This window comes from Xiphias gladius, chromosome 17 (assembly GCF_016859285.1).
Source record: "Xiphias gladius isolate SHS-SW01 ecotype Sanya breed wild chromosome 17, ASM1685928v1, whole genome shotgun sequence".
Classification (NCBI taxonomy): domain Eukaryota; kingdom Metazoa; phylum Chordata; class Actinopteri; order Istiophoriformes; family Xiphiidae; genus Xiphias; species Xiphias gladius.
In genome coordinates this window covers 5,118,481-5,226,205 of record NC_053416.1, presented here as the reverse complement: position 1 = coordinate 5,226,205, position 107,725 = coordinate 5,118,481, and the positions used below count along the sequence as shown (strand labels likewise).

Below are 107,725 nucleotides of genomic sequence, written 5' to 3'. Positions count from 1 at the left end.
AAATTGCTTTACAGAACATAAAAGAATATTACAGTAAGAACAATTAAGAGTAATTTCATAAAAACGCCAATGTATAAAACATGTATAGCTAAATATATATTAAAATTATGTAAACACACGTGTGAAAGCATGATGTAAACAAATTAAACACATCAAGTAATAAAGATACTCAGGGTGAGTGTGCCAAGGTCTGAGTTAGTGATCGGTCAGAGGCTTTGGGGAACAGGTAAGCTGTAAATTTGGTCTTAAGTAGAGCTGTTATATCAGTCAGCCGGAATGAAAACAGTTTGTTTCTGTGGTTTCAATGCAACTACAGTGAAATGTTGTGTTAGCAGGAGCAGCTGCTTACATTTCATATGTTTGTTTGTGTGTGCGTGCGTGCATGCGTGCGTGTGTGCGTGCGTGCGTGCGTGTGTGCGTGCGTGCGTGCGTGTGTGTGTGCGCACGCGCTAATGATTTGAATTCTTTACAGTAGATTTGTGTTTACATTTCAGGAAACAGGTTTGTGGGCAGAGGGAAGGCCACATGGTTAAGTTTAGTACAGATGTATAGGTCTGTATTTGGGACAGTTGCCAGATTGGAACCCTGTGGTTCTGGATAAGAGGCTCTGTCCTGGCATAAGCTGAACATATGAGTGACTAATGCCGGGCTGCATATGGATGAACGTGGTCTGAAATGAACTGCCTGCTGTATATCTGCACTGCTGTTCTCCAAACGGTTTGCTGCCCCTGTTTGAAATGAATCTGTGGATGTTTTTTTTTTTGCATTTAAAATCTGTCTCTAATTCAGATTCTTTTCGATTTGTAGTTTGGCACAACCAACTGAATGTTAATCTACTTATTGGACCACTAATGGATCATTAATACACTTAACCCCTCCCCCCTTGACATGGGTTATCTTCATCTTTCATACAGTCTGGGCTTTTTTTTTTTAGCAACACAAACTATTTATGTCGCCAACTTGTTTATGTTCCCTAAAAGGAATTAGCAGAAGAAAATGTCACCTCAGTTTCTTTTCACTTCTGTTTTAATAATTCATTCAAATCGCTCTATTCGATTTCATTACGGCTCCAGCCTGGACTGTGTTAACTTAGCAGTGAACCAGTGGTTGGCTTTAAATGGCAGCCATACTGAAGTTATTTTAACACTTTCAACCCCTCAGTACACAGTTTTTACAGCTGCAAAATGTGACCATGTCAAGATTCAAAATTGTTCTACTACTTTGGGTACTATAGTTCACTGGAAACAAAAAGACTATCGTACTCCATGCAGTAGCACATCACCGTCATTGTGACTGAGGGTAACAAAGGAAAGACGGCTCAGTGGGGGAGAAAATGATTCAGCAGTCATAACTGCAACAACTATGCCTCGATGGGATTAGCCCCAGGAATCCAAGTAAGCCTTTAACAGCCTCCAGCAGACCCTTTAACCCCCCCACCCCCCACCCAGCCCCCCCTTTCCTCCACTGGTCTCCCATGTCCAGCCGAACCACATGGCTGATTGTCTCTGCTCTGACCCTGCTGTGTGCAGTGTGGTATGAACTTGAATGAACACGCACGTTTGGGCGAAGATTGGCCTTTTAGCCAACTGTTAATCCTACACAACGAGGCATTAAAATACAGACAGCAAACTCATCCTCAGTGTCATTAGTAGATCATTGGCTCCCCTGCTTCTCTACACCACGTTGAATTATAGAAAGTCTCTAATCTAATCAATGTATTTATGACTTTATCATTTGAAAGGGGGGAGCTCGAAGTGACGAACAGTGAAAAAGCTCCACGGAGCTTTTTAGCTTCTTTTAGCTCATTGGTTTGTTTTTCCAGGCTGCAAACTCTGCTCTCATCAACCTCGTTTCCAGCAGGAGCAGGCAGCTGTTTCCAGCAAATAAAAGCCCATAAAAAAACCTCTGCACCGGCACCACAGACAGTTAGCAACTAGCTGGTGAACATAGTGCAGCATTTAGCAGGTAAATAGCTGGTGGAGACCAAACCAGAGCTACAAAAAAAAAAAAGACTAATATTCATCAGGTGGCCAGAAGCACGACTCCAAATGAATGCTAATGATGCTCTGTATCAGCTGGATGTGTAAATAGGCAGATGTTTATTACAGCACATTCGCCATGACAACTTTATGAAGTGATAGCACGTTTAATGTTTTGTTTTCAGCTTGTACTCCTGCACCCATGTGGCCGAAAAAAAAAAAAAAATCAATCAATGCAGCTTTAAGTTATAATGGAAAACAAGTGCATATAACAGCTCTAAACATAAATGCTGCCCTACAAAGGCAGTGAGCAGTAACGGCAGAAAAGGTGAAGGCATTTAAAAAAAAAAAGGAGTTGAGAGTTTTCAGGCTGACTGGGTGAAGTGTACAAGACAGATATGATGTATGTCTTTGTGGATTTCATATGTTTTTTCACCGACAGATCTTTGGAAAAACTAATAAGGAAATATGACAGGAAAACAGTCCAAACAAGCAAAATGTGTCTTTTCAGCCTTCCATCTGCCAATATTTAATAATTACCTTGAAATTATTATAATTAATTAATTAATTAACCTTTTAAAACAATTAAATACTATATTTAAGAGTAGCTTAAACCCACCAAATTGTGAACTAGAGTCAACCACTGAGATGGGAGTTACTGCTACTCTAAACTAAATAAACTGCCTTTATTAGCAGAACCAGTTTAACCGCATGTTTTATTCTGCTTGACTGGATTTAGATGTTACATTTTTATGCTGTTTAACTAAATATCCAAGGTGTCAGTTCAACAAAATTGATATGTGTCAATTTCAGGAAACAGTTGAGGGGAAAAATCAAGTAAACTTAGCTTCGTCCAGGCTGGCTGTGGCTATCTCTAGCTGTTTTTTGTTGCACATTTAACATGTTCTTTTCTTTGAAATGTTACATTTCTATGGCTAGGAAAATATAAATGGTGAAGTATATGTCAAAATAAATGCCAGTCAGACTTTGGTCATAACTAAATTTTGCTTTGTAGGGCTGAATGGTTGGTAATTTAAAATGATACATGACTAAGTTCACCAGTCACTGTAACAGTGTGTTTGATAACGTGACAGTTATTTCCATTGGGTTTCTGAGGGTCAGGTTTGAGATGCTCTTGACAGTGCTCTTCTCTCTGTTGACCCATGGTTACTGCTTGTGTTAAACCCCCCAGTTTGTCAGTTTACCCTCAGCAAACTGTAAACGTCAATCAAATGACCATCTGATATCCCAACTAGTGTTGAATTGGGTTTACAGCTAAGGATTGTTCTCACTATCCATTAATCTGCTACTCTTTAGTCATTTAGTCTACACAACATGAGAAAATAGTATAAAAAATATCATCACTATTTTTCAGAACATTAAAATGATCAATTGACAACTTTGGCTTGAAAATTATATTAAGGAGTTCATCCGTTAATCTACCATTGATTGACAAATGAATGAATTGACAGATCTTCACCTTTAGTTATGAAGGCATTAACTGTACGGAAAGCACTTCTTAATCTTATCATAGCAGATGTGTGCTCTAACAGTCTGAACACATTATAGTACACTTGGTAAAACAATTTAGTACAAAGCATTGTTTTCTGTGTCTGAACAGCAAATTCATTCTGAAGAGGTCGTTTGTTCTTTCAGTTGCATGATGTCTGTAACTTGTCTCCTCTGCAGAGGCCAAACTTGGTGACTTCTGATGTCCTGGAATCAACTCGAGGCTGAACCATGGTCATTCTGCAACAGGTAGGTCCTGTTGGGTAGAAAAGTCTCCATCAGCTCAGTAGCTGGCTCCATCCTACACCCAGTTATTCTTTTTTATCTCGGTTTTTGAATATCTACAGGATTGAACGTTCATTAAGCCCTTTTCTCCTTATCTGCTCGTCAAGCTGAGCCTTGACGTGGCGAGCTGAGTCTCAAGCTGAGTCTGATTTCAGACAAAAGTAAACAAATGCAGGCTTCTCATTTCTGGCTGACTACCGTGGAGTTTGTGGGTTGAAACGACGACTTTTGCAGATTTTGTCAGATGTAGCTACATAACCAAAGCTGATGCTAACCCTAAAACTCTGTGAGTTGGTTGAAATCTATCTCCTGCTCACATTTTAATGTTTCTAGCTGATTCATTTTCAAATGAGAAGCCCGTCAAAGGGTCTTAAATATGCTAGTGCTACATACATGCAATAATGCTAAAAGACTGCGGCTAAAGCTGCACGTCCCAGGCAAAAAGTCAGTATCCTCACCAGTTCATGATCAGTAGAAGACATGGAAATAATGGTGCGGCATTGCTCTTGTAGTGCAGGGTACAGGTAGTTAGTCCTAGCTTTGTAGTATGAATAAAAATGTAATTAAAATTTTATTCGTGCTAAGTCAGCCCTTGGATTGGATTGGCCCCTAACTACAGAACAACGCAGAGGTTATATTTTTGCTTTAATGTTCAAATTATTAAACAGTATGTTTCACGAGTAAAAAGGATTTAAGGATGAGGAAGAACCAACAAGTTTAGCAAACGTAATGCATTTACTGCAAAATCGGCGGGTGCCGTCAAGCACTGTGTAACCTTCCCCAGGTGGTTGAGGCACATACCACATAACTGTATCCCGGCAGAGGCGCTAACGTTACTCTAACCTCTAATACTGTAGTATCTTGGTGCCCACACAGTGGATGTTCCAGTCCTGAACTGTTATTTTTCTAATGTAACCTGTGGCCTTTGCACCTTACACTAAGGCAGACAAACGCACAATTTAATTCATTCCTTACATTTTTGCTCTTGTGTTTTTTTAGTTTTGGAAAGGTATTTATAAACAGGCCACCTTTACAACTCTTTAGAAACAGAGTATTGCTGTTACTACAGGCCCACGTACGCCACTTCAACATGTGGAGAGAGGATAATTATACACATACTGATGCCTTTGACCAACTACATAGCAACATTTTGGTAGTTTAGGGACGCAGTTTAAGGTCTTCTGAGTACCGGCTGTTAAAAGAGGGAAGAAGGTCACTCACTTGGTGTGTATGAGAAGTCTAAGCTAAAAATCCAGATAAGCAAAAGGCAATTAGGATATCAGTACAAGATAAGATGGGACTTGATAAGTAAATGAGTGTTGCAACAGCAAAATGAGATACAGCAAATACAATGGAATGGAATTAGGAATATAGCAAAAGGAGGGTGTTAAAAGGTCAGTTCACCAAAGTTACAAAACATTTTCTCACTCATTCTTTGTGATGACTAGTTTTGGAGAGATTTTAGGTTTGGAGATTTGTGCCTCCACCCCCAACACAATGGAAACTGACTCACAGTATTGAAGAAATTCACAGCGACATCTTTTTCTGGAAACAATGGGCCTCACACAAGAACATTGTCGTATTCTCTTCCTAAATTTCATTTACTTTTTTTGTGTGAGGGTTGCTCATACAAGTCAAATTCATTAAACCAATTTGAAAACAAAAAAAAAAACCTTGATTAATGGCATTAAATAAACTGGGTGAAATATACAAAATAAATTAATTGGAATAAATAAGGATTTACGCATCGTAGTTTCACATCTCAGTAGCACTATGATGTCCCATCACTCTAAATATAGCAGAAGCCGACCGGTCTCCTCACTCAGTCAGCCGAGGTTACCCCATATCAGGCCATCAATAGTCAATAACTAGATTCTGGTGCCGTTTTCTCCCCAGAGTCCTGCAGAGCATGACTCAGACACACTGTGCTGTTTCAATCTCGGCTCAGAGCCTCCGCTATGAATCTCAGTCAGTGGGAGACATCTGGTTGTTGTTAAATGGAAGCGAAAATAGCATCCCTAAGGTCACGGTCTAGACTGTAGGGGTGAACCCTGAGCTTTGTGCTGCAGAGTTTTCTTTAATGAAGAGCTTTGCCAGCAGCTTCCGGTATGCTTAGCATCTAGACAAACTGGTATTTTCAGAAAGCAGCATATAAGGTACCATTCCTGGCTTTGTTTCGTTAACGAGCAAAAGACTATCAAGTAAGTCATGTAACCATCTTTGAGATTTTTATCCCTGTTATACTGAGATCGCAACAAAATCATCATGTGACTCAAATTTTTTTAGTATCACGAGGTTGCAAAATGTGGAGAGCACAACGTGAATTTGATTTAGGCCAAGACAAGTTCTTTTTCAGGAGCATTTTCACCTAATTGAAAACTTGAAAAACATGTTCAAACACACAATTGGAATTAAGTAAGAATTGGTTTCAGCTGGCATATTGTACGCACTGCTTCAGGCTTCACTAGTATACATATGTTTTTAGCTGTGGATCTAGAGATGGCAGTGTCAGTCGCACCACCAATTTGGTCCAGACTTAGATATCTTAACGGTGATTGGGTGGACTGTCATGAAATTTGGTGAAGATATTCATGTTTCCCACAAGATGAATTGTTATAACTTTGGTGGGGTTTTTCTCTGGAACCACGAGCCACTTAAAGTTTTAACTTATCCACTGAAATATCTACACATCTCCGACATGGACTGGCACGAAATTTTGCCATCGTCATTCATAGTTCCCGGATGATGAATCCCCGTGACTTTGGTGACCCCCGCTAAAATTAAACCTCACTCGGTCTCACAGACCAGCCCAAACAACATCACGCTCAGAGGTTACATCATCCCCTCTTTGGGCTGAAGGTTTTCAGTCTTAAGCCTTTTTCAGACTAAATCCGCCCATTCAGAGATTGGGCAGCTGAAAAATTTGGCAAAGCAACTCCGGGTCCGTGATGTAACTGTTAAATTTCCCCCTTAATCAACATACCTAACAAAATAACTGTGGGCACAAGACAATAACATTTGTAGTAGAGCATATGACATGATAAAGGTAACATAAAACAACTCCTACCAACTTTTTTTTGGTAATTTAATAACATGGGTTGAAGGATTAGAAAATACAACAGGGATGTAACCGTTCCTGTGACAGTTTTTGACAGAGCAATGAAAACAGTTAAACTGTAATAACAGCCTTTATTCAGTCGGGCATATCGGTTTAAAACACCAACCAGTTACAGCTTCACAGATTCCTCATCATGGGGAAATAATAAAACAGATTCATTACACCTGTTACTTTAGTTAGATACACAGGAAGTCAACATTGATTCATCACACAATTTCATGTCCAACAGTAGCGAGAAAACAACTGTCCTAATGATTTAACAATATTAATATCATACAAATGAAATAATACAAATCATATCACTCTACAATGCAGCCACATCAATAGGTACAATCAGAAAGGTTGTTTATAAAAAGGTTTATGTTCTCTTTGTTATTATTTTCCATTTTAGGTTTTTAAATTTCCCTCTCCATTTTCAAATTGCCATGTCATAGTATCAATTTATCAATTCAGTATCCTATTTTCCAGTTCCCTTTTTTGTTTTAATGTTTAATTATGGTCTGATTATCCAGAGTTTTTTTTTTTTTTTGCCATTTTCTTTTTTTAATTTTTTGTTTCCTCTTTTAATTGTAGGTCAAATTATCCTATTAACCAGAGCTATGTTTTATAATCCAGGGGGACTATGTGTGGTTGGACCTTAAAACAGGCCGAGAGTTTGACGTCCCTGTGGGGGCCGTGGTTAAACTGTGCGACTCTGGACCGATCCAGGTTCTGGATGATGAAGGCCGGGTAAGTCGAGGGCAGAGGTTGAAGGAAACGTGTGCTGTTATTGTCTATACACACTAAGCACAATCCTGTGGATACTGTACAATATATCATTTGCTAAAATCAGATTTTTTTAGATTGACTGTTGTATACCTAAAAATGGATATCGTGGTCAATTGATGATGATGTATTTTTAAAATCAGTGAAGAATCACAGTGGTGGTCTATGTGAAGACTTTGACCTAAACTGAATTATAAGACTTTATAGGCAAAATCAATCAGACTTAACACACACATTTTGTCTGCTTACTTTAATAAATGTTACCTTTTCCCCATATTTTCACGAGTCCTGGCTACCACTATACTAAGTTGCTTAGATCTGGCAATGAAGCACCCTGGCAACAAAGAACTCAAATGGGGCAAGAAACACAGGTCATGGGACTATCAGACAGGTTGTAAAACAAACCAGCCGGTCCCCCAGACCTATTTAGAAGAATTCATTTCTGATGTGGCGGCCGAACATACAGACTTTAAGTGACGTCCATCTGACAGTTTGGGGGAAGAAACTCCTCCTCAGCCTACAATGAGGGATTATTACCAAGATTCTGGCTATGCTCACTTTTGGTTTAACCTCGAAACAATGTGGTTTTGGTCATCTGACTGGACTCTCGACTTGTTTACAACCAGTCTGATGGTCTGCCTGCTCAGACAGTGTTAACATAACTGAAAAAGAATGATGGCCAAAACTACCAAAATAAGACCCAGTTTGTGATAAACCAGAACCTTCCGGACGTGCTTGATCCTTCTTAGCTTTCAGGTCACTCTCCCTCTCATTTTAATCCCCCCCCCTTCACCCAGGAACACTGGATATCCCCTCAGAATGCCACCAACATCAAGCCCATGCACCCAACCTCTATCCACGGTGTGGAGGACATGATCCGTCTGGGCGACCTCAACGAAGCCGGCATCCTCCGCAACCTGCTCATCCGCTACAATGAGCACGTCATCTATGTTAGTACCCCCTTGTAAAACCTCTGTAGCCCTTAGCTGCAAAGACCAACAGTGCATTAAGGACGTTCAAGGTGCAGGGCTTTCAGTGACTTTCAAGCTTTTTCCTCAGTGACTACATTTAAATGCAGGGAGTTAGCATTGACCACAGGCAAGCTGAGTTCCTATTCAGGTTAAGCTGTTTACCTGTACCTACAATATCCTTTAGTACAGTTTACGTCTTACTATAAATAAAGCAGAGTGTCACCACCTCACTCTTTGGCTGACAACAAGAAGTTCGTTTATAAAAAGGAATAAAAACAGGGATTTCTACAGAAGTGCATTGCTTTCACTAAAGTAAGAAATTGGGGACCTTATCTTATAATTATGATTTCCACTTTTCATGATTAGAGCTGCAAGAATTACTTTGTTAGTACATCAAAAGAGAATTAATGGGTAATTATTTTGATAGTCAAATGGTAGTTTATACAAATTCACTGTTTACAACCTTTCAAATGTGAATATTTTCTGGTTTATTTTACTCTTCTGTGACAGTAAACTGAATACCTTTTTTTTGAATATGTTTTTCAACTGTCTGGCAAAAAAAGACGCTGTCAAAAGTTGCAGTTGGTTTTGGGAACTTGTGATTGACATTTTTTCCCCAATTGGCTAACATTTAACAGATTAAGCGATTCACCAGTTAACTGAGAGAATAATCACCAGATAACCAATAGTGACAAAAGTCATTTAATTAATATCTTAATATCTCATAATTTTGAGATCACAGTTGGTGCATCGTATTGTGTGACCTGACCAGATGATTTCAGCTACGTTGACACCGCAAACGCATTTTTTTTTAATCAACATTGTTCATTGGAGGGCCAACATTGTACAGGCGCAGTGCTAACACAGGCCTATGTGTCTTACGTATGTTTTGTTTATGTCTTCAGTTTGTTTAAGAGTGAAATATATTCATAGGCGTTTGTTTTAGCGTCGTATCTGAGGGCCGATGTAATTTCCACAGCAGCTTATAATGATACTGATTTGGTCAAAAATAACTCATACATGTGAATGCACCTTCTGTGAAACACTAATTGATGAGGTTATCCACACACAACAAACGGTGGGTCAGCTTCATTTGTTGCAGCCCAACAAAGTCAGATTTATATGATCCATATATTGTTTCTACTGTTATCTACAATCGATTTATGAAATATCATTTAAACCTTTAATCTAAACTATAATAGCGAAAACTTTAGCTTTTGTCAGGTGCCGTGAATTCTTGTCGGAGGGCTGAATTTGGCCCCCGTGCCGCTGTTCGCCCTACCACTGCTTTATTGCAAGCTTTATTTTGATAGCTGTTCCCAGATGGAACCATAGTATTTAGATACTGTCACAAATTTTGATAGCTTGGATGCGTTCCAGATGCTTGACTTTGTTTTTCTATGAAGCATCCCGCACTGGCTTAGCCGCTCCTGACAGAACAGAGCAACTTCAAGAGGATCACAGTGTGTTCCCCCTGAACATCTGGACTTTAGATGCCTGTGCAAATGTCAATACTAATGATAATACCATCCACATTATTCAGTGACAATACTCTCTCCCAGTGTCTCAAACCAAGGAGGAAATAAAAGCGAGTTAAATCGGGTAACATCATCATGCCTCTGTTTTAGCGATGACTGATAACCACCTTAACCTTCAGGATCTCATAGTAATGAGATAGTTTTCTTATTATTATGAGATAGCAAGTCTTAATTATGAGATTTTTTTTTCGTTTTTTTTTTTTCCCCCTTTGATTAATGCAGTGTGCTTCCGTCAATTTAGGATGTCAAAATGATGACAATGACTAACTACTCACTTGCTTTTAGTCCTTTTCTATGCATGCACTGACCCAAAATCGGGTTACTATGGTAACAGGGTTCAGGAAGTGTGCTTCAACAGCTGCTTCTCACCCCAAACTGAGGAGATCTGTGGCAAACTGTGCCTGGTCGCACCTGTGTCGAAGCTGTATTCAAGAAACCTTAGCAGGCTCGTAAAACCGATGGATATGGTCTAGTAGTTGGTGCTTGAAAGCTCAGGAACAAGCTCCTAAAAACTTTTAGTTTGGTGTGTGTTTGAGAGCGAGTTGTAGTAAGTTCTATAATGGTGTTTGGTTGTTATGTCCTCTCTCTCCTTTTAGACAAATTGCAGTGGACGGGTGAGTATAAAGTTAAAATAGAAACATTTGCTAACACGTTTTTTGCGATGCAACATTCTCTTCCGATTTTTCTTAAATATCCTTTCTCCGTATTTAATGTACTTAATACGCCACTGCTGTAACTGTGGATGGTAAGAGCGGCCATGGAGCAGTCATTGTTTATTTTGCTCCGACTATCTCGAGATCATGACTTAAGGCAAGGCGAGCTTATTTGTATAGCACATTTCATACACAAAGACAGTACAAAGTGCTTTGCTTAATGCATTGAAATAAAAAATACAACATAAACGAAGAGAAAAATCATTTTAAAATAGATTAATCACACAGTAAAAGTTCTGAAACATACAGTTCCTTGGTCATCCTAACATAATGAGATAATTTCATCATAATCACAAGAAGCAAAGGTTGTTATCAAAAGATAATGAGGTATTTAAGTCATGATCTTGATTTTAACATGGGTAAAAATGTAATTCCTCCATAGCTGCTCTTGGTCTCTATTTGTTACAGAACAGCCTTTTCTTGCTCTATTAACAACTGATTTTAATTCTTTCTTATGTACTCAGTTACTCTAACACATTTTTGCTTATTATATATATATATATATATATATATATATATATATATATATATATATATATATATATATATATATATATATATGTATAACCTATTTTAAGAATGTGTATTGTTGCTGCAAAAATTACAAGTTCATGTGATAGATCCAGGGGACTCTGAGTTCCTTGAGTCACAGGAAATGTTCTAATCAGCGAAACTAGAGCTACAGTGCAACCGAATTACAAAATAAATACAATAAGCTGTAGTTTTTTAACACTAGAAATGCCAATATGTCAAAGGGAAGACAAGTGCCACGGGCAAATACAGTAAGGACATATCTACAAGTATCTTTTAATATTTGGAAAATATACTCTAACACTAGTGGTTTGTATGAAGTGGGTTTTGTAAAAGTCACAAAAGGGACATTTTGAAAGTCGGGACATTCTGTCCCTAAAACAAAAGAGAGTAAATGAAAGTCCATGCATTTGTCTTTTCACCGTTTAAATCATCCACTCTTCTGTTTTTGGGTTCCTGCAGACATATACAGGCTCCATCCTGGTAGCAGTAAATCCCTACCAGCTGCTACCCATCTACAGCCCAAACCTGATCCGCCTCTACACCAACAAGAAGATCGGCGAGATGCCGCCGCACATATTCGCCATAGCGGACAACTGCTACTTCAACATGCAGCGGAACAACAAGGACCAGTGCTGCATCATCAGGTGTGTGCGCGCGTGTGCGCACGTGCAGTTCATATGGGCTCAAAGTGATGCACGCAGGGCATTCACGAAGAACTATGATCTGTGCTAAGTATTACACCAATGCAACAGTGTAAACACGAGTGTCCGATAGGTTTGAGAACCACGGCTGTAGAGAGCTGACGGTTTTTTGCGTGGACTGTTGCGTCTTCAGCACAAATCATGATTTGTCTCCGAATGCTGCCAAAGCAACTGGCAACTGGCCGACCTGCTCATTTTACGTATATCCAGTGTGTATTCAACAGGCAAGATGACTTGAATGTGACTCCACCCGTACATTTACAGAGCCACATTCAAGTCATTTAGCCAGTTGAGTACATCTGGAATATAAACCCAGAAGGCTCAGAGATGAAAGAGTACTTTTTCCCTCCGAGCCTCGTTGAACAATAAGCGATTTTAAAGGGGGTTTTTCTGTCTTAGGAGTGAATTATTGCTTATGGTGTGAAGGGGAGAGAGAGAGAGAGAGGAGGGATGTAGCTCACTAACAGGATTATTAGGATTCCACACCACAATGAACAATTCACTACAAAATTGATTTAGCAAACTCAATTCGGTCACCAGAATCCCTTTCTGTCTCGAAGACCTGCCTATTCTGAGATGATCTTCTCACCTAATATGCTCTTTCTCTCGCTGTCTGTCTCCCTCCTTCTCCATCTCTCCCTCCCTCTCTCAAAAAAAAAAAAAAGCAATGTGCTGTGAACTTGTGTTTTGCTTCGTGTACCTGCAACCTTGTGGCACTGGAGTGTTGAGGCACTTTTTTCCCGAAGCCTTCTCCTTGATCCGCCCTGGAATGTACTGTCCCTCATTTGTGCGTCACTTTGGACAGAGGAAAGAGCCGAGCGAATACATGTGAAGGTAAAGATACGGCAAAGGCTGAATGAAGATGCACTACTCGTGAAACGCTTCCAGTGCGCATTGGGGCCGAAGCGGAGATACGTGGGACATATGAGTAATATGACCGGGACGCAGTGTAGCCACATCCAGTGGAGCGGACGTCTTTCAGCCGCCTCGTGCTTTACTCTCTTAACTGTGACCAGAGCTGTCTTTTTTAGATCTGCAGGTCTGTCTCCTTCCAACTCAGGCATGTGTTTGCATCGATCGTGTACTGGGACAATGCGCACTGTCAAAACGCGCCTGTATGCACGGCAGCACTACAGATGAATGCACCCAAGTCTGGCACTGACTGAAAACTGCCGGGCTGTACTCACTACATTGCCAATGAATCAAATTTTGTCACAACTAACACCTTGCATTTTCAACTGCAACAGAGTCCTTTTCTTTCCTGTCGGTTACAGCCAGAGATATAAAACCAAGAGAGACAAAGAGAGGGTGTGTCTTTGTGTTATACTGCTGTGTAACAGTTCTCTCTGTGTGTCAGCGGTGAGTCTGGAGCTGGGAAGACAGAGAGCACAAAGCTGATCCTGCAGTTCCTCGCGGCCATCAGCGGTCAACACTCCTGGATAGAGCAGCAGGTCCTGGAGGCCACGCCGATCCTCGAAGGTCGGGCAGCTGCGGCGTCCTTAGACTGCACAGAATGTCATCTCCCGCTCGGGTTTCTCTTTTCATAAATGTGCATGGAAATCTGGATAAAAAAACGAATGTCAAATCTAGCGAGGAGAACAATCCCTACCACAAGGTTTACTGATCAGCTCTTCTCGAGCTTTTGATCATATTATATGATCTTCATATGCGTTTCTAGATGTTGGCATGAGTTTGTAGTTTGTGCAAATATTCATTTTTTTCAATTTTTCCAAAGTTAAGAATGAACTCGATGACGTCAAATCTCATTTTTGTTTTATCAGTCCTCAATACAGTAGCAGCGTACTGTCATATACCACATCACCATGGTAACATAGTGTCGGTTGCTTTATGCCGTCAAGATACATCGGTGTAGCTGCACACTATCAGGCCGCGCTGTCACCAACCTCCGTCTGGCTTTTTTTTTTTCTGTCACCTCAGCCTTCGGCAATGCCAAGACGATCCGTAATGACAACTCCAGCCGCTTTGGGAAGTACATCGATATCCACTTCAACAAGCGAGGGGCCATCGAAGGGGCCAAGATAGAGCAGTACCTCCTGGAGAAGTCTCGAGTGTGTCGACAGGTGAGACCTCGCACTGTAGTTTGCAGCACTCTGCCCAGATTAAACACAGGACGGGTTTAAAAAAAAAAGTGTGTTCGTTGTGGACTACTTTCAGCTTCGGATCAATACAAATTTGGTGTTTTAGTGAGTATGTTGTGTGCGTGGGATCGAGTCCAAACCAAACAAAAGGAAAAAAACAAGAACACTTTAACCTTCCTTTTTAAGCATTTAGAAGCAGTATCTAAACATTTAATACATGTTAACAACACAATAACGTGGAGTTATACGCAGATATAAGGTCATTTTAACGTGTTTATTAATGTACAGTATTTGTCAACAATTTTAACTTCCATGAAGACGTATTAGATATGGCTGCTCTTACCGTGACCCCAAGGCTTAACATTAACATACCGATGACACTTGTATACATATATAAAGTGTGCAAAGTTAAAAATAAACTTTTGTTTTCCAAGGCATTTGCTCCCCAGTCTTCCCTCTACCTTTCTTCTTCTTGTGTGACTCTCCTCTCTCTTCTCCTCCAGGCTCCAGATGAGAGGAACTACCATGTTTTCTACTGTGTGCTGAAGGGGATGCCTCCAGATATGAAGGCCAAGCTGGGTCTGGGCCTCGCCGCGGACTACTCCTACCTCACCATGGTGAGTCCACGGCTTCGTGGGCGACCGTTCATGCCGTATGCCTGCGTATTCACTGGTTCCTTCACTGGTGCTGGAAACCGTAAATTTCTCTGAAATAAGTTGAAAAACTGACAAAGGGAGCTGGCACCCATTCCACATTTAATAGAACAGACACGCTGCTTTTGATTTTCGATGTAACATATTATTTTGAATAATACAACAGGAGGAAAATTCAATTGAATTGAATTCAGTTTTATTTATATAGCACCAAATCATATCAGAGGTTATCTCAGGCCACAAAAACGGCATGGACAAAAATATTGGGACCTTTTAAACCCAATATTTTGAGGCAATCACTGTGATCCAGCGCTTTCTGTAGCTCTTAATGAGACTTACCTGGTGGTTCATCCCATTCTTCTCGAGCAAATGGCTCATGTTCTCTCAGGTTGATGGCTGCCTTCTGCCCACTGCGAGTTTCAGCTCTTTTTTTTTCAGCTCTAACAGATGTTCAGTTAGATAGAGGTCAGGACCAACAGCAGGCCAGGTCAGGACGGTCCAGTGTTTTATTCTCATCCATTCATGTGTGCTCTTCCTTGTATGTTTTGGATCATAATGCGGTCGGAGGAGGGGCCGTGACCTCTGACTGAGACAAATCTCTCTGACACTGGACAGTATGTTTCGCCAATTTCACTGTGTCCTGCACAGATTCAAGGCACAGATGCAGCAAAGCAACTCTGTAACACAACTGAGCCTGCTCCGTGTTTCACAGCCTGGATGGTGCTCTGGTCTTTGAAAGCTTCATTTTTCCCTCTGCGACCGTAGAGCTGAGGTGACCTGCCAGAAAGCTCTAGTGGTGTTTCATCTGTCCAGAAGCATTGTGACGCACTTTCCTTCAGAAAGCACTGTACGGTGCGACTGGCCACTGTTGTACCTTGATCTTGGAGGTCAACTTGTGTCTGTTATTTACCTTTTCCTTGGTTCCTTCGTCATCATATGAACTATCCGTCTGTTCAATGTGGGGTGAATGTTGTTCCTGCGGCCACATCCAGGGGGGTTGGCTACGGTCCCATGGAACTTTAAACTTGTAAATAACATTAGCAGCTGTGATCACAGGAACATCGAGCTGCTTGGAAATGGTCTTGTAGGCTTTACCTTGACCACGCTTGGCAATTATTTTCTTCCTTATCTCCTCAGACAACTCTCTTCCTTTGTTTCTCTTATCTCTGTTCACTGTGATGCACACAATGTTACCAAACAGCACAATGAGGACTTGTCTCCATTTAAATAGGCTGAATGACTGATCATAACATTGAAGACTCCTGTGATACTAATTTAAGACGAGTCTTCAAGATCACGTTTTTCTACTCTCGTCATTGTAATGAGTAAATTTACAGCACATCTTCCCTGACTCATTGTACTTTGTTAACAAATACAAATGACTTTGACTCAGTTTTTATGTATTGTTTTTTTTTTACTGGCAATTTCAACCACACTTTACACAGTCTTGTTGTTTTTGTTGCAAGAAAATGATACATAAAAAACTTTCGGGCTGCTTCATCCACTGGACGGGAAACAGCCCCAAATGCTTCGCATGTGCATCGTCATCTATGACTTTTTACTTTTTGCTGATGATACTGGCTTGTTACTAGCTTGTTTCACATGAAAATCTTTTTCCACACTAAATTCTGAAGAACATTCTAAATTACGGTTTGTTCGGTTACCGTTTAAATTGAACAAACTTTCTTTTGATGCGAATAAATATAATTTCATGACCGTTGCAGCCAAAAACATTTGTTAATTTGAATTCTTGCCTCTGGGAACTTTTAAGCGCAGCGTCTTCTTCATGTTGCTCTGGTGTACCAGGCCGTTGCAGTCTCGCTACTGCCTCCTGTTGACAATGGGGAGAAAAACGCTGCGACTACAGTTGGTGAGACCTGCAGTTGTAGCGGGAAGCATCCAAACAAGGCTCACGACAACCAGCTGAGCGGCATCGCTGTTCTTAGAGCCTCACCTATTAGCTTGGCTAATAAAAATGATAACCTAAAGTTCTCTGTGTGTTTAACCTTCCAGGGTAACTGTACAGAGTGTGACGGCCGTGACGACCTGAGTGATTACTCCAGCATCCTGTCAGCCATGAAGGTCCTTATGTTCACCGAGACGGAGAACTGGGAGATCTCCAAGCTGCTGGCTTCCATCCTGCACATGGGAAACATGCGGTTCGAGGGTATGTATCACTGGACAGACACTTACAAGTTTCAGTGTTAGAGCTGTATTGTCTGTTGTCATTGTAAAGGCCATAGTTGCTGGATTGTATAGTATCGCGACGTGTCTCCAATTTTGTGTCTGCACAGTAAACACGGGAAGTCGCATATTTTTCAGAGCTGTGAGGAAAACGGTTATCTTTTCTCATGTCCCTCAGCTCGTACGTATGACAACCTGGACGCCTGTGTGGTTGTGAGATCCCCTGACCTGGTTACTGCTGCTTCACTCATGGAGGTGTGTATGCATATGTGTGTGTACTACAGTTGGTTTTAGAATGCAGGATCAATCCATCACTAGATCTCTTGCTTCCCCCGTTTCTCTAATGTTGCCTGTTGTTTGCTGTAGGTGGAGCCTAAGGATGTGATGGTGTGTTTGACCACGCGAACCCTGATCACTCGTGGTGAGAGTGTCGCCACGCCTCTCAGCGTGGAACAAGCCCAGGATGTCAGAAATGCCTTTGTCAAGGTACTTGATCTTGGACCCCCTTAAAGCCCCTGAAAAACCTGGCTTCACAACTTCATTATTTCTCCTTAACATTAAATATCCATATTTAAGCCGCACAGTCCAAGGTAGAACATACTTTATTATGAGTTTAAGATTCAAAAACTCAGCTAATCTGCCTCATCAGGAAGGTGTAGGTGCGGCTTGATCACATTTGATTTACAGTGATTGGTGTATGGAAAAACATTATAACGCCTTTTTCCAACTAGCTGCGTCCGCTTCAAATCGTTGAGGAGAAGAAAAAAAACGGGAGTTTTTCATTTGAAACAACCAAAAGATTTATTCAGTAAAACACTGACTGAAAAAATATCTTTTCAGGGCCTTTAAAGAGCAACTTAACAACAACTAAAAATCTTGTTTTGCTAACCTCCAGAGGTCTAACTTCTCAACTCGTAGTGATGTAGGAGTGTACTTCAGGGTTCTGTCAGTACACCGTGACGTTACTGTTGGGGCGTGATAAAAGTTGTAACAGTCAAGTAAGTAGATAATTATACACACATACATAAATAAATGTACAAGGTATACGCATGATAATAACAGTGTGCATATAAACCTAAAAAGAATAAAATAAAAAAAGAGATCAAAGTTTAAATTGAAAAGTAAAAGATACATAAATAAAAAGGAACAAAATACACAAGGAAACATCTTTGTCATATGGTGTTTTATAGTCACAGGGTTGGACCTCTTAGAGAACTGAAACGTTTAACCAGAGAGGGGGTGAAACACTGCTTCTCAGTGTTAAATTAGAGCTGCAACTGACAATTATTTTCATTATCTTATAATTGGCCGATTGTTTTCTCAGCTAATCAGTTAATCATGTTGTCTATAAAATGTTTGAAAATTGTGATAAATGTCTATTATCAGTTTCCCAGAAGTCAAAGTGACGTCCTCAAATGTTTTGTATTGTCCGACCAACAGTTTACAATCACCTAAAACTGAGAAAAACATCAAAAACTCACTTTTAAACTTAAAATTTGGGCTAGTTCTTACCATTTCTGCTAGAAAAGTAAATCAAATGCTCATTCAAACAAAACAAAACAAAGGTTGAGCTGGTGGACGTACAGCACAGTATGCCATTACTGATTATTGGGGGATCACAAGTAGATGATGCTTTGTGTTAAGGGGTCCTAAGCCAAGAAGGCTGGGAACCACTGAACTAAGTAATTTATCATAAAAACCGAAAAAATTAGTAAGAGCCTTGATTTACTGAAATCTCTCCTTATTGGTTCCTGTAACGGGGTCTGTGAGGACATGTTTTGGGGGGCCCTCTCATGAAAACGTTTGCAAACCTAAGTTAGTAAGTACAAAAGATTGAAGGTCTGTATTTTTATTGACTTTGAGTTTCATCTGCCAGGGGATCTACGGCAGGCTGTTTGTCTGGATTGTGGATAAGATTAACGCTGCCATATACAGACCGCCGTCCTGCGAGAGCAACATCGTGCGCAGATCGATCGGGTTGCTGGACATCTTTGGCTTTGAGAACTTCATCGTCAACAGGTCGTTTATACTTGGTGGTTTGATCAGAAGCAGTGTCAGGTCTTTTTTTCGTGGTTATCCGTTCATCTAACATTAAAAAAGAACTTATTTACACCCTAGTTTTCACAGTTAAGTATTTCTGCTAATTCAACACTTTCACGTCGTCTTCTTGCTTTCGTCTTTGATTTTCCACTGCAGCTTTGAACAGCTATGCATCAACTTTGCCAACGAGAACCTGCAGCAGTTCTTCGTGCGCCACGTCTTCAAACTGGAGCAGGAGGAGTACAACCTGGAGGACATCAGCTGGCAGCACATCGAGTTCACGGATAACCAGGACGCACTGGACATGATCGCCAACAAACCCATGAACATCATCTCACTCATTGATGAGGAGAGCAAGTTCCCGAGGGTACGATACGACCATAGGAACTGTAATGCGGTTTTGTGCAAGACCAACTGAAGAACATTTTTATGAGTAGAAAATGTTCATAGATTAATGTTACTGTCTATAGATTTCATCCCATTTCACTTTCATCAGTAATAAAAAATGTTGGTATATGCTCTATTTTGGCTTTAAAAATCAACATTTATAGCTACAATTCACCATAAGAGGTCAACGGGTTTATTTTGCATTCATAATTGCTTCCTGGTTCTTTTGTCAGGGGACTGATGCTACGATGCTGTATAAACTCAACTCACAGCACAAGCTCAACTCCAACTACATCCCTCCTAAAAACAGCTATGAAACCCAGTTTGGTATCCAACACTTTGCTGGCGTGGTGCATTACGAGACCAGAGGTGCGTTCTCTTTCATCGGTCTCATTCATTTCGCCGGCTGTTGTCGCGTTTTCATACTTTGTTTTATGCTTTTTCACCTCCTTCTCTCGCTTATCTCTTGTTTATGATTGGTCATACTGCAGTTTTTGGCTCTCAAGAGAGGTAAAATAAAAGTCAGGTGAGGTGTGAGAAGCAGCCCGATACACAATGTAGTCGATCCCGACCTGAACATAATATGGAGAGAACATCAACCACATAATCCGTTATTAACAAGGAGCCGTGGTCGAAAAAAAGGAGCAATATATTAACTTCTGTCTCCTACACACGTTGGTAGAGTTGAAACTATTAGTCATTTAATAGATTAATCAGCAACAATTAATTGTTTAAGTCATTTTTTGAGCAAAAATTCACTGGTTTCACCACCTTAAATGAGATTATTTTATATATCTATGGTTGTAAATTGAATATCTTTGGGTTCAGGACTGTTAATGACAGAAAAAAGAGAGAATATGATGAGTATTTTTCACAAATGTTTCTGACCTTTTATAGACCACACAATTGACTAATCAGTTGAGAAAATAATGGTCAAATTAATGTTAGATGTGACGGTGTGCGGAGAGGCAGGCGAAGATGCTCTCGGCAGCTTTGTGAATAGCTCTTAAGTCTTAGTTAGGACTCCCGGTGGTAGGATAAGATCCTGTGTGGATATGGTGCCACAACTAAAAGGCAACAATGTTGAATTTTTTGGTTCTTTTGTCCAGACCAAACCGAACCGAACCACGGGCGTGAAATCCCCCTCACAGTTTTTGTCTCTCTCCATAACGTCCTCCCTCTAGGATTCCTGGAGAAAAACCGAGACAGCCTCCACACGGACATCATCCAGCTCGTCCACTCGTCCAAGAACAAGTTCATCAAGCAAATCTTCCAGGCTGACGTGGCCATGGTGAGACCAAAAACCACTGGAACACCACTAGATTTTACCACACGAGAATACTTGTAATGGTGGACTAATATTTTTCACCTCCTTTTTCCAACTTTTGTCATGGCTTTTAAGGTGTTGCTGTCCTCAGGTGATAATGTCATTGGTGAATTTTTGCCTCCCTTTAGCTTTTTCTTCTCGCAGCGTTGCCTTTTACTAATGCAACACCCCTCCTCTCACTCTGCTGTCTCTTCTCTGTTTCCTCCGTCTTTTGCTCTGACATCAGTTTCTGTGCGGCTATCAGCAGCCCAGCACCCCTGCTCCCAAGGTAATCAACGGCCTTTAGCATCGTGTGGTCACTCAAACCCTGTGTGTCTCTGTTTCGACCGAATAAAGCCCCCGAGAAACCAGATATTCATCGCCTCCATCTCGCTGCATCCCTTCTCCTCTTTAAGCCCTTCTCTTTGTTCCACAGGTGTGCACTTTGTCGTAGCAGACACAAAAGGGAAAACTTTGTTGATCAAGGGATATTTATAATGAAGTTTATAAAGTCTCGTGTGGTTCAAGGGAATGAAACCTTTTGAAACGGGAAGTCCTGTCACTTTCTTTTTGGCTTTACTGAAATAATTGCAGCGCAGAGCGGTGTCCGAGATTTTGTGTTGTGTCCTGTTTCATCTGTCCGTCGTGTGCAGTAGTAGTAGTAATGTGTGTGCACCCTGTGTTTGCTCTGTTTACCTTTCGTCATGTCAAAAGTAGTTGTTAATCACCACTGTGTGGGAACACAGTACTTATCCATTCCGTGTAATGAGTGACAAAACTGAAAACCTGATTGTCTCCGAGAGTGTGAGACTGGTTGGGATTGTTAACAGCCAGACATGTAAAGCGTTAAAAAGAGAAAAAAAAAAAAAGTGAGCTCTATGGCACAGAGGAATAAGCCACATCAGGCAATACTTTGTTTTTTTACAAGGTTTTTGTCTTTTCGTGAGATCTGCTGTCGAAAAGAAAATGTAGATTATCGCCAATAATGTCCTTTAAACGGGGAATTGCTTAATTAGTCTTAGTCAGCAGCGCAAAGGAATTAATTAATAGGTCACTGCCACAGATCACAGCACATCAGTGATGCTGCTTTGGCATTTGTCTTTTTGAACGGAGAAATAAATATCATGCGTTTAACAGTCGTCATTTTAAGTGGGCAATAGACGAAATTAAAATGTCTCGAAATGCCACTGTGAAGTCGAAACGATTAGCTGATTAATTGGAGGAAAATAATCGGCCGATGATTTATCACCAGTTTTGCAGCGCTGCTACGGTGGGTTGAGATACGGCACGGGTAGTGGGAATGTTTTAAAAGGTTTAACTCTGTCTATAAGCACCTGTGATACATGAATCGCAGAACTTAAATTTGAACATACGCAATCACAGAATAACAATAGTAAAAAAAAAAAAATCAAATGTAAAGTCTAAGTAAAGATACATTTCCATTGGTGTGATAAAGGTGCTAATCTTGTAGATTCCTAAATATTCACTTACACACTGCATGTCATATTACGAATGAAATATGTCCAAAGAAATTCAGGACTGTGTGTGTGTGTGTGTGTGTGTGTGTGTGTGTGTGTGTGTGTGTGTGTGTGTGTGTGTGTGTGTGTGTGTGTGTGTGTATTTTCAGGGTGCTGAGACGAGGAAGCGCTCTCCCACTCTGAGCAGTCAGTTCAAACGTTCCCTCGAGATGCTGATGAGGACGCTCAGCATGTGTCAGCCGTTCTTCGTTCGTTGTATAAAACCCAACGAGCTCAAAAAACCTATGGTGAGTGCAAGGTGTGTGTGTGTGTGTGTGTGTGTTGTGTGTGTGTGTGTGTGTGTGTGTGTGTGTGTGTGTGTGTGTGTCTAAATTTTTGTTATAAACTCTCCAGGCTTTATATAATGAGGTGTGTTTCTGAACTGTTGTGTCAGTATGGAGTCATAAAGCTCAGCTAACCAGTGTCTGTCTACTGGATGTTCCCAGAGCTCGGCCTAAAATGTTTTTGCCCGTAAACAAAAACATTAATGCTGTTGGAGCATTAATTCAACTGGCACTTTTAAAAAACTTCTCAAGACTCACTTACATTCACTCGCGTTTCTTAGGTGATTTTTTTGCTCTGTTTTTTTTTTTTAATTCTATTTTTTTTTTTGCTAGTTTGTTATTATCCTCCATGTTCGATATTTTGCGTTAAATGCTTCTGTCTTAAAGAACTTAATAACCTTTTGCTTTGAAACCTGCTACAGAAGCAAATCTTTACTTATTTACTCCCTAACATTGGTAATGCTGGGTAGCTGAATCATAGAACATAATAGAAACAATCTCAAATACATGTGTTGAGTATCTTCATTTTTTTATTATTCGTAGATCAAAGAAATAACATGAATTTCAATCGCCTTATTTTAAAGGAATAGTTTGAAATTTTGGGAAATCGGCTTATTCTCTTTCTTGCTTTTAGATGAGGGGGTCGATGTCACTCTCTTGTCTGTACGGTAAATGTGAAGCTACAGGTATCAGCAGGATTTTCTTAGATTAGCGTAAAGACTGGAAACCGGGGGAAACGGCTGACCCGGCTCTGTACAAAAGAGCAGCAAAATCCACCTTACCGGCACCTTCAGAAGTTCACTGATTAACACGTTACGTTTGTTTCATCCGTACAAAAACCAAAGTCTAAAAACAACAGGTTGTCGTTGGACGATAAGCACATTTCCATGAAATCCTGTACAGTTTTAACCCAATAAATCCTTTGTTTTCTCATCTTATGTAACATTACAGTGAAAAAATACATTTCACTGTAAATAAATTTTCTCTCTCCTCTTAAGTAGGACGTGCTGGTATTCTTTGACTTCTAGTTTTAATGTTGCATTTTTTTTTTTTTTTTTTGTGTCCTCTGTGTCTTTCCTCAGTTATTTGACAGAGAGCTGTGTATTCGTCAGCTGCGCTACTCCGGCATGATGGAGACCATCCGGATCAGGCGGGCCGGTTACCCCATCAGATACACCTTCACTGAGTTTGTGGATCGTTACCGAGTCCTCATGCCTGGCGTCAAACCTGCTCACATTCAGGTCCACACCGCAGCCACTGACGTCTGTTACAAATCCGTTTCTGTTGCCTCCTTTAGTCCTGATTAAGAACTGTTCAAATGGTCTGCGAGCATCATTAGGATCAGTTCATCCAGACCACAAAGAGACGGTTTTGATATTTTTGTACTTAACTTACTTAGATTTCTTTTTCTATTAAAGTAGTAGATGAAGAAAATAATTTTTTTTTCTTTATTTTTTTCTGTGCGCTTGTAATTTGAGGACATGGTTAGCTTAGCTTAGCACAAAGACTGGACGCAGGGGGAGACAGCTAGCCTGGCTCTGTCCAGAGTTAGAAAATACACCTGCCAACACCTCTAAAGCTCACTAACTAACGACCTGTATCTTCAGGTGCACATGCATAAACACAAGTGTAACGAAAGATTGGGGTTTTGAGAGAGTTATATGCTGTAACTACATGTATTTCTTGACATACGGCAGTTTATCCGTCTGCCCAGCGCTTCTGTACAGCGTACCTGGGGTTAGTGTGGGTTGCCGGATTCAGTCGACGAGCACAGGTTTTGGTTTTCGTAAGGGCCCGATGCTAACGCTAACGCTACTAAACCCGATCTCACCGTGACGACAAGACTCCGGGAAGCCGCGAACACTCGCGGCTTCCAGCTGCTGTTTACCAAGAAACAGTTACACCATGCTACTCCCTCTTAAGTGACAATTGGTTGTTTTTTTTTTAAATTTAATCAGATGTTAATTAGTGACCTTTAGAGGTGCTGGAAGGTGGATTTTGTTGTCTTTGGGCAGAGCCAGATTAGCTGATTCCCCCCGCTTACAGTCTCTATGATAAGCAAGTGTAACCGCCTCCTGAAGAGAGAGATTTTTTCAAATAATGTTGAACCTTATATCACAATAATATTGACCTTTTGGAATAATTATTTTAAAATGTAAATTGTACCTTGTATCTTACATGGGACTATCTATCATGGTACTACGATTGCTAAAGTTTTTGCTTATGCTCCTTGGCATTAAATCGCAGTTCCATAAATCCCCAAGTTTTCTCTTATGCCCCGTCAGTTTTACCTCCGCATGGCTTGTGAGAAAAGCACCTTGTTGTTGTTTCAAGGGCCTCTATCATGTTTCCTGCGATATTTGGCTCATTGTAACAAGGCAGCGGGAAGCGCAGCGTAGTTTATCTTTGAAAAATTTAAGTCGTAATCCTTTGTTTATGTTAAAATGGTACATTTACCGTTTAAGTGATGTGCCAAAATGTGTTTTCCTTGTGGTCTAAAAGCACTATTGTTTTTATATTACGAATAACATAAGTAGCTCCTCTGATAGGAGTCGTCACTTTTACGTAGTTCCCTTCTCCTTCCAGGAGGACCTACGAGGGACCTGCCAGCAGATAGTCCGAGCCCGGCTGGGGAAACATGACGACTGGCAGATCGGAAAGACTAAGATTTTCCTGAAGGTTGTACATCATGCACACTGACATAAAAGAGTAGTTTTTTGTTTTGTTTTTTTTTTCCTCATGTTGGTGGTTCTCTGCATCATGATGTTCAGCCACTGGATGTTACAGTTTGTTTCATTTTGTCGGCCACTGTGTCTCTGCATGTTTTTTTTTGTCAGGACCACCACGACATGGAGCTGGAGATCGAGAGAGACAAGGCCATTACCGACAGGGTCATCCTCATCCAGAAGGCTGTGCGTGGACTTAAAGAGAGGTCAGGAACCTTCTAGCACAGAGCTCTAGACATACCTGCAGAGCCCCTGAAGTCCTGAAAGATCATTTTTTTTATCTTGTACACGCAAGCTTTAAAAAAAAAAGAAAAAAAAGCCATCCTTCAGGACTGGGGTCCGTAAGTACCTTGGTTTTGTGTGTTCTATGTATTTGATGAATGGACCTCAATGGTGATTTTCCTGTTCAGCTCTAAAGGAGGTTTTCGGGATACGGATCTTTTATGCCCCGGTTTGAAATCTTATTTCTGTCTCCCCTCTCGTCACTCCTCTCAGGACCAACTATCTCAGACTGAGGAGCGCTGTGACTTTTATCCAGAAGGTCTGGAGGGGTTATCAGTGCAGAAAGAATTACCAAATTGTGAGTCCCTTACGCCGTTAGTGTGTTTGGTTTTGTGGTTCTCCGTGGATTAAAATATTCTTAAAAGGTACCCAGTGGAGTTTTATTGTGAACAAGGAAAGTTATGCCTAGAAAAACAGCCCCATTGCGCTGCTCAGAAACTCCACAGGGAACCTTTAAGCACCTCAACAGCTGTTTGTTTTCTAACTTCTCAGCTGCAGTATGAAAACCCTTTGATACTCTAAAACCCATTGTTTATTTGCTATGAGCTGCACAAGTGAAGTGTCACCGTGTCATTGCTACAGCGTACTAATAACACCCCACCTTTAAAACGCTTCTCTCGCCCCCAGATGCAGTCGGGCTTCCTGCGCCTCCAGGCCGTCTACAGGGCGCGGAAGTACTACAGAGTCTACCGGAGGACTCGCCTTTGTGTCACTCTCCTGCAGGCCCGTTGCCGTGGTTTCGTCGTCCGGCAGACATTTTGGCGCCGTCTGCGTGCCGTGTTGACCATCCAGGCCTACACCAGGGGCATGATAGCCAGACGCCTCTGCCAGAGGCTCAGGGCAGAGGTAAAAAGTTTCTATATTTACTACTGCCACTTACATCATGTTGGTGATGTGCCAGGAAGAGAGGGATACTGGTGTTGAGGGCAGACAAGGTGAAAAAAGTGATGTGTGACATGATTTATTTGGCTGAGAGAAACTGCGAAGCCTTACTACATTTGTTTATGCGAAGCCATGATTAGATAACTTGGAGGTTCTTCCTACACAACGCCAACGGCTTGTTGGATATCTTAACACCATTAGTTAGTTGACTCTAGAGGAATAGTTTGGGAAAAGTACTCTTGTCCGCTTTCTTGGCAAGAGTTAGATGAGAAGATCAATATCACTCATGTCTGTGCGGTAAATGTGAAGCTACAGCCAGCGAGCCAGTTAGCTTAGCTTAGCACAGAGACTGGAAACAGGGGGAAACAGCTAGCCTTGCTTTGTTCCAAAGATAACGAGACCCACCTAGCAGCAGCTCTGAAACTCACCGCTTAACACGATATATCTCGATTGTTTAATATGTACAAGAGCCCAATTGTAAAAACGACAAGTTGTGATTTTGTTACCTTTGGACAGAGCCAGGCTAGCTGTTTCCCCCTGTTTCCAGTCTTCATGCTAAGCTAGGCTAACTGTCTCCTGGCTGTAGCTTCATATTTACAGACACAAGAGTGGTGTCAGTCTTGATCATTAAAGAGTCTAAGGGCTGATAAAATAAATAAAATGCCATGCCGTGCCATTACAAAATAAACTTATTACAAAATGTTTATTAAGACTTTGGAAAAATGGTCATTTGAAATAAAAAATAATTCAAATGAAATAAATATAAACCCCTATAATTTTTTATATGAAATAAGAATAAAATAATAATGTTTTCAGGGGGAGGTTTTCCATTCCATCAGTTTTTAACATATAACAAGACAACTTACAAACACAGAAGATTAGCGGTGTCCATCTCTCCATAAACATTTCTATTTTCAGTTGAAGCCTACATATGACGTACACCATCGTAACCTTTGCGCTACCAGCCAAAACAGACCTGAAGTAGCGCTACCGAGGCCAAAGTGTCCCACAGGTGGTGACGGTGTATTTTAAAAGCTTAACCCTTTCTCTACATTGCTTAACACTTGGGGGTTGTGGCTTTAACCAGGAGACTTCAATCAATTTCTTTGCTCTGAGGAACCAAATCCTTAGTAATTAGCTCAGATTATTTTTTGGTATATTTTCAGGTAGGATAAAAAAGTAAAAAAGTGCTGGATTCACAGTCAAATCAATACTTATAGTAAAGTCATTCTCTTTTCAATATTTTGCCAATAAAAAAAGAGTTTGGGGAAATTGCAGAATATATGAGTAAAGTTTCCTATGAAGCCACAACCCCAAAGTACATTTTCACATAAGAGGAGTTTTAATTATTTCTTAACTTATTTTAAAAATGATTGTTTCATTTATATATTTCAAATAATTTATTCATGTTCAATTATTTAATTATTTATTTATCCATTTAATATCTAACACTAAGGAAGTCCATAAAATCCTGGCCTAAAATATGTCACCATAAAACCTTCTTTTATACCTTTTTTTTTTTTTTAAATGAGTTTGTTTAAGCCTGGTTTCATGTCTGTTTAATTATGGGAATGTTTGTGAGCTTTTTAAGAATGTTTGTGTTTTTGGTAACAAAAATGCCATTTTATCTGCCTTTGTTGCACATTTCTCTCACTTTCCCTGTCATGAAAGAGGATGTTGAATAAATTATTTGTTTTGTAAATGTTTGTTTAATCTCAGTTTGTTATTAACTTGATAAGAAATAAGAACAGCTTTCGGAGAAATGTCAAATAATATTCCTGAGCAAGTCTGCAGCTCCAGGTACCCGACAGCGAAGAAGTCAAGTGGGTGAACTGTGGGTGGAGCAGCTCGACTACGGACCAGAGGCAGCTACTGTCACTGTTATAGTCGTGTCATCTTTATGACATTGACCTCTACACAGCTTTTTATTGGTTGCCTGTCATGTTAGTGGGCAGACGTTTAGATTTATTCCGCTGTAGCATTTACTGTAAGCCCCTATAAATAGGTAAAAGTATTTTATATTGTGTTCAGCCTTATAGAATAGTTTGTATTCTTTGATTAATGGTGTCTAGTTATGGAAATCTTAGAATAATGTCTTAGAATTACAATAACATAAAGTCATTTATTGTTTATACCTGTATTTTTTCCCCTCAGTTCCTCTGCTCTAGTTTTAAACAGACAGAAAATCAAAAAACAGCAAAAATCAGTAAAATGTTCAACACCCTACCTGCCTCTGTGAACCCTCGTCCCTCTGTGTCCTCTCTCACCTCCCCCCCCCACAGCTGCAGCATCGCCTGGAAGCCGAGCGCCAACGCCTGGCCGAGGAGGAGCAGCTGCGGAACCAGATGACGGCTCGGCGGGCCAAGGCGGAGGCCGAGAGGAAACACCAGGAGCGGCTCGTCCAACTGGCCCAGCAGCAGGAGGAGAGGGAGAGGGAGGAAAAGGAGGAGGCCAGGAGGAAGAAGGAGCTGCTGGAGCAGATGGAGAGGGAGAAGGAGCAGCCCGTCGATCACTCAGACATGGTCGACCGCATGTTTGGGTTCCTGGGGAACTCGGGGCCGTTACCCAACCAGGACGGACAAGCACCAGCTGGCTTTGAAGTATGTATTTATGGTTTTCGTTGTCCAAAAAAGATGTCTGACTAAAAGTTCCAATACTCAACATTTTGTGCTGATTTAATGTGAACTGATTTCCAGCCACGCTTGAGGTTTAGCACCAGGGATGGCAAAGTCTGTCAGTCCCCCGCTTTGGTTAAGACTGAAATCTTTCAACAACAGTTTCATGGATTGCCATGAAATGTTTTTACATACATTCTTGGTGTCCACAGGATGAATCCTATCGATTTCGGTGGTCCCTTGACTTTTCCTCTAATGCCACCAGCCGTTGATGCACACTATTCTCCTACAAAGCAATGCACAAATGAAATGAAGGGCCTGCTCGCAATTTTAAAAAGATGATAATAAATTACGTGTGGTGGTGAGACAGAAAATCTTGGAAAATAAGAATTAAATCTTCAGAAAAACGCTTTGACGTCACTTTGTAAAGTTTAAAGGGCAGTGGTTTTCCAGAGCTGCGGTTTGATTCACTTCCGACAGCACACACATAGTATAATTTCCTGTTTGTAGAAAATGGATTAAGTGTGTTGATAACGTTTGAATGCTAAATGCTAGAGCAGTATACTGTGACAACAAGAATGTAGCGGGGATTCGCGACACAGCAGCAGTTTCGTTTAACTCACTTCTCGCTGTGCAGATTTGTTATTGTGTCCACCTGATGAATGTACATCTAATACTCAAGTCTTTTAGCTTGGTTTTTAACATCAGCTGGTCACTAGCTTTGGCCTGTCGGCTCTTTCTACTTCTGTCTCATCTCAACTGGGGCATTGCACTGTATCATTTCTTTGTGTGTATTCTTCTGCCACCGAGGACTTGGAGAACGCTCCTCGCGATGAGGAGGCTGAAGAAGAGGTGCTGAATGAAGCTCCGCCGTTACCTGACGAAGAGGAGGAGGATTTATCCGAGTACAAGTTCTCCAAGTTTGCGGCCACCTACTTCCAGGGTGTCTCCACTCACACCTACATCAGACGGCCGCTCAAACAACCTCTGCTTTTTCACGAGGATGAGGGAGACCAGCTGGTGAGCCTGACCTTTGATCTCAGACCCAAAGCCCTGTTCACCTCCCAGCTGTTCACTCAGTTATTCGTGTTATTTGTTATTTGAGTAACCAGATCTACCGCGTAAAGGAATAGTTAGATATTTTCGGAAAAATTATTATTCGCTTTCTCGCCAGGGCTTAGATGAGAAGATTGATACCACTCTCGCTCTCTGTGAGCCAGGCGATGGTTAGCCTAGCTTAGCATAAAGACTCGAAACGGGGGGAAACAGCGAGCCTGGCTCTGTCCACCTCTAGAGCACCTCTAAAGCTCGGTAACTAAGATGTTATATCTCACTTGTTTAATCATAGCTGTCTGCAAGACAGCGAATGGGTGTATTTTTCCAAAAGATCAAACTCTTCCTTTGAGAACCGTGTTTGTTTAGAGCACTTATCAAAACTGCAAAGTGCTTAAAGAGATACACGAAACCAGGCAGCACACAAAAATCCACACAAGCAGTCAGGTAAATTGAAATTAAATTCACGCCTGAGTCAAAAAGGAAGAATGAATTAATAAATTAAATCCTGAAACGTGGTGGTCAGTGAAGTGGAGCCTGTCTAGAGTACTTTACACAGTCGAGCAAACAGGGACGTAATTGTTAACAGCAAAGTAATAGTAATATCTGAATTTTAGTTTGTCTGGACGTGGCTTAAGGTCGTCGTCAGAAAAAAAAACTGTCCCAAGAGCAATAATGCTTGAATGATATATTTTGTCAACCAAAGTGGCTCCACTGGAGAGAAAATTCTCTCTCCAGAGGAGCCACTTACTTAAAAATGTCATTGTTTTTTTCTTAAAATAACAGCTTTGTCTAATCTTAATAACATTATATAGACATCTGGATCTTACAAGACAAATCTCTTATGTCCAGGTATTTGTCGTATATCTCCTTATAACGAGAAAAACCTTTCTCCATAATGTACGTAAATGCTTGAACTCAGTTGTCATTTAAATCTGTTTAGAATGAGAAAGTTTTTTTTGTTATAACCAGAAAATGTTCTTGTTATATCCAGATAGCTCTTGTCATATCACTTGATATTTTATCTCTCATTAGGAAGAGAAGATTTTTCTCATTATAACAAGATGCCTTGACGTTATAAGATAATTTTCTCTCTTTATTGACAAAAATGTCAGAAATATTTTTTAATCAATGACAGATTATTAGAGGCTGCCAGTCTCTAATAAACTGGGGGGGGTTCTATTGTCATTATGCTAATATCTCAAAAATAATGTAGCGATCATTATATTAAGATGATTAGAAAAGGCACCTTGTCCACATGCTAAGAAAACATGTAACTAAGAGGCAAACAAAATGAAGCACATTTATTACTCGCCTCACTGCTGATTTAAAAATCCTGTCCTGCCCCCCAGGCTGCATTAGCCGTGTGGATCACCGTGTTGAGGTTCATGGGCGACCTCCCCGAGCCCAAGTGCCAGATGGTCATTAACGACGGCAGCGAAAAGATCCCCGTCATGACCAAGATCTACGAAACCCTCGGCAAGAGGACCTACAAGAGGGAGCTGCAGGAGCTGCAGGTGGAAGGAGAGGTGAGAGGAAATGGACAGGAGCGTGCTGTTGAGCATTTTGCTGACTGGGGACAGTAGCCATCCAGATGGTCGGGTGTAGCGACAATAGCAGTAGCTGGGATCAAACTGTCTTCACGTGTACAAAACGTCATTGCCCTCCCACGTTTGTGTCTGCAGAACAGCTCCATAGACAGCCAGAAGAGGAACAGCGTGAGACATAAACTCGTGTCTCTCACCCTGAAGAGGAAATCCAAGATCGCTGAGGAGGTGAGATGCAAACCAGCGAGAACCTTTGACGCTCTCACCGGTAGTTTATCGTTATACATTATTGTGTATTTCATAAACGGTTAAGAGGGTTTTTCCCAAATTTCTAGACTGTAGCTCTGTGTGAATTGACACAGGGAGCGCTTTGACGAATTCCAGCCTCTGTCAAATTCTGTGTTGCCTGGTCCAAGGACACACAGGAGGTTTGCGTCAATGTGTAGCCTAAGCTCCATCTCGCCTCATTAAGGCCTAATGACAGAACAGAGATAAAGTGATATATGTGGGATGAGCAACTGGGGAGTGAGAACACTGAAACTGACCCTAATTGGTAACGAACCAAAGTTGGGAGTGGGATATCCTGAATATTAAAGGGTTTGCATAAGCCTATATATTTGGGACAACACCCTGATATTGTTGGAGAATCAGAACTGGAGAATCGGACTCGACCGGACCCTCGCAGGCTTTTTAATTTGACCTCAATGATTCTCTCCCTGCAAACTATGTATACCTGATTTTTATGAATAAAGAAAACTCCAAAGGAGCATCGACATGCTGGGCATCACTCTTCTCCACTCAAGAAGTTCAAGGTCGTGATATACGACAACATCCCCTAACTTTAGACCAACACTGCCGGTAGCAGATGTTTTTGGTACGAAACGCTGCTTGTGCGTTCTCACGCGGTCTGTTATCGTTGGGGTGCAAACAGAGTGGCAAAGTGTGAGGCGCCAGGCAGAGGCACGGATCAGAGCGGTGGGAAATTCAAACGCTTTGTCGTTACAGTTGAGAACAAAACACGGCACCGCTGTTTGCTGAATTCATCTAACATTGACCCAGAACTCAAAAGTAGAACGCTTAAACTGTAGATTATGTTTTCAGTTTCATCAGCAGCGTCATCTTTAGCTTTCGCCCTCGTTTGTGGCACAAGTAAACATCATTTTAAGCTCAGTGATTGGATATTTCTTTCCGAAATGCACCTTGAGAGTCGTACTTAACGTCTTCCTCGATGTTTTTATTCACACTAGCTTGTACCTTCAAATTTTTATATCAAAGAACCAGATATTTTCTAAGACACTCATTGTTTTTTTGTTTTGTATCGATGTTTCGACCGAAGGAGTCTCGTGGCTATCCGAGCCGCAGAAGTGCTCCAGCTGTGAGTCGCATAATGTTGTCTGTGGGAAAAACCAATGGGGCTTTTACATCCAGAGCTCAAATACCTTCTGCCCCTTCTCAACCCTGTACCCTCTGGACAAAATTTGCCGTCTCAAGGTACACAAAAACTTGAATAAAAGCTCTAATCATTTCCCTGCTTGTGTGGAGGGTTTCCCTGTTTTTTTGTTGTTTTTTTTACACCTGGAACCATCGTTGAGTAACTAAATTTAGTCCACGTTCCTTTGGTCGAAATGCAGGAGAAAAAACTCTTCCCCTACTGGGAAAGTTCCTGTCGTGGAGACGCTGTGATTGACAACCAGTTTAGGCTTGATCCAGTCAACAAAAAGTACGTCATTCTGCACCCAGTCATTCCAGATGTGGATGACGCTGGCTAAATTTCTCGTTAAGGGACAGGCTGATCGCGTTCTGAGCGGAGACGTTCGGTTCAAGTGTTGGTTGAAGAGTTCTGTTTCCCTTTAACGTCTGTGGCAGGTGACCAGGCGGTTCACAGAGGGCGACTGCGGCCTCGAGGGGAACAGCATGCTGGAGGACCGACCCACCTCTAACCTGGAGAAACTTCACTTCATCATCGGCAACGCCATCTTACGGCCCGCCCTCAGGTGACCTACGAGCAGCCGTAGTTTTGGTGTCGCGGCCTCCTTTGACGTGTAACCTGTGGTATTCGTGGTAATTGGACAGATAGCTGTCAAAAATGTGATTTAAAATAGATTTTGCTGCGGATCAGCTAATTGCATGTCTGACAGACATTCAGCGCAGCCGCTAATTTACCACATCACCCTATTTTGGATGTGGATCATGGCTTGCATTTCTCAAACTGCTAAAGATGGAACTTTGGACCTAAGTGAAAGATAAAAGTAAAACTCCTTCTCACAAACTGAAGAATACATAGAGCTCCAGAGGTGTCTTAAGAGTATTCTAAAGCTGGCATTCATTTTCTTTGCACTTCACTTCACATGCGTCTTGATTGTTTGCACTTGTCGATGATGGTACTAGATTGACATTGATTTCTCTTTCTTCTTCCTCTTCTTCGTACACCTATATATATTTAGCGCCTATATATTTTTTTTTACACTGTAAATATATTGTATTTTTTTATTTTTTTGTAGAATTTAAAATCGCGTGTTTTCGCAGAGTAACATTTCAGTGAGTAAAATGTAAAATGTGAGTATGAACAGGATGGCAGACATAGATTAAATCCTTGCATCTGATTGGCTGTTCTTGCTCCGAGTAAACATGTGATCAATCATGTCATCACTTGAGAGCTGCTCTCTCAAGTGATCTCACTCTCACACTTCACCGTAAGTACTTTTCACTTCACTGTACTTTTTTTTTTTCTTTTCTTCAGACCACTCTTAAACGTAGAAGTTTGATATGTACAAGCCCTGGTTGTTCTTCTGCTGTGGTTTCTCTGTCGCAGGGATGAGATCTACTGTCAGATCTGCAAACAGCTCAGCCAGAATCCGTCCAAGAGCAGCCACGCCCGAGGATGGATCCTGCTGTCTCTCTGCTTGGGCTGCTTCGCCCCCTCCGAAAAGTTTGTCAAAGTGAGAAACCTCTGACTCATTTCTGATGGGTGTACAACCCGATGTAAGGTGATACTAAAGCTTCTGAGAAATGCATTTCGCCAATTACTTGATGATTATATGTCTTTTGTGGTGTTTTCCTTCTTCATACGTCGCTTGCTCTTACTGTTTCCTACTCATACTACACGCGTGTAATTACTGGTGAAAACATTCAGGAAATTAAGACTGAATGCGAGTGATGAATGCACACTGAAAAAGGCAAGAAGGATGTTAAAAAGTCAGCAATCTCCTGTTTTTTAACCACTTCACAACAATATAACTGCTTTGCTGACTTTCCATTCCTTTCCCATGTCTAAACTTCATCAATCCCACAATCAGGAGCAGTTTTTCGTTAGGAAAAACACAGTATACGCCATGAGAATAACTCTGCAACGTTGAGAAATCAATCCGGACTGAGCAGAACAGAGGAAATAAAACTGCAGAAGACAAGAGTCCAATTGAGGGTATAGACAGAATAAAAATCAATTAATGAAAACACTCAAAGTCACAACATCTGTCTGTCTCTGTCGCAAAAGCTCGGGAGTCTGAGGTTGAAGAAAGAAACCGAAATCCATCCAGTCATCAAAGAAAAAAAAATAGAAGAGATTAAAGCTGACAAAGTAAATGAAGAATCCGCTTAAATACCGTTTATAGTCGCTTATATTAGTATGAACAGAAAATTAACCGGCAGCTGTTTCGATAATTGCATACAATTAATTTTTTTCGAGCAAAATTACCAGACATTTCCCAGTTTCAGCTCATCACTGTAGAGATGTACCGCTTTTCTTTGTCTTATGTGATTTTAAACTGAAAATCTTTTGTTTTTGGACTGTCGGTCAAACAAAACAAGACGACCAAAGACATCAGGTTGGGCTTTAACAAGCATTCTTCATTATTTTCTCACATTTTATGGACCACACAGTTCATCGAGAAAGGTGATCTGGGGATTTCTCTTTGTTAATCCATTTGGCGGTGGATGTTTGATGCATCAGGCCCTTTATTTTACTCAGGCTCGGTGACTTAATGGAGGTTTTTTTCTCTAACTCACTGTCTTTTTCCCCTTTTCCTCTCTGTTTCCAGTATTTACGGACTTATTTGAACAACGGTCCCCCTGGTTACGCTCCGTATTGCGAGGAAAGGTTGAGGAGGACGTTCGTCAATCGCACACGGACTCAGCCGCCGTCATGGCTGGAACTGCAGGTACCGAACGTGCTTCTTGCTCTGTGTTCGTCTTGCCTGCTCACTTCAGGGCCTGAAAAGTCTTAAAAAGCAATGAATTCTGTTACCGCAAAAATGTCAAAATGTCAGTAGGCGTTTAACGTTTAACAAATTAACTTACATAAATTCACCTACCCATCCATTTTATGCCAGTTATCCGATTCAGTTAATTATATCATTAGAAATGATTGTTGCGTACTGCTGGGAAGTGCTGAAAAAATGTGATATAACAATAAATAATTCTGGGCCTCACCGTCCCTACTGGTCATGAGAAGTTTTAAATCCAACACACCGGACCCCTGCAGAAAAACCCTGCTGATGCTTCCAGCCAGATTATGCTGATAAAGTGTATAGAGCAGAACCAGCACGTCCTAACCATTTTAAAAATATCTTAAGTCAGTTCATGTAAGAAAAACAACAAAAAAAACAAGTAAATAAATAAATAAAAGTCCAAATCTACAAGTTGGGTCAGGTTATTTTACACATTTGTGTTTCAGCTTTACAGGAAGTACTAAAATATTCCTTATTCCAGAGAATTCTGTATTTAATTTGATTTTCATTGACGTAGAACGCTTTAATTGATATTAAATACTGGAACTTGAATCTTTTTTTTTGGTTGGTTGTTTGTTTGTTTTTGTTTTTTCGTCCCCCAGGCCACTAAATCTAAGAAGCCCATCATGCTACCAGTAACATTTATGGACGGCACCACCAAGACCCTCCTGGCGGACTCGGCCACCACCGCCAGCGAGCTCTGCAACGCTCTGGCGGACAAGATCAACCTGAGAGATCGATTTGGCTTCTCGCTGTACATCGCCCTGTTTGACAAGGTAAAACCAGGACCGTGGAAAGATTGTGAGGCACTTGGCCCCCCCCCGGGAGCAGGCATGTAAAAGGCCCCCCAGCCATCATTCATGCACCCAGACTGAAACGACTACTGACAATGTGACTGTGTAGTTGTTTTATGTCTCTTTGTGGCCACTTTGCGTTTCTTTGTAGTCGCTGCTTTATTTTGTGTCTCTTTGTGGTTGTTTTGTGTCTCTTTGTAGCCATTTAATTATTTTTTTTTTGTTTCTTTGTCCATCCTATTCACATCAATGAGGGTAGGCTTAATTACAGAAACAGCTCTCTATATCACGCTATACAATTCGTCTGCTCCGCGAACTGCAGCCTCCAAAATGACCAAACAGTTGAACCAGCACAAAGACTGAACATTATAACCTTCACGAAGGGAGGATTTATTGCCGGACTGTTGGATCAGACTGCGTTAGTTTTAGTTAGGTGTACCTAACAAACTGCCAACTGAGTGTATATTGTGCACCTCCCGATGTAATATTGGCCTCTGATTGAAAGACATAGCCATTTTTCTCAGATATGGTGGCGATTGCGTATGGTGGTTGTATATTCGCCGTTTTACGGGAATGAAATTTGCGGAACTGCCTCTGTCAGGTGTCGTCGTTGGGCAGCGGCAACGACCACGTCATGGACGCTGTCTCCCAGTGTGAGCAGTATGCGAAGGAGCAGGGCGCCCAGGAGAGGAACGCCCCCTGGAGGCTGTTCTTCAGGAAGGAGATCTTCACCCCCTGGCACAGCCCCGCTGAGGACTACGTCGCCACAAACCTGATTTACCAGCAGATTGTCCGAGGGGTGAAGTTTGGAGAATACCGCTGCGAGAGGGTGAGCATCTTTGTATTGTTCAGCATACAGTTGATGCATTTCATGGTGGTTTATTCATTTCTTTTCTTTTTTTTGTACATAAAACAAAATTTTGTTTTCTCATGATCGTCTCTTCGCTCTGCATCTTGTCTCTAAGGAGGAGGACTTGGCAGAGCTGGCCTCTCAGCAGTACTATGTGGATTATGGCTCTGAGATCCTCCAGGATCGCCTGCTCAGCCTCATCCCCTCCTACATCCCCGACAGAGAAATCACCTCAACCAAGACTACAGAGAAGTGGGCTCAGCTGATCATCAACGCCCACAAAAAGGTATCTGCCAGGGTAGTCGCCAAAATTTCTTTTTGAGCTTTTTGAACAGCGACGGTAACTGACTACAACTGATTGCGCAGGGACTACACACGAAGAGGAGGCTGAACACACAGAAGGTGAAGGAGGACGTGGTGGATTTCGCCCGTTTAAAGTGGCCTTTACTCTTCTCACGCTTCTACGAGGCCTTCAAATTCTCAGGTTGGACACATAAAAGCACAGGCGGTCCGCAGTCTCACAGTAAGGGTCACGGTGGATCTTTGTGTTACCCGTGGAGGTGACGCATGTCTGTATGTTCGCAGGGCCCAGTCTGCCAAAGAACGACGTGATCGTGGCAGTGAACTGGACCGGGGTTTACTTTGTGGACGAACAGGAGCAGGTCCTTCTGGAGCTCTCTTTCCCAGAGATCACTGCTGTGTCCAGTAGCAGGTATGATAACACCACATTCCGTGAAGCAACAGCCGTAACCAAAGCTGTGCGTCATCGTGAAATTGGGTATGATGACTTGTGTGTGCGGTTTCATCAGAAGTGAGACATGGTGATGATGCCTAGTTCCATGGTCCGCTAAATATAACGCACCATCGAGTGAGAAATTCACAAACATCATGGTGTCTCAAGGATTACTGGACAAAAAGGTATTAAAATGATTATTGTGTGTATTTCGAGGTCCCATCACTTCAGCTGTTGTGGCACATTCTCCCCTCTCGCCGCTTACTAGCTCAGTTTAGCTCTCGAACAGGCGGCTCAGGCAACAGTCGTTCCAGCCGTGTTGCACAAAACGGAGCGAACCCCTTTTTCACTGTATTCCAACGACGTACCTCTCCACATGGGAGAGAACAATACCGTTTCATTATATCACGCATGGGTTCGATAGCTTCAGCTCAATTTTTGAATTTCGGACAAGCTGGTTAAAGTCTGCGTCACTATCACTTAATAACTCACAAAAGCACATTTTTTGGTCTTTGGCTCGGGGCTTAAATGTTGAAACAAAAACATAATGGAGATTTTTTTTTTTTTCCTGGATATTCTACCGATAGAAAAAACTAACATGTTAATAAGTCACGTTAGGTCACGAGCATCAACAAGCCACGGATCTTAAGGTCGTGGTTTTCTTGTTAGTGAGTGAGGATTTATCTATTTAGCACTTAACAAAACAAAGTTCTCAAGGTGCTCCACAATTAAGGCATTAAAATGTCAAACAAGAAGTTTAGATCAACAAAATAGAATTTCCTGAACAGGAATAATATCAACAAGAAGCAAAATATCAGTCAAGAAATGTGAAGGAATGCGAATGAGTCTTGAGAATTTTTTTTTTTAATTGGATAATTAAATAGTAAGAGGTAAAGTTAAGGGGCAAAGACTTTCATTTTAAATGGAGCTCCGAGAACTTGACCAGTAGCCTTTAAGTTACCATACGGATACAACGATTCAGGAATGTGCTCGGGGGCTTCAACGTGTAGAGCCTGAGAGCTGTGACGAAAATTTCATGTTGAATTATAAACTTTACTGCTTTTAAAACTGCTTACATAAGTAGCAACGCTTTGCACATTTTCTTTATCTTAACAGTTTTCACCAATGTTGCAGCTGAGCTCCAGCGTTGCGAAAACTGGAAAAATAACAGCGACAGACAGGCTTGTTAATCAGAGGACAGCTGAAGCAGGCACGTGCCACAAACTCTCACCTTTAATGTGGTGGGAAGAGTTGGCGTTTTCTGTGTCATATAGAAAATTAAATTTTGACACAGCTTGTGACCTGTGGTTTGCCAGAACGTGTCTGCCTTTTTACTCGGTACAGTATCTGCCGCTAGTTTGTCTCATGCTCCTGATGAAACCTGCTGATGTTTGAAGTTGTTTTGTTGTCGGTTTTTCTAGCTGACAGATCCAGAACTTCTGATTCTGATACAAGATATTGATTTATTGCCTCTCAGATAAATCGTCTGTAGAACTTTCTGTGGTCGGAAAGTTGGTTAACATCCAGGAAAACGTATAGTATATTCCTTTAAAAAAACTTTTTTTATGGTTAGGATCTTCTACTTGTGAGAACTACTGCATTATGTCCATGTTTTGGAGTTGATGTTACACATTATGGGAAGCATGTTGTTAAAGCCAAATTTTTTATTTTTTTTTTCAGAGGGGGGAAACTCCAGGGCCAGAGTTTTACCTTGGCCACCATGAAAGGAGACGAGTACACGTTCACCTCCAACAATGCAGAGGACATCCGCGATCTGGTGGTCGCCTTCCTCGAGGGTCTGAGGAAGAGGTCCAAGTATGTGGTGGGACTGATGGACTGCCCCAACCCTGGTGAGATTCATTGATTGTTCCAAAAGAAAGCGTGTTTTGAGGCATAGTTTCGTCCGTAGGGGCATCACTTTCTGGAGATTGACGGTATAATTGGTAAAACTGCTGCTTCTGTAGACATGTTTTTTAAAGATCTGAACGGTTAAACTTGGAATATTTCTAAAGTACCTGCGATCTTTATCTCGCAGCGGGGGTGGACTCCACATTCCTGAGTTTCTCGAAGGGGGATCTGATCATCCTGGACGAACACGACGGGGAGCATGTGATGAACTCCGGCTGGGCTCACGGCATCAACGACGGGACCAAACAGAGAGGAGACTTCCCTGCTGACTGTGTCTATGTCCTGCCCACTATCACCAGACCACAGTATGACATCGTGGTGAGTGCGGCCACGGCAACTATCAACGTAGATTATTGGTTATTGGTTGGTCTTAGTTTCCAAGCCCCACCAGACAGCTGTCGGTAGGGGCTCGCCACTGCTGATCGGGAAAGACCCCCGGAGCCCTGCTCGGAGAAGCTCCGATCCGGTCGTCTGGACACACCGGCTCGTTTCCCCCCGCATCCAATTACGAAAACCCGCTGCTCACTTAAAGCACAACCCCAATTAAAATTATCAGTGCACATTTTTCATCTCAGTCTTGCAGAGAAAGTGTATTTCCCAAAGTGTTTTAACCATTCCCTGTAAGAACACACCATTGGTGTGTGAATCGACCGAAGTCTTCCACCCCCCCTTTTCACTCTCTCTCTCTCCCTCCCCCTCAGGCTCTGGTGACAATGACTCCTGATCAGAGGCGAGAATCCATCAGTTTGTCCCAGATTAACCTCTCCGGCATCGAGGACAAAACAAAGGCCTACACGCTGGAGGAATTCTCCTACGACTACTTCAGGTGTTGATTCTAAGCCTTTACATGCAAATATACAAACATCGTTTAGAGATTTTACTCCATATTTCAAAGAGTAATTGTGAGCACTGATCTTTTAGTATAATCTTTCTTTTTTTTTTATTTTATTGCAAATATATCTTATCCTATTTATTAAACTTCACTCCGCGTCTACTCTGTGTCATGTCATCGTCATCAGTCAGTTGCTGGCCTACATTAGTAGCCCACTAGTACCTGTTACGTCTTACCCGGGTTTCAATTATGTTCGGGACATGATATGAAGCATTACCTGGTTTTTAACACCTCCGTATGATTCTGACATGATCAGGTTGCTGATTCCTCTCTGTCATTTCTGTACTGGGCTGCAGCAACCATCCGATATTTATTTTTTACTTCTGTTTTTTGACAAAAACTCTTTGTTACTACACAACTTACAGTGCACACTTGAGGCCTGCTTTAAACATTAGAGACGTGATATCGCTTGACAGCTCCGCATTAAGAGAATATAACACGCTCGTGTCCAGTCATATTTTATACCGTGCCCTGTAGTATTTTCTCTGTAATATCGAAGCTGAGGTGATGTCAGCGTGAATCCGTCACATGAACGGTCTGGACAGGGTTTAACCTCGGCATTCACGACAAACTGAAAAAATTTAACCAACAGCAGTAGTCCGGAGGTGTGGCCCACTGAAATAGCTGCAAAACCGTCCCTTTGCTAATCAATTGAAACAGCTGGCCGGCGTTTTTGAAGATTTGCAGCTCAGCAGGTCAGTTGTGTTATTTATTGGCCCCGAGACGATCCACAAGATAGAGATTTTTAGATATTTTCATTCTTATTTCTGGGTGTAATCATTATATATATATATTACAGGCTGTCTTTTGTTAACCATCCACAATATTTAGCTATTTAAAGCCGTTTTAAGCAAGAATGTTGCATAGAAATGTGTGAGCGTTTGATCATTTCCACCCACCCCTCCCGCATGTGTCCAGGCCCCCCCCTAAGAGCACCCTGAGCAGGGTGATGATCTCTAAAGCCCGAGGGAAGGACCGTCTGTGGAGCTGCACCAGGGAGCCTCTCAAGCAGCCTCTGCTGAAGAAAGTCTTGGCTCACGAGGAGCTCTCCCAGGAGGCCTGCCTGGCCTTCATCGATATCCTTCTGTCGAGGGTGTGTCGGTACTGCTGTGCGTGTTTTAAACGTTTGCATCCATGGATCTATTTTTTTTTTTTTTGTCTTTAATCTCTTGTTTTATTCTCTTTAGTGTCCTAACCTACTCCCAATATGCCCAATTAGTTTGAAGTGTTTGTATCTTATTCTCTTAATTTATTGTTTTATCACAAATATTTTATACTTTCAAAACTCGAGACAATAATGTAGGTTGAAAATATGCACCATCAATATATGGAACGGCCGAGTATTAGTATGGAAACAAGAACCATCAATTAGTGCTTAAAGTATAAGTCTGCCAACATACATTATTTTTCTTACTGTAAATAAATCCATCCAGTTTATTTTAATTACTTCATACATTTGACACTGAAAACCACTTGAAAACAACGTTTGTTTTTTTTCCATTTTTGTTTTTCTGAAGCTTTGTTATCATTTTTCTTATTCTATCATCACTTTCATTAACTTTCGCAAGATCTTTCAAATAATCCAGTCGTTCGATTAAGGCTGCAACTAACAGTTATTTTCATCATCAGCTCCTCTGCCAGTGGTTTTCTCTAAAACGTCACACAAGAGTGAAAAATGCTCCTCACAATTTCCCAGAGCTCTTCAATTTTTTTCTGTTTTTGTCTGACCAGCAGATCAAAACCCAACGATATTCAGCTCAGTCTAAAATGTGAAACAAGGAAAAACCAACCAATCCTCACATACGGGAATCGGGAACCATCGCGTTTTTTGGCCTTTTTGCCCTAAAAAATGACTTAATGATTGATTTTCTGTCTATATTCGATTTAATCGACTAATTGTTTCAGCTCTGCGTAATCGGTACCACCATGACAAAAGACACGCAGACAGTTTTAGTGTTGTTGTTAACCATCTCACAGCTTGGGTCCAAATTATTTCAACGGTCCCAGTGAGCACTGAGGAAAGAATCAGATTTCATTTACACCATATCCACACACATCTGAGACTTAAGAAAACTCTTGCGTCTTCTTTAAGTTTTAAAATCTTCTCACTTTTGTTATGATTTTCTTTATTCTTGTCTTCTTTAAACTGTATAAAATATCTTTTGTTTATTGTAGTAAATTGTCACCAGACAACCATATTTCCTGTTCCTGTATCAAATGATTTTCCGGTCCAAAAATCGAAGACGTCCGCGTTGTTGTTGTGGTAACGGTCGATGTCCTTAACCGTGCCTGTACCCGTGATGAAGTACATGGGCGACTACCCGTCCAAGCGAGCGCGCTCTGTCAACGAGCTCACCGATCAGATCTTTGAAGGAGCGCTGAAGGCCGAGCCGCTCAAAGACGAGATCTTCTGTCAGATTCTCAAACAGCTTACCGATAATCACATCAAGTGAGTCTGAAACACGCACACACACACACTTCAAAAACAGGACATTGTCAACAACTGGTGGTCCTCCCATAAATGCACGTGCCTTGGCTTTCGTACACTGTAAGAAACACATTATGGGGTTGAAGGCTGGTGTACATACAATAGGTAAACTACATGGACAAGAGTATGCGGAAACCTGATCATATACACCCACAAGTGACTGTTAAACTGTGGGCACGGAGGGAGATGTGTAAGGTAACGATATCCCATCAGGTGAAGGTGTATCCCAGTCTTCTAAAAAACAGGTAATCAACGCCATCAGCAGTTGGAGCAGAAGCGGCGGCGGCGGCCGTGACACGCAGCTTATGGAGGCAATTAAGGGGACTTTAAAACACCCGACAAAAATCCCATTCCCTCCTGGGGTCAATGCAAATCGGAACACGCAGACACGATGCGCATATTTTTAGACTCAGTGTGATTTAGACTCTCTGAGGATATCATAATCTATGTTGTGCATTGCAAATAAACGTCCAAAAACCCACTGAGAAATGTTTTTAAAGAAAGAAGCTCTTCACGCTCCGGAACTTGCCCGAGAATCATCACGTTTTTTAAGTTTTCCTTGGTATCAGAGTAATCCAGGGATAGCTGTCTGTACAGCCACGCGTACGTTGCAAACAGAAACTTCTAATTTCTGGTTCAGCATACGTTTAAAGTTACCAGTTCGCCAAAACATGAACTAATACAGGGGACTCAAGCACAGCAACTCTCCAACTCACACTATAGCAGTGTCTTTGATATGTTTGTGCCAGATGAACATCCAGACTCATTTGCGCGGGTTGTAAATGGCTGTGCGGCTTATAAAGGGCTCTACGCTGCGTATTGTTAATGTAATTGCTGCCGCCTTCGGAGAGGTGATGCCAACAGATGTAATCATGTGCAGACATTCACACCTGACGCCAGGGCGGTTTCATTTCTCTCCTGACCGGTTCTGTCGCATTTCCAACACCCCTGATGTTTTTTTGTTTTTGTTTTTTTCCCTGCATGAAGGCTTAGGAAATGTGTTAATCGCAGAGACTGGCTGAGTTTCTGACCTGCGCCTGGATGAAGCTTTTTCTGATCAAGTGATCAAGTACCAGTCCCTGGAGGCAAATATCAGGGAGCACTGACATGTTCACAAACAAAGAAAAAGAGCTAGACAGCTGGTGAAATGTTGCCCCATCTCTGCTGTAATGCTTAGCCCAACTCTGTGTGTGTGTGTGTGTGTAGGTACAGTGAGGAGAAGGGCTGGGAGCTGCTGTGGCTCTGCACTGGTCTGTTTCCTCCCAGTAACATCCTGCTGCCACACGTCCAGAAGTTCCTCCAGGCCAAGAAACACTATCCACTGGCTCCAGACTGCATGCAGCGGCTGCAGAAAGCCTTACGGTAACACACACACACACTTTACGTATTTTTATCTCCTGCGTGCTCTCCATTCTGCTCCGCTTACATCCATTTCATCCCTCCTGTTTCATCTGTTGTAGAAATGGATCGAGAAAGTACCCTCCTCACCTGGTGGAGGTGGAGGCCATCCAGCACAAGACCACTCAGATCTTCCACAAAGTTTACTTCCCGGATGACTCAGACGAGGTCAGTGACGACTTACATCCAAAATGTATCTTATTATATTAACCTGTGCGTGTATAGAAATATATTCATGTATACAGCAAGTGAGTTAACATACAACAAGAAGACCCAGAGGCAGACTGCTCTGACTAAATCACAGCCGCACCAGCGTTTGCTCCGGCCGGCTCTAATCACATCAGGCGACCGCACTAGCGGGCGCTGGGCTGGTTGGTTGGAGGAGACCTGGGCACGATGGTCCACCGAGTGCAGAGGGCTTCCACAGCAGGACCGACCTATCCCGCTGGCGGCGCCGCACAGCCGTCTGAAGCGAAAGAGCCCGGACCACACACAACAAGCGTTTTTGACATTATCCAAAGGGTTCCGAATGATCTTTATGAGCCCCCAAAGCCGGAAAATGGTTGTAAATGGATCATCGGTATATTCCCTCAACTTACTTTAAATAATGAAAACAATCAGATACAAGGTTTACATCAAGCAGCATCGACATTGTTGTCATGTACTCTACATGCCCGTCTGTAAACCTGCCAAACTGAATATCTTTGTGAAATTCTTTTTTTCTCTCTCTCCAATTTCACAGTTTCTTTCTGCATATTTCACGTATACTGCCAGCAGCTGTTTCAGTTTTGACCTGTTTGCGTTCGCAGGTGTTTGAGGTGGAGTCGAGCACCAAAGCCAAGGACTTCTGCCACAACATCTCCGGGCGTCTAATGCTCAAATCCTCCGAGGGCTTCAGTCTTTTTGTCAAGATCACCGACAAGGTGAGGAGGGAACTGCTAGAAAGCTGGACGCTAGTGGGTATCTGTTCCGTAGCTGCAGGAGCTCAGCGGTTTTCCTTCAGTAGAAGGCGCGGCGCTAACAAACAACGCAGACCACACGGCCCCCCCTTCGTCAGTGACTTTGTTGGTGGTGGCGTCACACATGACAGAATCAAGGCTTCCTTTTCAGTAGTGACTGCGGAGCGAATTCGACACAGTTAAAGATTATTGGATCTATTAACGTACAGGCGTTGATGGGAATCTGTCGTTTGGATGTATTATTTATTTATATGGAAAAAATTAAAGTTGCCACGAGTAGCTTTTAGTCAGTGACGCCCGGGTTTCATTTCCATACGCTGAGAATGAAACCAGCAGTTTGACAAAAACAATCTTAGCACAAGGTCAATTTAGTACCTGTTCCGCAGCTCTCTTTTGTATCACGCCAATCTTCTTCAGCATTGTAGCATTGTAGCTGTTCAAATTTCCATTTTTTCTGATCCCTTTGAGGAATTCTCTTGGACATTTTTTTGTCATTTTTTATTCATTTCTTCGTTACTGCGTGTCTATAGAATCTGATGGTGGTAATACGTTATTACCACTGAGAACCTGTTCTGGAGAATAAATCTTTTACATCAACACCATCAGATGCTTTTACGGAGAACATCAGCTTTGTGATTGGTTTTCCAGGTTATCAGCGTGCCCGATGGCGACTTCTTCTTCGACTTTGTGAGGCACCTGACCGACTGGATCAAGAAAGCCAGACAAATAAAAGACGGTAAAGAGATCGCCCTGTCTTCTAACCTGTCACCGGACACCCCCATGTTTGTGCACAAGCCTGAAAGTAACGTATCCAAAAATAAAAAGGTTATCGTTCTCCGGTCCTGTTGATTAGAGTTATAACCCTGGTCTCCTTTGAAAGGTAATACTTAAAATTTAAAACCAAAAAGTCAGAATGAGTGTAAGAGAAATTGGACCAATGTTACAGAGGCACAAACACGGTAGAAATGTAATGTTTTTTTGGTATTAAAAAAAAAAGTAGTATTGCTGCCAAGGTCAAAACATCCCACGGGTAGGATGGTGTTTTTATAAAAGGTTAAAGTTCCGATTTTCTGTATCTTCTCAATGGTTCATCCGGTTGTAATGGTCACACCGCTGTGTCTTTGGTCTGCAGGTGTAGTGCCTTCGCTGACGTATCAGGTGTTCTTCATGAAGAAGCTGTGGACCAACACTGTGCCGGGAAAAGACTCCATGGCCGACTCGATCTTCCACTACTACCAAGTGAGGGGCCTCCGTAACGGCTCTCAGAAAAAAGAATGAGTCGGGCGAGAGGTGACGACTGCCGCAGGAGGCAGAGGCGAAACGCTGCAGACGGAGATGTTATCAGAACAATCTGTTCAGCTTGTACTCGGCCCTCAGTGGTCCCCGTTTTAATGATGTTCCTCTGTATGTCAGGGGAGACTATTAAAATGCTATCTAGGCGATCTGATCATCACGAAAGAGTTTCATTTTAACCTGCATATTACTCATCTTTTCTTTTTTTTTTTTTTTAAAAACACAAGTTTTTTGATAGGCTTGAATTCTTTCGGAAGGCAGACATCATGTCCACCTGCTGCTGGTACATACGCCGTTCGCTGGACCTGTCACTCTCGAACTAAAGACATTCAAAACACGAATCAGTTGTCAAAACAGGCGGAGAGAGGAAAGCAGAAATACGGGGCGACAGTTTTCGTTATTGATCTGTAAGATATTAAGACGTCGTCTCACACTTGTTTTGCAGTCTTATCGAGGATTATTATTTTTTTCTGGTCAAGGCGTTAAAAAAACAGTTAATGCATGTGGACCCTGAGAACAGTCGTCGCACGCACAGAGTAACTACCTCATTTTAAAGGAGCTTGAAGGGTTTCTCTGAGTTTGGGATCATTTCGGTATGCGTGCCAGTGTTTGAGAATGGTATTTCCCGCGGCACAAAAAAATGGGGGCGTCTAAATTTACTGCCAAATTTTAAAAAAAAAACAAACAAAGTAAAAGTACACAGACAGGCATGTATGTGGCATAGGAGTGACTGTCTTTTCTCTGTAGGAGCTGCCTAAGTATCTGCGAGGCTACCACAAGTGTTCGAGGGAGGAGGTGTACCAGTTGGCGGCGCTGATCTACAGGGTGAAGTTTGAGGAGGATAAATCCCAGTTTCACAATGTTTCCAAAATCCTGAAGGAGCTCGTCCCACAGGACCAGATCCGACACCTGTCCCCCGACGACTGGAAGAGGGTGAGCTGGCATTTAAAAGCGGCAAAGACTGAGGGAGATCTGGTCTAGATACGAGAGTAGTGACACTTACACGTGGAGGAAATTAACTCAAAAAAAGTTTCCTGGCAGAATTTGCGCTGATGATCTGGTGACCCAAAAATTGAACTTGAGCAGATGTACAGTTGTTTCTTAACTTACATATTTATACTCGGCAAACACTTTATTAGGAACACCATACTAATACTGGGCAGGGTCTCCCTCTTGAAACAGCTTCAGTTCCTCGTGGCCTGGATTCCACAAGATGTTGGAAACTTTCCTTTGAGTTTCTGCTCCATCATTTCTGCAGAATTTGTCAGCTGCACGTTCATGGTGCCAATCTCCCATTGTACCAAATCCCAAAGGTTGTTCTACTGGATTCAGATCTCGTCACTGTGGGGGGCCACCGAAGTTCACTGAACTCATTTTCATGTTCACAAAACCAGGTTGAGACGACTGTTGCTTTGTGACCTGGTGCATTATCCTGCTGGAAATAGCCATTAGAAGGTTGATAATCTATGGCCCTACCGGGAAGCACGTGGTCAGTAAACAACACTCAGACAGTCTGTGGCATTCAGACCATGATTTGGTTGGTATTAACGGGCAAACAACTGTGCGTAGAAGACGTTCCCCTCACCATTACACCACCGCCATTATGTTGGACATATGTTGGCATCTTTTTTTTTTTTTTGCCACACCATTCTGACTTAGATTCTAGAGGTTTTGTTGTTGCTGTGCGTGAAAATCCCAGGAGATCAGCAGTTTCAGAAATACTCAATCCAACCCGTCTGGCACCAACAATGACGCCAAAGTCACCGAGATCGCATTTCTTCTTTTTTCCCCCAATTCTGACGTTTGACGTGAACATAAACTGAAGCTCCTGACCTGTACCCGCGTGATTTTATGCACTGCGCTGCTGCCACATGATTGGCTGATTGGATAATTGCACAAATGAGCATGTGCCCAGGTGTTCCTAATAAAGTGCTCAGTGAGTGTGTATCGAAGTACTTTTTTTTTTGTTGGTCCAGAAATTGAACAATAAAAGAAGACCACACATACAGTGAGTATTTTCTAATAGTGACATTAGCTCAATAAGTTAATCACCAGGTAAAAAAAAAGCCAAACAAAATAAACCACAGCTATTTAACCTTTTGTTCAATACAAAATCACACAGGTCTCTATAGGTAATCAATTATCGATAGACATTACAAACTAGACGGAGTAAATTTAGAGTATTACAGGAAGAAGCACACGTGTAATTAATTCTAATGATAAAGTTATTCAAATATATGAATATCTCTGCTAAAGGTATGTCTTACTGGGGGTAAGTGTGTGTAAACAAAATAAATAGTTCAGACGTGTTTTTTAACTGGTTTTTGTCTTCTTTTTTTTTGTGTGTGTGTGTGTGTGTGTGCGTGTGTCTTCTTCGCCAGTCCATCTTGCCGCTGTTCAACAAGCACGCAGGGAAGACTCGGGAAGAAGCCAAACTCTCGCTGCTCAGGATCATTTACAAGTGGCCCACGTTTGGCTCTGCCTTCTTTGAAGTAAAGGTAAAGACGTCAGGCCACAGCGGCTGGTTGATCCCACGCCGAAGGCGAATGTAATTTGATGGGCTCTTGCACACGTTTTGGGACATTTGATCTTCTCAGTCAACTGCAGTGATTCAACATCTGTCGTCCGTCCTCACTTCAGGACGCCGAGGCTACACACGCGGCACAAGGCTGCGAGTAGCGTCCTGTTTGTTTATAATCATTCCGTTTTGTTCTCTCTGCAGCAAACAACTGATCCAAATTACCCAGAAACCCTCCTGATAGCGATCAACAAACATGGAGTCAGTCTGATTGATCCAAAGTCTAAGGTCGGTCCAGATTGATCGTATTTGTGTACGTTAATTTGTTTCCATAATTGATAATCGCTTTGGAAACAAAGGACACGAACGCACATCTCCGTGTGTGTGTGTGTGTGTGTGTGTGTGTGTGTGTGTGTGTGTGTGTGTGTGTGTGTGTGTGTACTGTATCTGCCAACACCAGTCACTCTGTGCTTATTGCTCCTTCTGTTTCCTGTAGGACATCCTCACCACGCACCCCTTCACCAAAATCTCCAACTGGAGCAGCGGCAACACGTACTTCCACATCACCATCGGAAACCTGGTGCGCGGCAGCAAGCTGCTGTGCGAGACCTCGCTGGTGAGCCGTAAAAATAAGAGCCTGGGCCATTTCGCTTCGCTTCCGTTCAGATCTAGACCTGAACCAGTCACTCTGTCCTTGAACCGCGACGTGAAAGCAGCACGTTGGCAGCAGCGGCTTCAGTCCTCTGTGTGTGTGTGTGTGTGTGTGTGTGTGTGTGTGTGTGTGTGGTTTGTTTTTTTGTTTGTTTACGCAGGGACGCTTTCAGGTACAGTGCTGAGTGTAGGTCGCCTGTGTTTTCGGCAGTGTTTTCTGATTTATGGAGTGATTTAAAAACAGATATCCAAACACCTCCATTGTAAAAACCAATCGTATCAAAACCATGCAGTTATCTGAAAAAAAGCAATAAATAAAGAAATGAATGAGTATCAGTCTGTTACAGTACGTCTGACGTCTGACCCCCCCCCCCACTCCCCTCAGGGCTACAAAATGGACGACCTCCTGACCTCTTACATCAGCCAGATGCTGACGACTATGACCAAACAGCGAACCTCCCGGGGCAACAGCAAGTGAGCGGGTGGCTGGAAAGTCATCGATCACGGTCAATCCATCCTGCATTCGCTCTCTCACACGCACACACACACAGCCGCTGTCCACATACACAGAGTGAATACATGTTAAAAAACACGTTTATTTCTTTGAATTGTCCCTCCATGGGTTTATTAAGACAGACGACTGATGGTTAACTGTGACACTGTAATGCCAACGTTTTCATTTATGTTCTTATGTATTGGCCCTGTCTTAAAACTCACCCTTTGCCTTTAAGTGACCTTTTCCCAACATACCACACGGCAAATCGGGTGGATTTTTAAGCTTAATGTAAAACTGCTGGTCACAATTTGTCACTGTACAACTCCAGCAGTGTGCGCATGACATGAATCAGCCAGGTTTCTCTGTTCTCTCTGTGCTGTAAAGTTTTGTTTCATGAGCTCTCGTTGCAACTATTCGCTGACCTTTTGAGGCAGAATTCAGAGCTACGGTGTTTTTCTCAAAGGCAGGCATCAGTGTTAAGACAACAAAACAGCGTCCTGGTTGGTACGTTCTAAAATAAGTAAGTATATAAACAAAAAGACGGGAAATCTGGGCCTGTATTTATCCAGCATCTCAGAGTAGGAGATTCTCAGTGAGGCATTTTTGGTCCCATCATCTGCTGGTATTCAGGCGTGGTAAACCTGCGCGAGGGGCTGGAAATGGGGGAGAGAGGTTCGTTGATGGCTACGGCTTATTTAAAAATTAAATGGTTTTTTTTTTGGCAAAAAACAACAAAAAATTCCGCTTTGAAATAGCGATGATCACAACCAGTAATTTCTGCAGCAATCAAACTTTGATTGCACAGCTCCTCAGATAACGACCGATGGTGAGCTATATTTAAGAGGCACAGTCCAGACGGTAGGTATTTGGACAGTTGGAAACATGTTTTTTTTTTTTGTTCTTTAGGCCCTGAGCTTCAGCACATTCAATTTGAATTAAGATAATGGAAACTGCATCAAAGTGCAAGGTCCCCGCTTTAATTTGAGCGGGTTTCCGTCAATACGGAAATAACTGTGTGGGAGATATAGCACTTTGAACAGTGGGTGGCCAAAGTAATTGGACAGATACACGTGAAGTCAAACAAAAAACATCGTATTTAATATTTTGTGGAAAATCCTTTGTGGGAAAACTGGAAAAAATTGGACAGAAGAAGTGAAGATAAGTTTCTTATTTTAGTTGGGGGGTGCAGTAGATGTGGTGGTAATAGGCTTCACCAGGATGTGTCACGTAGCTGAATCAAATCGTCTGAGACATTAAACTGTATTGACACTGTCTAAGCCAACTGGGTGCTGTTTTATGACACTCAGTGGCATAGTTGAAATTATAATTTGTCGTCGTTTCCAGACCGTTGCTGTTTACAAAAAAAAAAAGGACAATAAGAAATGCAGAAAATAGGCAAAATGTTTGTGTAGGTGAAGATTAATGTAAAACTTAAATCTTATGATGATATTTACCAATTATTCATTTTCATTAGGCTAAACAATGTCAAACCATTTGCACAGATGATAGATCTAATTAACTCATTTAATTTTTTTTGTGTGAATGCAGCTTGTTTTCTGTAACTTCGTGCTGAGTGGTGGGAAAAGAATGAATCTGCACATTATATCAAGGAGCTGTAAACAAGCAATCAGTGTTTATGTCTGCACAACTTGCTGGTTGTGACAGAACAAACTCATCACCGTTTCAAAGCTGTAGTTTCCCTGTTGCTGGAAGGTTGGGAGGACGTTACGAGACGCTCATTTTTGAATCCCGCACAAGTTCCAACCCCAAATTACTTAATTTTTTGCCAAATTGGTTTCTTTAAACTGTTACGAGATTAGTAACAGGATTATAGATTATTTTTTCTGCACGGGCCTGAAACTGATGTTCCCAAAAAGACAAGGTTACTGTTCTTCAGCCATTTCCATTACAGTCTTAACCCTGGTCTCAATCAATCAAGCGATGGCAAACGTTTATTGAACTAAGTCTTGGGTGAAATTTGGTCCTTGGAGTCTCGTGGTGAAAGTGGTGCAGTATTTAGCACTTGGACATGTCGCGCGTTCCCTCACAAGCAATCAAAGAGCTAAGGAGCAACATTTCTGTCGTGTGGTTAAACCTGCTACAGATTGAAAAAGGGCTGCTGCTTGGATATGGAGATCCTGAAATGCTTTTGTCAAGGCTGTTTGAAGATTGGGTCCAGTACAGAACGGTGTATTTTCAAAGTAAATAAGCCGCTTGTGCTCGATGAACATCTCCCACAGAATCTGCGCTAATGTCTTTGTCTGACGTCCATCTCATGCAGCTCCGACAGGTTAGCACACTGCTAAATATGAGCAGACACAGGGAGGGATATTCTAAATTAAGAAATCGGGGTGAAATTTGCGTCACCGAGATGCTTGATAAATACAGGCCTTGATCTCCAACCATAAAAAAAAAGATCAGGGGCTAATGAACAGATAACTAGCTGGTCCTGAAACAGCTGCCAAGTCCGCTGACAGCCAAGACCAAAATCCTAGATAAAGAGGTCTTGTTGCTTTTTTTGATTATTTGTAAGTAGCTTTACTTTTCCAATTGCATCCGTATTTATGCTCAGCTGTTCTAAGTTTACCAGACCAGTTTAAAATAGTCACTTATGAATATTTTTTAGATCAAATACCTAAAAATATAAACCACATCAAAGGCAACCTATCATTGAAAAATGATCTCAGATTAAAATGAAAGGAAAAAAAAGAAAACACTAACCGTTTGTTACCGTCCCGACAGTTTGCCAATTTATGCAGTCAAACTTGGACACTCCATTGCTGTGAACAGTTACGAGTCAGTCTGGATTTAAAACTATCTGCAGTGGGCTGGTGATTTAAAAAAAAATTCTTATTTTTTTTTTTAATCTATTATTTCACTGTTTGGTCTTTTTCCTTGCAGAACTTACGTGTGCCACAAAGTTCAAACACCACCTCTTTGTACGAGTTGATCCACAGTAGTTAGACTGTTTCTAGAACACGTCCATGTAGACGCTCTGTAGACGGTGAATTATTTTACTCTCATTCGTCTGTCTGTTTTTTCTAAATATATGAACCATTACCCTTGATTTTTAAGGTACCAAGAAATAATCAGAATACTTTTTTGGACCATGTTTATTATGGAGGAATTGTTTCATCTTTGATGTGACCACATATCCTGATGTAGACATTAATAAATGATATTTTGCAAAGAACAGATGAAGTTATTTCTCCTTAATGCACTGCTGTACCCAGGGACTGGGATTTTGGGTAACACGTCTGCACATTCAGAGACTTTAAGAAATGTCTCAAAGTATTCTTTTTATTCTGATACGCCACATTACACTTAAAATCACCGTGTGTTCAGGAACAACGCAAAGCGAATTTTAGAAGTGGAGCGATTGCAATAAAAAGGTCAATGGGAGAGATCAAGTAGGATGTAAACCGGCTCGAGGCGGCGCCATCGGACGCTAAGACTCATCCGTGCAAGTTGAAAATGTAAAACTTGAGCAAAAGAGTCAGGTGTATACCGGGGCCGTATAAATCTGCTTCATAAACATACAGAGACGAAGGGAAACGCCAGAGACTAGAGGGAAATGATTGGAAGAACCGTTGATTTATTGAGTTCAGCCAGAGGCTGAGCTGAACGTACGACACAGATGGTACGATTAGCTGTTTGGGGCGGATAAAGAAGAATGACGAATGGTCCAGCGGTCGAAGTGGTGCAAAGGATGCAAGGTGAACATGCACTGTGTAATCCTGGAGTTTAGGGCCGTAGAGCTCAGGGGGTCTCAGCAAGTACGATGGTCATCTTCCCTTCCACAGGCTCTGAACTCACTGACCAACCACCGTATCGTTTTGTTGTCAGTTTTTGTGCAAAATACTGCACAGCCCCCAGACGAATTTCGCCCTCATTTGCGTTCGCTTTTCGCATCGTTCGTCAGTCTCACGTGACATCGCTCGTGTCCCTGAGGGTGGGGGGAAAAAAAAAAAAATGAAAGGATGCATTGTGGGGCATCACCATGACTGAACACACCTTGGGAGGGATCTTTCCATTGGCTCTTATTTGGTTGTTTATAAGTTTTTAGGGGCAAAACCTTAAACTAATTGTAATTTTATCAGGACTTAAATTATGTCATTCTACTCTGTTGATCTGTCACCACTGGACAGACCGAGGCTAAAATGTTAAATATTCCTTTAAAGCTGTTAATTAGCTCAAAACAAGCTACACTGTTTTCATTTCCGAGGTAAAAATCACTTAAACGTTCAACCTGACGAGAACATTTGATTTTGGTGCAGAATGCTGATAAAACAGCTACTAACAACGTGAAGAAATGTTTCCAACACTTTATTTCATTGAAACAAAATAGACTTTACAGGGTATTTTACTGAGATCTTACAGGTTGGGCAGTAGGTGGCTCGGTGTTGCCAGGTTGGCTCCTCTCAGAGGCAGATGTTAATGCTCCGTGACGGTTGCCAGGTTTGGTTTCTCTGCTTGCGAGGCAGCACTGGAGACTGACCATATATCACTCATCTCTGCAAATGAGGATCAGATTCAAAGAGGTGAGGAATAACAAAATATTGTTTGATTTAAGTCACGTAACAGCAGTAACGGATGAAAACAACAGCGGTGGATGAATCTCCTGTGACTGGAGGAAAGCAGAAAAAAATCTTAAAATACAGTTGTGAAAAAAGAAATTCTCACAACTGTAGCAGCAGACACAGAGTTACTATCTTACATAATTAAAGTTAATATTGGCTTATTCAGTTTAGGGCTGCGACTAACGAATATTTTAATTGGATTATTCTGCATATTTTCCAGATTCATTGTTCGGTCTATAAAATGTCTGAAAATTTTGGAGATTTCTCAGTTTTGTTTTGCCAACAGTCCAAAACTCAAAGATATTTAATTTACTATAATATTATATACTATGACACATTTTTCCATGAGTTTTAATAAAACGGACAAACAGCGGAGTGGATGCCCCGGGAAAATTGACAACTTGATTCTGACTTTGAGCCTCTCTTTACGGTGGCTTACGTGTCTTGAACTTGCTGTAAGTGCCGTTGTCCAGTGTGATTTTGCCGCTCGGGGAGAAAGCCAGTCCTCGCTCTCGCCACCTGCCAGCGAACACAAAGTAAAAACTGTGACCCCGGACAGCAGCACGGGATTCTTTTAACCCAATAAGTCCCGCCTGGCTGAAAAGTTGCCGCCACATCTCCAGTTTATTCAGAATCTAAGCAGGTAGGATGTGCTTATTCACCGTCGTCGTTTTTAACTGAGTGTGTGTGTGATATTCACCAGTGAAAAATGCAGATGATGACGATCAGCACGAGGGAAAGAAAATCAGTGAGAATCCACATCAGGTTATACTCATCTGGACTCTGAAAGACAGAGAGGTCAGCGTTTCATATAGTGGCGAGAAAAAGTAAACGAACCCTTTGAAATTATCTTCATTTGGGTATAAATTTGTCTTAAAATATTTTCAGATCCTCATCTAAGTTACAATCTTAAACAAGTTACACAATCTATGCATTTTTTTCATTTTGTCTTCATAAAAATGCCCAATTCTTGCACAACGTTTTGACAAAACACAAAATCTTAACTCAAGGTCTGCTTACTACTAGCATTTTCCTGAGCTTTCATTAACAGGTGAAGTTTGCCCTCTTGCTGTGGAAGTAGTTCAGCTCTCACCCCCTGATTTCAGTGTATAGCTTTGGTCATTTACCACCTATAACCATTAGTGACTGAGCCATCTCCACGACAACTGAGCAAGCTCGATCTGCTGATGAAGGCCGTGACATGTAGTTGAAAGCTCTGTGTCTTACCTATAGGTAGGGGTTTTTTTTGTTTTGTTTTTGTTTAGTTTTTTTTGGGTCATCCAGCTACTATTTCCAAGGTGAAGAATTAACTTTGTGGAAGTGCAATACTAAATTCATGAAGTATAATGTAACCGTGTCGCACTACTAACTTTAGAGGTGCTGGCCTGTGGTTGACCTGTAACTCCTAGTCTTACCATGAGGAAGAGAGGGGAGCTCATGGTGCTGAGTAGCTGGGGGGCGTTGGTGGTGACTGAGTGGACTCCAGTGCACCAGGCCAGAGAGTAGAGCCATGGCTGGCTGATCACGTACAGGTTGGTGGTGATGTTCACAGCGGCGTACTCACTGCACGCAAGCGAGGAGAAAAGCGTGGCGTTACTAAAATACCAGGGGCATCACTGATAGACTCTCACACACACACGCACACACACACACACAGTGTGACCTGATGAGCTCAGCGGACATGGAGCTGTAGTGCAGGTTCAGTTTGACGACGTGGTTACTCTGGAGCTCCTCTAGAGGGAGCTGACTTCCCGACGTCTGCTGGAGCTCAGGATCAATTTCCTGCACCAGAGCCCTCAGATCGGACGGCAGCCACAGCACCTGGTGAGAAAGCATCCAACACACACACACACACACACACACACACACACACACACACACACACAATGGTGACAGTAAGTACCACACTATTTGCTTACAATAAATGCACTCTTTAAGTCATTAACTACCTTTTGTCCACTAAAGCAATGTTAATTTCCAAGATTTTCTAATTGAGTCTGGTGTGACACATACCAGTTGTTAGGTTCAAAAAAATAAACTATTAAATCTAGAGGGGAACTCTGCGAGCACAGACCTCCCTCAAGGCCGGTGTCAAACAATGCACGGCAAACTTCATAGTAAATGATCCGGATCTGCCCCAAAATTTAATGGGTTCTTCCCTGGCCCGTGCCCCACCCCTCCACCAGGCTCGGATGAATCGTCATAAGCTGGTGGGGAGAAGTATGTGCCACCCGCGATATGCTGTTTTCATGCGTGTCAGTCAAACAGGAGCGACAGAAAACACATTTTACAAGCATTTCCTCCCGCTGCCACCTGGACCCAACAACAAACACCAGGTCTTTACTTTGTCACCGTTTCTCTGACTTTGCTGTCGGTGGAATGAAGGGAGGCTGCGCTGTATCTCACCTGCGAGGGGTGAATGGAGGACTCGTTCTGGATGACCTCCAGAGTGACTTGGATCCAGGTATCCCTGTAAGGGTGACCCCTGGGCGGACGATAGAGGTCAAAGATCACCAGTTTGCCTGTCTGAGCTGCCAGCTGGAGGAAGGCGTGCAGGCTGCAGACGGACTGGTTCCCCGCCCGCCGTCGGTCGCCTTCTCCCAGAGAGCCAGCTGTGCCGAACGGATTGTGCTAGAGGGGACGGCCATCGATACCTCGTTAATACTGTGACATAACACGCTGGCCAATATGCTCTTTGTCTGCTAGCTGATTAATGTGTGGTACTACTGTACTGCTGCGATGCAGAGCTAGTTTCCAATTAATTAACTGTCGTCTGTGCACACAGCCGCCACTGTGTCGATCCACATGGTTTCCCTCTCTCTTACATATGAGGAAAAAGATTATAAACCCTTTATATCCCTTACATAATCATCTCTACTGACTATATTACGACTGTATTATTGAATATATTGGGACTGTACTATTGTCACTGAAAATACAAGGAGCAGCATAAGGAATTTGACAGTCCAGTGGCTTCAGAAAGTATTCAGCCTTTCCCTTCACTTTTTGTACACTTTTGCACACAAATGACTCAAATATTAATGGACTATTAAACCCGCTGAAGATTCATTTTCTGTCGATCAGCTAATCGACAGACTGTTTCAGCTCAGCCGTTCGGCCTGTGAAAATAGTCGTGTACCGCCTCCGCTCGTGCGGCGTTGGCCACCGTGGCAGAGAAGACAAAATAAACTCCGTATGACCAGCGCTGCCTTGTATTTCCTCCCTGTGCGTAAACCGTCTAAGCGCACGTGACTCACAGAGAGGAACCAGGCCCCGGCGTTCAGGCTCTCCAGTTCGGCCCAGGTGAACATGGCGGCCGGGGTGTCAGTCCGGTTGGGGAAAACCTGGTGGATGTTGGTGGTCCGTCGCAGGGTGTGGTCATGCATCAGGAAGGGCACGCCATCAAAACTACAACCGTGACAGGATAAACAGCATTGACTGGTGTCAATCTAGTGTCTATCTGTCAAAATTAAACCAGGTCTCGGTTTTGAAAAGCACGTTCCACATCAGAACGAGTATCTGAGAATAACCTTGATGACCCCTTAAGTTTCATCCAGCGCCGTCATCAAGTCAAAATGTTAATTTGTCCAATACCCAATTTGCCGTGGTGGAAGCAGCACTCAGATCTTTTACTCAAGTAAAGTAGGGAGTGTAAAAGTACTCGGTTACAAGTAAAAAGTTTTACTTAAATAAAAAGTACAAAATTATTAGCATCAAAATATAATTAAAGTACTAAAGTTAAAAGAACTCCCTATGTAGAATGGTACATTTCAGAATAGTGTATTTTTATACTGTTTTATTATAATTATTGATCCATTAATGTGTACATCACTTTAATGATGCAGCTGGCAAGTGTGGGTTTAATTTATGTTCCTTTTTATACGGCTGGGTAACTTGTGAATTTAATCCCTGGGATCAATAAAGTCTCATCTCTACCTATCATCATAATTTATTTGTTGATTACATCTGGTCTCTTAATCTGCATCCACAAAGTAACTAAAGCTACCAAATAAATGTAGTGGATTAAAAAGTGCAATATTTGCCTTTGAATTGTAGTGGACTAGAAGTATGAAGTAGCAGAAAATGGAAATACCAAAGTAAAGTACAAGTGCGAGTGCAAATTGTACTTAAGTACAGTACTCTAAATGTACTCAGTTACTTTCCGCCACTGCAAATTATCTGCAAATCTTGAGAAATTCCCATTAGATAGAGACTAAGTCTTGTTAGATTCATACCACTATTTTTATTATACAGTTATTGCACAGTTTCAAGTCAAATGAAATAGCTGGTTAGAGTCTTCTTGGTTAGACAAACTACTACACTATTGATCAGTGACAATAAACATGTCAGGTTGTTATTAAAAAGGCCAATAATGACCCACGTATATGAATGTGTGCCAGGTCAGCTGCTGACTGACCTAATAGTGACATCCGTCTCCAGACCTTTACTTCCAGCCTCCACCGCCTTCTCAAATGACATCAGTGTGTTTTCTGGAGCCAGCTGCAAAACGAGTTTGAGGAATCAGCGATGATAACAAATGGGAGCGCATTCACGATACAATCAGTGCCGTGCATTCACACGCAGGAGTCGGCGCATGTGGGTAAAATGAAAGTTGCTCTTTGACTTGGTGTAAACATTTTGCAAGTACTGTTTACAGTACAGTGTGCGGAGCTAAACCGTCAGCATCGTCTCTGGGCTCCAGATATCTAGGGACAGGAAGGATGTGAGCAGGGTTCCTGTACGAAAGCACCAGGCCCCACACTGTATCCGAGGAAATCCTTCAGATCACACTGCGTTGCACAGGTTCTTGTCCTGTGTCCAGGGTTAAAAATCTTACACAGCACAAGAAAATTTCGAGTCAAATGATTTCGCTGCTCTGGCGGGTCATTTTGCTGGTTTGCAGAGATGCAACTTTTTCCAAACGGTTTTAGAAATATTAACTGTTCTAGTTAAAGTAAAAATGCTCGGTATTCTCTGGTTTCAGATTCTTTAAAGTTGAGGATTTTCGCTGCTTTTCTTTGTCATATGTGACGGTAAATTACAAAGCTTTAGCTTGTAGACTGCTGGTCGGACACACCAAGTAAAGTGAAGACAACGCTGTGGGCTCTGAGAAACTGTGACTGCCACTTTTTCACAATTTTGTTGACATTTTTTTTTTAGACTAAACGATTAATCGAGAAAATAAATCAGCAGAATAATCGCTGATGAAAATAACTGTTAGTTGCAGCCACAGTCCTAATTCAAATTTGCCGTTTAAATTTCTAGAAATTTTTTTTTCCATTTTCTTAACGTTCCTGATTCTGTTCAGGGGACCAGTGCAATGTAAAAATCTGATAACACAATTACAAAAGAAAGAATTTTTTTTAAAAATACAGTGTAGTAACTTCTTTAGGTTACTGGCTCCTGCTCACCATGGGTGCTCCTCTGTGGCCGATGAGGGCCGGCGCGGGGCCCAGGGTCTGCTCCTCCTTGATACAAGGAGAGTACAAACCGTGGGGCACCAAGTAGAGGGCAAGCAGGATGGTCAGGTACACCCCCATGATCAGGCCACACCTTACTGAAACACACACACACACACACACACACACACAAAGGACAAGAGGTTTGACTAAAACATTCAGTGTTATATATTTTAAAATTAGCAGGGGTAACAGATTTGGGGTTGGATGTAACGGAGGAACAATGGGAATGTGCTCATTCGGCATCAAGTTGTACTAGACGTGGCCTTATGCAGTTTAAAGTGCTTCATTGATTGCATTTTTCCAAAGTTAAACTCGCTGAGATGTTTGTTAATGTAGGTAGTGTACGTGATTGGTGCAGAACATGTCCTGCCCTTCTGGGCCCGCAGGTTTTGGCATCGTCCTACACGTTTGAAGCTTTTGGAGCTCCGTTTTTAAAACAGTCAGATATTTCTGGACAGGCGATACAACCAGAATCCCTGCTTGCGGTATTTGGTATTTAAAAGGAGGGCAGCCACATACAGTTACAGCTTATTTAACACTTGGTGCGCACAGGTTTATTTTAGTGAACTGGAAAAGCCCACAAAATGGTTGAAAATGGTTCGTTAATTTCTGGACTAAATGACTCTAAGGGATAGATCAAGATTTGGGTAATACATTTATTCGCCTTCTTGCCGAGAGTTATGAAGTTTTGATCAGTAAACTTGTGCTACAAGATGGTTTGTTTGTTTTTTTTTTTACCTTTGGGCAGAGCCAGGCTAACAGTCCGTACTGTACAGACCATATAAGTGAGGAAGAAAGCAAATAGAGCCCTACTTGCCAGTTTTTTTTTTTTAATAGATGAATAAACTAAACATTGAGCCTAAAATAAGCACATTTATCAAAAAAAATGTCAAACTATTCCTTTTAAGATCCAACCGTTTTGCAGTGTGGAAGGTTTTTAGTCCTTCAACGCCATTAAAAACAAAATACAAACCAATTCAATTCACCTTTGCCGCTCATGCGAAAGAAATGCAAAGCCACGGGCCAAGCCAGCGCCGTCGTCAGCAGGACTCCGCCCACGTGTAAATAAGGTGCCGTTACCTGGTCGGGACGCAAAAGACGAAGGCTGGCATCAGAGGTGGAAACCACACGGGGAAAAGGTGAGGGTCGCTGGGAGGAGGAGGAGGAGGAGGGTCACCTGAAAGGAGAGGAGTAATGTCGTCCACTCTTTATTCCACAGGTCGGACAAGACGGCGGTGGCTGCGACGGAGAAAGTCAGGCTCACCAGGATGCCAATCTGACAGCAAGGCGAAAAGAGAACTAGTCAGCAGCCAACAAATGATCCAGTTTTCCCCTCTGGGCAAATTAGTATCGACTTCTACAACTGGGGGGGAAAAACCAAACAAACATCAGGCTAATTATCTGGTGTGGCTGCAGGGTTAGCACCAGGGCTAACCGCCCTGGAGAGATGTCTTAACTCTGCCTGCCGCTACTAGCTACAGTTTCCAGGTTTCATGTGGGACAGCCAGAGCAAAGTTTTGTGGTGCTGTGTTAAAAAAAAAAAACCTTCTGGAAATAATAATACACGTTTATTTTTCTGTCTCCAGCAAGTTGCTCCACTTCTGAAAATACTGACAAAATTTCAAACATTAGCCAACTGTGGCGTGGTGGCAAGTAGTTTTTTTTTTTTTTCCCTGTGATGGCGTCGTTGAACGTGTGGGGCTCTCTTTAAAAGACAAACAAAACATGAAGGCTGTGGGCAACGAGACGAGGCGGAGAGCGGCCCTACCTTGTGACTCCAGTGTAAATGGAGCTTCTGGCCCTCTGACAACAGGCACACGGCCAGCAGCTGCACAGAGGAGAGAGACAGGCAGACCAGGTCAGTCCCACCGGGGGGGGGGGGGGGGGGCTCACACCGCGGACCGACCGTCGCGCAGCGTCCACGACGTAAAGGGGGAGACTCGGGGCGACGAGGTCTCGTCTCGGTTTTTCCGACGGATAAACTTTAACTCGGACCCTTTTTAGCGGACAGTCGAGCAAACGTCGACGAGGTGAAAAGTTCGACATTTTTTTGGGAAGAATACTTGTACGCTTTTTAGCACAAGAGTCAGGCGGGAGGATTGATTGCCTCTTGTAAACGGGTCACGTATCACAAAATCCACCCACTAGCACCTTAATGAACTAATTAACACAATACGTGTCCTTTGCTTAAGCCATACCGAAACTGTTTAATTTAATAAATCGATAAATAAAAAACGAGCGGTTACTTTCTGGAGCCTGCCGGTTGCCTGGCAACTGCTCAAAGGCCGAGAGTAACCTTCCTCCTGGTCCGTAGCGAAACACTTACAGGAACAGTTTTGACATTTTGGGGAAATGTTGCTCTCATTTGCTTTTTTTTTTTTTTTTTTAATAAGTAAAAAAGAGCGATACCCGTCACATTTAATATGAAGCTTAGCTCAACATAAAGACTGGAAGCCGGGGGAAAACGGCTAGGCCGGCTGCGTCCAAAGGTAAAAAACAAAAAAAACATTACACCTAATGGCTCTAAAGCTCATTAATTAGCATGTCGTATCTTTTTCTGTTCAACTTGTACATAAACACAAATATAATAACTATAATTTATTTCTGTCCATGCTGTATTTCTGTGCAGTATCTTTGCCGGGAACCTCACAATGACCGCGAGTAAATCCCAGCGGTTGTTCACCAATAAATAGTTATATAGCATGTAACTGCCTGTAAAACCATAAAAACTATTGGGGGTTTCTTGTTTGTTTGTGAGTATAGATTAAAACAAACAAGAGGCAACGTGTTCATCAGTGATCTTTAGATGTGACGGTAGGAATATTTTAGAACCTCTGCCCCTGCTTCCAGTCTTTATGCTAAGCTAAGCTAACCGCCTCCAGGCGTGAGTGACATCGATCTAACTCCCTGCTGCAAAGCGAATAAGCGTATTTCCCAAATGTTAAAAATATTCCTTACAACTAAAACAGCCACAATTTTAATAAAAAATTAGCTAAAACACACAAAATAAGAAAAAAAAATCGATCACTTGTATTTGTTGAGGTTTTTCAAAGCAGACTGAAATATTTTGTGTCTTTAAACTTGATCATTTTTATGCTAAAGAAACATTACTGTACTATAGAGGACCACAAGTGTCAAGGAAATAAATATAAAGCATTTGAGTAATTGATATCTAATTGGACAATTTTAATTCAATATAGAAAAAATGTATTAATTGACCCATAAAAAGAGACTAAAGTACTGAGTATTTAATTTAATGACATTTAACTGGGCAGTAAAAACAATTAAAATAACACTACGTCCACTGGGACTCAGGAGAATAATTACATGTTGTGGTGGTTACGTCAGGAATCTGATCAAAATGTTGTGGTACAAATGCGCTTTAATCAGAAAAACCCTGTGTCACTCAGACCCTCAGTGTTGTGTTTGCATCTCACCATGAGCACAGTGATGTAGGTGAAGAGGCCTGCAGCGATGACCAGCAGCACCAGAGACCAGGGAAACCAGAAGCCCAGGTTCCCAAAGTTAAACCTGCACACCCAGAAGACTGGTGGTGACTGACAGTGGAGGACTACAGCGAAAACAACAGGGGGCAACAATGAACCAAGTGGCCTGAAGCCCAGTGCGTGCAGAGAGGGAGGGAGGGAGAGAGAGAGAGAGAGAGACACATAGTCTTCATGTGTCTGCAGAGGAGATAAAATGGAAACTGGGAAAATTCAAAGAGATGCCAACTCCCAACTGTTAAAGAAATACAGCGTCTGTCTGCCCCCCCCCCCCCGGTTTAGGGGTTAAGACGCTGACCACTAACAGTAACATCAAATCCAGCTGGGGATCTTTTTTGCATCTTTCTCTCCCTCGCGTCCTGCCACGTCGCAACTACAGCGATCCAATAGGAGCATAAAAAAAAACAGAGCAAAGTTTTTAAACACACTTTATGAAAAATGAATGAATGAGGGCTAGGGCTAGAGAGACTGCACGATGTGGACTGTGTAAGGACCAAAATGGGAAAATAGATCTGATTCAACAGCACCAATTTGTCACAAATGGTCTGTAGGGATGTGCAAAGTTAAATCATTGGCGTTGTCTTAACAAAGAATATGATAAGAAGGACAGTCTCCGTCTTATCATATTTGTTTCTAGGTTAATGGTAGTCGTGGCTACAGGGATGTTTATGTGCGCAGTGTTGACACATGCAATCTGCCGGATGCACACCCAGTTAATGGACCTTACAACAAGTGCAAGTATTACTCAACCCACCAGTCGAAGTCATTGTAGTCATTCATGGCTTGTCCCCAGAAGTAGAGGAACACCAGTGTGAGGCAGAAAGCCGCCACAAGCAGAACAAAGCTGGCACCTTCCAACTGTCGGCAACAGAAACAAGAAAAGGAAAGAAAGCTTTCTGTCACACTGCCCTTTGACACGTAGCATGACTTAAAGGGCAAAAAGGCCCCTCCTCCTGCATTTACCGCCGGGTTTCCATGACCAAGACTGATTGTTGACCTCTGTGGAGGAAGAGGAATTCAAACAGGACACGTCCTCTCTGGCTTAACTGTGACTGCAAGGACCGTGACCCGACTTCAGAACCACGAGCTCTGGCCTCGCCGTGTGCCGTCGAGCACAGCATCGGTTCAGCAGAACCTCCGGTCACTGCATGCAAGTGTATTTAACTGAAGCCCCGTCTTATCTGAAAACCGCCTCTACTTCATAAGTTGATAGCCAGGCCGATGCAAAGATGCTGAACTACAATACCTGTGGAAAAAGAAGACCAGGGGGAACAATGAGCTATAACGACCCCCTCTTCCCTTGAAGGGATCATTACATGTCACTGTTTTCATTGATTTGCTCTGCCTTCTTCCAGCCCGCATTAATAGTTTATGTCCCCCTGCAAGGATTCATTAGTCGGTTGTCTCCGTTTGGCTCCTGGTTTAAAGTGTGACAGGCGTCGTTGCTAATTACAGGGTGTGTAAGACTTGGGCCAGACGAGTCTGAATTCTGTGTTCTGTGTTTGAACAGCACCACTGCGCATCAGTGAATCTGAAGGCAGTGATTTGAAAAAAAATTTTTTAAAAAAATGTTTTGTTTTTTTTTAATTCATTTTAATTTTTAAAAAAAAAAAGCCAAAAGAAAATGTAATTGGGTCATATTTAGGTTTTACATCCTTTCACTTCGATTACCCAGTTTATATGACTTGGTCATAACCGGCTGACAGACGACCCCCCTCCGGCCCTGATCCGGCCCTGAGATTAAGAGACTTGAGGACACAGACTGGGCCAGATGTGGCCTGTGCGCCTCGTGCGTTGGCTGCTGTCTGACCTTGTTGCAGCAGCAGCCTCCGGGCTGAGTGAAGCTCCCCTCGTGGCGTCTCCACCGGCAGCCGTACAGACCGGCCAGACACGACACCAGGGGCCGGTGTTCGTAGCGCCGCAGCAGTTGGGCGCGGAGGCCGCGCGGCCGGCCGAGCTGCAGCCGGGGCAACGCGGACGCCATGGCTCACACGCGCCCCGACGCACCCTCCATCCGGCTCAGAGACACCTGGGGGAAAAACAGAAACCTACTAAAAATCCCCAATGCAAAAAACCACGACGGTCTACGGACTTTACAGCGACATTGTGACACTGATGCAGTATAAATAAGTCTGGGAACATCTGCTTGAAACCGACACCGCTCTGCAACGAAAAACCACGCACACAGAAAGACGAGTGTTAAATCCCGAGACGTCTTTTTAATCGTGGACCCCTGGCATCCACGAGTCCACGTTTTGACTAGGCCGAAGCTGTCCTTGTGGGTTCATACAGTTCGTGGTCGGAAACGTCTTCCCAGCTGCTCCGCGGCGGCGCGCGCAGAGGAGGAGAGTCTGAGATCTGCCCGCACCTCGTCAGCTCGGGTGTGTCTCGGGGTCACTGTCTTCGCCGGGGAACAAGAGGACGAGCTCGGACGGCCGTGCACTGAAACTAGAGTTACGGTACAGTTGACTCGCAGTTATCCGCCGGGCTCGCACGCAGCGGCACTGACACGAGGTGCACGGAGGCGCGTTGCGCAGTCTCGAGGCACGAACCGCCGGCGAAAACCTGGTTTCTAGCAGGACGTGAACTTAAACGGAGCCGCGATTTATTGCATTTTACAGATCTGTTGAGGCAAATTGTAACTGGGTCGTCTGTGTTTGTGTCCTCCCGTGGTGGCGCCTGTGCTATACGAATAAAATAAATAAATAAAAAACTCAGAAAAATAACCAGTTGATTACAGAAATAACAGTATAAGATACGAGTCCGTTGAAATAACGTATTAACGGGACGTTAAAAATATGAACGCTTCCTTGCTGCCTTGCTTTTCGGCATCAACAGGATGGCACTAAGCATTAATAAACCTCCATCATGCTGGTAAAATCCGTGCGCGTACGATCGCGAATCGTTTCATCCAATTTGGGAAATAAATTTCCAGATCCGGTTTGCAACTTCATTCCTGTCTTGTATGGGGGCCGAATTGAAGACTGGGGCCGAATAATTTGCGAAAACTTTTAATCGAATATGATCAGCCATCCGACCTGGGCAAGCGAGCGTGATAATCTCAAAATGACAGATTTTTACAATGCAGTTCGGTGACACCCTGAGCACGGAGGAAAGAACGGGACCTACTGAGACCCGGTCAGAGCTAAAGCATGAAGCCGATCGTCTCTGAAAACGCATCCATGCCCGAGCAGCTCCAGTATCTCGGCCGTCGCCGCGTATGATTTTAATAACGACGTGTTGTTTGTCCTACCTCCAGGCTGGTTCCTTCCTCCGCGGGGAAACGGTTGAAAAGCAGCCGCAGTGCGCAGGTCGTCCTCGGTTATCGACCAGCGGCAAGTGGCCTCAGTTGATGAGGTCGTGTGAAGCCGACTAGAGTTACTTAACCACGGGCAGAGGAAATAAAACGCTTTGCCTTCAAAAAAACAGCACCAAAGTTTTTTGGGGTTTTTTTTAATACTGGAGTAGAAATTTAACACCTTTGTGTAGCTTAAACTGACAGTCATGAAATAGCTACTGTAGAATTTTAGCTTTATTTCAACCTTTTGTTTTCCACTTGACAATGCGAATCATAATGCACAGAGGACATCTGACGAGAAAGCACAAAACACATTATTGCATTATTATCAATATTTACTCAATTGTGACACACATTTGATTTGGAAAGGTGTATTCCAACAAAATCCAACCACGATAACTGCTTTATTTTGAAAGTTTTCGCGGAAATGAGTGTATTGTAAATTATTTCCTGCTTCACACTCGTTCCTGTTGATGCCCTACAGTACGCCTCCGTATCACCGACTGCCACCTGTTGCCACGGTGATGCAATCACATTGTATCACCAGGTGAGTCCAGGTGAGAAGGGATTTTTCAACTTCCACCTTGTTTGTTTTTTTAATTATAAATCCCAGACAAGCGCGGTCATTGAACACGCAGCTCACAGAAATGCAGCGATGACAATGAGCAGCAGCGACCAGCTGTGGTCAAAGGACGTGAAATCAGTCAAAAATATCTTTATACAAAGGATTTAAAAAAATAAACATACCTTTTATAAATAAATCGGCAGCAGATCGAGACGAAACACTGCTGTCATTTTGTATTAAATTTAAAAAAGTCAAACACGGAGTCAAATAAAGTGCAGTTCTAAATCAAATAATGTGGAAGTCTGTGTATAACATTAAGAGGTTGAACCCTTTCTGGTGATCAGGGACACGTTCTTTGTACCCGGATAAATGAGTTATCTATAGCATAGTATAGTTCCTTTTTCTATATTGATGAAAACCTGCTCGGGTCCGGTAGTAAACAGAGGTTGAATCAACTAGGATGATTCGCAGAACAGTACATGGAATAGAAGCACCGGCACATGAATTATAGTCATATTTCTTTTAAACGTTATAATCTAATTGTTATTTACACAATTCAATTACAAGGAAACTCAGACTAGATTCCTATAGTCTTCCGCCTACTGCTTATTCCGTAAAAAAAAAAACTTGACTGGTGTTTGTACTGGGCTCACTGGGAGCTGTGGTCCTGAACCCACTCCGCTGCTCTGCCCATCCTCTCCGTCGTCTGCAGAGTCAGCATTTGGAGTTTACTGGATCTTCTAACTTCTTCTCCGCCACACCTTTGCATCCGTCAGCTGAGGATGGAGACGGGACGCGAGGGAGATGACGGCCACGCAGAACCACAGTGGGCCGGGACGCCCGCTGGACTGGGCCGATCACCACGATCACGGCCACGTCCACCTTCCTCTCTCTGTGCACCACCACAACGGATTTGAAATGAAAGACGGCAGGATGTGATAGAAGTGTAGACCTTTAGTTTTGATTCAAGGGGTTCACAACATCAACCGTTTAGGAATTTCAGCCATTTTTATACATAGTCCCTCCATTTTCAGATGCACAAAATTAATTAGACAAAATAACATTTATTAACAAAAGGTTATTTTTTAATGCTTGGATGAAAATCCTTTGCAGTTCAATGGATGCCTGAAGTCTGGAACTCATGGACATCACCAAATGCTGAGTTTCCTCCCTTGAGACGCTTCGCCAGGCCTTTACTGCAGCCGCCCTCAGTTTCTGCTTGTTTGTGGGTCTTTCTGCCCACAGTTGTGTCTTCAGGAAGTGAAAAGCATCCTGGATTGTGGTGAGGTCAGGTGATTGACTTGGCCATCGAAGAATATTCCATTTCTTTGCCTGGAGAAGCTCTTGGGCTGCCTTCGCAATATGTTTGGGGTCATTATTTCATCTGTACTGTGAGGCGCCGTCCTATCATTTTTGCGGTACTTGGCAGGATCTGAGCAGCTAGCACGGCCCCGTACACTTCAGAGTTCATCCTGCTACTACTATCAGCAGTCACATTGTCAGTAAACACCCGTGACCCAGTTCCATTGGCAGCCGTACATGGCCATGCCATGACACTGCCTCCACCATGTGAGACGGATGATGTTTTATGCTTTGAATCATGAGCCTTTCCTTTCCCTCTCTACACTCTTCTCTTCCCATCATTCTTGTACAAGCTAATCCTGGTTTCATCTTTCCGAAGAATCTTGTTCCAGAACTGGGCAGGTTTTTTTTTTTTTAGAGGTTTTCTGGCAAAGACTCTCCGTTCTTGAGTGTTACCAGTGGTTTGCACCTTGTGGTAAACTCTGTATTTACATTCATGAAGGTGTCTCTTAATTTTAGATGTGACAATGATACACCTACCTCCTTGAGAGCGCTCTTGACCCAGCTAGATGTTGTGAAGGCGGTTTTTCCTTCGCCAAGGAAAGTATTCTGGTATCATCCACTTTAGTTGTCTTCCTTTGTCTTCCAGGACCTTTGGTGTTGCTGAGCCCGCCAGTACATTCTTTCTTTTTTGCGAGTTGGCCACTCCTAAAGTTTCTCCCATCTGTCTGATAGATTCATTTTGTTGTTTCAGCCTAAAGATGTGCTCATTCATTTGCATGGACACCCCTTTGGAAGCCATATTCAAAATTCCCATGAACAGCCACCGATTCCAAAACCAACACTTGGAATCAACTCCAGACCTTTTTATCTGCTCAATTTTTCATGAAATAGCGAGGGAACATGAAACTGACTGCTAGTCAACTGTCCAATTACTTTTAAAAATGAGGGACTATGTATAAAAAAATCTCGGTAAAATGGTTAATGTGACATATTTGTTGAACTTAAATCTGAACCACACCTTGATGGCTTTGTTTCAAATCCAATGTGCTGGTGTACGGAGGCAAAATTACGAAAAACTCTGTCACTGTCCAAATACTTATGTACCCAACTGTACAAGATAAACTTATCAAACTGCTGTGGCTCTGGTTTGGTCCACAAACTCGTGGGAAAACATATTTGGGTTTGCTGGATATTCAGCCACCTGTTTACTTGTTCTCTCTCATTTCCCACTGGGCAGATAATTTGCTTCTACTGGCTCGTCTGCAGCTGTAAGAGGGACTTGCCAAAACCCTCGCCAATGTTAACCAGGCTTCACCAAAGGGAAAGAACAATCATAGCTTGTTCGCAAGTTTGAGATGTAAGTATTGGATAGTAATGGACAATTACAGCTTGAGAGACACCATTACAGTACGTGGTATGTTCATATAAGTACTGTGTGTTTGAGGTTGTGCTGCAAAAATGTGTGCATTTGTGTTTAGTTAGTTCGTGTCACAACCTCAGTCGTCATCAAATTTGTGTAGAGAGACACTTCAATGACAAAACATAGTTCCTGTTTAAAGGAGTTTCTTAAAAGGGTTATTTACATTAATATCAGATTAGCATCGTGGCACTTGTAGCCCCCGCCCCCTTTTTTTAAATATGTAATTAATATGAATAAAATAAAAACAAAAGTAAGTCACCGTGATGACTAAAACAAACTTCATGTCACCATATTTGATATTTGGTGTCAAAGTCTAAAGATAGAGGGGGTTGTATTTTTTACAGATGTAAAACGCTTTGAGGCAAATTTGTCATTTTAAGCTATTAAAATAATAATAATAATAAATTGACTTGACACGTCTATGACTATCAGCAGTCACCTGGCCTGGACTGCAGACTTCTTCGCTCCTGGGCCGTTTCAGAAAACACGTGATCCCTAAATGACCATAAAAACGTTGCGGTTGCTCCATAAGGGCCATTGACCCTTATGGAGGGAGGCGGGGGGGTCGCAACTCCTACACTGTTTACCCTTTGTGGATGTGAACACGTGCTGAATGTCGTAAACGGTAGGACCCGCAATGAACATAAATACTGCCGCTATGATTAAGAGCTGGGTCTGTGCGTGTCGCGCCTTCTGCCGGTGCCTTTTCCCGGAGAAGTTGTCAAACTGCAACCGCGGGATTTTTTTTTTTCTTTTTTTCCTTTCCCCTTCCACCCCGCACTGAGCCTCTCTCCGCCAGTCACTCCCAAGTTATGTGTACTGCCCCATTTACAGGCTCAAAGCACCAAAGCTCTTCACAAAAAAAAAAAAAAAACCACAACAACAACAAAAGCCCTCCGTTTCCTGTCTAGACTTCCAAAATAAAACCTTGGTTTGCGACACGCTGCAGTGCCTCACGATCATCATTGCCCCGAGGAGAACTTGAGTGAATATTCAGCACTTCGGGAAAAACGCTCGTTTTGCTTCCTCGCTGGGTGAGAGTTGGATGAGAAGATTGATATTCATACTTGTGCCAAAGAGAAACGGCTTGTCTGCCTTTGTCTAAAAAGGAAGAAAAGAAATAACAAAAATCATACCCAACAGCAAAAGTGGCGTGAGAACAGTGGTGTAAATGGGATAAATGGGAAACCGAAATGCGGCGCAGTGTTCACGGTAATGAAGGGACATCGCCCAGTTCAATAATGTGGCTCATTTAATAATTATGGAGAATGATGAAGGCTTTGGATGCACAGACAATACTTGTTAGTAGGATTAATATTAATTCATTGTTGGCTTTGGTGGGATTTTCTGTTTGTTTGTTGTTGTTGTTTTTTTTGGGGGGGGGGTTGTTTTTTTTTTTTGTAATTTAATTTCGGTTTGAAAAAAATATAAATGAACTATACAGATACCACTAGAGGTAAGTAAGTTTCTTTTTTTTTTTTTTTTTTTTTTTGGGTGAAGCCACTCTATGGCAGGAGCTGCCGTCTCGAGCGAGTAAGGGTAGTGCTTTTATTTTTGAAGGCTGGCCCGCCCCGCTTCCTGTTCCACAGTGAGCGGTTTGACGCGGCTACGGCACCGCGGAGCGACCGCACTTTGACGCCGAGAAGGAGGGAGTTTAAGTAGAGTTACCCCCACACCCCCCACCAGGAGGACCCGTTTGTGTCTTAAGGTCGAACCGTCAGTCTGACGCTGAACCGCCGGAGGCATGACGGACCTGGCGGTTTCCCTGGCGGCGTTGGGAGCCGCGGTGCTCCTCAGCGAGGCGACCCGCCGGACCGCGGCGCGCCTGTTCCCCGGGGCTTATGGGATTTACCTGCTGGAAGCGGCGTCCACCTTCCAGCTCTGCTGCTGCACTCACGAACTCAAACTGCTGGGCGAAACGGCCCGGCTGGAGCCGCCGGTCGGCCTGACCCTCACGTACACCATGACGGTCATCCACCTCCTAACTTTCCGCGGAGCGACGTGCAACCCCAGCGGGGCTCTGGAGGGCGTCTGCCGCGGGACCAGCACCGGCAGGGCCGCCGTCGTCCTCATAGCCTGCCAGTTCGCAGCTGCGCTCGCCGCGCAGTTTTTCGCAGCCGCCGTGTGGTCGCTGGGTCTGTCCGACATGCACCTCCGGCACCGGAGGTTCGGGTTCAGGTGCTTCGACCCCCTCGGCGGGACTGTGCTGGAGGCCGCGGCCGTGGAGCTGGCGTGCGCTTTCGTAGTCCAGGCTGCGGCCATGCATGTGCACAAAGTGGACGAGAGACTCCGAGCTCACTGCGTCGCTGCTGTCATCACTGCCCTGGTTTACACAGGTGTGTTTGTGAACGTGCTTTAAATGTCACCTGGATTACTGGATATCATTTAATTCTGTCATGCGCAACACACACGTACAGGCCTCTTTCCAAATAATCACAAACCAACAAAACAACACACACACACACACACACACACACACACAAACTTTAATCAAATATTGGACCTGAAAAGAGCAGACGTATAAAACAAAATATAAATGGCGTGTCTCTCAAACTGGGCTGCAACCACCCAATATTTCATTATTGATTAATCTGTCAAGTATGGTCTTGATTAAATTAGTATAAAATGCCAGAGAATGTCCCTTTTTAATTAGGTCAGGCCTTTAAATTAGTCTTTTTGCCCAACCACTGGTCCCAAAACCCAAAGATATTTAGTTTTTACCGAGGCCTAAGAGAACCAGAAAGTCTTTACCTATGCACAGCTGGAGCCGGTGAACCCTTTGAGCCCATTTTGAACGACTGACGTGATAAAAATATTCTAACCCCTCTTCATGTCCACTAACGCCAGTCACTCCTGTGGGTCAATCCTGACCCGCTGCTGCTTCTCTCCCTCCCCTCCCCGCAGGTGGAAGTATTTCAGGAGCTGTTTTTAACCCCGTCCTGGCCTTCTCCATCCAGTTCCCCTGCAGCGGCCACACCTACCTGGAGTACTGCTTTGTCTACTGGCTGGGACCAATCCTGGGTAAGGAGCCGAAAGCGACTGACGTCACTGGGTCCGGCCCGGTACGCCCACCTGCCGTGTTTTTTTTTTTTTGGGGGGTGGCCGGGTGCCACAGTGTGCTCAGGGGGCCCGTGGAGACCTCAGAGTACGTGGAGGTGCATCGGAGCTCGGTGGGACGCAGACGAATAATAAGAATTACACTGAATCCGACACGTCGTATACTCTGTTCCTCGTGTCGGCCGATTATTGCCAGTCCTAAAACCAGTCTACAGCGAGCCCAAGTGAAACCGGAGCCTCCGGGTTCTGTTCCAGAGGGAAGGAAACCTCATTCAAGACCCCATTGATATTTTATCTCTACCCTAGTAACTAAAAACCCAGCCGTGGGACAGAGCCCTGCTCAACAACATGTTACGCAGCTCGCCCCCATGTTTAGACAAACCGCGGTTCGTCTTAGAAAAAACAATCCAAAGTTCTTTTATTGGGCCTTTTCAACAAACGCCGTTTCCCGTAGGCCCGAGACATTTGTGGGGAGAGAAAACTCCCCACAGAGGAGGTGCTTCCGTGGCTGCGGTTAGTTCGGACATGTCTGTAATAACAGCATGTTTTTAGACAGCAGAGATTACAGCTACAAAGTTGGAAAAAAAAAAAAAGACCTTAGAAGAGTGTGTTGGGGAGTTTTATGGAAATGGACAAAACTAAGTTACGTTGACAAAAGTCCCCGCGCTACTGCGCTCGTTTCTCCACGGAGAACCTTTTGTCGTCTCTCAAAGTAATCGTTGTTTAACTTTGTTTAAAAACAGGTTAAAAGGTTTCTGTTTTTTACAACAGCTACTGTAGTGGATGGTTGTTTGTTTTTAGGATACGACCAGGAACACTGCCCCCCCGTTTCCAGTGTTTGTGCTAAGCTAAGCCGGGGTGAGTGGTATCGATCGAGCCGCTCATAGCCTAGCAGCGCTCTGACCACAACGCCGCTAGCCTGTGAGCGCGGCCCGTCCGTTTTGTCGTTTTTCATTTGTCCTTGACGATTCGAGCCGGGGCCATCTTTGCGTGGGCCACGTGCCCACCGTGGTAACCCCCCTGTGTTCTCCACGTGTGATCTCAGGTGTGGCCAGCTGCATCCTGCTGTTTGAGAAGATCATTCCTTTCCTGTCTGGAAAAAGTACCGCCGGGCTGGACGTCCCCGCTGTCCAGAAACAGAAGACACAGTAGCACCGATGTGGGGACAGGACGCAGTCACCAGAGTAAACGTTTTTTCTTTTCCTTTTTCTTTTTTTTTTTAGGCTTCGTATCCCATGTGTCTGTGTGAATAATGCCAGCATAAATAAATTTCTTCCCTTTTATCATTAACACCTATGAAGGCAGCACATGAAGCCCAGTTACGAGTTGTACTGTGTACATGTGCCACACCGCGACTGATGACTGTGAAGAGTTCAAAGCCGCTGTCGTCTGAGGCTCCTGCCGCCGGCTGCGCTGCAGGTTTACCGCATGAAACGCAGAAAATACGCGTCGGAGCGAACGGCGCTTGTACTGTAGTCTTCCCGGAACGCGGTGACCTAATAATGCGGCTAATTGTCCGTTCACCGTGTCAGTTACGGCAAACTGCTAGAAAAACATACACTGCGCTAGAGCTGCGACAGTGAGTTGCTCAGTCGAAGTCGAAAGACAATTAATCTGCAAGTATGATCATTTTTTTCAAGCAAAACTGCATAAAACATTGAAATGTGAAGATTTTAAGCTTTTCTTTGTCATATATAATAGTAAACTGAGTATCTTTGCATTTTGGGCAAAACCAAGACATTTGAAGACGACACCCTGGGATGTGTGAATCATAAAAGGGCTTTTTTTCTGAATTGTCTATCTTACAGACTAAATCAAATAATCGTCACAATTATCTATGATGAAGATAGTGGTTAGTTGCAGCCCCACGCGACACGTAATTAAGGCAAATATTTTCAAAAAAAAGTAAAGCTGCCTTGCAACGCACAGGCGGAGCTTTTGACTGTCGAAACACAACTTGCGTTCAGCTCGTCGTGGGCATGACTGGCGAGAGAGGAAGGACATGATCCAATAATTAAACGGCCTGCTTTATTCACAGGCACAGACCTGCTGCCAACAGAAAACAGATCTTAACTGTGTGAGTTGTAGGAGGTATTTACACGGCTCATCCACGCGTGCTGCTGCTGCTAACGTCGAACTGAAATTTTACACTTTGTGTGTCAGGAAATATAAACGACAAGGATACTGCAGCCATTCTTGGATTATTTTTCCATTTTTCCAAAGAGGATGAAACAGTTTTTGGGGACACGGTGTTTGTGGCAGCTTCAGATTTCTGTGGGGGCGTTCGCCATGGCAACGGTTGACTTGGGGGTCCGGCGTTGCTGGGAGACGAGCTGCAAAATTCCACGGCCTCCTATTGCTGCGTCCACACAACATCAGCAGAGTGGGAAAAACACCCGTTATTCTGGTGGCTAGCCCCCAAAAAACGGTAGTTTTACGTATTTGTAGCAGTTCGTTAACAAGTGAAGTGTAAAGCTCCTGTAAAATTCCCGGATTGGGATTGTATTGGTGTTAAAACTGGATTTTATTTTGATGTAACCGCCATCAGAGGTGCGTCTGAAGCTATTCTGCCAAAAGGTTATTGACATGTCTGGAGTTATCATCGGTCTCGGAAGTTTCTGACGTCTCCGACTGACGTGAACGGTTTTTCCACACTCGGCTGCTCATGATTGCGATTTAAAGCCAGCATGTTAAGCTAACTAACTAACGTCACCACTGGTCTGAACACAGCGACAAAATGCACATATTTTTAGATTCAGTGTAGCCCACACTTCCTGAAGATATGATTATATCTGATGTCCATTGCAGACAAGCGTCCATAAATCCACTTAGAAATGATACCAAAAAAAAGGTGCTTCTTATAACTCCAGAACTTGCCTGAGAATCATCCCATTTTTCAGTTTTCTTTAGTATTAAAGAAATCCAGTGATAGTTGTCTGTACATCCGTGGGTACACTGCAAACAGTCACTGCTGATAGCCTAAATATAGGCCCTTCAAACATGGCAACATTAGCCTTCCTGTTTACATCCCCCACAGCTTTACGGGAATTGTAGTTCCAATTTATGACTACCCCCACCAGAATGACTATACTATTGCACTATACTGTAAATATGGGCACAGTTGTCTTGATTGTCTCCGACATTGAAAACCCCTGGCTTAGTGTTAGTTCTCTCTCTTTCATGGGTCAAGCTGTGGCAACGGCAACCGGCCAGACTGTCAAAACGTGCAGCAGCGGGTTGGTCCTCTGCCCTCACCCCTCTGTACATCACTTTGGGATTCAAATCGCGACAATCGGCAACATAAGTGGAGCCACGGGGTAACGTACGAAGTGCTCAAATCGCAAGATAGTTAGCTCTTTTGAGCTGTTCTAAGCGTTGGGTTTGAAGTGATGATATTACAAACTATTTTTAGTGACACAGATATTGTACCAGTCAAATTACAGTGTCAGTTAGAACCAAAAAAGTCATGTCAAGGATATGCAGTGCTGTGAAAAAGTATTTGCCCCCTTCCTTATTTCCTCTGTTTTTGCATGTTTGTCACGCTTAAATGTTTCAGACCATCAAAGAACATTTAATTTAAGACAAGGACAACGTGAGTGAACAGAAAATGCAGCTTTTGAATGGTCATTCCATTAATTGAAGGTAAAGAGTTATTCAGAACCTATATCACCCATGTGAAAAAGTAATTGCCCCCTGAACCTAATAACCGGTTGTGCCACCCTCGCCGGCAACAACTGCAAGCAAACGTTTGCGTCCTTCACGTCGCTGTGGAGGAATTTTGGCCCACTCTTTTGCAGAATTGTTTTTATTCAGCCACATTGGAGGTTTTTCGAGCATGAACTGCCTGTTTAAGGTGGACTTGCTGGTGTGTTTCGGATCATTGTCCTGCTGCATAACCCAAGTGCGCTTGAGCTTGAGGTCACAGACTGATGGCCGGACATTCTCCTTCAGGATTGTCTGGTAGAGAGCAGAATTCATGGCCCCATCAATTACGGCAAGCCGTCCGGGTCCTGAAGCAGCAAAGCAGCCCCAGACCCCATCGCACTACCACCTCCATGCTTGACTGTGGGTACGATGTTTTTATTGAAGAATTCTGTGTTAGTTTTTACGCCAGATGTAACGGGACCCACACCTTCCAGAAAGTTCCACCTTTGACTCGTCAGTCCACAGAATATTTTCCCAGAAGTTTTGGGGGTCATCAAGATGTTTTTTGGCAAATGTGAGACGAGCCTTTGTGTTCTTTTTGGTCAGCAGTGGTTTTTTGCCTTGGAACTCACCCATGGTTGCCATTTTTGCCCAGTCTCTTTCTTATTGTGGAATCATGAACACTGACCTTAACTGAGGCAAGTGAGGCCTGCAGTTCTTTAGATGTTCGTCTGGGTTCTTTTGTGACCACCTGGATCAGTCGTCGATGCGCTCTTGGGAGTAATCTTGGTAGGCCGGCCACTCCTGGGAAGGCTCACCACCGTCCCAATTTCCTCCATTTGTAGATAATCGCTCTCACCGTGGTTCTCCGGAGTCCCAAAGCCTTAGAAATGGCTTTGTAACCTTCGTAACCCCTTCCAGACTGATAGATGTCACCGACTTTGTTTCTCATCTGTTCTTGAATTTCTTTAGATCGCGGCATCGTGTGCTGCTTTTTGAGATCTTTAAGGCTACTTCACTTTGTCAGACAGGTTCTATTTAAGTGATTTCTAGGTTCAACAGGTCCGGTAGTAATCAGGCCTGGGTGTGGCTTGTGAAATTTAACGTGGTTAATCGGTTGATTAACCACGTATTTGGGGGGGGGCAATTACTGTATTTTACGGTATTTGGGGGGGGCAATTACTTTTTCACAATAGGCCAGGTAAGTTGGATAGCTTTTTTTTTTTTTTTCCCTTAATAAAAAAAATCATAATTTAAAAACTGCATTTTGTATTTACTCAGGTTATCTTTGTCTAATATTAAAATTATTTTGATGATCTGAAACATTTAAGTGTGACAAATATGAAAAAAAGAAGAAAATCAGGAAGGGGGCACATACTTTTTCACAGTACTGAATATGCTGATTTCGTAGTAAAATTTCAGATGGACTTTAGTTTTTTTTATTTTTATTTTTAATAGTTCTCATGAGAGATTTACAGATATGTAAGCTAATAATTAGACCTGTTCTTAAGATTTGCCAAATGATTTTCATATGAAGAAGGTCAGAAGCACAACAGGATAGAAGGAGTGTACGTAACCAAGTGTTACTGTTGAAATGAAGCGTTTCTTGTTCTGACGCCGTAACTCACTGGCACCATCACTACTTTACATGACACCTCACCAAAATGTGAAACAACATGAATAACAGCTGAAAGCACTTTGGTCGCAAAAGATGACAATACTGAAACTTGAAATGCACAAAATTTAACAGAGCAAAATGAGAATAGAAGTGTCTTTTTAAACGCAGATAAGTAGGACGTGACAGCCACTTACATCTGTCATTTTCTCTATGCAGTTTGGTAGATTTATGAGCATCAGAAGTTCCAAAACATGTCTTCAGTTTAGTAAGCATGGGGCTTCCAGATGTTTTGTTGTTGTTGTTGTTGTTGGTTCTGTCAGGGCCGTTAATTGAAAACCCTTTTATTTTCACTTTTATGTAAGTTAACGTAACACAGGATGCAGTGCACAAAGTGGGACAGAAGACGTTTCCTCAAAGCCATCAGTCCAAGTGACATTCACTAAAACACACTAGCCACACCCAATGAAAGGCGTGTTTGGTGTTACAAAAAAATAACTAATACGATGACTTGATTTCAACAACTTTATAGTACTTTTATAACCCCCCCCCCTGGAAAAAAAAAATTAAAGGTGAAGTGAAACAGCACAAAGGTTTTAAGGTTTGATTTTGGGTGTAGTTGTCAAAGCTTTACACTTTCAGATGTCTGTAACTGCACAAAATTGTTTTTTCTAGTGCACTTGATATGTCAGTTAAAGAACTGGATTTCACTCTTAGGACTCTGTGCTGCTGATCAGGATTTTATTAATGTACTTTTCGGGTGCATCCTTTTTCTCCACTGGATTTGGGGGTTTTTTTTGTTTGTTTGTTTTTTTTCTCTGTTAAAATTGCAGAAACTCCGGTTTCTCTGTCAACCAATGACATGATCATTTACTTTATCTTTAAATACCTCTAGAGTCTGGACGGTCATAACAATTTATGTTTCTGACAGTAAAACTTGATGAATATTGCAAGAATGTGAATAAAGATTGATTTTTCTCTAAAATTTCTGTCTCAACGTCTGTCAGCAAAATGTACGGTATAAAATGCATTTCTAATATCTGGTGGGTTTTTGTTTTTTGTTTTGTTTTTTCAACATATCAATATTTTTGATTAAAAACATTCCTTTGTATGATCGTCATTTTCTTGTGTTTGCACCGTTTGGTTTTATGCTCAAAAAATAGCCACCAATTGAAATCACTCGCCAAGTCTCCCCGTTTTGTAAGTACGCTGTATTGTACATGAACTTTTTAACGCGGTATTGCTCATATTAACGCACCGTAATTATTCATTCAGAGAGGTAAACAGGACTTCGCAATGCGCGTAATGGGGACTGCTAACATTCAGCGACGCGTGTCCCCTTACACGTGTGGGGAAAGAACAGCATTTCCTCACAGTTTAAACTCAGTTATTGGTTATTTTGAAAGTTGTTTTTGAAAGCACGGGCGTACATCAATGAATTTGCTTTAGTCTACACATTTGTAGCCACACACAGACTCTAAATAATACCATGTGACCGCCCTGTGGAGGGATCAAATGGTGAGGGTAGAACTGTGATGTGGTCTGTCGATCGAGTTTAATATTTTTCATATTTTCAACAGCTCGCACGGAGAGACCAAAACCACAGTGTGCTAGTCTGCTTCTTCCTACTTTTCCTAATTCCCTTCCCAGTGTTTGGCACTCGTCCCCCAGCGCCCATTGATTCCTACCGAAGTTTTAAATCTTTAAAAAATGCCCCAAAAAATATGCAGTTTTGTGTTTTTTTTTCAGTACTTTTCCAAAACAGCTGGGCACCGTAGTTTTTAGAAAAACATTGTCCAAACAGGAGTAAGTGGTGCATTTGTTAGGGACTATTTTCAGCAGTGGATTAATACACGCTTGGCGCTCTAGAGAGTATTTCTGGCAGCAGGACGGTGTTCGTGGGACTGAGTCAAAAAGAACAACAGTGTGTGTGTGTTGTGTGTGTCATAGTGACGGAAACACAGACGATACTTGTTAGTAGGATTAATTCATGGTAGGTTTTGGTCTTTTGATGGGATGAGTGGCTGATAAGAAAACACAGAATGCTGCCAGTGTCACTTTGACACTGGCAGCATTGTACTGACTTTTGAGCCGGTTGGTTCTTAAATATGGACTTTTCATTGTAGTTTAATTAGTCAGACATTTCTGTTTTTCATATTAATTGGCTTCATTCTTCTTGGGCTTTGGCTTAAAACAAAGAAAACTGTATCAAATGGATAGGATTTGTAATTAATTGACATTTTTGTGATATTGACCAGAGGTGTGCTCAGTTCTGTCGTATACTGTAATTTTATCGACAAAACCGCTAAGTAATCTCCCGTTGTAGACCCCCCCCAGGAGGTTTGGATAATCCCAAAAAACCCCATAAAATCCTGTCCCCCTCTAGAGCACCTGTTACTTTGGCCTGTGCGGTATCTGTTACGCAACATGACCTTTGTGCCCCCCCCCCTCGGCTTACTGACTCGACAAAATACCGAACAACGGCTCAAGTTTTCGCTTCTGCGGCATAGATAACACACAACACATAAACAACATGAGACGACCATGAGACTGATACATCAGGAGGTCGCCGATGTCAAGGAGAGCCCGGACTTTACTGAGATCTGCAGCATGCTGCGTTTAGGCCTGACTGATGCATGCTGACGGCCTCCAGTTTAGAAAAATTTGAACTTTAATCACCAGAAATCATAAACATGATGTGCTTTCAATGAGGCTTTCGCGAAAGCCTCATCTAGCGGGATCTTTTCCTCACATTTTTACATTTCACGTTCCTAAATTGGTCACCCTCCGCTGCTCCAACTTTCTCCGAAACCTCAGCGATCCAAAGCTGTGAAAGACATTACTACATAAATTATGACATAAGCCTAACTGACCAATAGTCTCGTACATCAAGCCAACCAGTCCTCGGATGCCGTTCTTCAGGCTTCTACGATCAACATTTTTTTTACATATACATATCTATATGTATGTATATATATATATATATATATATATACACACATACATATATGTATGTATGTGTATTCCATTCAGACACAACATTAAAAACTGGTTTTAATGTTGATATATGTATGTATGTGTATTCCATTCAGACACAACATTAAAAACTGGTTTTAATGTTGATGGGTGTATATACATATATAAATCTGAACTTTACTTTTACTTGTATCACCGTCAATATTATGATACATAAATATATTAAGATAGTAACACGAATCGTTGTCATTGTTGGTATGTTAGCAGGCTGACGTTAGCATGATAATGACATTCTATCATCCATTAGCGACAGTTAGCATGGTACCACTCTAAATTAAGATGGCGAATGTGGTTGACATTCTAACCTAAACATTTTTTTTTTTTTAATTTGAACATTACCTGTACTTATACACTTTTATCATCGTCAATACTACGATACATACATGTATTAAGATAATAACATGTAGCATTGTCATTGTTGGTATGTTAGAGTGCTGATGTTAGCATATTTAGCTCAAACCCACGCCGTGCCTATTTTAATTTAGTCCGTACTTTGCTAAACTAATGACATTCTATCATCCATTAGCGACAGTTAGCATGGTAACACTCTAAATTAGGATGGCGAATGTGGTTGAAATTCTAACAAACCTTTTCTTTTTTAAAAGTTTGAACATCACTTTTACTTGTATCAGTGTTTATACTAGGATGCATAAATATGTTAAGTATATTAATATAGAAATACGTAGCATCGTTACTGTATGTTAGCATGCTAGGATTAGCATAAAACAAAACAAGGGACAAAGACAGAGCCGCTAGCGTAGCTATAGACTGTTCATCGGTTGAACAATTCATCAGTTTTCCAGTGTATGAATGTTTTTTTTTAAAGGAAATATAGTGTTTTTACACCCTGGCAATTTTACAGCAGTCATCTGTGTTTGGCTAACAAATCCACAATTAAAAAAAAAAAAAAAAAAAAATCATAAATTAATAGATAAGAAGGGATTGCTTCTATATACAGCCAATCTCTCAGTACAGCACATTCATGCACTGAAAGATTTATTGAATGTACCGCATCAATTGTGGCCGAGAGACTGGGCTGGATCGGTGCAATTTCACATCATGAGTCACACAGGACAGGAGTGACATGAGGCTTAAAACCCATTTTATTATGACAAATGTACAAGATCAGATTCATAAGAAATGACAGTAAAGTTAACAAAAATGTAAGGAGCAGACAAAACACCAACGACCAGTCTACTAGGGTCTATACACAGTGGACAGGGTGTCTTTCCTCCCAGATTCATCATGAGGTAAATAGGAAACTCCGTTAACAGTTCAGTCATTGGCACCGTCTTCCTCCCTTAGCCCCCTTCGCAGCCTTTATTTCACGCCCCCCTCTCCGTTCCTGTGCAGGTCTTGCTACTGGTTATTTCATAACCGTTAGACACACATTAATACATTCTCCCTATCTCTGCGGAGAGCATACAAAACGGGGTTACTTACAGCACACAGACATCCACATTCCTGTACTCTTGACTCAACCCCACCCCACCAGAACACACACACTTCTATTACATTTTTTTTTAGAATTGGGTTTGCTGTATTCTGTCCAACTAACCTAAAAGCTAAATACTGCGTATAGAAGCCCATGTTGTGTGTTGCTTGCAGGCAGCACGTATAGGTTTTGTCTTGGAAGTCATGTTTTGGCCACAGCCAGTATCAAAAACGGTATGATAAATAGAGTGGTTTATTCTCTGTGGATACCATGCTGAGACTAATTTACAAAATATCTTACATTTCCTCTCTTTAATCTGATTCTGCTGTCCTAGATTATCTTCTACGATAGGTTCCCATCTTCCCCGAGCTTCTGTAACACGCTAGTAAGGCCAGCGCACGCTTACCTATGCAGTTTCACTGCAAACGACCTCACGGGTCCTCCGGCGCTAATGCGACGGGTCAAGAGATAACAGGTGTCCTTAAAACATGCCAAAGTTTTTCTGGTTTTGTTAGAAAAAACGTTGTGCCAATATTAGTTTCCTACAAAAGAAAACTATTAGAAACTCATGCAATCCCAAAGAATTGCCCAATATATTTTTCCATGATTAAAAAATGCCTCTAAATATATATTACAGAAAAAACTACAGATATACACACAGACTGGTTCCAGCAGAGGTCAGTGAAGTCATTGGTTTGTTTTTTCTTTTTCTGCCCATTTCCCTTCGTCCAAAAACTGCATCCTGACGCTTTAAAACTAATTATTCCATTAAGATGTTTATTTGTCACAATCTTGATCTGGGCTGAGGTCGTCGAGGTTGGTAGTTTCCCGCAACCTGACCCAAACTTCAACTCAGGATTGTGAATATAGAGTTATTTGAATAGAAACGTAGATTTTGTAGGTAGGAATATCCAGGGGAGTAGAATAAAAAAAGAAAAATGAAAAGAAAAGAGGGTTGCTTTGGAGCTGAGTGTTATTTTAGTTAATAAAAGCCAGGGGTCTGCAGGTTTTTGAACCTTATATGAAGGACAATGAACAAAGAAAATAAGACACTTTACATTTTAGACAGAGACATCAACAAATAAATGTTAAGACGTATAAAAAAATACATCATTTAAAATAACTAAACAAAAACAAAACAAAAAAAAACAAAACAAAAACAAACCACAAAAGTTAACATAGATGTTATACGAGGAAGCTAGACTAGATCTCAAGATTATGAGGGACAAGAGTTTTACTTCTGAGTTTGTTTCCCCAAACAAACTGGGAGCTCACCGCTGATACTGATGGCAGCGCACATAGTTAAAATAATTTTACATGTATACAATATACAAAAGCTACTCTATCATTCAACAGAAAGGTTCAAGGGAAGGTCTGAGAAATGAAGGCTGGTGGACTGGTTGGTCACATATATACGCTCACACCTACATATGATGCAAGGGGTTGAATACATATGCATAACACTTTAATATCCAGGGTAGAAAACTGGGAATAATGCATTCGTTTTCCATCTACAGTGACCAACACACACACACACACACACACACACACACACACACACACACACACAGACACAGACACACAATCTCTCACTCACACACACCAATGTCTGACCAGCAATATCCCAGCTGGGGTGTGTTTGAAGGGTTAGCTAATCAAATGTGATCCAAGTGGACCTGATCACCCCCCCCACCCCCCCAATAAAAAACAATTAATAAATAGTCTCATCTAAAGCTTTTGCAAATTAATGTAAAACAAGCCAGAATACTTCAAAGTAAGAGTCTGACATTTTGGAAATGTGGTTTCTGGAGGCGAGCAAGATGAAAAAGATCGATACCACTCTCACATCTGCCTGGTTGAGTGTGAACCTACCGTCACCTACCAACACCTCCAAGGCCCGTTAATTAACACCTCATATCTCATCTGATAAATCTGTGCAAAACCGCAAGTGTAAAAACGACAATCTAGCGTTTTATGTGGGGTGATTTCACAGCTAACTGCCATTTTCACACACACCGATCTTTGTATGGATTAAACGAGCGGGATATAACATGTTAACCGGTGAGCTTTAAAGGTGCCGGAAAGCCGGGGGGGGGGGGGTATGACACTATCAACATTTCGTGCTATGAATATTGTGGCCAAAAAATATCACAGAAAACAGTATTAACACAACAATGAGGAAAACCTTCCTGAAGTTCTACTATTAGTGTTAAAATAAAGTGAGATGACCCCCCACGACGACTGCGACTGCCCTGGACTTTATCAATCTTAACTACTGAACAGTGTTCAACAAATAACGCAGCTTCGTTGGACTCTGTAAAAGATCTAACATCAAATGAGCTTAAAACAACATTAACAAAAGGAGGTTGGTCGGTTTACGTTAAACACAGCTGAACGGAAATTTCTTTAAAATGGAGCACACCAATGTTTTCATGAAAGTTCTGATGTGTTTTGGTTGTTACTGGTTAAACTAACTGGTTTTTAAAAGACTAAGACCGGAGCAGAGCAGTGATTTGGGTCAGCGGGGCAAGTGGAGGCTGTGCACCGGTTTGTATCTGGTTTCGCTTTGTAACAAACCACTTCAAATACGTAACACAACAACAGCATCTCCCTTTAACAAAGTGGTTGTCCAGGAATAAAAATAAATAAATAAATATTGCCAACTGCTAAGTTAGCTTGTCGAATTAAGCTGCTTTTTGCTTCTATGGGGAAAGCACCTGGTCAAGACCAGGCTTTCAGGATCTCAAGCGGAGAGGATCACGACACGTGAAGGCCATTTGGACAAACGCGGTAAAACTGGGCCTGCTCTGCAAACCAGACTAAGCAGCACGGCAGCAGGTTGAAGAGAACAGGTGTGTGCTCTCTCGGATTATCACCTGGATTATAGGTTGAAAAAGAAAAAAATAGCACACTGTCAAATTGTACCATTGTGTAATTTTCTGGTCTTGCATCTGTCCAAAGTAGCTGTTCCCCCAATATCCTTTTCCACCTAAAAACACCACCGGCTGTGGCAAAGTCAAGCACTCTTCGCCTTACCAACCATGGACTAGCTTTGTTTTGCCTACTAGCTACTGTTAGCATAGAAAGTCACAGCCACAGTAGCCAGACAAAGCAGCCCAGTTCTCTCTCTCTGGTCCTGCTGTGGCTGACCGTGCCTCCGTCTGACCAGTAGAAAGATGCTGCCTTGTACCAAATCACAAGTAAAATCGGTCTTTGTGCTAAGCTAGGCTAAATTTAACAGGCGGACATGCGAGTGGTATCAAACTTCTCGTCTAAACCTTTGAAGGATAAAATATTAAACCAAAATTCACTTTTGATGCCCAGAAATTCATGACAACTATGGAATGCCTTGTCTTCCTCCCGAAGTCCCAGTCATTTAGCAGTCAAATCAACAACACATCGTGAACTACTTTCTACACAATAAACAATTTCAGTGCCAATTTTCCATACACGTAGATGGGTAACGGAGCACGATTTGTAGAAATCTCAGACGTGACAGTAAAAAAATAAAACAAAACAAAATGAAAACAGGACAATGTGACAGGAGAAAAGATGAGTGACACATTTTTAGAGGAAGGTGGTGGTTTTGGCAGTGGAGCTGGATGATGTGGATGGTGCAGGTAAACTGATTATTACCAAATAAATGAGACTTGAAGAGTTGGTGCCCTTATTCGTTATTGTACAATCCCACAGGGACAGCATTAGACTGGTGACAGAGATCCAGTTCTTACTGTAGCGGAGATCGCTGAGAATCAAGCTCCAGATAACACAAGTAAAAAGGAAGTGTTGGTGGGGGAGGGAATAATAAAGTTAAGCAATATAAAAATACAATACCACAAAAAATGAAACAGTACACCATTTTGTTTTTACAATTGTTCGTTATTGCAGACGTAGTCGACTAGGTCTGTGACTCCTAACAGGTCGTCTTCGTCATCCTCCTGCGCTGCCATCTCCTGGCCTGCCAGACCGTTGGGTGCGATGGCGGCGGCTGGTGGGGCGCTGATGTTTTTGGGCGGCTCCAGATGTGGGATGAGGCCCGGAGCAGCGGCAGCAGGCCGGCTGATGAAGCCCTCGATGCTCTTTATCGGGCTCTGTCCGTTGGTGGGTTGCAGCTCCACCAGATTGCAGTCCAATGGATTTGTTCCCTTTGACTCCTCCTCTGCTTTCTTCTCCTTTGGCTTCTCCTCCTGCTCCTCGTCGTCATCGTCCGAGTCGATGCGGTTCACCCGTTTGCGCACGGGACGATCCTCCTCCGACGACGACGAGGACGTGTCGTCCGACGAGTCGTCCGAATCGTCCTCTTCGGATGCTCTCCTGCGTTTTAGTGCGAGACGTCTGCGTCGCTGCCGCGAGTCTTCCTCTGAGGAGTCGGCTCTCCTCTTCACCCTCCGGTCCCTCGACTCCTCCTCGGAGTCTCTGGAGAAACTCGCTGGAAAAAGAAAACAAGGAACACCTTTATAGCTGCCTGTAGTTCTGCCATTGTCACCTTGATGTTCTAAACATAATGAAAGAACCACAACGAAAAACTAAATGATTATAATATTCAGCTTAGTCTTATATATGTTATATATACTAATTTAATGTGTTACTGTATCTGTATGTGTGCTTCATTTTATGGCCAAAACAGGCAATAAACACTGTCAATGCATGATCAGACAGCACTGCTGTTGCTACTAGAGCCACAAAATGTCATATACACCTTTTTTATTTGGAGTTTCAGGGGCTGTGGGAGTGTGCTAACTTTTCTCCATCACAGTTTGGTTTGGTAGCCCGACTGCTGCCGAAGACAAAATGACTATATCTAAAATCACTAACCGCTCCCTCGTGTCCATATCTTAAAATTTCTAAAGTCCGGCCTCAACGAGAGGCTCTGAATATATGTTAGTTGTTACTGAGATTATTCGGAGGGGTTCAACAGAAGTACATTCCCCGCGGCTATTCTATTCTAGAGTGGTAAACCGCCGGCACTTCAAGGTACTTCTGTCTTTTATTCGTAATTACTTGTGGTATTTTAATATGTTTCGGTCATTTGACTCTTGAATTTTAAACATCCGGCACTTTGAGGTACAGTTCGGTTGTCTCAAGGTGACACGTTGAGTTGGCTCTTTAATGTGATTTTTGTCTCGGCAAGATTTATAGAAAACGCATGGCCACTAATTCACCCATGGAAATTTAAACCGGTGTGTAACAGTGGCCATCACGGTTGTTGTTGCTCCTGCTGCGTTTTGTCTTGTAAGTCAATGTGGGCTGGGCCGCCACATGGTGCAGGACACTCAAATAAACAAATCAATCAGTTAGGGTATGTTTTTGTCTTTTTCTCATCTTTTGTCTTTATGGTATTTTGATTTTTGGTATTTCTAGATTGTTTTTACTGTACTTGACTTTTTCACGTTGTTCAAATCACCCCCCCACACCCCTCCTACTTACACCCAGACTGAAAGAGACACCAATCGGTTTGTGTCTGTTTGTGGTCGTTTTGTTTCTTTCTAGATGCTTATTTTGTTTATCTTTCTACTCATTTGATTGACTGTCCAACAGTCATGTCAACCAGAGGCTCTGGCTCACGGGTCCCCTGACACCTTGGGGCCTCTGGGCCTGTGCCCTGTAGACCCGGTCCGTAATCCAGCCCTGGATCAAACACAAGTCCCCCGACCGTGTATCTGTGAGCGTCCATCCTGGAGTAAAGATCAAGGCCTAAGACAAGCGGTGACTCAGCCATTCGTTCAGTTCAAAAGCTTCATATCAAGAGGATCTGAATGTCTCTGTCCATGGTGCTGAAAGGGTTGATGAATTATTTTCATTATTTTTTTTGGAGGCAGCTTTATTATTTAATCCGTGAGGATTTTGTGTTTATGAAAGAAAAGGAGAGGCTAGTAGTACACTGGGGAGACTTTTCAACAAGATTAGGGGAGACAGGATGTTTTAAGTTCATGCCAATACGGGGTAATTTTGTACAACAAACAATTGACACTTGTAATCAGATTAGAAAGAGGCACAATTGTTATCAGTCGCATATGCGGTATCAAAACAAAAGGTCAGGATCTTGGACCGTGGCCAGCTCTGAAAGTGTACTGTGTGCTTCTGACTGACCTTCACTTTCCGAGCTGTCCCGGCGACGTCTGGGCTTCATTTTTGCCCGGTTGGTTTCTGCCTGAGAGCCTTCAGACTCCGACGTCTCACAGTAGTTCACCTGCTTTTTCTGACTCCGCCGGGACCGCCGTCGACTCACATCGAGATCGCTGTCGCTGTACTCACTGGAGCCTTCGGTCACTGGGCACACACGAAAACAGCGGTTGCGGGTTACAAACGTCAGGATCTTCCGGACAAAGCATCCTCGAAGGCAACTTCAAAGCCAACGTACCCGTACAATGACACAAGCCCTTTCTGAAAATCATAGACCGTTTGGCCCCTAGAGGTGTTTCAAACACGATATGAAAGTTATGGCACTGAAGCTTTAAATAGCCAATAATTTGTGCAAGTATTTGAAATCTGTTTACTAGACCTCATTAGCGCTAAAATTTCCCCCCAGGATTCTGTAAAATGTCAAAAAAAAAAAATTGTTTAAAAATGGCCTGTTATAAGTTTCTAGAGCCCAAGATGGTTTCTTAAAGTTGTTAGCTTATAGACTAACAATGCAAAACTCAAAGATATTCAGTCTGCAATGATGTAAGACTGAGAAAAGCAAAAAGTCCCTACATTTGAGAAGCTGGAACAAGAGCAGTTGTTTGAATGTATTCATTATAGATTAATTTAACAATTAGCTGATTATCTAAATTGTTGGGGATTCATTTTCTGATTCCTGTTTTTGTAGTTTCAGTTCCAAGTGCATACCGATAGACTGAAATCTGTTTGGCCAGATTAGTGCAACGTAACGATAACACGCCAAGAAAACAGTGGGGCGAGTTGTTAGGGAGGGAGACAGAAATCCAAACTAAGATCCAGTTTATGGTCTCTCCGAACTAGTCCTTACGACGTGCTGTCAGACCACATCAGAGATCAAATGTGTTTCAGACGTCCACGCTGGAAGGTGGAGTGAAACGCTGGCCGTGAAGGGGGGGTGGGGGGTTGCAATGCAGTTTGAAAATGGGGATAACGGTGCACATTTTCAGACAGTCTCTCCAGACAGACACTCGTAGTGTTGCATTCAGTTGTTCACATGAAAAGTGAAAAGTGAAATAGTTGTGTAACTAATGAAAAAAAAAAAAGAGGGAACGGAGAGGGAAGTAAAAAGCCTGGCTCCTCTCTCACCTCTGGCTGGGGTGCTGGCAGCTGGCCAATCACAACATGATGTGGGTGTGAATGGTTGGATGGTCGGTTTTGGAAAGTTACAGAAATGGTCGCACACCGACCCCCCCCCCCCTAATCTGACATGGGAAAATCGTCTGAGGGGAGGGGGTTTCTGACGCTATCAAACCATCCGGCGAGTATAAATCCTGCTCAGCTTACTAACAGCTAGGGTTGTGTGACGTGGTCGAAATCAATGTCACAATAAGAATATATCTTTTACAACATTGGCCTACATCGCAATATAGACAACTATAAAAATCAAGGTCTTCCATCCCAACTTTCATCAAACCCCAACACGGTATTGATTGGAATTTGCTTGAAAACATTAATTTTGGACAACGAAAACACAATATGATCATCTCATCATATCAGGATACTGCTGAACTCAATAGACAATAATACTGAATTACAGTGAAGAAAATTTTAAAAAGGTTCAAAGTAGGTCTTAGTGAAATTTTGAAATAATTTTAAAAAGTTTGTTTTCCTTTTATTTTTTTGCAAGATGTGTTAAATTGGCTAAATTTTCGAAGGACGACCGTAACTCCAGGCATCTATCTGACTCTGGTCATCTCGAATCTAAAAACAGAAATATCTAACTAATTCATATAACTGCCTCTATGAGAGAGATAGTGTGAAATAAAAAAGAACTGGCCTGAGCTCTCAGTTTGTGATTTTCCCGTCTCTGGTTACGAGGGGTGAAGCTGTGGGGGATCTATCTATCTGTCTATCGATCTTATTTGATTGGTACAACGGAGAAGGGAAAGTGAAGACTGTATGTAAAAACGGGCATGTCGGCTAAAACAGGAACTAGAGAATGACAAGTATAACCTATGCACCTATTTCATCTTCTTCATCGTCATCATCCGTCTCATCTTCTTCATCATCCGAGTACCCTCTTGGTCTCCGCCGCTTTCGGGAGCTTCGTCGTCGTTTCGGTGGCTTCCTGCTCCGCGAAGGAGCATGATGCCTCCCGCTGCCGTTGCTGCCAAAGTCGCTGTCGTTCGAGTCCGCCTCCGTTTCGGCCTCCGAGTCATTGTCTGATACGACAAACTCTTCCTCTGAGCTGCATCCGGCCATGGAAAGACAAGCAGATACATAAATGTGAACACATCTTTTAAAGTCAAAGCTTTACTGTCCGCGTACCTGCGTCTTTTCTTACCTTTCGCTGAGGCGAAACTCTTCCTCGCTTTCCTCTTCGTCCACGGTGCTGTCGCTGTCCAGGTCATTGAGCCGCCGGCGTTTCTTCCTGCGCTGACCGGCGCTGGTTCGTGGCGGGCGGCCGTTCTCCTTACCCTCCTCCGCGTGAAGGATGACGGACATGTCCTTTCCCCTGTGGCCTGTGATGTTGGCCATGTCTTTGCCCCGACCAGCTCCTGTAGACAGTTAACACCCCTCATCAACCCCTTGATTACGGAATGTTTTGATCACATCTTAAAAGGAGCTTATGCACTTGCTTGCAGAGATCTCTGCACGCTAAACATGAAGCTATAGCCAGCAGCTGGTTGGGTAATTTTAGCAGAAGACTGGAAAGCAGGTGAAAACAGCTAGCCTGGCTCCGTTCAAAGGTAACCAAAACCAGCCATCAGCCCCTCTAAAGCTGTCTAATGAACACATCCTATCTTTTTTGATTAATATGCAGGGTAAGTGTAATGTAGGTTGGCATCGATCCTCTCATCTAACTCTCCACAACAAAGCATATTTCCTGAAAATGTAGAAGTGTTGCTTTAAATAACTGTCAAGACGGTAAGAAGTCCTGTCTCCCTACCTCCGCCCTCCGCTTCTTTGATGTCCTCCTCAATTGCCTCCTCGATGGCCTCGTCAAATTCATCAAATCTGCAAAATTAACATTAGCACAGATAAGAATCACATTTCACGAGTGGCCGATCACATTGTACTTCCAGAGCGCGTCCGCTTTTTTTTTTCGCTCTGTGCCGCCGGCGCCGAAACCTGACCGTGAGCATCATCTACCATCAGCGACTGCAACAGCTGAATGGAAAAACATAGCGTGCTTAGGGAGCCCTGGATACCGACGAGATTCATGAAGCTCGCCAGATCTGGTGGTAGAAAGGATGTAGACACCCCCCCCCAGGAGGAAGGGACGTGTCAGTGTTATGGATCGAAAAGTGTTAACTGTTAAACTTAAAAACCTTCTCCTGAATGCGTCAGCGGTTGTTCGGCAGATGTTGACAACAGCAGGACAACATTTAGCTGTAACTGTAGATAAACGCATATAAATATATCCAACAATATATTGCACTGCATTATATTATTTACAATAATACATGTAATATAGTGTTACTACTTTGTTATATTGCTTTATATGCTTTTTCATGGCATTCTTCGATTTGTATTTGATATATTCTTCAATGGTTATGTCACTCCTACTATTACTATTACTATTATTATTACTATTATTACTATTACTATTATTATTATTATTATTCTTTGTTTTGCATCGATTTGCACCATAATTCATACTCTAAGTTTTGGAACTGCATTTCCAGTCAGTCAGTTGGCCGTTGGCTATAATTTGAGCCTGTTTTATTTGTGTATATTTTTTGGCCCATTGGCACCATTAAGAGTATGGCGAATTACCTATTAGCAGTTCTTGTTTGCAGTGTACCCATGGATGCACAGACAACTATCAGCAAAATGACCTTGATACTGTGATTTCCCAGCGTGTTTATGGACGTTTATTCGCGACGGACATCGGAGATAATGATGTCGTCGGCAAATGCCAGTCACACTGAATCTAAAAATATGCGTATCGTGTGCGATTTGACGGAGTTGAGACTCGGAGCGTGAAGACGGAGTGTGATTTTTGACGCGAAGTGCAGCAACTGGGTGCTAACCGCTTTGAAAACCTCTGGTTTAAGATATTGTAATGTACATATTGTTTTTAGCTTTTTAATGTAACCTCTCCGATTTTTTCAATTTTATCTCTTGGCCTGTCTCTGTGCTGCTGCAAAATGTGAGTTTGGATCAATAAAGTCTTATCTCACAAGAACACCTGAACGTTAAATGAAAACAAAAATCTGCGTATTTAAAAACCCCAAAAGAATAATTCAACTGTTAAATATTACGTCTCAGTGTACAAACCTGTAGCTGATGTTTTTCTTTGTCCTTGTTGACCTTCGGCCCCAGCTCTTACTTCGCTTTGCTTCTTTCTTCTCTTTGATTATGATCTCGGGCTTTGCCTCCTCGACCTCCACCTGTATGGAGTGAGAGGTCGGTCATTTGTGGTGCAAACATCGACCGGTGAATATTCCTCCGTCTCCACTAAAGACTGCACAACCACACTTTTCTACTTACTGAGGGCGTGATGATGTTTTCAACACTGATTCCAACATAAATAAGACGCTCTTTCCTGGAAGAGATAATACACATGAAAAAGACTGACACCCTAACCTAAACCAATACACTCTTCAGAATTTGTTATTAAAATAACCGGCATATTTGTTTTAGCTTTCAAACGCTGGCACTTTTAAAGCGAAGGAGCTACAACTTCTACAAGGAGTGGACAGAATAATCAGAACATTATAATATAAAGAAATCCAGTACGACACCACAAAAAATTATGGCCTAAAACAGTGGTTCCCAACACTTTGGGCTCAGAGTCCAGTTGGGACCTCTCATCACAGGTTATGGACAAAGAGGGATTTTTCTTTTTCAGACACTATAATTTGAAGGATTTTTTCAGAGGCCGGATGAGGTAAAAAATAAGCAGTATATCGCAAGAAAACAAGTCAAAAGGAGAGAAAGGTAAGAGAATGATTCGTTTTATCTTGTGAAGACTTTTCTTCTTTCCTAGATCCCCTGAATCACCTGGTGACCCGTTAGATTTATCTTTGGACTTCTGTGAGGGGTCACAATGCCAAAGTTGGGAACCACGGGCCTGAAAAATTACCACCGAGTTGAATCGACACCTCTGGCGGTCGACAAACATTAAAATAACATTTCAGGACACGGCAAAAAAAAAAAAAAAAAAAGCGGCTGAAAAGGAAAAAGAATTGGAAAAAGAAGCAGATCGGGAAATGATGACGCAAGTAAAACCCAAACAGCCCAACGAGGACAAAGGAGTTAGGTAGAGAAGTTATCAACTGCTGCTTAGGTGTCAAGAAAAGATCTCCAAGAAAAGATTGTTCCTGTGAACACAGTTTTGATCAACAGAAATAGTGCAAAATGTCTCACCTTCTCTCCGCCCGTTCCTTCTTTTTCAAAGCTGCGTCGAGGTTCTGGAGCTGCTCTTCTAGTTTGTCACAGAGCCGCTTCTACAGAGGGGATAAATTAAGATTTAAACATTAAAGCCACAACGTCTCATTTACTTCCTCACATTAATTTTTCGGTGCTTAGACTGGTCCGTACATGTTGACAGGGTGGACAGAACCATTCTCCATCCGGGATGATCATGAGGGGAGGCCTCAGGCAGGCTGTGTGGTAGCCGCTGTCACACGAATCGCACAGTAATATCTACAAAGCAGATGTGGACAGATGTTAACAGCAAAACTTAAGTCGTTCCTCACTCAGCACAGGGTCATTTATACAGCTACCTGAAATGTTCCCCAGCAATCGTGTTCTTTTCCCCGTCAGTTTGGCGAATAAATACGACATACAATGACTACATTCTAAACACGACAATGCCCATGAGCTTCTGCCCCGGTTGCTGTGTAGGAGAAGCCAGTCAGAGGTGCAAATTGGAGCTCTGGCAAATTCAAAGTGCTTCATTGTTGCAGCTGTGAACAGAGCATTGGCCCTGTAGTTGCCGAATTCATCCGAAATTAACCCAGAATCACTGGACAACGATTTAGGCTGTAAAATGTATAATCTGTTTCCTCCACACGGTAATATTTAGCTTTAGTCGTAGTAGTGGTCATTCAATTCTAACTAAAAGTTTTAATGTCTACAGATTTCTACGTTAAGTTTAGAACATTAATTGGACTCCTCCATCTGGAATCAGGGGCGCCGGATTTGATTCGCGCTCGAAATGCTGAGCTCCACGTGAAATCACTGTCCTACTTTTTCCTACTAAGAAGCACTGTGAAAACGAGACCCTTACTTCGGCGTAAAGATTTGGGGGAAAAGTCACCCTCGCTTTTATCACATCACATCTCAACTGCCCCACAAATCTTCTCTATTTCAAATCTAACTGGTTCCAAAACTATGCAGGGAGGAGTTCAACAAAAACTAAAGACGCAGTAGATCACACATTAATATACCAGTTTTAGCTTCTCACAGTCGGCTCCACATCACTTTCAGGACTAACTTGACCTAGAAAGTATTACGTATTTATATGACTTCTTGTGCCCTCTGACCAATAAGGAGGCCTAAGGTCTTCAGAGCAGGGACTCGTAGCTGTTCCAAGGTCAGGCGTGAAACTATGGGTGACTGTGCTTTTGCTGATGTACCTCCTCAGCTCTCTAACCAGCCTCCAACAAAGAAGCCAAATCAGTGCACATCTTAAAAAACATCTTAAAACCTATATGTTTCCTTTGGCTCTCTCTTAATTTTATAACTTTTACTTTGTGGATTATGCATCTATTCCGCTCTCTCTGTTCTTCCTCCTCCTAAGCGCTATGTAACTTCACTCTGAATACTGCTGGCTGATAAATTAAAACACGCAAGTGTGAAATATTGACTTGTACAATTACGAGATGTTAGGAGATCCTGTGGGTACCCACCAGCTCAGGGTGATTTGGAAGACCACAATGTTTGCAGGGGTCGTCATTTGGAGGTAGGTCGTCGTCTGAGGATGTCGAGGAGTCCGAGCTCCGTCTTTCTCGGTTGCGGTTCCGCCTCTTTCTGCTCCGCTCGACCTTGTAGTCTTCGTCGCTGTCGTCCTCCTCGCTCTCCTCCTCCTCGCTGGACTCCTCGTCGCTGTTGTCGTCGTCATCCTCAGAGCCTTTCTTTTTACGCCGTGTTCGGGTGTTGGACCACCGAATCTTCCGTCTCTTTCTCCCCTTTAAACAAGCACAACAGGCTGACATCCAACAGGGAACGAGTAGCTGAAAAACCATTTCCCAATTCATGCAAGTGGCGCTGTAATTTTTTTTTTTTTTTTTAAACCTTTCAGTGACCCCTTGTTTTTAAGTCCAGTAACAGACTTGAAACTTGCCCAACATAGCTAATGCATCGTAAGTGAAGCTCACGTCCACACTGAGTGATCGGTGAGTCCTTCGTGGTGGTGCGTTCACATGCTCAAGTGAAGATCTGACAACAGAGCCTCTCCATTCGTTAGCAACATACTTAGCATCGCATTCATAAGCTGCGATGTATGGAAACACAACATGGGATACAAATAATTACAAAAAAAAAAAAAAAAACTTGAGATAAATTTGTAATAAATTCATTCACAACAAGAATGACACATTTCGGGACTGCTGGGGGAGGAGTTAGAGCAACGATGTGTGACAAACCGATTTCAGTGGTCTCTTCAAAGTAAAACAGTTACGTTGATGAAGTTGCGCGTCCCTCCTCGCTACAGTGCTGCAATAACTCCTACTTTGATGAAGGTTATAATGTTCTGTTTTTTATTGAAATCGCTTTAGAGCGGTGCTGATTCAGCTGTACGGTCTTTTTTTCCAAAATGTTTCAAAAGCTAAAATATGGCTGCTTGTTTTGGGAAATAACTGCCACTAACGGAAACTCTAACCGGATCGTTTTTTGACTAGGAAAAAACTGGCATGGTCTTTTAACATCTAGTGTCTCCTTTCAGAAAAGATGTTTTCAAAAAAAAGATGTAAATGTTGCCAACTGGTGAGCAGTCTAACCTTGGGTTTGGGCTGACCCTCCTGATCTGCCTTTTTCTCCCTTGGTTTCTTCCGAACAGCCTTCACCTCCTCCACTTCGTCCTCCTCCTCGTCGTCTTTTTCTTTCTCGGCCTTGTTGTCCTCACGTTTCTCAGCCGCTGGAGGGGCCTGCGACTTCTCCATCTTCCTGTCGTGGATCTCTACCGCCTTCGGCGTCGGCCTAGAGATCCTTGGTGATCTTCGAAGAGATCTCCCCGTGTTCATATCGGACTCTGAATCCCCCTGTCTCTCCTCCCTCTGAAGTTCAGCTTTCCGTCGATGGGCTGGGGGCTTGATTTTCCGACGAACACCCTCCTCCTTAACGTCTGTCGGAGCTTCACCGCCGTTTGCCACCTCTTTTTTTGTTGCGGAGTCCTCTTCTTCGCTTTTGCTTTTCTCGTCAGTGGGTTTATCGGTGGACGGTTCTTTGCTCGGGTGGCCCGGTTTTTCAGTTTCAGTTGAGGGTTCGACATCAGCTTCTCTGCTCGCATTTTCGTGACCAGATTTCTCCATTTTGGGTGAGGTTTTGCTTTCTTTAAGACCGTGTTTCTCCTCCTTTGCTTTCTCAGTTTTTGAGAGTTCACCTATCGTAGAATCCTCTTTACTTTCTTTGTCTTGAGGCAGCTGTTTCTCACTGTCAGTTGTAAGTTTTTCATCGCCTGTGTCTTTTTCACTTCCCTTGTCGGCATCCTCTTTACTCTCTGATGATGGACGCTCTGTCTCGATTCGTTCAGGCTGTTCGTCAGACACCTTTTCCTCCTCTTTGTTAGGGTTTTTACCAGTTTCTTCAGAGACGTTAGACCTCTCAGCTGGACTGGATGGTTCATCTTTCCCTTCAGATGTTTCCTCTGTCGTCTTATGCACAACAGAGTTCATCTCAGTTTTGTCATCCTCTTGTGGCTTTGTCAGTTCCAGTTTACTTGCCACGCCCTCTACCTCCATAGGTCCTGACAAAGAGTCGCTTATCTTGGTAACATCACGTATCGTATTGTCTTCACAGTTGACAATTGTCTTTAAATCCTCAGGCTTTTCTGAGGCTGTACTGGATTTCTCCGGAGTCGCCTCTGTGTCTTTAGTGTTATCGTGCTTCTCGGTAGGTTTACATGATTCCGATTTATCTACCTTTTTAATGACAGAGGACTCTACACTCTCCTTAATGTTGGATGTGTCCTCTGATTTCTCCCTGACTGGCGGTTTTTCTGCTTTTTTAATGACAGTAGAACTTTGTGTGACTTCTTGGGTCCCTGTATCATCACCGTCTTTTACAACTTCTTTCTTTTTAATGACACGTGGTGATACAGTGTTTTCAGAGTCATCAGATTTGTTTGGAGGCTCTCTGTCAGCAGTCTGCGTGTCTGTTGTTTTGATGACTCCTGGCTTCTCTTTCAGTGCCGAGTCACTCAAGTCCTCTACATTAGTCTCAGAAGTTGCCAGTTCTTCAGCATTTCTATCCCTCACTTCTGTTTGCTTCATGTCTGATACATTTTCTGTCCTCTCTGTCGACTTAGTTTCTTCAGTCTGACTTGACTCTGGTGTATCCATGTCTACACAGGCTGGTATTTCCTTCCTTGTTTCAGCTTCTTTGGATCTGACTTCATGATTTAAATTTAGGTTCTGTGACTCATCAGTTGTTAATGTTTTATAAGTTTCCTTTAATTTGGTCGTCTTGTCAACAGCACAAGACTCTCCTGTAACGGCTGGTTTCTCTTGCGTCTTTTCAGACTTTTCATGATTAGGTGACTGCTCGAGTGCATTCTTTACATCTTTAGGTAAAGGTGGTGACTCCGCTTTTGGTGGTGGGGGAGACTCGTGTGCTTCTTTCTTTTCTGTTGCTGCGGTGCTTTCCTTTTCTACCTGCAGGGCAAGATTTTTCTTAGCCAAGTCTGCGTGGTGTGATGCGACCGCCTCCGAGATCTTTTTTGCACCGGCGGCGTCGTCCTTTTTATCTTTAGTCCCCTCCTTGTCTGTGGATGGCGAGTCATTTTCCCTCACTTCTACAGATTTACTCGCGGCTGGTTCAGTCGCCTGCTCTTTGTCGACGGCGGTTTCTTTTAATGATTTGCTCAAATGACTCTGGAGATCTTTCTCTGACGCAGGCTTAATTTCACCATTAACATGATCCTTTATGCTCTGAGTCGTGTCAGCTTTAGAAGCTTCCTTGACCTGAGAAACAGTTGGATTTTGCACTACAATACCACTGTTTTTTTCAAAGTCTTCACTAAACTTCATTCCTCTTTTTTTCAAAGGGATTTTGGCCTGCTGGTCATTCTTCAGAGCCTGTTGGATCTCCTCAGCGCTGTTCCTCTTGGCCTCCTCTCCTTTTTCTGCCTTTACGGGTAAACATGGTGTTTCAGAGGCGGGTTCACTCGTTGCCGTGCTTGATTTAGAGCCTGACACCTCCATTGGCTCTTCTTTGATGTTCTGGGCTTTCGCACTGATGTTTTCTGAGCGGAGTTCTGATACGGTTTTGGCTTCGATGACGCCATTAAGGGATGATTTGGCCTCAGAAGCTTCTGGTTTCAAGTTATCTTTCTGTGTTACTTTCTCATTGTTCTCTGTCTTTGGTGAGACTGGGCAGGCAGCCTTGTCTGAGTCTTTGCTGTCTTCATCTGATGTGTCGTCGGTCATTTTAACTTTACCTGTAATGTAAATATGAAATAAAAGATCAAATGAGTCAACAAGAACTCACAATTTAATTCAGAATCAAATTTAGATTCAGTAATTTAATTAAAGGCTTTCCTCCAATCACTGTATACCAAACTTTGTACTCATGTTTTAACTGCGGTTAATTGCAATAGGGAGCAAAAATGGCAGTTAAGCTAACTGGTCCCGATCAAGGTCAGTTTCTTGCTTCTTTATTTTAAAAAGTTCCAGATCCATAATTTCAAGGTCTTGCACATGAAGGCTTAGTGACAGATTTGTAGGATCAAAAAACTCTGCACTTGAAAAGCAAATTCAAAGAATCCCGCACACTGTCCATCACTTGAACTCACTTCATTAACACAGTATTGTAGGAATGCGTTTCTTTCCTTGGAACAGGGTATTAACACTGCAGTGATTATCACTGGTCTCTGTGATTCACACTGCAACACAACTAAAAAAAACTGCAAAACTCCCAAATTCTTTGGAAAAATAAAAACACAGTAAACTGTAACAAAACCTAAACAGAAAAGCGACAATAATAATAATCATCTGTGAACAAGCAATTTAAAAGTCCAGCCTTTACCTTCGTCTGCTTTTTTCTCATCCTCTTCACTGTTAAGTTTGGTCTCCTGTTTTTGCGCTTCCTTTTTCAACAGCTCAGGGTCAATTTGTGTCTTCAGCAGAGCCACGACCTCAGCTAAGTCGTTTCTATCTCTATAGGGAGAAAAGTGCGGATGAATATGACCGCTCCATTTCCACAGTAAACAACACACCGTACCTGCTTTTATAGTGAACATTACCATTTAAATTTCATTTCATTTCACAGTGCCGGCAGAATATTTCTTCCCCTATTAACATAACTTTTGCCTGTTTACCTGACAATGCACTTCCAAGATGACCCGTCTAGGTCGTCCTGCTCCTCCACATAAACGCGCACGTTGTTGTCTTGGTCCAGTTGAAACCAGTACATCTGGCCGTCTTTGTCCCGGCCAACTGGCTGCAGCCGCATTTTATCCGGGTCCTCCTCATTGATGGCAGTTTTGAACTTCACGTTTTCATCAAACTGACACTCGCACAGATACTGGAGAAAGAAGAAAGGCACGGAATGATTCATAATGCCACAACATCTATCACAACACGTACTGTACGTGATTATCTTTATTAGTTTAAGTAAAATGCAACATACTTGAGCTGTGGGAGTAAAAAAACAAAACAAAAAAACAAACAAACAAAAAAACAAAAAAAAACAAAAACCTATATAAATAATTATGGATGATGAATGTAGGCAAGGCAAGAAAAGTGACAAAAGGTGCGTCAAGATTCGATCCTGAGTAGGTGTAAATTTCACTGTCAGAGTTAACGTGTAGCCAATTAAGTTTATTATTATTATGACTGGTTTATTTACATTTTTAAAAGCAAACACAGAATTATTCTTTTTATTAAGATAAAAATCAAGTTTTTTTGTTGTTGCTGTCGTATCATCCAGCCGTACGTGCAATTACAGGGAACAGTATCCTTCCTCAGAGGTGCCCCCCCCCCCACCACCACCAAATAAAAAACTCCTTTCTGACATCAGATTACGAGGTGAGAAAGTAAAATGGGGCCGAACTTCTCTCTAGCTCCCTTTTCATTCCTTTTCATTCCACAGCTACTTCTTTCCCTTCTCACTTTTCATGTGAACAAACGAGCGCAACGCTACCAAAAGAATTTTTTCCAGGAGAGACGTTTTTAAACACTAACGCCCCCCCCCCCCCTCCCTTTCTTCCCCAATAACGGCCGGCTTTTCACTCAACCTTCCCGTGTGGCCGTTGGGACGAGGTCGGACAACACGCCTTATGAACCAGTTCCCACTGAGCACAACCCGACTCTCACGCCGTTAACGATGGGTCCATCGTATTCACGTGTCCTAGTAGGCTACGACACGGACTGAGCACGCACAATACCAGGACCCCAAGTGTCCAAGTCACTAGTCACAAGTCCCCAAACCACAGACATTCGACTATTTACTCAATAGGGAGCAGCAAAGTGAGATTTTGGACACTTTCTAATCACTGTCACTTTCACACTCAGAATTTGGACGCTCAAATAAAATGGCAGACAATAAGTATAGTGCACTATATGGTAAATAGGGAGTGATTTCAGACACAGTCCTGAATAGATTTCAACCCTCAACACTGTTATCAGTAACACCTGCACTTTTCCTATTATGACAAGTCAATATGTCGGCTGTGAAAAAGGCTTATTACTCTCGCTAAACTCTTTCCAAACTTTTCTGTTTGAAGCTGAAATAAAAATAAAGAAAGAAAGAAAAGAAAGGTAAAAGAAAAGAGAAGAAAAGAAAAAGAGTCAACAATTATAGTGAGGCTAGGAGACCAGACTGCCATTGTAAAAGCACCCCCCCCCGCACAAAATAAATAAATAAATAAATAAATAAATAATAAAAAAAACAACAACAAAAATGAAATAAAACAGTGTGCTTACTTTAAGTATCCCCGTCTTGCAGTCCATCGTCATCTCCTTGTATCCCTTTTGTTCGAGTTCCCATGCCCATGTTGTGTTGAACTCTTGGCATACCTGCAGGAAAAACAAGAAATGAGGAAATCAATTTTACAAATGAAATGAACGATTAAATCGGAACCCATGGAAACTTATTTCTGTTTAAATATCTTAACTGATTGACGTCTGTTTGCTGGCAGCGTTGTCAGACTCCATCATACATCCTGACACATTTATCACGGTTGACTCTGCAACATGTCCAAGTCTGTTGCAGCCTTGATGCTCTGCCACCTTTGCCGTAGTTTGAATATCATTTCAGCTACTCGTCATATACCAACCCTAACCCGAGCAACCTTAGAACATATCAAAAATACCAACTCAACAATCACCAAAGTCAAATCCTAACCTCTCTGACAGCTTCGGCAAAAAAAAAAAACGAACGTTACAGGCTTAACGGTTGCACAAGATATCATCTCTACACGGTAAAGATCAATCCCGAGCTATTTCATGAATGCGTGCTTGAGTCTTGCAGCGATTGTGCAAAGGGTTTTAATAGACAACCTGAGTGTCCCGTGATGGCCTGAATGTGATTTCAGATACTTCCCCACTGGTATAAAAGCTTCACTAATCAATATGTTTCATATTAAGCATGGATCAAATGGCTAATGTGAAAGGTGGCAGCAATGAACCCACAAAGAATCATCACCCGACTCTTTAGTTCCTCTCAGCCCTATGGAGTGTTTTGGCCTCTTTTAGCTCCTTGTTTTGGTTTCGTCTGAATGAACCCTAGTTGTGTAGTAAAATATATAAACTGCAAGTTAACCGTTTACCTTGACTAGATATTTCTCCCATCTGTCTGCTGACACCGACTTGCCGATCTTCCTCAGCAACTTGACGTGAAGGTCAACCAGCAGCTTCGGCACTGAGGGAAGGATTCACAGACAAAGTGGTTAGTGTCTAAAACCGACTTCAGACATGACCTGGCATCTGTAATGCACTGTTTGGGAGAGGCATACAGTGAGTAAAACTGTCAGATATAATAATAAAAATAATATCAATAATACTGGAAAAACATCTCAACCCAATGCTTCGCAATACCGTAGGATAACAGGCAAAAAAAAAAAACGACATTGTGGACCCCCCCCCCCCGGGACTAACCCAGCTTTTGCATTCAGTTACAGGCTAAAACCAGGATAAAGACTTATATTCGCATAATTTCTGAAAACAGCATATTTCTGAGACATAAACACAAACAGGACCCAAACCAACACTGGGCAATTAGTGTGCGTGTAAACATCCTCACTGAACGCTGAAAACCACTATATACCTAGACTTGTGAGCTCTGCACTAGATTAACAGGGAGAGTTTAAAGACTGTTTAAAAACTATGGTTCAGATTTGTGAAACCTTTTTTTCTATTTGTGAAAACAAAAAACACACACAAAGAGTGCAATTTCACAATATAGGGTTTTTTTTCCCCTCCCCGTATCAACAGCACTTGTGCCCAGGTCTACATTTAAAAAAAAAAACAAAACAAACAAACAACAAAAAAAACATTACACCTAGACCTGTCAAATCTGGACCACATTAACCCAGAAAAGCTACAGAACGTTTACAATAACAGTTTCAGATTTGCGGAACGTCTCTTATTTCTGGAAACAAAAAACATGAAAATTTTGTTGCATTTTTGCTGTTTTTTTTTTCCCCCCCTCTATCCAGACCACATTAGACCAGGTCTAGATTAAAAACCGCTCTACATACACTTGTCAAAACTCTGGACTAGAGTTCCAAGGAGCACATTACGATGGTTTCAGATTTGTGAAACCTTTTACTCTATTCATGGAAAAAAAAAAAAAAAAAAAAAACCCAAAACCTTTCACTAAAAAGGGGCAATTTTGCTGCTTTTTCCCCATCTAGACCACATCTGACTGGGTCTGGATCAAAAACCACTATACCTAGACTTGACAAATCTGGACTACATTAACAGGGATAGTTAAATGACTTTTAAAAACACACACACACACACACACACACACACACACACACACACACACACACACACACACACACACACACACACACACAGACAAACACACACACACTCCCTTTCAGATCTGTGAAACCCCCTTAATCTCTGTATCAGGGTGAGGTAATTTGAACGGAGCAGATGTCAATGTGAGGTAAAAAATTATTGGACACTTGGCGCCTGCGCAACGCAACGCAACTAAATTAAAAAAATAAAATAAATAAATAGTCAAGTCAAACACAGTAAGAGGCAAAAACGGAAGTACACCGACTTTGACTTAACATTCACCTACAAGAGGCTTTATCTGTGGCGTAAAAATGCCAACAAAGGTGCGGAAATAGTCCAGGTGTGAATTGATAACTTGGCAAATGTACAACAAAGCCACACATGTGTATTATTTACAAAGAGGGTCGTGTTTTGTTACATGCATGCGTTTTATTTTGAAGGCTTAGACAGGATGTCCTAGTTGTTGCAGGCGGCTTGACGGGAGCAGAGTGAAACACTACATGACAAAATATTTTAACTGTAAATAAAGTGCACAATATCGCGGCTGCCTCACACAACGACACCTTTACCGATAAAAGATCGCAATCCACGTTGTGTTGCATGAATTACCACCACATTTGCTGCCTCGCAGACACTGTTATCGCCGCACACTCGTGTCCTGTGTTGTGTTACGAGGAGTGTTACAGTGTTAGATAAAGGCAGCTTGGAAAAAATTAAGCCCAATTTAAAAGCTAAAAAGTGAGAGAAAACCTCGACTAATTCGGCGCATTCACACTTGGATAATCGTTAAATTACACACAGACACATTTTCCGCTTCGAAGAGCAGCTCTGGGACGCAGTTAACTCACATTTAAGTAAAGAAGAAGGTTAGAAAACCACACAATAACACACAACTAGCTAACATAGCTGCTAGCCTGCTAGCACGGTACCATTATCATTAAAGCGGCGGTGAAGTCTTGGAGGGGGGGGGGGCGGCTTTTAGGGGGGGGTTCTACCCTACCTGAGGATGTGTCCTGCAGATATCTCTCCAGCTGAGGAAAAGTGAGCTCCGGTAAATCCAGCAACGCTCCGTACCGCTCGAGGAAGGAGCAAATCACGGCGTAATTCGGACACAAACCGGGGGAAGAACTCGCCGTTGCCGCCGAAGCAGCCATCTTTTCCACACCAGTGTCAAGCTAGCCGAAATCAATCCAACTGCTTCCGGTATTAACAAAGTAAAACGTCGGACAAAAAGAAAAAGTAAAAACAATAATTAAAAAGGGAGAACCATCTCAGGTGCTACAAGTAAATACAAGGATACAGGTAAAAATCATTTTTTACTTTTACTCCTACTCTCGGACTTTAAGGGTGTTTTATCAAACTTATTTTGACTTACAAATGCTCTTAAATGTAAGAGAGCTCCAGGAAAATCTTAATTAGACTCCTAAACATTTTTTATTGGTCAGGAACAAAAGAGCAAAAGTTTCAAAGCCCATATAACAGCAGTTGTATTCTATGGTACAATAAAATGACATTAATAATAATAAGCACTATGATTGAGGATGGAGTACTTTTAGTAAATCATTTGCATATGAACATTTGACAGGATGTTACACCGCTTTTTCTTTTTTCTGATTTGTGGCATTTATCAGAGGTGCAAACAAACAAAAACAAATCTGGTCTCATTTTCTTTGCAGTGAGGGACTAAGTGTTGGAATTTTTTTCTACACCTGCCAGCGTTGGTCTAAATTCTACTTCTGTGACGTAGCTCGTCTACCAACAGCAGAACGTCCTGCAGCAGAATTTTGTTTCCATTTCAGCCGGTTTCCAATCATTTAATCGCCATTCATATGTTTACACATTATAAATGTATTTGATTGTCAATTTCGCATTTTAATGAAATTTCCCAGGGAGATTCAAAGATTTCACACAAATAAAGATTGCCCTTTTAAAAAGTTGCAGAACAGAATACCACTGAATAAACTAAGGATTTTTTAGAGAATATACAATAGGGCAGATGTAGGCTCATTAGGATCGCCGGCTATTCCTTCTCTGAGCAGACGTGTGATAAAATCAGGCGAGTTTTGCTCTTAGGAGTGACTTTTTTTTTTCTTTTAAAAAAAAAACACTTTACTGTAAGTGGGAGGAAGCCCCTTGATAAACGTGTTATTGCTCACACACAGCCAGCACCTTTTTGTTACTCTTAAGTTGGTACTAAGTTTTACCTAAGTACAAAAGTACTAGCATCAAGATATACTTGAAGCGCCAAGAGTAAAAGTACGTCATCGTTGGGAGTAAATTGATGAAGTTGGTTGCTTAACACACAAGAGTTGCACGTTCTGTGTGAGCGACGCACAAGTTTTGCGGCACAAAGGAAGTTTTTGTGCGGCGCAGTAGAAAATAAGAGCGGTGACTGCTCTGTGTTTTTTCAGAACTCAAACATTGGTTCAGAAAATGTGCTTCAACCTGCAATAACTGATTTTTTTTTTTTTTTTTTTGGGCCACTTGACAGCAGCAGATCAATCAGTAAACAACGCTGACATATTATCGAGTTATAAAGACGATATGAAGAACTTAATTAACAAGCAGTTTACACATCCCAGCAGTTACAGAGCGACAGTATCAGTCATTTAGAGTCGTGTTCGTGTCCAGCCTGCTGAATGTAAGTCTAGTATTCTCTGCAGATTCA

At 42.4% G+C, this 107,725-nt stretch overlaps 4 protein-coding genes across 10 annotated transcripts; 2 read left to right on the top strand and 2 right to left on the bottom strand.

Moving 5' to 3' along the window:
- The first annotated feature begins 3,719 nt into the window (after positions 1 to 3,719).
- Positions 3,720 to 52,365, top strand: myo7ab (myosin VIIAb). 2 transcript variants are annotated; one of them, XM_040149618.1, is made up of 47 exons: positions 3,720 to 3,737; positions 7,507 to 7,620; positions 8,454 to 8,606; positions 11,872 to 12,056; positions 13,471 to 13,592; positions 14,052 to 14,194; positions 14,716 to 14,829; positions 16,879 to 17,032; positions 17,228 to 17,304; positions 17,416 to 17,535; positions 18,926 to 19,068; positions 19,246 to 19,456; positions 19,710 to 19,845; positions 20,661 to 20,767; positions 22,410 to 22,547; positions 23,666 to 23,824; positions 25,170 to 25,262; positions 25,421 to 25,515; positions 25,805 to 25,889; positions 26,219 to 26,437; positions 28,756 to 29,073; positions 29,899 to 30,108; positions 31,494 to 31,670; positions 31,827 to 31,916; positions 33,555 to 33,682; positions 34,501 to 34,627; positions 35,726 to 35,845; positions 36,517 to 36,690; positions 37,310 to 37,537; positions 37,674 to 37,844; positions 37,925 to 38,042; positions 38,144 to 38,270; positions 39,972 to 40,141; positions 40,327 to 40,517; positions 40,901 to 41,025; positions 42,010 to 42,167; positions 43,387 to 43,540; positions 44,786 to 44,941; positions 45,040 to 45,145; positions 45,787 to 45,900; positions 46,585 to 46,672; positions 47,069 to 47,175; positions 47,977 to 48,162; positions 49,611 to 49,721; positions 49,952 to 50,035; positions 50,244 to 50,363; positions 50,784 to 52,365. In XM_040149618.1, exons 1-47 carry the CDS (start codon positions 3,720 to 3,722, stop codon positions 50,874 to 50,876), a joined length of 6,537 nt encoding a protein of 2,178 aa, XP_040005552.1. In that variant the 3' UTR covers positions 50,877 to 52,365. The 2 variants fall into 2 exon arrangements, with proteins under 2 accessions (XP_040005552.1, XP_040005551.1); XM_040149617.1 differs by having other exon boundaries at positions 49,611 to 49,727.
- Positions 52,366 to 54,497: 2,132 nt separating this feature from the next.
- LOC120802128 (glycerophosphodiester phosphodiesterase domain-containing protein 5-like) lies at positions 54,498 to 67,887 on the bottom strand. Of its 5 annotated transcripts, XR_005709194.1 has the most exons (17): positions 67,693 to 67,884; positions 66,250 to 66,468; positions 65,194 to 65,297; positions 64,374 to 64,548; positions 62,705 to 62,764; positions 62,114 to 62,212; positions 61,923 to 62,016; positions 60,886 to 61,031; positions 59,892 to 59,974; positions 58,732 to 58,882; positions 57,881 to 58,105; positions 57,138 to 57,295; positions 56,890 to 57,037; positions 56,175 to 56,257; positions 55,914 to 55,993; positions 55,273 to 55,408; positions 54,498 to 54,840 (listed from the first exon to the last, which is right to left on the bottom strand). XR_005709194.1 is itself a non-coding variant. In XM_040149619.1 (16 exons), the coding sequence occupies exons 2-16, from the start codon at positions 66,421 to 66,423 to the stop codon at positions 55,329 to 55,331; spliced, it is 1,860 nt and encodes a 619-aa protein (XP_040005553.1). In that variant the 5' UTR covers positions 66,424 to 66,468; positions 67,693 to 67,884; the 3' UTR covers positions 55,225 to 55,328. The 5 variants fall into 5 exon arrangements, 4 of the variants coding, with proteins under 4 accessions (XP_040005553.1, XP_040005555.1, XP_040005554.1 ...); XM_040149619.1 differs by lacking the exon at positions 54,498 to 54,840 and having other exon boundaries at positions 55,225 to 55,408; XM_040149621.1 differs by lacking the exon at positions 54,498 to 54,840 and having other exon boundaries at positions 55,225 to 55,408; positions 64,374 to 64,467; positions 67,693 to 67,883.
- A 4,704-nt stretch (positions 67,888 to 72,591) lies between these two features.
- LOC120802600 (aquaporin-11-like) lies at positions 72,592 to 80,382 on the top strand. 2 transcript variants are annotated; one of them, XM_040150581.1, is made up of 4 exons: positions 72,592 to 73,363; positions 73,932 to 74,048; positions 75,130 to 75,268; positions 75,386 to 80,382. In XM_040150581.1, the coding sequence occupies exons 1-3, from the start codon at positions 72,772 to 72,774 to the stop codon at positions 75,234 to 75,236; spliced, it is 816 nt and encodes a 271-aa protein (XP_040006515.1). In that variant the 5' UTR covers positions 72,592 to 72,771; the 3' UTR covers positions 75,237 to 75,268; positions 75,386 to 80,382. The 2 variants fall into 2 exon arrangements, with proteins under 2 accessions (XP_040006515.1, XP_040006514.1); XM_040150580.1 differs by having other exon boundaries at positions 72,595 to 73,363; positions 75,130 to 80,382.
- Positions 80,383 to 85,542: 5,160 nt separating this feature from the next.
- On the bottom strand, positions 85,543 to 106,226 carry rsf1b.1 (remodeling and spacing factor 1b, tandem duplicate 1). Its single transcript, XM_040150780.1, has 16 exons — positions 106,058 to 106,226; positions 103,857 to 103,948; positions 103,012 to 103,104; positions 101,406 to 101,611; positions 101,114 to 101,244; positions 97,870 to 100,526; positions 96,781 to 97,059; positions 95,468 to 95,572; positions 95,294 to 95,373; positions 94,415 to 94,469; positions 94,202 to 94,314; positions 92,868 to 92,935; positions 92,262 to 92,475; positions 91,939 to 92,165; positions 89,906 to 90,085; positions 85,543 to 88,244 (listed from the first exon to the last, which is right to left on the bottom strand). The coding sequence occupies exons 1-16, from the start codon at positions 106,209 to 106,211 to the stop codon at positions 87,682 to 87,684; spliced, it is 5,217 nt and encodes a 1,738-aa protein (XP_040006714.1). The 5' UTR covers positions 106,212 to 106,226; the 3' UTR covers positions 85,543 to 87,681.
- Positions 106,227 to 107,725: the final 1,499 nt, after the last annotated feature.

Bases quoted from the DNA above. Each gene is read 5' to 3' on its own strand.
- myo7ab (XM_040149617.1), top strand. The intron at 7,621-8,453 runs GTAAGTCGAGGG...CCCTTCACCCAG, and splicing joins TTCTGGATGATGAAGGCCGG to GAACACTGGATATCCCCTCA. The intron at 17,033-17,227 runs GTATGTATCACT...CATGTCCCTCAG, and splicing joins GGGAAACATGCGGTTCGAGG to CTCGTACGTATGACAACCTG.
- LOC120802128 (XM_040149619.1), bottom strand. From the start codon at position 66,423: ATGGCGTCCGCGTTGCCCCGGCTGCAGCTCGGCCGGCCGCGCGGCCTC. The intron at 57,296-57,880 runs GTGAGATACAGC...CTTTCTCACCAG, and splicing joins CCTCCATTCACCCCTCGCAG to GTGCTGTGGCTGCCGTCCGA. The intron at 55,409-55,913 runs GTAAGCCACCGT...CCTCATTTGCAG, and splicing joins TTACAGCAAGTTCAAGACAC to AGATGAGTGATATATGGTCA.
- LOC120802600 (XM_040150581.1), top strand. From the start codon at position 72,772: ATGACGGACCTGGCGGTTTCCCTGGCGGCGTTGGGAGCCGCGGTGCTC. The intron at 73,364-73,931 runs GTGTGTTTGTGA...CCCTCCCCGCAG, and splicing joins CACTGCCCTGGTTTACACAG to GTGGAAGTATTTCAGGAGCT. The intron at 74,049-75,129 runs GTAAGGAGCCGA...GTGTGATCTCAG, and splicing joins CTGGCTGGGACCAATCCTGG to GTGTGGCCAGCTGCATCCTG.
- rsf1b.1 (XM_040150780.1), bottom strand. From the start codon at position 106,211: ATGGCTGCTTCGGCGGCAACGGCGAGTTCTTCCCCCGGTTTGTGTCCG. The intron at 101,245-101,405 runs GTAAACAGGCAA...TTCTCCCTATAG, and splicing joins TCTTGGAAGTGCATTGTCAG to AGATAGAAACGACTTAGCTG. The intron at 97,060-97,869 runs GTTAGACTGCTC...GCTTGTTTAAAG, and splicing joins AGGGTCAGCCCAAACCCAAG to GGGAGAAAGAGACGGAAGAT.